At 32.2% G+C, this 105,285-nt stretch overlaps 2 protein-coding genes across 3 annotated transcripts; one reads left to right on the top strand and one right to left on the bottom strand.

Annotated features, from left to right (window-relative positions):
- Window positions 1-1,747: 1,747 nt before the first annotated feature.
- ABCD2 (ATP binding cassette subfamily D member 2) lies at window positions 1,748-52,339 on the bottom strand. 2 transcript variants are annotated; one of them, XM_016151691.2, is made up of 10 exons: window positions 51,164-52,339; window positions 49,474-49,654; window positions 41,901-42,016; window positions 38,756-38,924; window positions 37,932-38,026; window positions 34,128-34,273; window positions 17,796-17,941; window positions 14,215-14,299; window positions 9,572-9,697; window positions 1,748-4,629 (listed from the first exon to the last, which is right to left on the bottom strand). In XM_016151691.2, the coding sequence occupies exons 1-10, from the start codon at window positions 52,097-52,099 to the stop codon at window positions 4,419-4,421; spliced, it is 2,211 nt and encodes a 736-aa protein (XP_016007177.1). In that variant the 5' UTR covers window positions 52,100-52,339; the 3' UTR covers window positions 1,748-4,418. The 2 variants fall into 2 exon arrangements, with proteins under 2 accessions (XP_016007177.1, XP_016007178.1); XM_016151692.2 differs by having other exon boundaries at window positions 41,901-42,013.
- A 4,193-nt stretch (window positions 52,340-56,532) lies between these two features.
- Window positions 56,533-104,225, top strand: CUNH12orf40 (chromosome unknown C12orf40 homolog). Its single transcript, XM_016151722.2, is given in 14 exon segments — window positions 56,533-56,731; window positions 67,106-67,145; window positions 71,196-71,334; window positions 73,119-73,251; window positions 73,642-73,690; window positions 74,566-74,751; window positions 77,080-77,192; window positions 82,362-82,888; window positions 83,620-83,689; window positions 84,676-84,736; window positions 94,222-94,297; window positions 100,830-100,912; window positions 103,766-104,145; window positions 104,147-104,225. Coding segments are annotated over 14 exon segments (1,959 nt in total). The 5' UTR covers window positions 56,533-56,708.
- The last annotated feature ends 1,060 nt before the right edge of the window (window positions 104,226-105,285 follow it).

Here is a 105,285-nt window from a genome sequence, read left to right as displayed (position 1 = left end):
ATCTAATAGACTCATTTAAAATATAGAGATAGAGTATTTTCTACCACTGGAATAATTTGTAATTCCTTTGATTAATCAGGTTTTTTTCATGATGATTAAGAAATTTACAAGTAACATTAAGCTCATTTAACTGAACATTGGGTGGAGTTTATATTATAATGTATTCACATATAACCACATTCTAGTTTAGCTGCATGTTGATTTTTATCATTAAGGACACTTTTCTCATTTGCTTTCATTAACACAGCCCTTGCTTATAAGTGTAGATAATTGGTTTTGAAAATTTCACAATAAAAACTGTAAAGCAGTTCCGTACTTGTAATCAGGAAAAGCACGAACAATGAAGAAGGGATTTGCTTTTAATAAAAATATTTTATACATCCACCTGAAAATTCTCACGTGACCAACAGTACAACTCTAAAACATAGTTAACACACCTAAATGTATATCAGCAGAACTGTAAATGCCCTAGGTTATGCAAAGTAATTTACAATTCTAAATGAGAATAATTTTTGCTCTTCTAATCAATGTTTTAATAATCATGATCATTTTCTACATAGATCAGAAATGCATAATATTTTCTGGATTCCAGTGTGTTCCAATGTGTAACAAATTCTTCTGGGTTTATGGAATCAAAAAAACTATTCCAAACAGACTTTAATAGGTTAAGCCTGTTAAATTAAAATCTCAAATAAAAAACTAATATGTTCACTTATACCTTCATTAGCAGACCAAAATTTGACATAAAAATCAAATTACTATCAAAGCAAAATCATTCCCATTGCAAACAAATGTAAACTTGGGTTGAATTTCAAGATATATCGTCCTCCTTGAGATTACTGGAAAGAGATTTTTACACATTATCTTGTTTACAAGCACACACACTATTTTATACACATGCTTGGCATATCACTACATGCTGTAGAAATATAATGCAACATTTTCACAGATTGTAACTTATTTTTCAAGTTTAAAGGTTAACAAAAAATGCAGATTTAAAAATCAAGTTCCAAATTGGTACAGCCACTATGGAAAACAGTATGGAGTGTCCTCAAAAAACTAAGAATTGATCTATACAATATGATCCAGCAATCTCTCTACTGGGTATTTACCCCAAAGACCTGAAAACACATATCTGAAAAGATATTTGCACACCAGTGTTCATAGCAGCATTATTCATGGTGGCCAGGACATGGAAGCAACTGGTGTCATTTACGATAGATGATAGGCTAAAGAAGTTATGGTACATATATACAATAGAATATTACTCAGCCATAAGAAGAGATGAAATACTGCCATTTGTGACAACCTGGATGGACCTCAAGATAATCATGCTAAACAAAATAAGCCAGACAGAAAAAGTTGAAAATCACATGATACCACTTATATGTGGAATATAAACCTAAAAGCAACAAGTGAGCAAGACAAACAGAGACTCATGGACGTGGACTATAGACTAGTGGTTACCAGAAGACTATAGAGTAGTGGTTACTAGTGGGGTAGGGGAGGAAGGGGCAGGGATGGGGTAAAGGGGGTCAAATATAGGAGGGTAGGGGGAGGGTGAAGTGGGTAAAAGGGATCAAATATATGATAGCTGAAGAAAACTGGGCTTTGGGTGGTAAACACACAATACAGATGTAAAATTATAATGTACACCTGAAAATTATATAATTGCATTAAACAATGTTACCCAATAAACGTAATAAAAAATAAAAAAATAAAATAAATAAAAATGAAGCTCCATAAACTTGTAGCTTTCTTTGACAAACAAAAAACAAAACAAACACACAACAACAATAAAAAAACAGCAGTCAAAAGTTTGGGCAAATAGATAATGTGATGAAAGTTGTTTGAAAATTGAAATCTCCTTTCTTTTTCTTTTCCTCATCCATTCAAAGATGGCTATTAAGTTTCTCACTCTTGTTCACTTTTTTTCATAAAATATAACTATAAGAATACTAAAATATGGTATGTTCATTGGAACATGGAAATAGTTACCTAGTACATAAATACAAATTCAAATCACAGATTTTTTTCCCCCTCCAAGTTAGAGGATATTGGTCCTGAAAGAAAATTCAGAAAATAAATAGACACAAAAAAGTTCATGGAAAACATATTCTTCTTATAACTTTAACATTTAAATTACAGTATATATAGTTTTTAGTACAAAATTTTAAATATTTTTGAATCTTGTACATTATAAATGAGTCTTATTTACTTTATTCATCAGTAGGATATATTAAAAAAGGGCTAATTACAAATTAGTTTTGGCATTCTTTTCAAAGTTTCAAAACACAGTAGATTGGGCCCCATATGCTTTAATTTTTTAAACTATGAAAATTAAGGCATGAAATTATATATGAAAATTATGAAAATTATGTACATTTTAAATGAGGACTTTTCATTTTTTTCTTATACCTTTAAAAATGAACTTAAGACAGTTGCCTCAGACTTTCCCCTACGGCAGTATAAATTAGATAACTGCTAACATAGAAGTTAAGATAATTGGATAATTTTTATTAAATTTGAGTTTTGGTTCCATGCATTATTTTAAACCTTTGATACCTGCCTCACTAAAGGAAGTAGTAGTAACTGACAAATGAATAAATGAGTAGTTAATGATACCAAAAAAAAAAAAAAAACAACTTAGACAGATGTACTTATTATGCTTTTATATTGCATTCCTTCATATAAGATAGTTACATTTACTGATAATTAAAAATGTTACAGTTAGCACGTCAGAATGGAAAAAGTCATAATGTTATACTAAGTCATCATGAATGACTTCCAGGAACTCTACCACCTGAAAATGTCTGAGACTCACTGAATTAGCATCTGTAATGGCTACGCCTAAATATGCAAATAAAATTCTAAACCACTAACACCTGATCATTTTCATTTTTCCTGGGCTATCAACATGGTGGCATAAGTAGTAGGAGATTAAAATGCCAGTCCTGGGTTTTTATTTCAAACTCCAATCCCATGAATAGATAAGATTTATTGCATATGACTATTCTATACAGATTCTTTCTCATTATTTTCAATAAATATTAAATGTACCTATAATATAATTAATTCTCCTTCTGATTGCTGGCTGTAGAGGTACATTAGTATTACGAGTGCAGAGTTACTGAAAGATTTGCTAACTTTCTTTGTTCATTTTAAACCACAGACCAATGACTTTTGTACTGTGTACTTAATTTCCATATCTTGTAAACAATAACCAAATATCAATAACACTAACATTACCAAATTTATTTTCTTTTCAACATCTCACCTAACTTTTGTTAACATTATAAACCAGTTAGATTTCAAGGATAACATGTACTGGAAATATCACTGAACTAGGGAATCAAAAGAACTTCATTTGATCCCTGGATCTGTCCCTAAATAAACTGCATAATTAGGGCAAGTCCAAGTGTCAATTTTTTTCAAAAGCAAACTAGGAAAAATATCTGCTTCAAAATATTGCCACAAGGATGATGAAATTATGGAAATGAAAATTGTAAACTGTAAAGTACTATTCTAATGAATGTTATTACTACCATGATTTCGGAAATACCTATATTCGATTTTAATATTACTATTTTTAAAATGTGGTGGACTCTTCCTTTGTGCACAAAAACAATCTAAGTATTTCTGGACAGCAGTTACAATATATAATGTTGCCAAGTAAAGTAACAGACAGATAAACATTGTTTGGATACCCCTTTTCTGTATTGGCAATTATCCTTTTAAAATGAAAGAGTTTATTAACAAATATGTAAGCTTCTCATTAAAACTAATTTGGTATGTGCTCACATTAAGATGCTCAAAATCTAAAATTAAAAAATATGGCATTTTATACGTTATAGCCATGCTTCTTTCTTTCAATTGCTGCCATTAAAATAATTTTTTTCATATTTAAATTATTTATCAAACTGTCAGATACTTTGTATACAGGTTCAGTGCACCAGCAATGATAAACCTGAATTCTTGCTATTAAACCTAATGAATATAAAGACTGAAATGTTATGCAAACTTCTAATTTTATGCACCTGAATTTCAACCCAAATGCTGCTCTTATGTTGTTTCATTCTCATGATATCTCCCATGTTTGTTAAGAACTTTAGACACATCACATACACATAATAAATTGCATATTCATCATGAATTCACCTAGAAAATCCTGTTTTACAGGTGAATTAGGCTTTCACTAGGAATTAGTACAAACCATAATGACTAGTCTTACATAATACACTTGTTTATTTGCTTCTGAAGTCAGATCATCTATTTCCTTGATGCTAAAATCTTATAAAATATTTCTTGCTGCTTTTTTTCTCTGTGCTTAGGTTTACACAATGCGTGCACTATAACAGTGTTTCTGAGCCTTTATCTAAAAATTAACTTTTAGAACATGTCAAAACAAATTAGGATATTTAATCTTCATCTTTGATTGTTTTCAGTACTGAATCTTCACCCAAAATTTTACATAGTTCATTGAGTCTCTGCTGCATTTTGGGAATTCCAGCTAGCTGAGATTCTAGCTTTTGTTTTTCCTCACTCAGTGTTAAACGGATTGCGGTATCCAACTGTTCAAAGCGCCAGCCTCCTTCACCATCAAACTGTAATAAATGAGTGTGGTATTTCCTGCACGATCAAAGTGAAATAATATTGTTAGCAGTAATTGTAAAAAGCCATATTATTTATAGGTTTATCATTCTACTTGATTTCCAAAAGTAAATTTTAAATAAGGAATCTATTTTACATTTGATTTTCAAGAATTCCGCAAGAGCTTAAATTTCGTGATTTCTTTTTTTTCCTTCAAAAGTAATGACTCTAGAACATTCTATTTCTTATGTTAAATTTATTTTATATTCTGAATGTATTACAAAGACAGACATGTTTTTGCATCTATTTATCTTCATAATTCAGTATGGCTACTGAATAAATATCAGAATATACTCAGAATGGGAATAGGGAAGGAAGAAAGTAAAAATTTTAAAGGTTATGTGGGAAAAACTCTAAGAAAAATAAAGGAAATACAGTACCAATTCATTAATACCTCCTCCTGGGAGAATGAATTATTCTACATAAGTAAATATCTCTCAACAATTAGTTTTAAAACATTTAAAAAATAAACTCTTTGATAGAAATCTTTTAAAGATACTTCCATTCCTTTATATAATTTACTCTCTTTTCACATAGCTCAGGTGCATAATTATCTACTTCGAAGAGGTATAGAGATGATTTTATTGATGAGACAGGAGACAATCCATCTTCTCCTAAGGGGAGGCTAAGGTCATCAGCTAGTGGAGATTCGTGGGCATGTATGTATAGAGAGAATAATGCTGGCAGAGCAGGCCTCACATGGCTGAGCCACTGCATTTTGTCACTATGCTGAAGTGGCCTATGTTCACATGTGACCTCAGTTCTGTCTTTCCCTTATAATTGTTTCTTATTTCTTGTTCCCTTTAAAGTTATCATCTGTCATTATTTACTGTGATCAGTAGGCTTATTCCAAGTATCTTCTACTGTTTTTTAATTTAGATATGATTCACATACCATAAAGTAATTCTTTTAAAGTAAAAAGTTCAGTGATTTTTTTAGTATATAAACAAACTTATGCAACCAGCACCATTATCCAATTCCAGAATACTTTCTTCACCCCAAAAGAAACCCAGTACCCATTTGCAGTCCCTCACCATTTCTCCTTTTGCTCAGCCCTTGTCAACCACCAATCTCCTTTCTATCACTATGGAGTAGTCTATTCTGGATGTTTTATCTACGTGAATCATAAAATATGTGCTGTTTTGTGACCGAATTCTTTCACCTAAGAACATGATTCCAAAGTTCATCTAGTTAGTTGTAGCATGTGTTAGTACTTCATCAGTTTTTATGGCTGAATAATATTCCATTGTATGGTATTGCACATTTTATTTATTTATTCATCATTTGATGGGTGTTTAGGTTTCATTCTATTTTGGTTGGTTGGTTTTAACATGATGTACAATGGTAAAACTAAGCTAGGTTAAACTATATCTAAAAGAGTAAAATCACTCTCAGGGTGAAGGTTGAAGTTCATGTGCGTGATAACATATGACAGAGATTAATGATCTTTTCCATATACTTTTGAGTATCTACTATGTTTAGGTTCTTTAGTTTTCAAAAATTTGACCTCTCAACATGTAGAGCCTTACAAAAATTATATTGCAAACAATGTATTTCTATGTCAAGGGAAAAAATAAAAATATGAAAATGTCATTAAAATATGAGAGCTAAAACAAAAATAATGAAAAAAACAAAAGAAGTATGGTCATACAGGAAAGAGAAATAATGGTAAAAATGTCATTTTAAAAATTTCATTCTCAACTTTTCTTGGGCCTTTCTAACCTCGGATCTATTACCACAAGCAATTTTAGAATATGGTAATTCAGATCTTGAGCAACTTCCATTTTCAATATATAAGGAAGGTTTGGCTCATCGCTCCAGTCCTACAACATTATTTGATTTCTACGTGGAAGGAGGAAACCGTATAGGTGTTTTATGACCTGAGATTCAAAGGCGTGTTTTAGATTATAGGCTAAAATAACATGTCAGAGTTTATCTTAGAGGGATTTATAAGAAACTATTAACTGAGAGTAATTGGAAATAATCTATGGATTTCCTGCACAAGTAGGATAAAGCACAAGAAAGTAGTAATCATAAAGCTATGATTCTATCCAGGAACCAAATAGTTTAATGAGCTTCTACAATTTTTACCACTTCAGATACTGGTATTGATTTTAATCCTTACAATAAAAAATCACCCATTTGTTGTTATGGGGAAACATATAACACGTCTTTTTCTCTTCTGAAATCTTTTCAAGGGAAATAAAAATTTTATTTAGGGAGAAAGGATAATCAGGAGGAAAGAAATGATAAATTTCTATAACCTAAATGACTAAAATATTCATAAAGCAGAAACTAAAATGAATTTTAGTTGTATGTGAGAAGTACTGTGAGGAGTTATAATTTAAAATGTTTTTCTTGTTAAAATGTATAAAATTATGGATTTTTTTATTCATTTAGAACTTATTTGTCCATTACACACTATTTGAGTGCCTCAAATCTAGAATACTGACAACATCAATTGCTGACAAGGCTGTGGAGCAACAGAAAATCTCTTTTCATTGCTAGAGGGAATGCAACCTGTTACAACCACTTTGGCACACAGTTTTACAGTTTCTTACAAAACTAAACATACTCTTACCATATGATCTGAATTGCACTTCTTGATAGTGAACCAAAGTTGAGAAAACATATGGCTACACGAAACCTGCATATGAATGTTTATAGCAGCTTTATTCATAATTGCCAAAATTTGGAAGCAACCAAGATGTTCCTCAGTAGGTGAATGGATAAATAAACTGAATAAACTGTGCACATACAAACAATGAAGTATTATTCAGCACTAAAAAGAAATGAGCTATCAAGCCATGAAAAGACATGGAAGAAATGTAAATGAATACTAAGTGAAAAAGCCAATCTGAAGAGCTGCATGATTCCACCTGTACGACATTCTGAAAAAGGCACAACTATGGAGACACTAAAGATCAGTGATTTCTAGGAACGAGGAGAATGGAGGGCCAAACAGGCAGAACACAGAGGTTTTCCAGAGCAATGAAAATATTCTGTATGATACTATAATGATAGATACATGTAATTATAAATTTATTCAAACCCATTGAATGCGTATAGCATCAAGAATGAACTGTAAGAGTAAACTATAGACTTTGGTGATAGTGATGTGTTAATGTAGGTACATCAACTTTAACAAAGGTACCACTCTGTTGGGGGATGTTAATGATGGGCGAGGCTATGCATATGTAGGGCAGTGAGCATATGAGATATTTCTGTACCTTCCTCTCAATTTTGCTGTGGACATAAAGCTGCTCTAAAAAAAAAAAAAGTCTTAAAAACAACAAACCATTTATTCCTTCAACTGAGAAAAAATGGCTGATTGCTTCCAATGCCTTTTTAGGCTACTTGAATAAGGAACTGAATGACAGAAGAGCATAATAAATCCATTGATAGAGGTGAGAAAACAGGACCCAGATATAACTCCATGTTAACCCAACATGTGATCGATTAGAAAGCATGTCTATAAATGACAAGTCCATACCAGAGTGTACTCAAAATTTTTTCTGGCCCAGTTCTATGTTATCTCCGATTCAGAAAATTTACAAGTAAATCTCATCATTGTCTTAACCAGTTCCTGTCAGTTTTCTCTAGGGAAAGTCATAGGAATCATATCGTTGATATGGACTCTAACTCATCCAGGACTAGATCAAGAGACTGCCTCTGGAAAGATTAGCAAACCAGGGCCCTGTCACTCCAGATGCCGATTAAATCTTAACGACAGAGCAATAAACCACATATTTCCATAGAAATGGTCACTTGGTGGAATGCTCTATTTCAGGTCAATTCTCTGAGAAAAAAAAAATCATGAAAAATTTAAATATTTAATTGAAGTGTGAAAATAGATTATTATCTTCTCAAAAGTAGAATTCAAAGAACTTTGAATAATAAAACCTGATGTAACCTGAATAATCAGTATACTCACAATTTGTAAGTAAACATTCTCTATAAGGTGAAAGGTCTAGAAAGACTTCAAAGATTGACTCAAATAAAGCTTGTTACTTAGTCTAGGTTTCAAGTCATGTACATGATGACAGCTTCAGCATAGAATGTGATCAGCCACCTGCTACAAGGCTTCAGCCTGTCCCTTGGAAAATTGGCCAAGCATATAGAATCCACTATAGTTACCAATATGTCAAAAAAAAAAAAAAAGATTTTGATTGATAAAACAGAAATATAAAAGTTGACAGCAGAATGTCATATGAATGAAATAGTGTTTTTATGGTTTATGCATGAGATACATTCTGAATTCCTTATAACAGGTAGAGTAGTATTATAGAGAGTAGAATCATTGTAAGTAACTCTTCTCATTTTGCTAGTTTTCAGTTTCTTCATCTGTAAAATGGGAATAATTAGACTGCTATATTCTTTAGGATTGTTATGAGGCTTAAGTAAAATGAGCTTAAGTAAAATTATTATGATGATGAATCAATGGAAAATAGTGGAATAGTAAAAATGGTGCCATTGCTTGTTAAAAGGAGAAACATTTTTGTTGATTTTTCCTTAAAACAAAACCAAAAAAGCCTTTTTTTCCTGTTTTTTTTTTTTTTTAACTTAATCATCTTTTTCTTTTCTTGGGTTTGGAAGAAAGGACTAAAAATACGACTAAAAGGACTAAAATTACATAAATATATTATTTCCCAGTACGTGCAATGAAATTAAAATATTTTCAGTTAAAAAAATCACCAAGTTTTTCTACTTTTTTAAATGTGATGATAGTTTTCAAATAGCTCATTAATGTTATAAAGCTAGGTTTGGGGTATGTAAACTACTAGTCTCCAACTTAACAGAAATACAGATAGAAAATAAATGAAATGTCCTATGCTCTATAGTGAAAAGTTTAGAAAAGTTAATCTTTAGGAATCATAAGGAAAAAAACCATCTATCACAAATTTGCATTGCAAACACTTACCAAAGAGAAGGCCTGTGTGTTATAGACAGTAAGGAAATTCCAGCCCCTTTTGCAGCCTGAAATATTTTTCCTTCAACATCAATGCTGACAGCACTGGTACATTCATCTAGCAATGCATATTTTGGTCTTTAAAAATATAAATACAAAAAATTAATATTTTCCTATTTGAATGATAACCTTTATTTGAACACTATGAGTTGTGATGTTAACTTTAAAGGAGCAAAAGAGTCTATGACATTAGTAAGTGACAAATGATAAAGCAAAAGAGCAGTCATCCCCCTCTCTTTGGACTAGAATATCATAATCTCCTTAAATTTTAAATAAATTTTCTGATACTTGCTCACAATAAGCTCTATTGTTATGCAGATGGGTGAACCATAAATATGAAGCATAGGAAAGAGGAGGCAGGTCACTGAGTGCACTTTCCTGCAGAAGACAGGTTCATTCTTGGTGACAAGGTTCTGACTAATTACATGAAAAATACATTACAGGAGCTAATTATCAAATAAGCCACAGCCCTATTAGAAAAGATTCACTGAGAAGATAATTTCATCAACAATGTGAGTACCTAATCACTATTAATGGAATTTCATTGCTTTAAGACTGAAAAAGTTTATGTTTAACTAATCTGACAAATTTAGAGTAGGCATTTAACCTGATAACAGTGTGACCATGCTTCACAATAAAATTCTTAGGAAAAAAATAACAACAGTTTTCTGATCGTACTCAACAATTTGGTTTTTTCTAGCTCAAGTTTTACTCTGGAAATAACTTTCTACTACTATCAGAGGCACCTTTCACTTGCCACCATTTTCTTCTGTTTATTCTCTTCCTTCCGTCATATCCCCCTACTCTTATCTTTTTTTTTTCTCATTACTGTCTTCTTTCAAGTCTGTCTGGACTTTAGGTATGCATTTGGTACTCAGCAACATGACTTAGCTTCATTAATAGGACCAAAGGTCAACTCATGCACTGTTTTTATTATTTTACTTCAATTTTGAAAATTAGTATCAAGTATTTACTAGGACAGTTTCCTCTATAAAGATATTATTTTTAAAAAGTAAATAAATGAAATAGAAAGATAAAAATTGGAACTAGTAGTAATTTCTCATCCAGCATAAATAATTGTTTAGCACTGTAAATTTCTTTTCTACGACGGATTTGCTTTTTAATAAGTTCCTGTTACCTATTCAGGGGGGTGAGGAAGTGAGGAGTAGACAAAGTGGCAGGCAGTTACTAGAGTTACTGTGGTGATCATTTCATAAGGTATATAAATGTTAAATCACTGTGTTACACACCTGAAATTAATATAACACTGTATGTCAACTATAATTAAAATTAATTTAAAAATTTTTAAATTTTCACATTAAAAAAAAGAGATAGGTTTCTCTTTGCATTAATTAACTTACTTATATTGTGTCTTACTTTTCATAGTGCTTTGATGTAAGATGCCATTTTACAATTAGAAAATAAGTATATAGCTCACTTTCTGTTGTCATAGCAACCCCAAGTCTAGCAGCTGTAAGATATATTGCACACTTTTGTTTCCTTAGGCTGAGATGTGTGTGTGTGTGTGTGTGTGTGTGTGTGTATGTGTGCACTTAAAAATATTAAGCAATAGTTGGAATCTAGAACTAATACAACTAAATAAAACATTAGATAATATTGTTTCTCAGGTTTTTCTCCCTTTTTCTTCTGGTGTATCATCAGAAAAGTGAGCCTTGCAGAGAATTAAAATCCTCTCAAAAAGAATAAACAATTGTGATACTTAATACTCCCTGCCGAAGTCTCCATTTTAGCTAGCTCGAGTTTTTCACATAGCAATTAAAATCTTTTTATTAATCCTTTGAGGATAAGAGGAGGCAGTTTCTCATTATTACACTTTTCCTTCACTGAGTTTACTTCATTTTTTTTTTTTCAATAGATTCTGCTTTTCAACAACTTCCTTATCCTCACTAATCTTCCTCTGGATCACTAAATTTCCTTCCCACTGTTATAGTAGTAACTTGATCTTTAATCAGTCTCACATTGTACCCAAAATATTTTAGATACGTAAGTATCAACTATTTATTTCAATTTACAGGTACTTGAAATCTCTTTGGGTTGGCATCTTTTATTAATGCCTCTTGCTCTTTATTATACAGTTTATTTTATTAACACACTGACAGTGAGAAATTCACAGTCACGTTTCACATTCCATCATCATATTTCACCATCTATGCTAGTGATCATATTACTGAATATTTGTGGACAAGGCTCAAATTCAGGGTGATAGTAGGTAACAGCTGGTTATAAATGTCAAACTGTAAAGTTCATTGTTGACTCTTACCACATAGTCTGAGAAAGGGGCATGACAAAAGACACTTTACTAAAAATTCTAAGTTAGCAAATTTTGGCTCATATTTTTTTCAGCTTGCCTTATTCTTTAAACATGTACATTATTACAAATACCATGCTAATACAATAATTTCCTCATTAAAAAAACCCTAGCAAGACACAAAAATAATACACACTGTCTGATTTAATTTATATGAAGTTGTAGAACAGGAAGAACTAATTTATGATGATAGAAATCAAAACAGAAAGTATCTATTGTGGATCTGACTGGGAAGTGGCACGAAGGACTTTCTAGGTGATAAAAATGTTCTCTATCTTAACTGGGGTGTTGGTTACTTAACGCATATACATTTACCCAAAGTTACTGAATTGTATACTTAAACTCTGTGCATTAGGTACATAAAATTTTACACCAATAATAATTTTTTTAAAAGCCTGACTAGTTATTACATAATGATACACATTATAGCTTACAAAATAAAGAGAGCAATAAATTGTGATACACTTTATAAAACTAGTTACCTTAAAAAAATCAAGATAACCAACTGTTGTATGCCAAGACTAAGATTTTAAGTGTTATGGGTAATATGATAACGGATTTTTTTCTTCTTTTTTTTGTTTATCTAAATTTTCTACTTTTATAAAACAAACACAAATTTTATTTTAATAAATTTTTTTTAAAAGATTTGTTTTTAATATTATATATTATAGTCTTATCGAAAAGGCCGAATCTAAATATAATTAAGCTTTAAGCTCAGTTTACAGGAAAAATAGGAGATTGGGGAAATAAGTAAAGGACCCTATGAAGAAGCAATATTCTAGAGAATGGGCAACATTTTTATAGAACAGTTTCTTTAACTGACTCAGTTTCTTTAACAAGTCAATGGCATAAAAGATGGGGTAAGGGAAGGGACCAGAAAGGAGCAGAGATTCTTTATATTAACAATTAATTAATTAAGTGATACAACAAAAACCTGTATGTAAAACATTTAGATCTTGGTGTGAGAAACCAAGTCTAAAAAGATATGTTTGAGACAATTAGAGAAACTTTGATTCTGAAGTAGTTATTAGATAACTTTAAATAATTATCAATTTTATTAGGTATGGTTATGATATGTTATTATCTAAGAAAGTATTTAAGAGAAAAAATGCCACAATATTTGGAATTTACTTTAAAATGCTTCAAAAATTAAAAAAAAAAAATAGGTAAATCAAATGTGGCAAAATGTTAGACTTGTTGAATCAACATGTTGGGAATATGGGGTTCATCTTATAATTTTCTCTTCTTTGATGAAACTTCCATGTTTTTTCCATACTAAAAGGTTTTTTAAAAAAAACTGATAGCCAACTAGTTACTATGTGTGGATCAACTGAGTGCTGAATGTTTAATGAGGCTTACTTGATATACTTTTGCTCTTTTAATAAGTTATTTAAAGTTCTCTACAAAAGTATTAATGCTTACGCTGCAACTCCTTCAAGGGTATGATATCTGCCCCAGCTTATGGCCCATTCATGCATTCTTGTATGTAACTATTGGTCCTTTTTGATCAAGATGTAAGGACTAAAAGTGAGTAACTTATTTCCTGATAACCTCTTGGTTTCCTGAGCTCTGCACACACTGCCAGAAGAAGCTTAAGATAAAATAATAATAATAATAATAAAAGAGAGAGAGAGATCTATTTTTCAGAGAAGAACAGGACTGATGATAGGAATAAATCAGAATAGCTTTAATATTTCTTGTGCTTGTTACCTTTGAACTCCAATGAACATGAAGCTGATTACAAAGAAAAAAGTTTTATCAAGAGAAATCATTTCCTGCATCTCTATTTTTCCGAGTCTATTGAGACCTATGCTGGCTAAGTCATTTTGCCATTGCACATGTCTCTGATTTTTGAGGAGGAGAACATTATATAATAGGCTACTTAGTGGTTGAAAAATTAATTTAGTTTTACTTTAACAATTTAATTCAGAAGTATTATTAAATGCCTACCATGTTCATAACAGTATGATAGTGATTATTATTCTTCGCAACTTAAAATTAATAATACTCCTGCTTTCAAACTTACAATATGTGAAAATTTATTTTTATCATCTAACATTAGTCAACATAAAAAGAAGAGAAAAAAAGACTTGGAGATTTTTGTCTCATTAGAAAATAACGGAAGAAAGATTTTACACTATAAATTCTAAGCATTAGTTTTTCAATAAGATATTTTTAAACTGAAGATGAGGACACTGAATCCTGTCTAAAGGTTTTATGGTTACGAAAATGCAACCGTGGTTTCCTGAGCATATAGCACACTTACCTGTGATAAAACATGCGAGCCATGCCCATTCTTTGCTTTTCCCCTCCTGACAGGACATCTTTCCAGTCCATAACAGCATCCCATCCTTAAAAAGAAAAAGAAAAAGATATATATTTTATAAACGATTTGTTTAGCTGTTACCGTTTTTACCCTGGAGAAGCGATTCCTGGCAAGTTTAAGTTATTAACACAAAGAATCTAATATTTTATAAAATAAACTAAGGAACCTCATTTATAAACAATGTGCCTTAGATTCAATATGTTTTAATGGTAACATATCCTTCTACTGACAAAACATATAAGAATTTTAAGTACTGACATTTTAAAATGTGTTTGTTTTTGAATATCTCCAAAGACTTGGTATACATGTACTTATTTTGAGGGGTGGTAGGTGAAAAGACCAATAAATTTGCATAGGCTTACTGCAGAGTCTACAAAAGGTAAAGGAGAACTAATTTCAATGGCCTAGCACTTTATATGAGTTTTCTCATTATATACCCTATAATTTTATCAGGTAGATATTATAAGTTGTATTTTATAGATGGGTAAACTAAAATTCATGGAGTAATTGACATGTCTAAGTTTACGCTGCAAGATATCAGAGCTATATAATTTGTATGTAGGTCAAGGTGCTTTTACAGATTATCTGTGCCATCTCTTACAACATCTTAACTACTGACTTTCTGTTGAATATTCAAAAAACAAAGCTTCTATTTAAAAAAATAGGTTAGATCTATACATACTGATATAGAAATGTATCCAGAATTTTTAAATATGAAAAACCAAGTTGCAGAATTGTGTTTGTTGTTTTCTTAGGTAAACTTCCAGGAATTTTCTATTTAAAAACATATCCTTATAATTTTATATTAGAAAAGAAACCTCAAAATGCCATCTGATTTAAAGTTCAGGCTTCTAGTTAAAACTATTAAAATAAAATTTGCTTTATGGATAAATTTTATAGCATTTATGAAACATTAAGTGAGGATTTGAAAAAACAGGGTCAGATTGCTACCCAGCAGAGAAGTATTCTGGGCTTAAATATTTTCCTCCTGTCAACCGAAAAGGCATCAAGAGAAAAGTATTAGGGCTAAAGAAAATTTTAGCCTTATTTATTTAAATAAATCATATCCTTTGTTTCACTAAATCCAAACTCAGCTATAAGAAGAGATGAAATTCTGCCATTTGCCACAACATGGATGGACGTTGAGATAATCATGCTAAGCGAAATAAGCCAGACAGAAAAGTTGAAAACCACATAATATCACTTACATGTGGGATATAAACCTAAAAGTGACAAACAAAAAGGACAAACAAACAGAGGCTCAAGGCCATGGACAATAGACTAGTGCTTACTAGAGGGTAGGTGGGGATAGGGGAGGTAAGATAAGGTAAAAGTGGCCAAATATGTGATGACTAAAAGAAATCTAACTATGGGCAGTGAACACACAATGCAATATTTATATATATACATATTCCTTACTGTTAAAATGTGCACTTGAAACTTAACCGAATTTCGTTAACCAGTGTCATCATAATAAAAATAAATAAATAAAAAATTAAAACAAACAAAATAAAACCACTCATACCTTCTGAAAAAAAAAAGAAAAAGAAGTTTTGGGAGACAATATTGCTTCATCACAGAGCACATTAATCAGAACTCCGAGTCATAGTATCACCTCTGATGTTGAGTTAGTGAGACTAAGACAGCTGAGAATGGTTTTCCTGCTTCCTAGAGATGTTCAAACTGCTTCGGCTCATGTCTTTTTGTTAACACTTCTATTCCTCTCTATTTTGTAACCTCTTTGATAGAATGAAACATAGTTTTTAACTCTATGTCGAACTAAAGCAAAGCATTTCTCTAAGCAAGATATTAGCTGCACAGAACTTCAGTAGGTTTCTTCCAAAGTAAGTGATGTCCTTGCAAATTTAAGTGCTTTCCTGCTTCACTTAAAAACATGTTTCATGCTTTAAGGATTAAGCAAGTAAAGTGGGTTTCTTTGGCATTTTTTTTTTATGTATAAAGATATAACAATTATTAGTGTATAAGATGCTGGGAGATAGCATAGCACGGTGGCATAGCCGAGTATAGAACACTGATTTTCAAGTTTGATCTGCGTTTGAATCCCTGTCTTACCACTTGCTGTAAGCTCCTGGGGAATGTACTAAACTTCTAAATTTCATCTGAAAACAGAAATTAGTAAAACCCAGATCATTGGGCAGTTATAAATATTAAATAAGATGACAATGTGAATTGCTTAATGTTATATTCTGCATAGTAAGCACTCAATAAACCATAACAATTACTATTATATTATTAAAGGTAAAACATTCTATATCCCATGTTTATCATAAATTTCTATTTAGATTATTAGATTTCAAACTTACCTGAAACCACTTACCCAAGATTAACATGAAGCATGTATTTTGCCCCAGTGTTTTAAAACTAAGAGTTGACCATATGAAAGAAAAAGACAACCTCCTTTCTATATGTCTAAATTATGTTATTACAAACACCATAAAAATAAATATAGCACCTTTATTGTTTGTCTCATTTGCTTATTGTAAGGATCAAATGAAATAATATATGTGAGATTTCTAAGTAAAATATCAAGTACCATTACAAAAAGATAAAATAGTGTAGTTATCAATATTACAGCTAGTAATATTACCATTGACTACTAATTCTTATGCATTTACTATATCCAACTGTTCTAAATGCTTTACATAGAGGCTTATTTAATCTTCGCGGAATCCTTATAAATTAGATATTTATTCTCATTTACAGTTGAAGATACAGAGAACAGTGCTAATTAAGATTTGATACCAGAACTCTGACTTTAAAGCTCACATTCTCAATTATTCATTGTACTACCCTGCTGCTTCTGCTAATGTAAATGGGCTAGGAAACAGAAGATAAAACCAATAAAAAATTAAATCTAGAATTCAAGCTTGTTGTTTCAGTAGTTTTTCTAGACTATTAAATTATATGTTATGAAGTTATTTGAAAGTACTATTATTAGAAAGCAATTCTTTTTTAAGCTCTTATATATAAATGCTATTCCTACGCTTATGTCTTACAGTGAAAAACCACGATAAAGAAGTTTCCATATTTTATCTCATTCTCTATATGCCACTCAAAAGAGAAAAAAAAAAACATATTGGTAAGACCGTGAGTATGAAAACAAAAAAGAAATTCCATGACAGCTACTTCTCAAATTAAGTTAAATGTAAGCTGAGAAGTTGGCAGGAAAATATTTCTCTGATGGATTCTAAAATAATACATCTAAATTGACAATGGCCTCGGGGACACTTGTACATTCAAACATGACGGAGAAAAAAACTATCTTCAAATGCTAGCAGTAGACCTAATAAAAAGCCTATTGTGTTCTATGAAATAGAACACAAGCACAAAGGAGGATGTCAAAATGAAAAAGCAATAAAAGTTGTAAACTCCAACTTTATTTGTGTGTCTATGTTCCAATCATAGTATACACGCAAAATAAATCACAGATTATTTATTTACCCGTTTATTTTTTAAAAACAAAGTTAAATGCATTTTTTTAAAAGAACGCTAGAGCTTACCTCCTTCTCTTTGAACTATGTGATAAAGGTGGACATTGTGTAGGATGCATTCCAGATCATGGTCTGTATGGCCTTTATCATGCATGTCATCCACTGAATCAGGATAAATGACCTGATCTCGAAGGCTTCCAAGAGACATGTATGGCCTAAAAAACACCAACTTTAGTTTACTCAGTGTGACAGCCTGGTGGTCTGAAAACTCCACAACAGATTTTAAATACCACATTAGGATTATATTTATCATCTAGCGATCAGTGTTTCTCTCTCAGGCAAGGAAGGATAATATACTGTTATGTTCCTGTAAAATTTTATTGAGACAAAGCCACAAGAAAAGGACTCTATACCAAAATCTAACATAAGATAGTTGGATATTTTTAGCAAAGAAATACATACTTATTTTGCTATGTTTCCTAAATATCGCTTCTTTATTTCATCCAATATTACTTGGGTTAAATAGTATGAAATTTAAAGTTTTGACCCAGCAATATAAACAACAAGACTCTTTTTAAATGCCATTCACAATAAAAGAAACACAAATTAAAACTACACTGAGTTTCATATTTATCAGATTGGCAAAAGTTCAAAAGCTTGACAACTCACTCAAGTCTATGGAGAAACAGGTAATCTCACACAATGGTGAAACCCTTTGGAGAGAATTTGGCAAACCAACATATTTGGTCTTTGACCCACTTCTAGGAATTTACTCTGAAGATATACTTCCAAAACTACTACCACCACCACCACCACCACCAAAAAATGCATAAGGTTATTATTCATTGCAGCAGTATTTGTAATTGCAAAATACTGAAAACAACCTAAATGCCCATACAAAAGAGATGGATTGAATAAACTATAATACATGCAGCTCTCTATGAATTGACATAGAATGATTTCCATAAGTTATTGTTAAGTTGAAAAGCAAAGTGCAAAAGTAGTTGTATAAAAGTGTTTCTCAACTGTGGCATTGTGGATATACTGACCCAGATAATTCTTTGTTGTTGAGGGCTATCCTGTGTATTGTAGGATGTTTAGCAGAATATCTGGTTTCTATCCACTAGATGCTAGTATAGTAGTATCCACTATGGCGGTAACATTAACAAAAATCCCCTGATATTGTCTCTGGGGGGCAGAGCCATCTGCATTTGAGAACCATTGACATATACAGGCATCCCTTATTATCTGCGGGGGGATTGGTTCCAGGACACCCAAGGATAACAAAATCCCTTGATGCACAAGTCCCTTATGTAAAATGGTGTAGCATTTGCAAATAACTTATGCATATCCTCCCATATACTTTACATCATCTCTAGATTACTTATACCTAGTACAAAATACATGTTATGCTAATAGTTATTACGCTGTATTGTTGAGGGAATAATTATAAGAAAATAATGTTCAGTACAGATACAATCATCATAGGCCTAACGACATAGTACATATCAGCAACAACATTTCATTTTCTAAAAAATGTGTTTGATTGACAGTTAGTTAAATCCACAGATGTAGAATCCATGGATACAGAGGGCTGACTATAGTAGACTACCTTTATGTAAAATAAAAGCAAAATAAGAAAATATACATTTATCTGCTTATATTTACAAAAGGAAACACAATAAAGCAGAAACTAATGAAACTGATAAAATCGAAAACAAACAGAAACAAATGAACTGAACAGCATATCAAATGAATAACATAACCACACAGAAAGGAAAAGAGCGACTGATCCAAGTAACTTTTGACCTTGACTACATAACTTCAGTTAAAGACCAGAAGAAACAGTAAAGATATCTTGAACTTTATTTGCCAAGCTTCTTGTTGGTAAAAATCAGGGTGTATTAATTCTGGAACTATTTTATGTATGTTGCAGTATTGACTGCCGAAGTAAACATTTAGATAATATAATATTAGGAGCTAGGATTCTCAGCGTGGGAGAAGGAAGATATGAATTTGGAATGAGAGAATGCATGAAAAAAGAAAACCAAAACCTTATGAATCAGAGTATCGCTATGAATTCATGATTTTTTTAAACAAAAAAATTTATTTCCTAGCTTTGCCTACATTTGGTGCATCTTGTTATTATCCTTTTAGGAAAACACAACATCATTCAGGCAGTATAATGGATTGAATTGTGGACCCAAAAAGATATGTCCAAATCCCAACACCTGGTATCTGTGAATATGACTTTATTTGGAAAAAAAGAATCTTTGCAGATGTAACTAAGTTAAGGATCTTGAGAAAAGATTATCTTTAATTAACCAGATGGGCCCTAAATACAATAAGTGCCCTTATCAGAAGAGAAACGCAGGAAAGAAAGAAAGTCATATGAATACAGAGGCAGAGATTGAAGTTATGCTAACATAGGCCAAGGAAGGCTTGGCACTACCAGAAGCTGGAAGAGGCAAGAAAAAACTCTCCCCTAGAGCTTTCAGAAGAAGAGTGGCCCTGCCAACCTCTCGATTTTGACTCCTGGTCTCTAAAATTATGAAAAAATAAAATTCTATTGTTTTAAACCATCAAGTTTTTGCTTACAGAAGATCTTGGGAACTAATATAGGTAATATTCTTGCAAAAAAAAATGTAACATGAATCATATCATGAGGAAACTATTACACAAAACTAAATTGAGAGAATTTCTTAAGAAAATAAAAACAAGAGCAACAGTCTTGCACTCTACAGATATCATGTCATAAAAAAACAAAACGAAGAAATGCTGAGGAACTCTTTCAGATGATAAGTAACTTGAGTGCCATGGCAACTCAAAATGCAATGTATGATGCTGGATGGAGAAAAACAATTTACTATAAAGAATAATATTATGACAATTGTCAAAAATTGAATATATAAAGTTGTTGGAGGAGGTTATTGAGAGGATATGACTGCTAGATAGTCTATGAACTAGACCTGGGAAAATTGGAGGCTCCTCATGCCCTCCCATTTCCTGGGAATGACTAGACTGCCCATGGTTCCCACAGGTGGAGCCATTTTCAGAAACCCAGTCTTTAAAGAGCACTGTATTGTTGAGGCCATATGGATGGTATACATGACTACGCCCAGTTAAGACCTCTATATAAACTTTAACAATTCTGGAGGGCAGGGCGGAGGTTTACTCATCTTATGGATTCCCAAGACAATACTCGTAAATAAGTGTCCTTGCTTGTTAAAACCCACCAACCAATCTAGAGTGGTCTGCCTCTTCTGTGGTCTCTCTTTGCCCTCTGTGTAGGAAGCTAATTTGCAAACCAACAAAAGTATGTGTAGATAATATTATAACAATGTTAATTTTCATCTATTTGATCATTGTACTATGGTAATGTTAGAGAATATCATTGCTCTTCGAAAATATACCCTAAAGGAGTTAAGGGTAAAGATTTATAACTACTGCAACTTAAAAGAAAAAAAAAAACTGTGTATGTGTGTGCACATGTATGTGTGAGAGAGTTGAAGCTTTTAAATACAAAATGCATTTTGTAGACCAATTGTTTACCTATTTCTCAAAATATGCAAATGATATAGTTGAAGGACAGACAGCACAAATTTATTTTATAACAAAGTTAACTAGTATTTGAAAATTAAAATACTTATATTTTAATTATACATATGTATCCATATAATAAGATTTTAAATTGGCTTTTACAAATATAAAGAATCTCTGGTCATATTTTTAGAATTGATATATATTTCACATATCATACAATTTACCCTTTTGAAGTGTATGATTCAGTAATTTTTAGTACGTTCAGTAGGTCATGCAAACATCACCACTATTTTCTTCCGAAAAAGAAACTTTATACTTAGTAGCAGACACTACCTGTTCTTCATTTCTCCCAGACCTTGGCAACCACTAATCTGCTTTCTGTCTCCATGAATTGCCTATTTTGGATATTTCATATATATGGAATCACACAATTTGTGGTCTTTTGTGATGGCCTTCTTTCTGTTAGCACATTTTCAGGTTAATTCATGATGTAGCATGTAACAGTATTTCACTCCTTTTTATGGCTGAATAACATTCTATTGTATGGATATGCCACATTTTGTTAATCCATTCATCGGTTGATGGATATTTCAGTTGTTTCCACTGCTTGGCTATTAGTATTAATTATTACCCTAAGAATGGAATTTCTGGGACATATGATAACTATGTTTAACTTTTTGAGGTACTATCCAGCTGTTTTCCAAAGTGGCTACATTATTTCTGGTCAAATCTCCTACCAGATTCCTACATCTTCCATTTCTGCTTTCTTCTTTATCTTTCCTGCTTTAGTCTGACCATATTTAGAAAATACATTTAGGACATACAGTTATTTGTTTATTTACAACATCTTAAGCATGTGAAAATATCTTAAATTCATATCTGGTAATAACAATAGTAGCATAAAATAGAAATTGGCCAATGAGTACTTTTTAGTTGGTAGTCTGATACTACTTAGAAGAAGAAGAAATTCTGGAAACCTTAGGAGATGGTAATTTTGCTAATTTCCAAAGTGATGCCAGTTCTAATATAATGTAAATCAGGGGCACAGATACCTTACTGTAGACCCCAGATATAATTCAATCTACAGAACAGCCATGACGCAATACATAACTGACTACAATGATTTCAATACATCTGAACATGCATTTCACAAGTGTTTCTAGGATTCTTCCATGCCTTGATTAACTGGCAATATTTGATGAAAACATATTTTATATTTACATTTCAATGAAGACAGCATTAGCGTCGTGGTTGTGTTAAAGGGCTTTGGAAAGATGGTTCTGGGCTGGAATCATGAATTCACCATTTACTAGCAAAGTGACCCAAAATCTGAGGTAGAGGTACCTCATATGTGAAGTAACTTACTTTATTGCATTTATTATTAGGACTAAATGAAACAATGTAGTCAGAGCACATAGTAGGTATTCAATAAACTGTTATGAAACAAAATAGACAATTTCTACTTAGGCTTAAATTTTCTGCCTTTGTGAAAAGGCAGCATCTTAAAAAGATGCAAACTAATTTCTGTTTAGCCAACTAAGAGACTTGTAGTTTTATGTCCTATAGTAAATTTTTATTATTCTCAACATGATTAATAATAATAATACCTAATTCTATAGATTTTAGAGATTATATTCTGTTAAACACTCAAGAAGGTATCTCAAGTTTACCAAGAAGTACATCTTTTTTTTATTAATTGCAGCATCGCTTACTTCACTGGAGCAATTTATGGGACCTCAAATATATCGATATGTATAAGGCTGCTAAATGCTTTCTTTGTAAGAGGAATTTGGACGGGCAAAACTGCAATTTTTTTAAAAAAGGCTAATTTAATATTATTTATAATTCCTTTATACCTTTTGAAATCTGTCCATTCTCTTTGATGAATAAATGTGGTGATTTATCTCATAAGGGCCCTTAACTATAAGGCAAAACAAAGTAATTGAATTATGTTTGTAATGCTTAATTTCTTATTGAATTTTTAAGTCTATTAGTGTTCTGAATATGCACTCTTGAAATAAAAACAAAACAAAACAAAACAAAAAAGAAATGGTTTTAGTTACTAAAGTTTTTTAAAAATTCAATTATGATGAGATTTAAATAAAACGCTAAAACATAAACATTTTGTGATGCAAAATGAAAAACTACAATTATGTCCATATAATTTATTTGAGCTATTGTTGCTAAAATGATGTAATAGAGTATGAAAATTTATGTGAAGGAAATGCTGGCGAAATCATACAAAAATACTTTATAAAATTAAATGTTCATTAAGGACAAATATTTCTTTATGAACCTTTCATTTTCTCTCAATTATTGTTTTATAATAATGCGAAATGTTAAAAGAAAACACATTATGTGTTTAATGAGGTACATAGCAGCTAAGAATACTTAATAAGTTTTATTAATATAATTATTTAAACATTATTATAAGGTAAAGTTTCCACTGAATTCTCTGAAAAGGCTATCTTAAGAAAATTTGGCATGGTGTTGACTCTTTGAAAGCATAAGGAAATGAAGCATTCTACATCCAATGTTTATGCAATTAGTCAGCATGTGATCCTTTTTCCAAATCAAAGGCTTGGAATTTAACATTTTAAGCTAGGTCAAGTTTCTCTAGTCCTAACAAAGTTATACATAATTGATAAGCAGTAAAGTACCCTTTACTAGCTTTCCTTTCTAGATATATAGACCTATGCAGAATATCTTCTAAATATTTCAGGTCAATCAATTACCATGTCAGAATGTTATTAACTTACTTGCTCTGGCCATCAGAAAGGGAATCATACAACATACACAGTGCAAGCAACAATAACCACAACAAAATAAGTTACTTATAACTAGTAGCTATCAAAAAAGATACACTAACTAGTTTTAATTTACTTTAAGTAAAATTCAGAATCACCTCTGTTGTGGAAAAAATATTGGAATAAACCACAGATATCACATTATAATTGAAGTAACTGTCTTTATTTAAACAATTATCATAGTGTTTTTTTTTTGTAATCTAAAATTCCTTCAAATGCATCTATAATTAAAACAACTATAACAGTAAAATTAAAGTAAACTTATTTGAGATCAAATATATTCCCAGTGATTATGTCTTTTTATAGTTTTATTACAAAAGTCTTGGAGAACTTTTATAATTTATATTATAGTTTCCACTTTTACGTCCATTTAAATATCTGGTAATTTATGATTGTTTTGGTAAAATGTATTGAGATTTATTAGGGTTTATATTTGTATATTTCTATATCATTCTCTATCCTTTTCTTTAATAGAGACAAAAGAAGAAAGAAAGAGAAAGTGTGGAGAAATGTTAGCTATGTCTTTGCACATGGAGTCTCTGAAACGATGGCCCAAAATGCTAAATATTTCATAGTCATCTAGATTTTAATTGTGAACAATACTGATAAGTTTCACTGTAATTTAATTACCTTCAAGGCATGTGTTAAATTTAAGAATAAGGTACAGCTAAGTATTGCTGTGTTGCCATAGTAATAAGAAGTTAAATCTGAAAGCCATAAAACCTAGCCATTAATAATTCATATAAATGTACATGCTGGAACCAATCATGCCATTAGATTTTTTCATAAATAGCAAGAACAAGATTTGAGTCCCCTATGTAAAAATCGTTCCCAATATTTTTAAAATAATATGGCACCAAAAAAAAAGAAAAGAAATACTCAACTGAAAAAAAAGTTATTTGGTTATTACTGAAACTATGTTTTCAGGATAAGATATTTTTAGATGCTGAATCAGAGCTGTGCACATCTTCTTAATATAAGGGACTATGTTTGTTTCCAAGTAATAAAATAATGTTAGTAGAATAATCAAAGTATCAGCAAGCTAAAAAGTCAACTTTGTGGAATATCATTATATTAGAATACTGTATGACATTCCTGATATTAGACCTATTAACCTTTAACAATTGCAATTCCATATGGCTAACTTAATAATTGACTCATAAAATGAGGAAAAAATTAGATGCAAAGGAAGATTTCTTCCATTATTATTTTTATAAATTAGCCCATAGTAGAGTTCCATATGAAAAAAGTAACATTTTCCCAAGCAATAGAAAGCTATAGGAAATCATGTTTACATTTATAGATCCCTTTAAGAGATTTTTAAAAACTGAACTGTACTAATTACTACATAAGAGGTATCAAAATGTATAATTTGCAATTCTGTCAGCCAATTGCCCAAAGATATTTGTTCAAAGTTTATTTGCTTTGAGTCTAACAGAAAACAAAGGAATAGAAGTGAATTTGCTACAGCCATACTTCTGAGCCTTCTCTATGGCTAAAATAATTTTTTTTTAAAAGGCCTTGTTAGGTGACAAAATTTATCCTCATCATAAAAAGGATTATGTGACATTTCTAGTGCAAGCAACAAAATAGCTTGCTTCCTAATTAGTATAAGGAGCCAGACTGATGTGGCAGTAGAAACAAAATCTGTGGAGATATTCATTCATTAATTTATTCAGTTATTCATCATATGTTCTTTGCACAGTTATGCCATTAGGCATTCTATAGATTTAGTAGGATACCACCAATGCATAGACACATGCAGATGCCCTTTCTAGCTTATAGTCTATAAAAATTTGTTCAACAGTGACTCAATAACTCCCGCTCTCCAAACCCAAATTTGTCTACTTTGGGGGCAATAAGACCAGTGGATTTGTAACCTATTAGGTGTGGGGCTCCATGAGTAGGCCTGGATTAAGCCGTATCACATTCTTCCTTTATTCCAGTGGTCCTTTCAGACCAACATTCCACAATGGCCATGCTAGCTTGCATCTTACTTAAACGAACAACACTCTTGTCCTCCAGAGGATCTCCCCAGCTGTATGTTGACACCTTGAGATTCATTAAGAATTAAAAAGTACAAAAACTAGAGACCCAGAGAGACATGGTGATCAAAATATTTGAACTAGCATTCCTTCATATTCTATGAAGCTCCTTTTCCAGACTACATCTTCATTTTTAATCTGAGATCTGAAGCAAAAAGAAGAAAAGCAAGGATTTCACTGAAAATACTTTACTGACTATGAGGGCAGTCTCTCTCCCATGGAGAAAGGAGGCAAATTAGGTCTTCCAACCTCCCTCTAATCTCACGTGCTTCCTGGCTTTTTAATAGCCATTATCTGGTTTTATATGTGTGGATTAAACGATATTGTTATGTAACAGTTTTCCTATCCCTGCAAAGGAGAAATCCTGGATTTGGAAGGCATTCATGTAGAAACAATTCAAAAGGAAGTTTAGATTTTTAAATATTTACAAAATTCAATTGACACATGTACATCTTAGAATACAGTTCAGTTGTGCCAATATGGATATTGGTGTTATTTAAGTGTTTTGTCCATCCTGCTGAATTTCCTAAAAGAGTCTTTGCTCTGTTGCTAACATAATCTCTTCTTTTGGCAACATACAGAATAAACATACAGAGTAAAAATGTTTTTTTTTTTTTAAAGTCAATATGCATCATGAAAATTAAGAATTGTTTGTTTTATAGCTCTTCAAAAAGTCTGATTTAAAATTAAGGGAATATTTTTGAAATACTATTTAAAATCGTATAGAGAAATGAGTTTTAGAGAAATAGAAAAGAACAGAGAACATATTCTAATTTGAAAGGGTGATTTGAACATAGTTTAAGTTAAAGGATTTTCACTTTTATACAAGAATATAGTTTCTTTCACATTAACATGTTGTGATGACAGCCAAGTACCTCTGCTAAACTTTATGCTAAAATTGGCATGGATCGCCCTCCTCTCCCAGCATTATAAGGACACCTCTGCTTCCAAACAATAATTTGATGTTAGTACAGATTCAGCATACCAAACAAACAACCTTAGCTGGTGATACTCACTTGCAAGGTCAGGCAAGAGAATAGTAATTTTTCAGAGACATATCCCCTGCTACAGGCAATGTGACTTTAGTCAGACACATCTAAGTTCAAATGTTAATTCCAACATTTATCAACTGGATGACTTCAATCTCTCTAAATTTTCTCACCCAGAAAAATAAGGATACTAACACCAACTTTATGGGTTGTCATACAGAAAAATTATGTGTAAAATAATGACTAGCATACAGTAATTGCTTGACATATTGTAAATTAATAATAATAATAAAAAAGTAACAGGCCAAAGATGCTCAGCCCTTGCTGAAGATGTCCTAGGATCTATCAATTATCTCAAAAAGGTCATAAGATTCTTAAAACAAAAATCGATATTAATTCACTTTATTTAAAAAAATACATAGACTATATTATTAAAGGCACAATTTGAAATGCCATCAAAGAAGACATGGATTAAATGCTGGCACTTCTAAAAGCTTAGATTTCATGTCATAGTGGAAGAAAAATAGTTGAAGAATACAGAAATCTTTGAAAGTGAATGCAAACTATAAAAAAACGATAGTTTATTATTCCCTATATATTTGGGACAGTGCTAGATAGGCTTTAATTATTATGATTATCTGAAAAAAATATATTTAAGGTTAAAATGATTTTTTTAAATCACAGATAGATGTTTTCAATATGATTATTTTATTAATCTGAAAATAAGAGGGGGCGAATCTAGAGGTTTTGTATCCAAAGATGATGAATTCTAACCACGGCTCTGAACCGCTATGTAACTCTTAAATATTAATGTCTCTAATCTCTTTGAACTCCAATTTAATTATTTAAAATATGCTACTTAGCATGACTTATGCAGAACATAATTAATAGGTACCATTCATACATGAAAAGATAGAAGTAAAGTTATCTATCTTTAATTTGCTGTACGACCTAATTTATCATGCTATCATTCCTGCATGTAACCAAATTTAGAATTTTTATGATGCATTAAATTTAAAAATGTGATTCATAACTACTTTATTTATTAAGCAGGATTTACATTTAGTCTAGAAGATTAAGTAACATGGTACTTGAATATACTACCTTGTGAATAGTTAGTAAACAAATGCTGAGCTAATAAATAAAATGTTATTTATAATTTATAATTTATATTTACAATTTTAGAATGTTTTCTGATAAAAGAGAATAAAAATAAGTGCTGTAGAATCAAGTTACTGTCATTAACAAGGAGCATTAACAGATTAAAATTTAAAATGACTGTGTCATTTACTCATAAAAAGAAGATGAGCTTCCTTAGTTTTGGGAAATAGCAGACTCCCAAAGTACTAGAATCTTAAAAAAGTAGTTCAAAGAACTTTGTGCTAATGATTAAGCAATGCTTCAGGACCTAGAAGATGGGTGCTACTATTTCCGGTGTGTACTGATGACATGATATTAATGGAGATGAATCTAGTAAATATTTGTTTTTCTCAGCTTGGTGTAATAGAGGGAGGTGGCTAGGACAGTGCTACTTAGAAGTGTCAAAAAAACAAAAATGAAAAATTCTGCTTACTTGAATCTGTGGCATGCCTCATCTTTTTTAGACATTGGAGAAATATCTAATTCATGACAACTGTTAAAATCTTAACCAACTTTCAAAACTCAGGTCAAATGACATATTCTATCATATTTTTCATTTTGATCATCCATAGCATTTCTTGCCTTTCTTGAGGCATTTATTTTGGCTTTCATTGAAATAAGTAAGCATGTTTTTGTTTAAAACCAAATTTAGCACAAGCACTATAGTGCAAGTAACTGTGTCTTGTTGTCCATCATCTGTAGTATCTTATACTAAGACTTTAATAATATTGGTTAAAATAAAAATAAAAGAGTAGAGTATTGACAAAAATAAAAAGTACAATAATTTCCCCAAGATATGAAATATAATATCCCAGCTATACCATCCCCCCTTTTTCTTTTTTTCTTCCTTTTAAAACTATTTAGTCAAATTTGATTTGATCCTTATAATGCAATCCTTCTTTTACTTTCCTTTTACTTCATACAAAATTGTAGTGAGTTTGAATCTATCTTGGATATGTTGGTCTGAGTTTAAGTATTCGGGCATATGGGTTTGAGTAGTAAAAAAATCATGGTTAAAATTTTTGTCCCAAGATATTTCTGCCAAGAGGATAGTGAGAACAGAAGCTGTGGGAAGAGAATTACATGGTGGGTTGGTGCCAGACTGGAGATTGCTGCTGAAGAGAGATATGTGATATATACAAATGCTCCTCTAGAGGATTAAAAAAAAAAAAAAAAAGTGGTATAAAGGAATCCAAGATAGTGCTACTTTTTGTGAAGAAACATCTCTTACCCTGTCTTTCTTCTCGCCTCCCCTTCCATTCTCCCTCCATTCCTTCCTTCCCTCTTTTCTTCCTCACTTTCTCCTTCCCTACCTCTCCTTCACTCTCTGATCCCTCAACCCCTACCGAATGTTTCACTTTCTCATTTTGGTGAGTGTTAGCACATAATATTTTGTTAGCAGGTGAACTAAACAACTAAATAAAAGATTGGGCTTTTGAGGCTTTAATGGCTAAAGACAGAGTCTTACTAAGGAATAAATAAGTGACTAATGAGCCATAAATTAGTGAATTAGTGAAAGTGAGAGGAGATCATAAATCTACCCTAAGGTAGTTGGGAAAACAGATGAACTGTACCAAAAATTGACAAAAGAAATTTAAGATCTGTATCCAAGTGAAGGCTTTTCCTGTGGGGCAGGATGGCTAATACGGTATATGGACAATGAGTTTTAATCATCAGTTTAAAGAGCACAGTAACACTGCTTTAGGAAATTCAGTCTCAAACAGCCGTAATTGCCAAAATATTTTTTAAAGTACAATGTGAGCAAAACTAAGCATTTTACCATCTATCATACCATAGATTTAGAGTGGCTAAATCTACATTTTAGATGAAATGTTTCTTTTCCAAAACGTATTAAATGTTCCATTAGTTATCATATCCAATTATTAATGAAGATGGGATGAGAGAAGGCTGTTTTGAAACTAATTTATCTATTACAACTTTGTATTTGAGTTCTTGAACTAAGGCCCAAATTTCTTTTATCTGGTTCTCATTGTTAACATTGCTAAAGTATTAGAAGACATTAACTGGAAGACTATTGAGGTAATTTTGCAATTTCTTAGGAATTCAGGTTTCCTAACTTGCAAACTGAGCCATAGCAGCATTCTCTAGAGATTTGGTTTAAAAGACAAGTGGCCTAACATATTTTACTAGAACATTTTTCCTTCGGTAATTTACTTTTTTTCTTCTGAATACTAGTTGACATTATTAGATATTCAGTTTAACAAAACCCACTCTATTTTCCCCATGAAAATAACAATGTACACTTGATCACTGCACAAAGAGATCTATCCTTAACCAAGAAGTCTTTCAATCACAAAAAGTAAAAATATAGGGGGATTATTATAAAGGCCTGTTTGTGACTTATGAAGTTTATTTTGTAGGTGCATAGACTTAATTCTATATTCAACTTCAGGTTTTTTGTTTGTTTGTTTGTTTTTTGCCAAGCTGGTACTTAATCAATATTCTATTGTTATAAATTAACACAATAAAATATTAGGTAATATTCATTAATAATAATATCCTAAGAAGAATGTTTAAGATTACCTACTGACAATTTTGAAATAGGTTGTAGCAGCTTTCTTTAAAATCATAAAAACATATAAGATAATTTTCAAATTTACTTGAGAAAATCAGTAAGCAGCTTTTAGAATATAAAAAATATATACAACATTTAGACACTTAGTTTACATATACATTTAAATGAATTCTATGTTCTTTTGGTATGATGTTGGTCCTATAAGATTTTAAACATAAATAAACACGTTTATGATTCTAAAACTGTATAATCAAGATAAAATGACTTTTAACAGTAGTTATTAAGAAATATTTTTAGCCTTAAAATATACTTTTCATTCTTCTTTTTCCTCTTAACTAAGTTGTAGTTGACCTTTTGCTTAGGCAACAGTAAATTTCATAACTAAGAAAAAGTTCCCAGTGATTTATGTTTGTTGCAAAATATCATAGTTAGATTTTTCTGAGGGGAAAAATTAGAATTTATACCCCCCACTTTTAAAATTTTAGTAAAATACACATAACAAAATTTACAACTTAGCCATTTTTAAGTTACAGTTCAGTGGTAGTTTTTCTTTATTATTCCAACTTTACTGAGACAAAATTAACATGTAACATTGTGTAAGTTTAAGGCATAGAACATGTTGATTTGATACACTTATATATAGTAAAATGATTATCACCTAGTGTTACCTGACACCATTATCATGTCACATAATTATCCTTTCTTTTTCTGTGATGAGAACATTGAAGATCTACTCTGTTAATAACTTCAAATTATATAATACATTATTGTTAACTATAATCACAGTACTGTCAATTATATTCCCAGAACTTATTCATCTTCTAACTAGAAGTTGACTCTTGGCCAACATCTCCTCCTTTTCCTCACTCTTTCGTCATGGTAACCACCTTTCTACTCTCTGTTTCTACAAGTTCAGGTTTTATAAAATTCCCATATAAGTGACATCACACAGTATTTGTTCCTTCTCTGTCTGACTTATTTCACTTAGGATAATGCCCTCAAGATTCAATCATGTTGCTATAAATGATAGGATTTCCTTCTTTCTTAGGGCTGAAGAAAACACACACACACACACACACACACACACACACACACACACATCCTACATCTCCTCTTTCCATTCATTTGTTAATGGGCACTGAGGGGTTTTTTTTCCCCCCATATCTTGGCTACTGTGAAAAATACTAGAATAAACATGAGAGTAAAGATATCTCTTGATGATCTTGTTTTTGTTTCCTTTGGATAAATACCCAGAAGTTGGATTGCTGGGTCATATAGTAGTTCTATTTTCAATTTTTGGGGGGACCTCCATACTGTCCTCCACAATGGCTACACCAATTTACATTCCCACCAACAGTGCACAAGGATTCCCTTTTCTCCACATTCTTGCTTTATGAATTAGTGATTTTCTGCAGTGGTATGCTCTGATTCACTTCTCTTTATCTATTGGGAGTCTACTATAGGTTTTTGATTTGTGGTTCCAATGAGGCTTACATAAAACATCATTCAACAATTTATTTTATGGTAAATGCAACTTCACTTTGATTACATACAAATACTTCTACTCTTTTACTCTCCCCTTTTATGTTATTAGCATCAAATTTTATGGCTTTTTATATTACGTATTCATTAACAAATAGTAGCTATAGTTTTTTTTTTTTTTTACTACTCTTGTCCTTTAACACACCACCATATTACAGTATTAGAGAATTAGAGTATTCTGAATTTGACTATATATTTACCTTTATCAGTGTGTTGTATATATTCATATGTTTTCATGTTACTAATTAGCAACCTTTCATTTTAATCTGAAGAATTTCTTTTAGCATTTCTTATAAGGCAGGTCCAGCGGTGATGAATTCCCTCAGCTTTTGTCTGGGAAAGTCTTTATTTCTCCCTCATTTTTGAAGGATGACTTTCCTGGATTATGCACTTTCTTATGCCTTGGAAATGTCTTATATTGCTCAGGTCAAAGCTGTATTCAAGAACTGTACCTCTCATATTTTATATGAAAACTAAAATAGCTAAAAATATAAAATTCATATATAATTTTATTTGCATTAAAAGTGTAGAATTCTACTATATAACAGAATATTTTCCTCATGATTCTATGCCTTATAAACTAAATAAAAAATTAAAATAGGTCAACTTTATACATTAATGTCTGAAACTTAAACTTTGGGATTACAATTTAGCTTTCAGATCCAGAAGGTTTCCCAAAGGACTTTAAAGCATAAACAGAAAGAGATGATAGTCCTGGTGTCACAAAATGTCATCTATTTTGTGTTAAACATAAGTATACATGATACTGCTTACATCCAATAGTCTTACTGCACTTCTTCATCCCCCTGCTCTTCAGGTAGCTTTCTACTACTACCATGGGTCTTTAAAGAAAAAAAAAAAAATCATGAAACCTGTCTGCCTAACTACAACACAGGGTCTAAAACTTAAACCAGTGGGTAGGGTGGTATAATCACTTTCTGACAAAGGAAAAGGAGCAAAAGAGACATATGATAGCACTACACTTGATGTGTCATTTATATTTGTTCTGGTACTATACTTCCAGCCCACGTGCTCTGTTAGATTCCACAGAATAGTCCTCTAAAGCTACAGGAGTACTCTGTGATATCTACCTAACCCAGGATGAGGATAGATGGAAAAATTGCTGGGACAGATGAGCATGAGGTGTGTCTTTTCAAATTTCATTTTCTCTCATCCACGATGAATATTCTAAATTCTCAAATACAATATTTTGTTTAGACATTTCTAAATTGTTATGAAGAAAGAGAGCTAAAGACTTCAGAAGAAACAATGTTCCTTTTAAATATTTTTATGCTTACTTTACACTCATTCTTAGAGTAAAATATTTTTAATTAAGATATTTTCAAATAATTAATCATATAGCATAATTGTAATAAAGACTATTTTAGAGAAGCTCTTAAAACCTAAGTGAACAATTTTAGAACATATGAACGTATGCAGCTCGATGGAGAGATTAGTATACCATCCAGTACTATTTTTGTCTATGAAAAGAGATAATCTGACACCCAAAGTGATCATATTATTCTTTGTAGACTAACTATTATTTGAGACTAACACTTGTAGTCTTTGAGTGTTCATTATAACTACACAGATGTGAAAATGAATGGAAGTAGTATTGTCCTAGAAACTATTATAATCAAAGCAGGAATAAAACTTTTTAGAATAATTGAATTTTTATTTCCTTATTGCTTCTCTCAATGAAAACATGCTTAAAGATTACAAACTGAAGAACGTAAGGAATCAAGATAATTAATAAGCAAAAGGAAATTGTTCTTTGTGATATGAAAAATTTTACTTACCTTTGCGGAATATAGAACATATGTTGGGGAGGTGGTTTATAGAGGACTCCTTCATACACAGGCCAAAGCCCACTTAAAATTCTGAAGAGAGAACTTTTCCCACAGCCATTGGGACCAGTTATCAGAAGATGCATTCCTTCTTGTACCTAAAGTAAGAGATAAAATCACAAACTGCAATATTTTAAAATAATTTCATTTGACAGCATTTAAAAGTGATTTATTAAAACAGAAAACCTTTCAAACACATAATAACCTAGGATGGGCGAGGAATCAAAGAAAAGTATATCAGGATTAAGAGTGATGAATTTGGCTTTTGACTATGCTCTGAAGCTAAAGTATCATAAATTAATCCAATCACAAAGAAAATGAATCATCTTGAAATGAGTACTTGGCTTTCCAAAATTTTAATTGGTGACTTGTCTTCAGATACTACATACATATGTAGAAATAAAATCACATGGAAAAAAAAGAAACTTAAAATTTTAAATTAAATATATTAAGTTTTACTTTATATTAATATTTGATTAAATTCATATTATCCAAATACAACTTTGTTGTATTTGTCACTTGCAGTTATTAGCTATAAAGCACAGTTATTCTAAGAGCCAGCTGGATTGTTTAATTTTGTATTTCTGCAATCTGAAATGTTACAGAAATTGCAAAAGTCCATAATCAGAGAGAGAAAATTATTTTGATTCTGCTTTATTCACAGATGGAGGAAATATGTTTAGCAAACCGAGAGAGAGAAAACAAAAGGATTGCAATTTAGTCTTATATGTCTAGAGATGTATTGAATTAATCATATGTACATATTTTATATATGTATACATATGTATATATATAAAACAGTAAAAGTTATTTATCCATTATCTATTGGATACTTCTTTTAAGAATCTTTCATCTTATTTAACATCTAAATTTAAACAGTTAAATATCATTTTTTCCCACTCCACCAGATAAAATTGGGAAATTGTCTTAGTGCAGTACTTTAAAGAGCATTTTGAAGACTCAGGAAAAAGAACACCATTAAAAAATTTGATACACTTCTAAGAATTGATTTAAAAATGAATGTACTATGACAGTATGAAAGAAGTCTACAGTATGTCCATAGATTGGATATAAATATCAGCACTGTAGAATACATAATATTGAAAACTCAAAGATGAAAGAGCATTATATTACTCTTATTACGTCAGTGTGAGGGACCAACCAGTTCCAGGTCTATCCCTGACTCATTTGCTGTATATAACATAAACTGAAATCTTTTTGTTGAAAGAAAGTGGTAGGGAGGGAAGGAGGAAAGGAAGAAAAAATAAAAGGATGGAGGTTGAGATGGAGGTTAGATGAAGGATCTAAGAATGTATGTAATAAGTATACGTAAAGCAAAAATGGTTCAGATTCATATTCTGTCTAAATAATTAGAATTTCCTCTGTAAAACACTGAACATCTACCATGTGCCTGACAATCTTCTAAGTATAGGGAATACACTATTGCCCAAACAAGTCCCTGTTCTCATGGAGCTTAATTCCAATGGGAAAGATAGCAATAAACACATGAACAAAAAAATTAAGCAGTTATAAATGCTATTCTGATTACAAAGAGGAAGACTTGGTCGGCAAATGTGGTGGCATTGTGAGATTGGAGAGGGGCTTCTTTTGCCTGGGTGGTCAGGAACGTCCTCTCTAAGGAGAAAACATTTTGGCTGAGCCTCACTGACAAGAAGCGACTAGTCAGATCTGGAAAAAAAACATTCTAGGCAGTGCAGACAGCTATCACAAGAACATAAGACAGAGAAAGCTTGAGTCTATAAAATCTGGTCATATTTGTTTTTTTTTCTCTTTAATGTAGCCAAATTAAAATGCTATTTTGATAGAATAAAGTTCAAAGAAAATCCTAGGAAGGACCCAGAAAGAATTATTTTTGTATTTGCTGTGCTCTTTCACTAGAGAGAGGATTAAGGAAGTTAGACTTTGTAGAAGCATTAAGTACTTCCCAAATGACCGTTTTTAAAGGTATGTGCTATGGCGAAAGACACATCCACAAAATATTTTAATTGGGTCATTTGCTGTTAGGAACTCGCAGAAATTTAACATATTTTGAGTCATAATAGAAGTCTTTTCTACATTCATATTTTTTTTTAGCATAAGTTTTCTGATGTTCAGTAAGCAATGAGTATGAGGCAAAATAATTCCAATATTTATTGAATTTTCTTCTCCAAATGGTTTTTTAATTCCAAAAGACGAACAAAAGAATGAGAACCTTTTTCTCTAAAAACCAGTATGTCAATTCATGCAGCGGAAACAGAACTTTCTATTATATTTTGGAAACCTGAGACTTTAAATAAAACTTCTTGTCTGACTTAGAAATAATCAATTACCATAAAAGTATATTGTAATAAAATGTATCTTTGTAGATCTTCAAAATATGTGAGAGTTTCATTAGATTAAGTATTTTACAATTTATTTTATATAAAAATAAACTGAGCTCTGAATTTTTTTGACAGAAAGAGTATGATATGTCCACAATAATGTAGTTGGTAGGTGGCAGGATTCAAGACTCTTACTCTATTTAATAAGTGGAATAGTAATTGATGTTATGAATTTTGACAAATCTATACAAAAGTCAAATTATAAATTGCTAAACTATTACTAAAAAATTAAACATTCTATGTATGCCTTTTAAATGTTTATTTCAAATCTATTTAAGATTATGGTGCATCATTAGCACTTAATCAGTACTCACGTTCGGATCACTCTATAGGCCTACAAGTGGAAAAATGAAGCTTGATCAAATTGTAGTTGAAAAACATTTAATTAATTAAATCACTCTATAGGCCTACAAGTGGAAAAATGAAGCTTGATCAAATTGTAGTTGAAAAACATTTCTCTTATATTTATTAATACAGAATTTTCCCCTGTTCAGTTCTTCTCATTCTTTTCCAGCACCCTTACTCATTTGCAAATACATCTTTAATAATTAAAACTAGACTAAGGTCTATATTAAAATCATTAGCACATGTACTGTTCTGTTTGCAATTTATTATCAAGTTCAATCATGTCTTTGAACTAAGCTCAGATCTCTACATTAATGCAGTCGTTAACGCTTATCAGCAAATTATTTTGTACTTGAATTCCAAAATGTATGTTTGAATTTTACAATGCTTTAAATCAAGGCCTCGAGTTTATTAACTATTTTGACATCTTCATTTTTGTAATCAAGGCCTTCATATTAAGTAACAAACAACTCTTAGTCTCAATAGATTAAAAACTAAATTCCAAAAGAAGCCCCTCTCCAATCTCACAATGCCACCACATCTGCCGACCAAGTCTTCGGATTATTTTTTCCTAACAGAAGATGTGATTATTTAAAATATAAATTAAATTTCGAGAATGTGCATTAATAGAAGTAAACCTACTAATGACTGCTATCCTTATATTTTAGTAAATATAATATAGGTTTATAGTTTTTGAGTAATTCCTATAAGAAAAAAATTAAAATTTATTTCCAGATGTTAATTTATAAGGAAATTTCCTCTTGTTCTCAAAAATAACCTTGGATAGGCTTCTAGTGCACTATAATTATTATTTTTAACCTGGCAATAAAGCAGTAGAAATCAAATTTCTTATTTTCTCTGCTTTCTGAGGAATTAACTGCTTCTGTAATTGAGCCACTATGCATACCTTTCTTGATTTCCCCTCCTTTCCATATGTTCCTCCAAGTATTTAACATAAGGTACATGAATTCTTAGTTGTTTTGCATTAGTGTGATGGCAACAATCAGAAGATTCTTGAATATCATCTTACTTTGAAGTTTAGCCTGGAAGCCACCACTTCTCCTGTTGGTGTGATTATGGGAACATTTTCGCAGATAATTCCATGATCCACATCAATAACTTTTCCTGTAAGTTAAGAAACAGTTTAAGTTATAAAAGCTATCACATTATTGCTAATTAAATAAACTATAATGCAGCATAACAGATACATTTATTATAAAGATAATAGTAACAAATCATATAAACAAACGTAAATATAGATATTTAAAGCAAAGTTTAATGTAAATTTGGACTTTTTGACACATCTATTTGGAAAATCATTCTCAGAAACATTATTTTGCAATAATCTGATGTCAAAATCATAATGAGAGCAAAGCTGAACTCTATCTGATGTAACCCAGCTGTACTCTTTAAAACTACTTATTTCTCCAAATTAACCTTTTCTACCAAAAAAACCACAGTGGTACAAAAAAGGGAATTAAGACAGAGTAATACAATTTTTAAAAATATGTCCACTAAACTTAAGTTTTAAAACACAGAATGATGAAGAACAATATGACATTAGTTATAGTTCTGTTATTTGAATTTTAAAAGCAAACAATTCATTCTGCCATATGTGCAGTTTCCAAAAATAATTCTAGAAATTTGATTCTAAATATAAGTAGCATGATTTTTTTATGGTAATGTTAGTCATCACTCTTCAGATTGAAACACTAACTTTAAGAATAACTGTTTAAATTTAAACTAAATGTTGGTTTCTTGTAACTGTTAAAAACTATCTTCTGAAAAGTTTTGACTCTGTTGATAAAGCAAACACTTAAATAAAGAAAAATATAAAACATTTGTGTTTAAAACCTTTGATTTCCAATGTGTTACTGAGGGGTAATTCTATATTAGCTCCATTCTTGTTATGGTTTTCAGACTCTTGCATGACAGGAGTTCTTTTAAAAATGTCTCTTTTCACTTCATCGAAGACCCAAAACATATCATACACTCGAGCAGTATAGCCTGCTAATTCTGTGATCTAAAACCAAGACAGAGAAATAAAATAGAGTTAATATACCCAAGACAGACTTTTAAATAAATATGCTATCATCTAAGTTTCTTGATTCAACATTAAAAATCCTATTTTATTATAAATGAAAAATAGATGATACATTTCATAAATTAAACAAGTCACAGTAAAAAGCTTACCAAGAGAGCAACATAGCAAGGTGTCAATGTAAGTTTGATTGGAATTATAAAATATATAAAAAATTATTCATTCAAGTCAGGGTTCAAAATGAAATGTAAAAATTTTAGAATATTAGTGAGACTTAAAATTGAGTCAAATTTCTGATTTAATCCATATATGACAAATTTCACTTCCAGAAAATTAGAAATTTTGTGAACACTTAAGTTCATTCAATGATCTTTTATGCTGGTTTTTTTTTTTCAGATTAAAATGGAAGATTTTATTTTATTTTTTCCCCAACAATAAATTTATTTATTTATTTTTTAACATTTTATTTTTTTATTTTTTCCCCCCTCCCCGCTGGTAACCACTAGTCCATTGTCCATATCCATGTGTCTCTGTTTATTTGTCCTGTTCAGAAAAGGAAGATTTTAATAGAAGAGAAATACATTTTTTCTAATTATGAAATGAATGCTTATGAGTTGAATTTGTTGTCAAAATTCCTAAGATTGGGAAAATTATCCCTTCTAGAGTTTACCAATATTGAGAGTAAGCTCAGTGAAAACTCCAAATCATTTTCAGTCCAAATCCTACAATTCAGTTTCTTTTCAAGCCAAGCATGACTTATATGCCTAAAGAAAAACATTATATATGACTTTTTTCTAGGACGTATTATAAAATAAGATGAGATGAATCTCTGCTGTAGTTTATAAGGCTCAACAGAGTGGTACTTTGCTTCTATTCTGTCAGTTGTACAATTTAGATTGAATTTCCAGCTGTTTTTCTATTAAAAGAACACCCTGTTATCAAGGTACTGTGAAATGTGACTCATCTCCTGTCAAAACCATCTTTCTTAGTTAAAAGGAAAGCAAAAAACCATTCCCTTACAGAAATGCTTACTGGGAAATTGGTAACAATAAGCAAGGCATGTCACTAATAAATGTTTTTAAATAATAAATTGTAGGATAATACAACAATGCTGACATTTATGTAAGATTTTTGTGTGTGCAAAACTTAAACAGTAAATGAGTAGGTGTTATTGTTAAAAGCTTCTGCCACATGTCTCTACTGTGTGAGAGGTCTGTAATTAGTGTTTCATTTCTATATGTTAATGTTATAACTATTTAAAGAGTAATTTCTAAAATTTTATCTAAAAGAATCTAATGATTTCTCAAGGAGAGAAAAATAGAGCTAAGAAAACCTAGGTCAAAATATTTGCGTAGAAAAAAAACCCAAAAATCAAAAGTAGAGGTCGATTATAAAAAGGCAAGAAGCAATAAGTTAGGAGACCAGGCTGCAAGGTGGAGAGGACAAAGAGTACTTGAAAAAAAAAACAAAATCAAAAACAAAAACAAAAACAAAAAACTGAGAATGTGACAGTGGACAAATTACTTTGGGATATAAACCAAGGGGTTTGCCCTAGGATTCCAGCTCTAAAAAGAAACTTCACTCCCTTGAGCTAGCAAAGAATGCATGGTGCTTTTATATGCTGTTACAGCAGTAATAAGATTCTTTGGAAGTGAATATTCTATGATTCAAAGCACATTCAGGCAAAATAAAGCAAAATGTAATAATATATTTTGTTGGAGACAATCTGGAAAAACTAATTTATATTCCTTCTGTCATAGTACATAGCAATGTACTTTAATATGAGATGGACAGAATTTTGTTTTGCCATTAATTTTAATGATCAGTAATATATCAGAAAGAAAATCTATCCCCAAAACTGTTTCTCTTGATGATCAAAATTACTACTTGAAAATAAAATTTTTAATTGAGTTGTTTTGGTATGTTTGGTAAGTAAATAACATTTTTACTTTTTTTAAAGAAAAATAAAAACAATTCAATAAATCGGTTTTTGAATGAGACTGAAAGGTTTTGTCAGCAAATCACAAAATTTGTAACTTTTATGTTTTATTCAAGGCTAATTTACTCAGTAGCTAAATTTATAATAATGATCTTGAAATTTATATTGATATAAAAGCCACAAGAGTAATTAATAGTGAGAATGACTATCCATAGGAATATTATCAGTATGTCTCAATTGAATAAAGTGACTTTTAATCTTAATCTTAGGCTATCTGTAGGTTTTATGATCATTCTTTTAACAAATGTGTATTGACCACATACAATATTTCAAGTATTAAAATGAATATTAGAAATGTAAAGATGAGTAAGGCAATTTCTGCTTTCTGCTTAAGTCTGGTGCAAGAGATAGACAATTCAAATGTGGTAAAGCAACAGATGTACTGTGAACACAAAGAAGACATAGACTCTTCAGGGAAGGTGAAAAGGAGGTGGTTTGTGAGGCTTGACTTGTCATGAAGAATGAATAAAAGTTTGCAAGGTATATAAGTAATATTATTGACTAATATTTATTGAGCACTTAATATGTATTGCTTTAAATATTCTATATGTGTTAATTCACAACAGCCCTAAAAAGTCAATGCTATCATCCCTATTTTACAGATGAAGAAACAGAGACAGACTGGTTAAGGAACTCAATCAAATTCACATAATTTTAAGATCCTGGAGTAAGAATTTAAATTCAGGCACTCTTGATCCAGAATCTACACCTAAGACTTTTTTTAAAATTTAAAAACAAATATGTTATATATAGGCAAAAGAGGAATTACAAGTGATAGTGTAAAAATTAAAGTGTATTAGCAATACACTTGGGAGTTGTCCTTTATCTTGATTATACTCTTAACAATTTTTGATAGAGAAAAGATGTTTCCCAAATTCTAACTATATATAGTAATTGCCATTTTGCTTGATTTTCACATACCTCATTTAAATCAACTTGACAACAAGAAATGCAAGTACCTCTTTGTATGAAGACATAATCCTTTCAATAGCATCAGCTCCAGATGCCAATAAATTCCGAGCAGTGGTAAAGGCTTCTGTTCGTTCACTAACCATAGCTTGTTTTTGACCATCTTCTAAATTTAAAAGCAAATTACAAAACTATTTAGTTTTTTTGAGTAACTAAATTTCTTTATATAAATAAATCGTGGCTAAAATAACCATATATAAAAATGTCAATAGTATTAGCAATTTCCTAGACATTTAATGAATTATTGAAAATATAGTAGTCCCAAATTTTAATTTAGGCTCCCTCCCCTTTTTTTTCTAAAAGGAGAGTTAGAACAATTAAATGTATAGGAATTAAGACTATTTTCATTAACATTCTTTTAACCCTTTCGAAATTCAACTGCCTGCCCTTATTATAGCTAGGCAATGAAATACTATGGATTTGGTCTAAAATAGAACTAACTGGAATAGAAGCAAATATTTCTAGTGTGGTTCCTTTAGTAGAAATGTAAATTGGCTGACACTCATAATCTAGCCTCTGTCTACCTGTTCCAACAAACCTTCACCTTATGGTACAGCAGCTCCCCAACATACAATACTGTTTACCCTCTCATATTAGCATATGTGACTTCTTCTGACTTCAATATACTTCTTTTCTTTTCTTGCCTAGTTTTTTCTTCAAGAGTTAACTCTTTAGTATAGGTTTCAGTGGAAACCCTTATTTAGCTTTTCTAATGGACTATGAATTTCTTAAGAGTAAAGACTGTGTGTTTTATTCTTTATTCCTAGTATTTAGTAGAGGTTTGGCACATAGTACTCCTTAATGTGTATTATATGGTCACATGGATGGATGGATGAACATCCTAAATAACTGCCAATGCAAAACTATGGTTAAGAGTCAGAAGTCAGACTGGGTTTGAATCCAGGCTCTACTACTTATTGGCAAATACTAAGGTAAAGAGAATAAACCACTTATCCTCTCCATGCCTATTTTCTCATGTGAAAATGAGAGAAATAATAGTACTACCTCAAACAATCTTATCTTACTTACTTAAAGTGTTGTAGAGTTTAAAGCTGAAGTACAAATGAAGTGTCAGCCTAATTCATGGCCTATAATAACACATGTTCTAGATGTTAGCTGTTATTATTTTCTCTAGTTATTATTGCTGTTATTGCATATCTACACAATTTAGTCTTATTCTTCAAAATTATTCTCTCCTGGTCATTACTTTAATCTTTCCATCAATTTGATTCTTTATCTAATCCTTCTATAGATTATCTCTAAAGTTCTAAATTAAATGCTATAAATTAAAGAAGAAATTAAAATGATATAGAAAGCTATAGGCCCACTTTGGTATTTATTTCACTCTGATTTATCTCAACATAAAAGGTTTTTTTTCCCTTCCAAAACAATGCAATTATTTAACTTGTGCCCCATTGTGCCTACCAAACACTTTCATCTTTACTTGCTCATAGACAGATCGGCTGAATTTGAAAGGGATCCATGCATAATATAAGGTAAAATTCACTCAGCAGATAGTTACTGAATCTAGATGTGCATGAAATTAGGGAAGGTGTTACAGGACATGCAAGGATTAATGTGATTTTCAGACTCTTTCCTTAGGAAGCTTACGATTTGGTAAGAGAGAAAAGACAAGTTCCCTAATAACTATGCTGAGCAGCCAATGATGAGAGTTAATATGAGGTGCTTAGAGTAGGCAAAAATCATTTCTTATACAAGAGACAGGAAATGCTTCATGGAGAAGTAGATTGTGAGTGAGGCCTTGAAGATGATATACAATTTGAATACATCATAAGTAGGGCATGGGCAATGGCATAGAGAAGGGAAATTTTAAGCAGCGCCAACAGAATGATAAAAGCTTAGTTGAGATACAGTGTGGTTGGTGTCAGACACTGATTTTGTCTGAGTATCAGAATCACCACGAATGTACAGAAACTTTTTAAAATAGTCCAATATAGTCCCTCCTGACCCTACACTGCTCTAAAGAACTACCATTGTTTCCCTCAAAGTTAGTTTCCTTGAAAAATGAAAAAGAAAGACTTTGAGCGCTGGTATAATTGAGGAGTAAAAAATATGATTGGATAAATAGACTGGGAGCAGAATGTAGATACTGTTAAACGCATTTAAATGTGTAATAAAATATAGATAACCACATACATGCAGAAAATTACCAAAGGATTCTCAGCAAGCTACCAAAATAGTGAATTGCTGTATCGGTTGAAGTGCTAAGAATAGTATTGGCTCATAGATAATCCAGCTGATGATCTAAAATAATTATGGGATTTTATGAATTTGGGTTAAAAGGGGTTTGCATAATAGCTTTCACTGACAGCCTCTATTAAGAAGAAAAAGCACTAGTACAGATGGATTTGTGTTTGATGTGGCATGGTTCTTTCCATGTTGCTTTGGCAGATTAATGCTTACTGGGTTTTCTTCATGTTTTTAACAACAAAATTACAAATAGTTCTGGACAGATTTAATTTCACATTCTACTGGTTGTTCTTTGGCAGGTACTGTGAAATCAGTGCCAGTAGTATTTGGTCATGCACATGACAGCCAACTGCATAACCTCTATGACAAGGCCAGATGCCTTAATGTCAGAGATATAAATTCATGACCTGAAGGACTCACCTACTTTGTACCCTAGGTCAAAAGATTTTATTTTCCTTGCTAAATATTTTAAGTATAGTGTCAGAAGTTTCTCCTTTAAGGATTGAATATTTAATATTATATCTTCTTATTTTACTGCTACTTTCCAACTCCACTAATAAGTATATACTGAAACATGGTCACATCTGTTGTTATTTCACTGAAAATGCAAGAAAGGTTTTAAAAACTAAGATTATGTAATTATACATTTGTCAAAACCCCTAGTTCTGCACCATACAAAGAGTAAACTATGGACTTCAGTTAATAATATGTAAATATTGGTTCATCAGTTATAGCAAACGTACTACATTAATACAATATGTAAATAATAGGGGAAATTGTGGAGGTGTTTGTGAACTCTCTGTACTTTCTGTTCAATTTTTCTATAAACCTAAAAATGCTTTAAGAAAATTAAGTCTATTAATTTTTTAAAAATGAAAAAAGTAAGCTATTCCTCTGTACTTTTTTCCTTTGGATTTATAATCTGAGCTTATTTATTTACATTTACATTTTTTTTTACCTTTGTCAACTTGACAAATTTCAACAAACCTTATAGCCTTACCCTACTTCATACCATATATAAATAAAAATTCTAATTGAAGATCTCAATGTGAAATAAAAAAACAGTGAATTTCTAAAAGGTAAATAGAATAACTTTGTGACCTTGAGTTAGATAGATATTTCTTAAACAGGAGATAAAACAACTAGTCACACACACACACAAAAGTTGATAAATTGAACTATTAAAATTATGAACTTCTATTAGATACCATTAAGACACTGAAAAACAAAGAATAAAGTGGGAAAAGATATTTAAGATTGTGTGAGTGTTTCTGTCTAGGAAAGGTTCATTTCAGAATATATAAGAGCTTTTACAAATCAATAAGAAAAAAAACAGATAAACCACTTTAAAAATGAGCAAAATACTTATTGGCACTTCATACAAAGGCTATCCAAATAAACAATATACAAATGAAAAGTATTTAACCTCATTAGTCATCAAAGAAATGCAAATTATGGCCCTGATGAAGTACCACTACACACTCATATGAAAGCCTAAAATGAAAGACTGACATCGAACATTGACAAATATGCGGAACAACTAGAACTCGCATGTGTACAGTGCGGTACTATTTTATAGAAGTTTCGAAAACCAGCAAATACTAATGAATGGCTAGTACAATAATAACCTTTGCTGTGGCATGGTTGGGGCGGAGGCAGGGCAGGGCAGGAATAACTGAGGTTGGGGTAGGGGACTGAGGATAAGGATAAGATTGGGAGAGGATATGGGGGCTTCCAAGATTGAAGGTAAAGCTCTATTTTTCATAGTCATGTGTATGTATTGACTTTGTGACAATTCATTGAGTGGCACACAAATGATTGTACCCTTCTTGGCATGTATGTTTTACCTGAAAAATTATAACTATTTATATGTATATCTAATTATATCTAGAAAGTATGTCTTTGATATGTATTGATAATTACTGCTATAATATTTGGTCGACAGGAGAGTAATCATATCCAAACTGATCCACAATATAAAATAATATTTCAATAATTTGGCATTAGATTATGAGACATATTAATGCAGCAGGAGTTATGGATATAATCTGGTTGTAGATACATTTTAGTAATAAAATGATCATCCACTTACTAGAGTGATGGTAGAGTTTAGCTGCATTCCTAAGAGCAGTATCTCTCAGTTGCTACTTCTGATGTGTCACCTCACATTAATGGATCACTAATATGTGGACACTACCACCAATATGCAGACACTACTGCAGTACTAGTGGTTAGATGTTTTCTTCCTTGCCTGTTAAGACGTCTGGAATCTGGAATAAGGTTTGTCAGAAGGGATCTATAAGTAGTTTCCCCTTGTCTTGCTCAGAAGGCAAGAAGAAAGGTGGTCTACAATATTAAAAAATTGAGATTATAGCTCCCAAGTAAATATTTTCTTCATATAATTTCAGTCTTTCTCTTAATACAAAGAAAGGTACCAGTAATGTCCTCTAAAAACATCTATTAGAAACCATATATAATTAACCATTTCAATGCCTCTTTTTCAACCATTTGATCCCATGATTTGTTGCTCTCAAACTAAGTTAAATCCCTTATAGAGTAAGTTTCAACATAACTAATATGAGGTAGAATGCTAAAAAGGAAAAAAACATTGCTCTAGGATTTACTAAATGTCTTCTGCCCTTAGCGTTTCTACCAACTTTCTGAGTGACCTTAGGCAAGTCTGAGGCTCCAAACTAGATGACCTGTAAGTTCCTCTTCTGATGTAAAATGGCATGGTTCCACATGTAATTTTATAATGTCAACTTGAATATAAACATAATCCAGTCCTTACTATAAGATTTTACTTAAAGTTGTAGGTTGACAGTATAACAAATCTATTATAGAACTATTTCTTTTCCTCCTCCCTGCCAAAAGTATGCAGGCTCTTCCTCTTATCTGCATTTTTACCTCTGATAATTATGCTAGCAAACATCTACTGAGCATTTCCTCAGAGGCAGGCATTGTTCTAAGTTTTACATAGGTGATTTTCTTTAATCCTCCTAATAACCCTGTTATAAATTCCCTCATTTTGAAAAGGAGGAAATTGAAGTATATAAAGGTTAACTGATTTGTCCATAGTGATGGCCTAATTAACAAAAGAGCCAGTATCTGAACCCAGGCAGTCTGACTCCAAAGCTGCCATGGTAAAAGTATAATAAAAATTAACAATTGCTTTCACCTAAATTCTTACTACTTGCAAAGGACCGTTTCAAAGCATGTTAACACAATATATATAATTTCATAAAAATTCTATAAGATGTATTTTATTAACTTTATAGTTAGGAAAACTGAGGCATATAAAGTTTACATAACTTTCTTAAGGATAAATACTATTAAATAGCAGAGTCAACATTTAAAAAGTGACCTGCTTCTTTATTCTATTCTCTTTTTCTTCCAATCTCTCTTTTCTCCCTTTTCTTTTTGCCAGTCTCTGTCATTCACCCATTTTTCCCACCTGTTGCCTTAAATATATATAGTACCATGCACTTACTTCAACAACTCAGGGCATAAAAATAAACTAAGATTGAAGATTAGATTAGATTATATGGTATGTAATTCTAAGACCTAAAGCCTCAAAGACATATCATTATCTAATAAAATAAATAATTTTGTCTGAGTAAAATAATAATATTTTCATGTATGAAGTCATCGTAGGTCAAATGTATTTAGTAAACACATACATATAAACATTACAAGCACATATAGTATACAGAAGATATTGAAGCACACTCTCATAATAATATTGTCATATGAATTCCTTTTATTCTATGAAATTCTTATATTATTTTTCTTTGTATACAATTTTCTTTTGAAAAAAAACTTTAAGAATCACTAGTTTCATTTGCATCAATGTGATTACTTTCTTGTAAATTTTTAATGCTGTTTCTTTAATTTAATGTGGTATTTTCAGGATTTGTAGGATTTATTTCTAAATATCTTATTACATCACCTACAAAACTAAGATTGTTATATTCTTTGCATGCATTGTTTACTTCTTACTGGTCCCTGTGGGGTTAATTTGTCACCATTAATAGCTGTATTTTCTCTGTTCTATGTTTACTCCAGGGTTTTCTAATGAGACCTGTGCTTCCAGGGACTGCTAGGAGTACACGGTAACCTTGTAACGGGTCATTGCTAAAATACATAATACATAAAACGTCAAAAAATATTCATATACTTAGATTCATTATGAATATGATAATTTTGTCATTTCTTAGTAAAACTGATCTTACAAACATAGGTTTTTAAGTGTCTTTTTTTCTTTACTACTCTTGAAAAAGAAATTTATTTTATTTCATTATAAAAGGATTAAGTCTAAAAATACCATTATTAACAACGTCTTTTTCAATATAAACTTTTAAAATGATTTAAAAAAATAAATTTTGAAAACGTAAAATCAAATAAAATTCAATTTTCCAGTAATTTATTGTTGAGTAGTGGAGTATATTTGGTATATGTGTAGCACTTATTACAAGGAATTGACAAATCCTAATTAGTAATTACTAAAATGAATCGTTTTAGGTTAAGAATGACCTAAATTTGGCAAGTGTTTTACAAGAGGAGGGTCAATGTTTTATTTTGGAGGAAGAACAGAAAATGCTGCTGCTTTAATTCCGCTCTGTCCCTACCAATTAAGACCCAAATTCCCACCTCAAGTATTACACATTTTAATGTTGCGCTTTTTGCCCTTACCTTTTTTAGTTATTCCAAAGGATGAAAATGTTGGTAAAAACCATTAAGGACAGATTTAGATATCTGCAACTTGACAACCACAATACCACCCTATCCCTCACCCCCACAATACCACCAAATCATGTTGCATGGAAGGTTATATATATTACCTACAAATGGAGGAGACTTTGTTCCATGGCATAAAGCAGTATTTCTGGTTGCCTAAGGTAGTCAACCAACTTTACAAATCACAAATCAGGGCAGATCCAGTTATAGGCGATTTATAGACTAAATGAATTGGATATGCAGAACTGAAGTTTGTAATGGGTAAAACTTGTACTCTTTTTAAAAGCATTAATTTGTTTTGAGTTTAAATATTAAGCTAGAGGTTCATTCTCTATTAGGCAGTATGATTAAAATTGCTCAAGGTTAACTCCCAGAAACAATGCATCAGAGATCTCAGAAATATATCAGAACTGGAAAGGTCTTTTGAGTCACTTGTTTCCTTTTTTACATTGCTGGTCTTGTTACTGGATGTTGCAGTCTGCCATTATTTCTGACTATTAACGACTATAGAATAATAGCTACACACACACATATCACTCACACAAAACCAGCAGTGATAACTTCAAGAGAAATAATCTTAAACATATATTTGAGATTAAGCATAAATGCCATTACCACCATCTGCAAAGCCAGTTGCAGTGATAATAGGTACAGCCACCATAATTAGTCCACTGCTGCTCCAAACATACTTCATCAAGAACTGCTCTATCATGATGTACCACAAACGTTTGGATAAAATGAGGTTCATCTGATCTGCTAAAGCTTTGTAACTTTTCTGGAGTTGCTTCATTTCTACCTATAGAGGGAAAAAGAGTTAAGAATTAACTGAGCATAAACTATAAAAATAAATATTGTATGCTTGGGGACTTTCTTTAAAGATAAGTTCCCTATTAGTTTGTTTTACTTAGTATAGTATTATCTATGATTCTAACAATCAATAAATCCAGGTTAATATCCCATTTAGTTATTATTTAGTTTTATCACACCCCTAAAATTAATATTAAAAACATGATACTCAGCAAATATAATGTTAAGTATAAAAAATATGTGATTTATAATTATGATTTCAAAATTATATGTAAGATGTTAAAATTAAATAGTTCTGTAAGACATGTGTAAACAATGTTAGAACATTATCCTTCTTGATTGTATCAAAAATATATGAAAATAAACACAATACATATATGTGTAATTAATTAGACTCCAGTTTTCAACTAACTCAATTTATGGAGTTTTGTCTCAAATTCAAGAAGCCTAGCATGCTGTAATTTACATCACTGAGTTAAGAAGATTGACAAATCAATATGATTAATACAACACATGAAGCCAATTTTCATGTTAGAGTAGAAGTCCTAAATTTGCCTTAAAATTTCTTCCTCAGATTGGTTCTGCTATAAGAATTATTTTTCGATAATTGGTAATGCTTCAACAATTAAGTAATTCTACTCAGTAATTAAAGTACCATTTTCAACTTTAGACTACCTTAATATTTTATTTGCCGAGTCATTTTTATTAAAATTTCAGATGCATCACCTTGAAAATTTCTGTCACATTTAATATTATGAAGTTATTTTCATGCACCATAAGTTTATGTGATTATGCTATTTTAGGGAACTGCTTAATGTCAAACATCTTTAATATTTAAAATAACATTCTGGGACTTCTTTTCTCTTCCTTTCTAATCTTAGCTTTTCTTCCTAAGTTAGACAAGATTTCATTTTACTGCCTTTTATTGGTGTCAAAATGTAGTGCTGTACATTAATTCAGGGTAATGAATATTTGTGAGACAAGATCTCCTGCACTTCTTAGAACTTAGGATACTCCATCATTGACCAGACATACAAAATTGTCAAACTTGTCTTTCATATGAAAGCAAGGTTTTTGTTTCTCTTGAAAAACAAAAGAACAACAACCACAAAACACCATCCTAAATTTTCTACCTCAGTGGAAATGTGTTTAGTTTCCAAACGTATATTTTCTTCTAAGTTTCTGGAACCACCTATTAAGTTAGGATTTAAGTTTTAAGAAAATGGTTTAGAGATCATTCCTAGCATATTTGGGTAACCGAGCCTAAGTAGACTATTTTTTAGAGTGTCGAACATTTTATTCTGATGAAACTTTTGAAAAGTTTGCACTCTATAATTTTTAAACAGCTTGTGATTAAACAGGGTAATGAAGCATACATTTAAATAAAGGTTTAGATGTAATAGGAGTGGGACCATCGACAGTACAACAGATGGTATCTAGCATTGAAGTGGCAGCTTGAACAGTCTCACATTTCACTCATCACCTTAATTTCTCTTACCTTATGTCCTCTGTAAAAGGCAATTTCTTCAACATTGGCTATAATTCTGGAGTGCACATACCGCAAATAACCTTTTCTGTGAGCTTCTTCAGCCACCAATTTACCAAATTTGGGAGAGCAGGCTTTCAACACTTTAGCTGTGGCATATACCACAAGCCCTGCTAATAGGGTCGGCCCAACTGGGCTCGCACCTCTGGATGTAGCAGTTTGGATGAGCGTATAGGAGGTCAGGATTACATCTAAAATAGGTTTAGTCAGATTGGAATACAAGTGAGCCACAGATTGGGAGAACATCATAATATCCTCAGTGAGAGACTGGTCAGGGTTTGCCAGCCTCCCATCCATATTGATCACCTTATAATAAGTCTCATTTGTAAAATAGGTTTCGTAGGCATGGTCTACTAGGCGAGTTCTGAAGGCCAAAGCCAATTTGCACTCCAGGTACCTTATTGCACTGTTGACAAAGGTGGCAGGGATGGCAATCATAAGCCACTTGATTAATTTGATGATGAAAGTCCGAGGCTTCTTCTCCACAATGCTTTTTACTATTTTTCCATCCAGACCAGCCACATAGATAGACAGAAAAGTTCTTGAGACTAGAGCCACTGAGTGGAGGCAGAGCCACCCTGTTTCAGTGGTCACAAGTTTTGGAAAGAGAATTTTCCGAAGTTCTAGTAGCTGTTTGAAAAAATCTGCATTCACTCCAGGCGAAGGGTTTTTACAAGTAATCTCGGTGCAATGCAGTATTTCTCTGTTCTCTCCAGCCGGATAAGCTTCTTTTTTCTTCCTGTGGCCAGATTGCTTTAAACGATTGCTAATGATGGGATAGAGTGTTTTCAGAGCATATGCCGCAGCCACCAGGCAAGCAGCCCTTTTAGCAGCACTCGATCGGGTCCATTTCACTCGATCAGTTGCTACATTTAGCATATGTATCATTTTCCCAGTTACCCAAACCGGCTTCAAAAGGAGTTGTTTAGAAGATCATGCTCCGCGGAGATCCCCAGTAAATGTTTCAGAAAGTCCTACAGCGTTCCATACTCTGCAGTGTTTCTCCTCTTCTGTTTTTTTTTGTTTTTGTTTTTAATTTTGTTCTGCTGTGACAGATGCAGCAGAGCTCAGACTCCACTGCATCTAATGGGGATGAGTCCCTTAGAAGCTCAAACTAACTGCACCAAGCCGCCTCAAGCTCCTCCCATTCAGGCCCCTCATTGGCTGTGGAGGCGGTGGGACCTTGGAATCGTCTCTGCTTCCCTTTGAACCTTGAAAATGCGGAGAGAGCAAAACAAATTACATCCTTAAACAGGAGTTCAGAGAGTTAAATATCTATTTTTGGAGAGGTCGAATCAGGGAAGCTGCTGGTGACAAAACCTATCGTAGCTACTGAGCATGCTCAGCGTCACTTAGAAACACACATAAGTTTCAGAACATTCCTCACTTCTCTAAGGTAGATAGATCACACTAGGGGAAAAGCAAAAAGAAAGAGAGATTTCCAAAAGCTGTAAAACGAGATGAGGGGGAAGGAACCAGGGAGTTGAGAGAGGGACAAGAGGATCAACATAAAATGAATATGAAAAGGCTATGGAATGAATCTGAAAGGAAGAGAGAAGAAAGAGACAAGTGGGAAGGGCACTGGAAAAAAATATTTAGATCTATTTTTTGGTCTCGCCCCACTCTATTTAATTTTTATTTTTGTCTGCCATTTTATATGAAGTCCCAGAACTTACACAGTTATAATTAAGGGTTTGGCTTTTTTTTTTTTTAAACAAAAAGTAAGTCTTCTGTGTTATAGAAACTAATTCTTTGCTATACTACCATTCCTGTTAACTTGTCCTTATAATAAAAATCTTCCAACCCTTTAACTATTTTTAGCAACGGAGCTCTGATACACTGGTATTATTTACAACACAACTATTAAATAACTGAGAGCAATGTTTCGCTTCTACCATTCCCTGGTGTCCTTTAGATAGTTGTTACTTGGAGGTATGTGACTCTAAAATCAAAAGTTAACCATTTGGGAATCCAACTGCAGTTAGTGGAAATAGCTTCTCCAGGACCTTACTTCAGTTTTCAAGAGTTCCTGGTCTTTTGAAAACTTTTGTTTGTTTGTCTTTGTTTATGCTAAGAATCTGTTGGCTACCTTCCATTTCCATTTTGATTATTTGATAAAAACCAAGAGTGTTAAAAAAAAATTCTCTGTATCCCTAATGGAGGACTTAAACTATTAAATAGTCAAACAAAATTCTGCATATTAAAGAAAATGCAAAGGCAATTTTTTTAGGCTAGGATGAATGTATTCGTGAATATGCAAAAATATTTTAGCTTCCTCACCCCACCACACAAACATAATATAACATTTCTAGTCAGCTAGAAGCCTGGGAAGATATGCATTCAACTAGAACAAAGGTTGGCAAATTACAACCCAACCAGTGAGCCAATAGAACCAATGGCTCTTGAGCTTATAATGGTTTTTACATTTTAAAGCAGTTGAAAATACATCAAAAGAAGAACAATATTTTGTAATGTGAAAATTGTATGAAATTCTTATTTCAATGTCCATAAATAAAGTTTTCTTGGTATATGGCCACACCCATTTATTTACTAATTATCTATGGCTTTTAAGCTATAGTGGCAGAGTTGTGTAGATGAAACAGCATGACATATTTACTACCTGGCCCTCTTCAGAAGTTTTCTAACCCCTCTGCTAGAATATAAAGCCTGTCTCAGGGCCGAATGATCTTGATTATTTAGTTTACTATGAATAAATCACTATCCTCACTTTAATAAGTACAAATATTCCTACATAAGCTTTTAAATCTCCTCCTTTCCCATATACCTATATTAATTTTAATATAATAATAATCATCATCACAGATCTCTTTTCATTTGCTTGCATTCGATTCAGATTTACTAACACATGAGTAGCAAATTCATGCAAATCTTTTGGTAGCTGGTCATAGTATCATAATAGTTTATTTCAAATTCCTTTATTACTAATCTCCTGCTTTTCGTGTGTCAAAATAAGGCTGCTTTATACTTATAAATTTTAATTTTTTATGTCACATCTCCTGACTGTGATAAGACAAGTGGAGGGTCAGGTTAAACTTAACTGGGGCATGATAAGAGGATGTTCAGCCAGACAAAATATGGTACACGAGGGATGCATAAGTCAGAAAGCAGTTGACAATCAAGGCAAGTGGCTTGCATCACTGGTGTAAGACATCCATATCAGAGGAGGAGCCGGGCAGTGGGAAATTTAAAAGTAAACAACATTAGAGATCCAAACAGTTTTGCTCTTAATTTTAAGTAGGTCAGTTTATCAACTGATAATGAGGTTAGATTACAGACACAAACCTTTAATGTTTGGATGAAAGACTTGTTGGAATGAACAATTAGGTGTGAAGAAAATAATCAAGATAGAAATTTGGTTACTAGAATTGTAGTACAAGGGAGGTTGAAGGCCAGTTACCAGAACTGGGGGAAAAATCAATCTGAGATTTGACTTGATGTTGAACCACTGAAGTACAGACGTAACTATAACCATGTAAATTCCATTCCCACCCTTCACCCCTATCCTGCCCCCAAGAGTCGAGGTTGGTCCTAGCATTGGAGACTAGGCTCAATCCTTTGGGGAAGGCAGAGGAAGAATTAGAGATGATGGGAAACAAGATAGTAATTCCAGTTGGAAATACTTGCCATTTAAGTATGAAATTAAGAGTGTCAAGGTACTTCTTTCATGTTTTCTAATGGCAGTATGTAATTAAAGCACAGAGAATGTTAATTTAGTTTGAATTTCAAACCAGGTGAGAAAAAGAGCTAAAAAAAAAATCACTTACTATAGTAAACATAATTCAGCCTAATTTCCACTCAAGCTTCTCTACACGTGTTTATATGGGGAAGTACTAAAATTTCTTAAGAGGGGAGAAATAATCTTAGAAAAAGATCTTGAAAATGAATGAAATAAAAAACAAGCAATAGTTATCAAATTGCCCTACTGGCCCTGTTTGACTCTTATCAGTTATGTAGCCTTATTCATGTGAGGCATAAACAACATCGAAGATGAGATCGTAGGTCAACATTTCAGCTGTTACGAATAACTACCTAATGACTAGTTCATAAGGAAAAGTATTTTCTGTGAGGGAAAAACCAGTAAATATATTGTCTGAAGATACATCTTCCTTAGTCTCATTCACCATTTCCACTGAAATGAGTTTAGTCAGGGAGAAAGATGATTTAATTTAGCTCCCAGTTTTTGATTCTTCTCAACGGATTGGTCAATCTTTCCTTTATGTCCTTCACATAAAATAAAGCAAAAAAAAAAAAAAAGTCAGTTAATTCTTTAGTGAATGATATTCCCCTTCTAGTTAATTTAGACTAACTTTGTATGTTTTTAAAATCTTGAGAGTAGGAAAGGCAAATATGCTGGGCCATTGCTCTGCCTTGACTGTATTGTTAGTTACTGAGAAACAACCTCCTACTCTATGCCTAAGAGTAATTTGTTCTGAAATGTATTCAACTGGTGTAGTTCAAACCAAGAGATGCATTTTAGTGAATTTTTGTTATAAAAATCAGAATTTGTATCATTAAACGAGATGTCTATCCTGGGATATAATCCTATTTTAGATACTATTTTTCAGTTACTTAACAGAAAATGTATTACATTTTTAATTGCAAGATATTCCCCAGGTTTAAGTCTAGAAAATCATCATGACAAGTAGGGAAAAAAAGTACTTTGTGCATTTCTTTGAGACAAGAGATGTCTAGTTTCTAACCAAAATGTTATTTAACAGTTTGTAAGATAAATATTTTGTGAAGGTATACAAACATAACACAGAAATGAACAGTAAAATCCAATTTTTGTTTTGAAATTTTTTTCAGTAAGGAGTTGAATCTGAGCCTTTACTGCTAGGGTGTTTTGATCAAGCTCTCAGAAACACAAAATGTACAGAATAGTAAATTACTGCATTGCAATGTTCTAATAAAGTGTTTACTGAATATTGAAATTGCACATGAAAGATATTTAAAGGATTTGGATACAATATGATAATGGAAACATCATCTTAAGGATTAGAGATCTATAATTTTGTCCTTGCCTTCTTTTTCTTCCCTAAGCCTGGTCTTTAATATGAAAAGGCTGAGGTCAATAAGAGCTACATAAAATTACAGTGTGGCTGGTTTGAAACATTAAACCTGTGGCCACAGCCAGATATTTCATTTACTTAGGCCTCCTTTGACTGAGCAGCTAAAACTCTCGGTCAGGCTCCTGCTTTAGACGTGCTGACTAATTTCCCCCAGCATCCTTTGCGGCCCTATTAGGCCAGGGTCTCTGTAAAAACCGCAGAGGATGTCGGGAGATTGGGAGAGGAACCTATCAGAGTCGCAGACGCTATCGGGTGGCTGGCTGGTCGGTAGGCCGGAAAGTTTGGAGGCCCGGCAGGAGACGGGTGAGACTTAAGAAGTTGTGTTTCAGCACGGAATCGAGAAGTCTGCGGTTTAGCCGTTGGAACCTCCGTGTTTACTTCTCTTCTCGCTCAGAAGTTTTGGGGAGATGAACTGGGTCGGGGGCTCCCGGTGAGTTTGGCGCTGGATTTCGGGACTGTAGCCCTTGAGTCTCTGGACGTTCATCCCATAATGGCGCCACTTTCCTAGACCCTAGTGGAGGACATAGCCTCAGCTGGAGAGAACTTGCTAGGAGTGAGCCTTTTAATCATTATCTAAGCCGGAATACCCCAGCACTGTGTGTCTCTTCGTAAACCAAAAGCAACTCGGCTTCATCCAACTGTCTTTTCACAGTTCGGGTGAGGGCTCACTGCTCTGCTCTCCCTTGCCAGTGTCCCATGTCCTCCTCCATTGAGGCCTCTGGGTACCTGACCCCTCTTCTGGCTTCTTCCTGTGCCTGCCCCTCATTCGGGAGGGGTTTCTTCTGGGTCACTATTTAGTCTTTGCATGAATTCGGAAAGTATTTTGGAAGAGGCCATTCCTTGCTGCCCTTAAATTCATGGGGGGGGGGGCAGTATCAACCATAAATCCAATTTAGTTTGTTTTTTTTAAAGAGAAGTAAAGAGAATCGTTTTTACTTTAATAACGTGCAAGAGAATTAACAATTTTGTATTGAGGATTAATCCCATAATGTGTGATACGTTGACAATTTAGATTTGTATAACTTATTCTTTGCTATTGACCTTGAAGACCACTAGGATGGAAATCATGGGGGCTTGTAATTTCAGTTGCTCAAATTGCTTGTTAATGTTTTGATTGAAACACTAAGCCATTAAGTATATTTTTTAGTAGAACCAGAACAGTGATGATATAGTTAGATAATAACATTTATATTCTAAGGAATTTTATGAGAGGAAAGACAACGTTTGTGTCCACCACGTATTTTAATATGTTCAATAATTTTAGCAGGTGCATTTGTCTATTGAATATATTAGCATCGTATTTTAGAAATTTATCTGAATTATTCTTGGCTAGTGTTCTAGCAGCATGCTTTCACTTTGGAGAAAAGTGAAAATTCACTACAGGCTTCACAAGATTTAATTGATAAATGATTTGATGTTTTTGAATTTGACATTCTTTAAAATGAATATTAAATGAGATATGAAATCATTTTACAAATGCTTAAGCACTGTTAAAACGTGCTATTATTCTATTATATATATTTCAAACTCTGGCTATTTAGGGAGTAATATTTTAGTTGTTGGAAAGATGCAAAAGCAATATACTGCAGGAAATGTATAGTCTAGGGTTGTGTTTCTCAAAATGAGGTAATGCTGCACCTGGAGGTACTAGATATTACAGTGCTTAAGAAACCACATAAGAAATGTGACATCTCCCTGGAGCATCACTTTTACGCAGAGGTCAGAGGGATTTTTTTTTTAAATTTAAACAAATGTGGATACATTACAGAGTAAAATGCAAAACTTGTGAAATTTTGAGATAAAATGTGCAATTTTAAATACATTTTCGGTGGAGAATGGCTTCGTTAGAGTCAAACACCACACTGGTAATGAAAAACTTAGTATCTCCACTTTGTACTTTCATAGTAGACAGGGTGGGCAAGATTAGTTGATCATGGTGCACTGATCATGAGGCCTTAATGGGCTTCAGAATTCAAGAGTGTTTAATAATCACTAACAGCTGATGGAAGCTACTATAGGATAGAAATTTTAATCCTTTTCCCAGACATCCTGGAGCACTTCTTTATTCTTCTATGTTAGGATTGTTTTTTGGTTGAAAAATTTGAGAACTGTTAGGAACTTAATAGTTCCTAATGTAAACAAGTTAGAAATATAATAGTTCCTAATATAGACAAGTGACGTAACTTGAGAACATTTGTAAAGCTCCATCTAAACAACTGCTCCCTCAGAGTATTCAACATTAACTCAACAAATGTGTTTTTACTTGCCTACCTGTTTAGAACATTGTTAAGCTGTATGGGAAGAGTCAGAAAAGAAAGATATAATTTTGGTCCAGAAAAAAGAATATATGGTAGAATGGTGAGATTAGAATTGGGTAAATGACTATAATACTAGATAGTTAAAAAGCATTTAATGTATAACAAGCACTGTTCTAAGTCTTGTTGTATATTAGCTCATTTACTCTTAAAAGAACCCTGTGAGGCATGTAAAATGTCATCCACATTTTATTGATGGAGAAACTGAAATACCATTAATGTTAAATGACTTGCCCAGGTCACTCAGTTAATGGCAGAGTTAGGATTTGAGAACAATATGCTTAACTACTATGCTATGCTATATAGAAATATGAGTATTGTAAACTTGGTACAAATAAGGGCTGTGTGTATTAAGAGAACTGAGAAACAGGAAATTACATTAAGCCTTGAAGGATAGCAAGAACGAGTACCACAGAGAAGCAGTGAAACTCAGGTTCTTGGAAATTGAAAAGGAGGTCAGATAAACAATTGATCAAATTGGAGATCTAGATTTTATCCAGGCTTAGAAGAAAGGGGTTGAGAGGAGAGGTAGTAAAGAACTTGAAAGGGTTATTTGGCAGACACTAGGTGGGTCTGCATTAAGACAGGAAAACACGAAGGGGCTTTATACATTTTTGTCAAAGGAATGAATGAAGGGGGCTACAGGAAGTTTATGTTTTGGCCACAGCAGCATGATTGTATACACTAAATCGAAGCATAATATTCGTGTATATTATAGGAACCTGATATAAAGTTTAATTGCAGAATCATTTGATAGGAGGATCTTTATAATTACAGTCTTTACAACTTTTCTTGGCATAAAACAAACTTGGCGCTTGACTTTTTTCTCCCCTTCATTTTAGGGGCTCTACCAGTTATACATAAAATATCTTTTTGTGTGTGAGGGAAAGGGCTGGTGGCTAGGGAAGAAGTAAGGTTCCCTTATTTTACCTTTTAAATTACTTGATTTGGCTTTAGTGTTATGGTTGATGAACATCTTTGCAAGATATAACATTTCCTTTCAAAGTTTCATTTAGGGTAAAGAGATTTGGGCTAAGCTAAAATGAAATTCTTACATATCTATGATAGCAGTTTCCATTCTTCTGTCCCTGAAACTTGCTAATCAGTGATAAAGTCAGGTTTTTCAATTTAATGGTCTGTTCTTTTTTTTTTTTTTTTTAACGCCTTCAGCACCTGGTCTTCCTTGGTGGTCTCCCAGCCAAGTACTAACCAGGCCTGACCCTGCTTAACTTCTGAGATCAGACAAGATCTGGCACGTTGGGTGGCATGGCTGTAGCTCTTCTTTCTTTTTTCTAAAATTATATACTTTTTTCGATTTTAAAATGCCCCCTCTTTAAGTCCTTTTTGCCAAAATTAAAAGAGCAATCATTTGTCAGTCTTACTAGTTAAAAAATGTTTTTATTTTTTTGTTTTTTGCTTGTCTCGGAATCATTGTCCTAGAACGCTTAATATTTGGCACTTTTTCTGAATCACCTCTGAGACCATATTTTCCTAATCAACTTGAGGTGTAAATTTGAGAGAGGACAGATAAAAGCATTGATTTTTTTTTTTTGAATTTTGAAAAGATTCTCTTTTCTTTGTTTATTGATCATTGACTCTCTTAACATTATTCATAGCCACCTCAGACATGAAGGTGGTAGGAAGAGAGGAAAGGAAGGAGAATATAAAGATGCAACCAGTCTTTTTGGGTCACGATATGCTGTTTAGAAAGATATTGAGTATAAGTCTATAAAAACAGTGCTATGTGTGCAGTGTAAGAAGTTTTTTTTTTGTTGTTTTTTTTGTTTTTTTTTTTAGGGGAAGTTGATAACTTGGATTGAAGAATGCAACCAGTATCATAACAAAGAGATAAAATCCTGTTTAAATTTCAGTGGAGAGGTTTGCATTTATAAACGTAGGCGTGGAATGTTTGTGCAAAATATTTATTGAGTGCTATGTACCAATCATTGTGCCAGGTGGGGGTACAAAATAACTAAAATTTAATTTCTTTTTGAGAGATTTATAGTTTATTGGTGGGAGAGGAGGGAAGGATATGCCTTGTCTTTAGTTTGAAAACATTTAAGATCTACTATTGTGAATAATAGTAGAACATAGGATAGTTTTAGCTTAGGGTTTGGTGGATCAAAAACAAGGACAAAGGAAAGTTTAAATGGAGAAAAACAAACATTACATAAGTAGTTGGCGTTAAGATTATATTTAAATATTTTAAAATGTATGTGTGTTTCCTTTATGGTGAAATTGAAAGCCAGACTGAGATGTTGAAATTTTATCTTTTAATTATTGAGGAGTCATTCAAGTTTGGAAGTAACACAAATGAAAGTGGTATTTTTTGACTCTTTGTAGTGTTAGTGGTATGTAGATTGTAATATAGCAGGGAAAGATTCCTGACACTAGTTAGGATTCTGCTAGAGGGAAAATGTTATTTTTCCATTTTCTGGTGTGACTGGATAGTCTCCAAATCAAATCAACACCAATTCTAACTCACTTTGTAGGGATCATGGACGATGTGAATTTGGGTTAATTATTAAACATCACTATACAGGGGCAGTTTCAGGTTGTGAGGAGCCCTATTTATAGAAAAAAAAAATACAAAATGGTGACTACAAAATTAGGTGTAAGGCCTTGGAAGGGGCATATTTAAGGACCTGAAGCTTAAGCTTAATTAGCTTTACAGTAAATTCTCTGTACAGTAAATTAGCCTCTGTCTCTATGCATATCTTTGTTAAATGAGGATAATACTTAAATGTACAGTGAACATCATCCCAGTTAGTCTGGAATAGTTAAGGTTTCTGCCTGTGGTCCTAGTGGCATGCCCAGTTTAACATTTGTCTTGTATTTAACTATAACTACTATTACTAGCTCCATATAAATGAGACCACGTAGATTCAGTGAACATCCATTATTGTTTCACCTTTGCAGTGGTTTGAATTAATGCATGAGCCATGTGTGCAGTGAAGAATTCTTATTTTTAACATGTAGTTAATTCGGAAGATATCCAGTGATAACCCAGGCCTGACACTTTCCAGATGGAAAGTAACTAATAGCTCCTTTTAAAGACAGCATGAGGAGCACCTGCTGATAAAGTGTACTGGCACATGAGCAGTTAGGGACAGCTAACTGTCTGGGAGGGTGTAGGAGAAGTATTTAATGCTGTTGTTCTTGCTGGCTTCTTGTACCAGCTAGTTGTACCATTGTATGCTAAAATTTTGGAGATTTGTATAGCTGCCATGCCCGGGGTTGAGATCAATAAGGAACAGGAAATTTTTGATTAGGTACAAGTGAAATATTTGCAAGGGATAAAGGCTAAGTAGTCCTGTCAGAGAGCATACATAGAATAGAAGGAATGTTGTTACAGTAGTTTTGTCAACAACTTTTCTTTTTAAAATTGGTAATATGTTTGTAATCTTTTTTTGGCAGCAGGGAGCTCAAATAAAGGAAAATTAATGCTTAATGATAAATTAACTACTGACAGTTTGTTTTTCAATGAAGTTGATGATGAGCCTGTAACTTGTACATAATGTTTGCCAACATTTAGCATCTCTCATACTTATATCATTGTCCACATGTCTATCTGAAGACACAATCTACTGAAAAAGTATCAGGATTTACTTTCAGATTTGATACTTATTTTTAGGAGATTATAACTTCAGACAGCAGTTTGACACATAACAGCAGAATATCGATAAAATTATTTCTGCAATGATAACATGAATACAAAGTTGGTTAGTCATAGCATCCTGGATGAAGCAAGGTTCTTACTGAATTATGCAACTTATGTAGCCAAGATATATTTGGCTATACATATTTGGTTATGGTTTACATATATTTTATAGTCGCATCCAGAAAAGCTTAATATTTCACCAAACATAAGCTGCAGTTGCCAAAATTTCAAACTATTTTTTATATGCATAGTTAATGTAACTGAATTACAATGTTTTTGAGACAATACTAATAATGAATACAAAAAGAATACTTGGTCATGTCATTATAAACTTTCTCTCTCTGCTTTCGTTCATTGATTGGCTTTCACAAACGTTAGAGGTTTTGACGAATTACTTTTTAAATCAATTTATTGCCCTATATTGTTATTGAACATTTTTTTTAAGGTTCTCTAAATTTTGATAACATTTTGCTTAAAATCAGTTGAATATTTTTATCCAAAGTATCCCATAAATAAAGTGAAAAAACTTCAGCTTTTAAAGTTTTTAGTGAGTTGTAATTATTAAAATAAAGTGTTTAAGATTTAATTGTAAAAAGCCTGAAAATACATCTATATTGAGGTTTCATTCACATTCTAAAATCTTCCACTGTGGGATTCAGGAGATGGATGCTCGTGTTTATTATATCCTATAACTGTGAAACAATTTTTGTGTGGAAACTGAGAATTCAGTCTCTCAGAACTTATTTTAATTAGGCTCTGTATCGAGTATTAGCTAGATTTCTGCCTTATGGATTTGAGTGTTTTTTCTCAGTACATTACCTTTTGAAATTCATCTTTAAAAACGTTTTTCTTGTTTTAGAAGAACTTATTTAAAAGCCATAGCGTTCTAACATGTATCATTACTATTCTTAACACATCAGGTAGACTTGCTTTAGTTTTGTGGAAAGACAATTGTAAGTACTTTTTCTAGGCTAGTTACTGTCCTGAATCTTAATAAGTCTGCTAGCTAACAGTGATGTTTTTAGGTTAATTTCAAGCTACTAGGCTATGCAATACTGTTTTTCCTTTGTTATTGCTCTATTAATTTTATTTACATTTTTTACAACTTAAGATGTTATATGATCATAACAATCTGGAAACAGTTTCTTTTGCATGGCACCATACCTACCACTCAAAAAATTAAGCAGCAAACTAAAAAGCAAAATAAACAAAAAAAGAACAATTGAAGACTAACAACAATATGATAACCAGGAGATGACTGCTCATTGGCTTATCATTATATCCTGTAATGCAGCTTCAGTTTCTCCTGAATACTCCATTTAAAATGTACATTAGTGTTGTTCTGATATTTCTTTGACAACCTTATTACCTCTTGTCTATTTTTTTCATCAAGAAAGTATATTTTTAGCATTTTCCTCTTTAAATCTTTCCTTACAAGAAAGAATAGCAAGAATCAAAATGCCCTGATACTTTCTGTAGTCATTCATTCATCTATGGATGAACACTTAGGTTGCTTCCATATCTTGGCTGTTATAAATAATATTGCAATGAACACAGGGATGCGTATGTCCCATTGAACTAGTATTTTGGGTTTCTTCGGGTAAATACCCAGAAGTGGATTTACTGGGTCCTTTGTTTCTTGTTATAGCCCTTGTTTTGAAGTCTCTTTTGTCTGATAAGCTGAACTATATCTTTTGATTGGAAAATTGAGACCATTTACGTTCAATTATTGATAGGTTATGGACTTATTATTGCCATTTTATTAATTGTTTTTTGGATATTTCATAATTCCTCTGTTCCTTCTTCTCTGGTTTTCTAACTGATGATTTTCTGTAGTGTTATGCTTTGATTCCTTTTTCTTTAACTTTTGTGTATCTACTGTAGGCTTTTACTTTGTGATTACCATGAGGCTTCTATAAACATTTATAAGTCTTTGAAGCTGATAATAACTAATTTCAAACATATATCAAAGCTCTCTCATGCCCACATTTCATATTTTGATGTCACAGTTTGCATCATTTTCATTGTGTATCCATTATCAAATTATTGTAGTTATAGTTATTTTTAATTATCTAGTCTTTTAACCTTTATAATAGAATTGTAATTGGTTTACCCACTACCATTATATTATTCCGAATTTAACTATTTACCTTTACCAGTGAGTTTTATACTTTCAAATGTTTTTCTGTTACGAATTAGCATCCTTTTATGTGATTTTTGAAGAACTCCCTCTAACATTTCTGGTATGGCTGCTGTAGTGGTGATAAACTCCTTCAGCTTTTGTTTGACTGAAAACTCTTTATCCCTTTTTCAGTTCTGAAGAACAGTTTGCCAGGCAGAGTATTCTTAGTTGGCAGGTTTTTTTTTAATTTCAGCACTTTGAATGCTGTGCTACTACTCCCTTATGTTCTGCAGAGTGTATAGTCTTATGGGGTTTCTTCTGTATGTAATAAGTTGCTTTTCTCTTGCAACTTTTAAGATTCTCTCTTAGTCTTTTAACTTTGGCAGTTGAATTATCATGTGTCTTGGGTGTTTGTCCCTTTGGATTCTGTTTATTTGGTCCTTTATGGGTTACTTGGACATGAATGTCTGTTACTTTTCTCAGGTTAGAGAAGTTTTCAGCCATTATTACTTTGAGTAAGCTTTCTTTCCCTTTTTCTCTTCTCCTTTTGGGACCCTTGTAATGTGTATATAATATGTTTCTTTTTTTTTCTTTTCATTCTTCTGTTTGGATGGATTCTACCACTGTCGTTGAGCTCACTGATCTTTCTTCTACTTATCCAGTCTCTTACTGAACTTCTTTATTGAATTTTTCAGTTAAATTATTGTTCAGTTCTGTGATTTCTGCTTGGTACTTTTTAATATTTTCTGTATCTTCATTTAAATTGTTTATGCATTTCTTTACTGACTTCATCTTTATGGCCATTATTTTGAACATCTATCATTCCAATAACTTTTTTCCATTTCATTAAGATCTGTTACTGGAGATTTAGTTTGTTTTCTCATTTGGAACACATTCCTTTGTTTCCTCATTGTCCTTGACCCTCCCTTTTTTTTTTTTTTTTTTTGCCTGATCCCTCTTTTCTGGACCCCAGTGTATAGCCTCTGAATGGCGTTCTGGTGCCCGATAAGGATTATTTCTTTGTTACATTCCTGTGGGACTAGTCTAGGGACTAGTAGGCTGGTCTGGCAGTTGGCCTTGAATTCCTAATTCATTTCTTTCAGACAGGAATGGGGATTATTTAATATATAGAATTTGGTGAGAGCCATAAAAGTGTCCAGGATAATGGAAAATCAGCTTGGAATAAAGTCACTTGAGTTGTACATACCTGAAGATTCTATTTATACTTTGACATATTTCTATTTCTACTAAGCTTTATTATGAGGAAACTGCTTATGGAATTGATATTACCTCTTTTTAATCTGAATTGTTTAATAATGCTGTCTCATACTTATGTATCTGAACTTTGAAAAGTCACTTTACTTTCTGTGCTTAAATATTATAAGTTTTAAAATGGAGAATAAACTAAATTCTGAGGTCTACTCCAGATTTAGCATTTGATAAGTAAATGAAATGCAATTTATTTCCTTTTTCTTTTCTAAAGTCTGAATGCCAGTAGTATACTTATGATGCTTTATGGGGCAGAATATACCAGATTCTGTGCTCAATGAGCTCAAAATGGTCATTTAAGACATAGCTACTGGAAATGTGTTAAAGAACAAGTTTAGTAAGTGACAGAGCCTGGAGACATTCAATACATGTCATTTATATAGTTTATGAAAATCATGGAAAAATGAACAGCTTTGTAAATTCAACAGTTCATATACTTAGAAGCCAGTACGCTGCATTGGTTAAAAACTTCAAAACATTAATTCTTGGATTTGAATCCTGGATCTACCACTTATTAGCAGTGTGACTATGGACATGTTACTTAACCTCTCTTCGTTGTCTTAGTTTCTTCATCAGTAAAATGAGGATAAAAATAAAACCTAAAAGAGTTACTGTGAAGATTACATGAGCTTACATATATAAAATATGTGACATAGCTAGAATGATACAAGATACACAGTATTCATTAGCAAATATTTTTTATGTTATTAATCTCACAGCTAAGGTACATTTTGTCATTTTATTTATAATTCTTAGACAAATCTTGAATTTGAGACCACAGTTTGATGTATGTCCAAAAGGTATTTTCGCAGATCTACTTATATTGTCACAAATGTTTTATAGCATTCCACTGTTATTAGTAGAGCAAATATTTTATAATTAAATATTGCACTATCATTTTGATTCAGTGCAGTGTTAGGTACAAAGATCATAAGACTGAAGCACATCCATAATGACTAGCTATTTTTTAAGGAAGGCATGAGAGTTCAAGTACAAACAGCTGATATATTAATGTAACTGAAGTTACTCTAATAATAAACGACATTTCCTTAGATCCCTTATATAGATTTCTCTGTTCTCCATTGATTTTAGTATTGAAATAGAAAGAAAGGCAAAGAAAATAGCAGTGTTGACCAAGAATATTGCAGTCAAATGTGATTATTCCAGTCATATATCCTTTCCAATCATTGATTTCTCTTTGCTTATCTTGATTTTATAATTTAGATTTATTTTATATTTATCCATTATAGGTCTAGAGTCTTTTATTCTTGGAGTTTCTAAGAAAAATTTTACAGAGTCATATACTATAAATACTTAAAGAACATTTTCATAGTTTCAGAAAATAATTATCACTCCAATTTCAAATTTTCAATTCAGCTAAAATGGCAATCATTTTAGAGACTTTTTAAATAATATTTTTTATTCTTTCTTTTTCAGGACCAGGGTTCTGATCAAACAGGAAAAGAGAAAGCAAAAGGTAAAGAAAACAATTTTTTACTTGTGTTAGCTTTGTGAGAAAAGTGATCTTCTGTAGCATTTTCCCCAGGTTTATAAATTCACCTAAGTGAAACTGGAAGGCTGTTTTCCCCATCTTTGTTGATAGCTGGATTAGCCACCTCTTTTGCTCAGGCAAGGACTTAAGGATCATTGTTGATTCTTGTCATTCTAATTCCAAAATATATCCCAAGTCTGATCACTTCTCATTACCTGTCCTATTAGCACCCTGATTCATATTGTTATCATTTATTTCTTAGAGTAATATAATTGCCTTATAACCTATGTCCTACTTTAAATTTTTTTACTACATTGATTGTATTTACTACATCAATAGGAAAGTTGAACATGTACATATCTTATAACTGAGCAGTATATATCTGAGAGAAAGTCTTCCACATATGCACTTTGTACCATGTATAAACTTGTTTGGATTGTTGTTTTAAGTAGCGAACAAAAAAGAATCTGGAGAAAACAGAGGAAGAAAAAGAGCCATCCAAATGTATATTAACAGTAGAATGATTAAACAAGTTGTGGAATACCCAATTAATGGTACAGCAGTGAAAATGTATTAACTAAATGTAATTAAAGTAGATGAATTGTAAAAACATAATATTGAACAAATAAACTCATAGAATACAAGAAGTAAAACTCCATTTACAAAAAGTTTCAAAAGAGAAAATAATATGTTCAAAGATAGTAAAATTTGGAGGAAACCAAGGAAGAGATTATTATGAAAGCAGGATAGTTGGTAACATTGTGAAAAGATGCCTCGTAAATTTAACTTGTATTTCCTTGATTAGAAATGAGGCAGTTTTTTTTATTCAGGATTCTTATTTTGTGGGGTACTTTTTGAAGATTTCAATTTTTATTTGGATTGTTTATCTTTTTCTTACTGGGACTTCGTATATTTAAGACTTAGTCATATGTATACTCTTTGGTTTTTATTTTTACTTAATGCTTTGAAGGAAAGTTCTTAATGTAATTGAAGTTATCAATTTTTTTTTTTTTTTTGCTTTGTCTCTTACTCCTTTGTAGTCTGTTCTTTGCTTAATGGTTAGTATGATATTTTAAAAGTACAAATCACAATTTATCATTCCCCATCTTAAAAATCTCAATTGCTTTTCATTGCTTTTAAAGTAAAATGTGATTTAACCAGAGCCTGCACGAGCCTGAGGAATCTGTATGTACCCTGCTTGCTTCTCTGACATTGTTTCTTACCACTTGCACTATTGTTCATTGTATTTCGGCCACACTGACCTCTTTCTGCCACTCTTCTTTTGTCTGGAAAATTCTCCTTCTAGATATTTGCATGTCTGCCTTGTCAGCCATTGGGTTTCAGCTAAAGTATCTCCTCTTAGATTGGCTTTCTTTGATTACTACATTTAAATAGCTTCCCACCCTCCTGTTTCCCTCTCTCCTGTACCTTCCTTTATTCATCACTCTTTTCATAATCTGGTATTTTCGAATAACTTTTTTTATTCTGTTCTCCTCCCACCTACCTTAAAATATATCCATGAGAAGGGGAATCTTACTACTTTTACTTTTGTTCATTCTGTGTCGCTGGTATCGAGAATTGTGTCCAGCAAAACTCAGCAATGATAAATATACTTTGAATGTTGCCTGTCCCTGACTATTTTTAAAAAAGTATTTTCACTCTATTTGGATCATTCTTTTGAATATTAATAAGGGTAAAGACAAATAAATGGTCCTTCCTCTAAAGTATTCTCTAGTCATGTCATTTTCCTATTCTTTAAAAATGTCATATCTTCCTTTGCCTCCTCAAATCTCTCTTCCCCAACCCTAGTCTTTATTCCTTCATACTCATTAGATGACCTTGTCTCATATTTCAGAGAAAACAAAAGCTATTAGATGAGAATTATCTCAAATTTCTCTTACACCTTCATCCATCTTCTCTTTCCTCCTTTTATTATGGAAGTAGTTTACTTTTGTCAAAGGAAGTTCCCTCTGTCTGCAATGGATTCCATTTACTTGTGCTTTCTCAGAGATCTCACTATTTCAGTTATCACTCCCTGTCAACTGGAGGCTTTCCATTGATATTTCAGCTCTCTCCTATTACATAAGTAAAGCTCTCTCTTAGATCCTTTCCCTTTCCTGTTATGCCCCTCCACTTTTATTTCCTATTGGCTCTCAGTCCACTCCACTATGAGTCTCTTGCTAATGTCAAAATTAAACTTCATGTTTAATTTCAAGGATATTTTTCATTCCAATTTATTTAATACATTGTCATCTCCTGCACAGTTTGCCATTCCATCATCTTTTTGTGTGTGTGATACAAATGAACTTCATTTAACATTTTATTAAGTGGATAATCTGTTTGGAGAACCGCCCAATCCCTGCATCTTGAAACAAGCTTTCTTGTTTCCTTTGACACATTCTCCAGATTTTATTTGTCTCCATAGCTTCTGCTGTTAAATGGACATTTTCACATTAAAATTTGATTATTTTCTGTAAGATTTCTAATTATATTTTAATTATTTTCTACTTGTTTCTACCAAATGAGACTTGATAGAAAAATTAAACTTAACCCTGTCAGGTAAACAAGTTAGTCACGTACTGTTGTTCTTTCTAGGAATATAAGAATAGAAGCTATCGGGATGTTTAGTGAGTATAAGGGTTGAGCCTCTTCAGTAGTGTCCCCCGGAGTAGACTGTTCTTTGTACTGTTCTTTCTTATTCCTAGAATCTTATATTCCCACCCTCTGGTTAACTCTGACCTGTTCATCTATTTTGGAAATAATTTCCTGAGAAACCTTCCCTCTCATCTAGCCCCACCTACCCATGGTTTTCATATCCTTCCTGAGGATCCTATACCATCTCCTATCACACTTAGAATTAACATGCTAATTCTAAGACGCCATCAGTGATAAGATCCATGGTCATTTTTTTCAAGGGGGAATATAGTTATATTTTGAAGGTCCTGTCATTTAATTGCTGAACTACAGTGTAATCTTTTAAAAGACATTTAAGTCCACTTTGGGGTTGCAAATGACTCAAGTGAAATTTAAAAATTAGACATATCTTTTATCTGTGCTAATTTTGTATAACAGCATGACGTTTACTTTTTTGCTTGATAGCTGTCACATTTCTAACAGTTTTTACAAGCTTTTTACAATCTCAGAAGTCTGTTATCGACAATATTCTGAAATGTTCATGTGAAAGAGCCTTAACTTCTTGGGAAAGTGATACTTCCTCTTGTGTTAATATTTTGCTCTCTGACTTTCTCACTTTTGATATGTCACATTCATAATCATGTTTATGGCATTGTCTTATGAGTTATTTAATGGAAGAGATGTTTTCACAATTTGTTTTTCAGTGTCTAATACATAATAGTTGCTCTGTAAATGAATTTAAACAAAAAAATTGCCTTTAAACTTGGTAAATTAAGGATGTAATCTGAAAGAAAAAGAATGAAGGTAAGAATAATTATAATTCAAACAACCAGGAAAAAATAAGCACTGGGTGAAAAATGATAATTATGTACAAATCTGGTTTAAGAAAATGTGGAAGTCATGGAGGACTAACAAAGAGAATTAAATTGGCTTTGGCTGGAGATTAATTCTCACATAACTTCTTTTTCTTTTCCTATTCTCATTTCAGTTGACTTTTAATGGCACTCAGTTATACATATCTTTAAGACTTTTTATAACTATGGGATAGCATACTTGGTAAAATAAACAAATTGCTAGCCTCTCATATTTGTTTTATCAGCTTTTTAAAAACTTTCTACATTCAGATAATTTTAATATTTTGATATCTGGGAATGGCTTTATAAGTTCTCTTTTAAAAGCATTACATTCAGTAAAAGGAAGATAACCAGTTGTAAAATTTAGAGTCTTTAGGCAAACTACAAGCTATCATGATTGATTTTAATTTATGTGTAAACATATATTAGTGGTATCAAAAAAAAAATTAAGTAAATTATTAAATAGTATTATCACCTTTTATTATTTATGAGTCTATTCGAACCCTTATGGTTACTTTAGTAACCTTTTAATTTTTAATTATTTTAGGAATATTTTGAAAAGAAAAGGTTAAAATCAAAAATGAAAACACTGGAAGTTTTATCCCCTGTCAAAAATTCCACTGTCAGTTTAGACCTCCTTAATCTATATGTGGTAAATCAGATCTCTTGCCAGAAGAAAATATCTGGTAAGTCTTTCCAATAGTATTTTGTTTTGACTGATGTGATCATAGCATTTAGTTTACTAACAAGTTTGTAATTTTAGAACTCACAGGATATAAAAAGTAAACTAATTTTAGAACTTGATCGTCCTTGTAAATTAGAAGCTTTGTTAATTTTTGCTTAAAATCTTTTGCTAAATCCATTTTTATTTTTATGTTGTGTATAATGTAAAATTAATTTTATAAGGTATGGTTATTATTTCAATTACTATTCCCTCAAAGCATATATTTACTAAAGTTTAGCTAAAGGACAAGAAGTACATTTCTTGTTAGGTTATTTAGAGAATTTGTTCGAATTTGACTTCTTTGGGTCTTTACTTCCTTATGAAGTTTTTCACCTAAAACTTTATATTGAATAAATTTCTCTTGTTAATATGTCTTTTGTTATAGGGACGCCAGCTGAGAATTTAGAAGGGTAGAGGAAAAAGTTATTTTCTTCCTCTACAAAAACAGAACTCTTAGTCAGGATTCATGGCTGCAGATGACAGAATTTTAAAAATATATATTTACTTAATGTTATGGACTGAATGTGTCTTTTCAAAATTAATATGTTGGAATTCTAACCCCCAAAGTTTTGGTGTTAGAAAGTGGATTCTTTAGATGATTAAGTTATGAGCATTGATCCATTATGAATTGAATTAGTGGCCTTTTAAAAGAGATCCTGGAGAGCTCTCTCATACCTTCCACCATGTGAGGACACAGCAAGAAGATGGCTGACTGAACAAGAAAGTGTGCCCTCATTAAACACCGAATCTGCCAGCGCCTATGTCTCGGACTGCCCAGTCTCCAGACTGATAAATGTCCATTGTTTATAACCCACCCAGTCTATGGTATTCTGTTATAGCCAGCCCGAATGGACTAACACTTAACTTAATAGAAGAACAACAGTGCAGCTGGGCCTCAGAGACTGTTCGAATTAGGGACTTGAATGCTATGAACATTCTTTCTCATTTCAGATATTAACTTTATTCTCAAACTGTCTTCATCACTGAGGCTTAACTTAAAATTTGACCTTAAAGAACTAATATTGCTCATCTTTTCTAGTTTTGATATCAGGGGAATAATGAGAATTGTTTCTATGGTTCTCAATTTTTGAATTTTACTGGAAGGATATTGCCTTGCCTAATTGGTGCCAGGTCCCCGCACTGGAGCAATTACTATTACCAGAGGGATGCAATTCTAGTAGTGATTCATCTTGGGTCACATGGCTACCCCTAAACTAATTATTTTTCTGGAGAGGTAGGGTTTATAAAAAGATAGAAAGTCTCCTCTAGAACTAACTGTGTGTATGTGTGTGAAGCATTTCCCAGAAAAAGAGAGTAGTTAAAAGTACTGAACAGACAAAATATTGATATCTTCTATAAAGGGAGACAGGTTTATGCTTCTATAAAATTAAAAAATTAGGAAGATAAAATTAAGTTCAGTAAACTATTGTAAGTGCTATAATAGAGAACGTGTAGTTCTGTGGCCATGTTTAACCATCTGTTGTAGTCTGGGGGTCAGAGAATTCTTGGAGGAAGAAAAAACTGAATTAGTGGAGCCTCTTTTATGAGTATGTAAGATGATAAAGCAATGATTTGAATCATCTGTGATAGCTATTAGTAATCTAATCTAATGACCTTTTTTTTTTTTAGCATATATCAAATATGGGTGGTTTTAGTAAAATTGAAAAATATATTCAGTGAACATAGTATATCAAACAATGCTTTTAAAAGATTTTATTCTTATTTTTATAATTTTTTTTATTATAGAAACTGCGAGAAAACCAATTCATGTAAATATGAAGAGAGACATAAAAATGCCTCTAAGAAAGCATAATTTAGAACTTCCAATGTCGCCTCCCTGTGTACCATCTAACCTCTGCATTGATGATATAGAAAACAAGTACGTCTTAGCTATGTTGTAGAGTGCTAGATATTTATATAGATCATCATCGAGATGGTTTTATTTATTGGAAAATGTAAACAGAGCTTATCCTACCTCCAGTTTTTGTTCTGTTAATACTATTATTAAACTATTAAGACCTTTATCAAATGACCAACTGTCCATACTAAGTGTGTAGTATACATAGTTAGATTTTCCTTGTCATAAGAATATCTCTCTAGTAATATTAATAATTTTTATAAAAGTCAGTAATAGTATGACCCTGGAACGATTTACTTAAGAGTTCCATGTGTTTTTGTGTATTTGTATAGAACAATGTGAATTTTAAATATATGTGTGTCAATATTATTGCCATCTCTATTTTTTATCTTAAAATTTTCTTTTCATTAGTATACACTATGAAAGACTAGGCAACAAGGAAGAACTTGGCCCAGTTCGGGTGAGCTTTAAAAAATTTTTTTATGAGTTGTTTTAGCAAATGTGGCATGCTACTAAATAATGTAATTCTTTTCAATGTCAGGAAAAATCAGTAACTCTTTAAAATTTTTTAACAGTCTTTAAAATTATTATTTTAAAAGCTTTTAATATAAGGAAACTGTACCTTAAAAATATTTTAGCTGATTGCTTATGAGAAACCATTTGGAGTTCTGGTAATGTAGACTAGGTCTATATGTGCATAGCATTTGATTCTCCTTGTTACCGAAAGAGCTGCAAAGGATAATTCATTTGAGGATTCTCACTTTGGGTTCATGTCATTGAGCGATTTGTCTCTTTAGTCATAGTGATCAGATTATTTTATATCAAATTGTGATTTTCAGTATTCACAATGATCACAAGTTGATTTTTCTTTCAAAGTATTTCAAATGGTTATTTTTTAAGTAAATAATATTTTAATCAATTAGAAAATGCATAAATTGTGATTAAAGCTTGAAATTTTAAGGTTTAATACCATATTCTTTCTGTCCTTTGAATTGCCAACTACATCAGAAAGATATCAGCAGTGATACTAAAAGCTTTTGGAAATCTTTTCACCTGAATTGTGGGTAAATGAACTCAGATTTCATCATTAGGAAATGACATGCAAGAATGGAGCTTTAGGATGGCGGGGACCAGGAGTGAGAAGGACAGATAGAAAGGAGCTCTTAAGTACACCCTTGGTTGATAACTTTTCTTAAGTCTTGTCAATTATTGATGACTTGCCTTTCCTTGGGACTGTTTCTGCAACCCATGACATTTTCACCTCTATTTTGACTTTTGTCTTCTCTAGTTTATATATTTTTGGCAATTCACATGATTATGTCTTCTTTCCTATAGTCATCGCAAGTCATGGACTCATATAGAATGTTTAAACCTCAGTTCAACAGAATAGAAAACTGCAGTTTCACTTCACCATCTTTTTCAGCAGAATTATCTTCCAAGAGACATATTACAAAACAAAATTTCATTCCCAGAATAGCACTCAGCCCTCAGAAAGTTGCATATGAAAAACCGAAGGAGCAGGTATCTTTGAATCATTAATTCCTAGTATTTTATATCATATTTTAATTTTTTATAAGTTAAAATATTTTAGTTGTGAATTGCTATAGCTGTAACTAAATTGGGAGATAAATATAATAATTTGTCTTAAGTCAAAATCTTAATTCTCTGCACAGTAGGAAATTATGAATCTCCAAACTGGAATGTTCTTTAAGAATCATTGAAATCATCACCCTTTTAAAAAATTATCAATAGTGAAATTTAGAATAGTTCAATCTATTATATATTAGTTGATGATGGAAATCACCATAAATGATTAGTTGGTGATGTCATGGTGGCCCAATAAGCATGACATGGAAAGGGTCCTGTGAATAGCAAGATATAATTTCAGTGATGTCATAGTAGTCTGTTAAAGTATGAATTAGAGTGGCTTGGTTCTTTTTATGACTTGACAAATGAGGACTGGTTATATGAACTTCAATTAAAACTATACAAATAATTTAATAGAGGTTCGTAGTGCTAAAATGTTTTTTGATCATTGTGTTCTCTAAAACATCTAAATTTTTAAATTCTGGAATATATCTAAAATAGAAAATATCAATAAATGATATTTTACTAAATTGACTAGAGTTAAAAAAATAAAATCATTAAAGGTTACTATACCAAAGTATAATGGTAGTGAAGAAAATGGTTACATAAACATTATGTCTTGTTAACAGAAATATGCAGTTTTGAATTTCTTCCATTTTTATCATGTATGTTTTTGCCATATTTATGTATAATTCATAAATTTATTTACAAATTCACAAATTTATAATTAAATGAATTATAGTTATAATATGGTAAATTATAGTTATATAATTAGATTTATTAAAGTATTCAAGTATATTTTCTATTTTTCAGAGAAAATGAAGTATTATATTTCAGTGATAAGTACTAGCCTTATTAAAGACCTACTGATTTTTGAATGATGAAATGAAAAACATTTAATTACTCATTTAGTTTATACTTTATGATATTAAAACTTGCATCCTAGATCAGCTTATAATTCATTCTGGCTCTGTTAAATAGTTTATAGGATAAATGATGAAATTCTTTGTAATCTGTACTTAAATAATCTTCTACTTGTAGACTGCAGGTTAGTGATTATTTCCAGAAGAGTGTAATGATGTGTTGTTAATATGGCAGAAGAGAGAAAAGAGAGGCTAATGTCCCTATCTAAGGCATAATGTCACACTGTGAAGTATTAGGGAAGTAATAGTTTATTTTGGAGAGATTTTAAGAAAAGTGAGAATTAAGACGATATTATAAAATACAAAAGAAAATGAGTTGAAAGAACAGGTTAGAAGTAAAAACAGTCTGAGTCTCACTTGTCCCTAGAGAAGCAGTATTGAGCCAATATAAAGTATTCTCTTTTGTGTGTTTCTCATTTTATGGGATAACTTTGTGTCCGCACTTCTGTCATGGTCTCTGTGAGGCCGAGATGTATTATGAAACTTTATTTTCAGTTCTTCCTAACTTTAGATATTTTTTTAAAAAGATTTTCAGTATCTTTTTCTGTCCTTTTTTTTTTTTTTCTATTTTTGTCATTGATTGTCTTTGGACATCTCATTTCTTTGTTTCATGGCTTATTAATAAAATATACTACATATATAAATTATTATTAGTTTTGGGCCAATATATCTTACATTTAGAGGGTACCTTCCACATAAATAGACGGGTTATCTCATTTTCTTTTCACAACAGTCTTCACATAATTTCACCTGTTGTGCTCAATGATATTGATAATCAGAAAGATTAAAATAGCAGTCTGTAAAATTACTCAGTAAATGGAAGAACCAAGATAAGTACAGCTATTTCCTTGGGAGGAACTATTTTCTGTTGACAAGATATAGTGTTTATGTAACCATTTTCCTCACTACCATTATACTTTGGTATAGTAAGCTTTAATAATTTTATTTTTTTAACTATTAAATTTAGTAAAAGATCATTTCTTGGTATTTTCTATAGCAGATGTATTTCAGAATATAAAAATTTAATTTTTTTTTAACTCAAGGTCCCGGCGTTCTGGGTATTTTTAATTTAATCTTTTTTTAAACCTCTGAGAAATTGATTATCTCACCATAGTACCAACTCTAGTTTAACAATTGTTCAAATACTGATATTGCTTTCATTCTTAGAATAGTATTTTGTTTTTGGTTAAGTACCGAATTACTTTATTTAAGACTAAAATATACATTTTTAAACATATGTCCACCTAAATGGCATTTTATGGTAAATAATTTTAATTGTATATATGCACATTTACCATTTTGGCAGGTTCTTTCTTTTTCTCCCCCTTCCCCCCCCCAGCTCAGTAACGTTAATTGTTCTAATTCTTTGGTTTCTGAATTAAATGAAAATCAAGATGCTCTCAGTCCATCATATAAAACACAATTTGGAACATTATTCGAAAGATTAAACAGGTGAGCAAAGATGTGGAAGGAAATAAAGAACCTGTGGCATTCTTTCTTCGAATTATTTGATTTTAGCGGACACATATATTTTTAGTTAGAAATGGAAACAGACCTAAGTAATGCTCTAGGGGGAAAAAAAAACCCCGCTAGAAGTAAAATATAGCATTTAATTAAAATACTTTTAAGTAATTGTTTTTCTAATGTGCACATCGACCTTTTATTTATTTAAAAAATATTATGGGTTAGGGTGTTTTACCTCTCTTATAATCTCCATGAATTACTACTTTTCTTTTTTTGTATCATAAACACATTAACTTCTTTTCCACTTATGGCAGTTGATCCATGTCCCACTTTTATATTTTTGATGTCTGTATATAAATTCTGGTTCATTGTTTTAAATCCATTAAGCTTGTAAAACCAGTTTGAGTCACTCTTTGTAATTGTGGTGAAAAACCTTGATTCCATAATCCTAGTCCAGTCTTATTTTAGTAAATGGCACTACTATCTAGTCACTTTGTCATTTAAACCAAAATAAAAGTTGTCTTTGATTCCTTCCTTTCCTTCAACTCCCAATACCCGTTTCACCAACAAGTATTGTCAATTCTGTATTCTAATAAACTTTAAAATTATTTACTCATGTTTCTACCTCTATGGTTCTATCTCAATCTAAGCTACCACTTCCTCTTGTGTGGAGAATTGTAATGCCACATTAAAGTTCTTCTTGTTTCCTCTTAGTCCGGATTACAATCAACATAAACTGAACTTATCTAAAATGTGCACTTTGATAAGTTTTGACATATGTCAAATATAATGAACACAGTATTAATCATCTCCAGTAGTTTCTTTGGGCACCTTTGTAATCCTTTCCTCTGGCCACTTCACATCCCTCACCTCCATCCCAAGGCAACTGCTGATCTACTTTCTGTCACTATTGATTAGTCTGTATTTTCTGGAATTTTATGTAAATCGCATCATTCAGCATGTTCTTTTTTTGGTCTAGCTTCTTTGACTTAGAATAATTATTTTGAAATTCATCTGTTATTTGTATCAGTAGTTTATTTTTTTTTATTGCTGAGTAGTATTCCATCGTATGGACATAGCACAGTTCATCCATCTATTGATGGACATTGTATATTTCCCCCAGTTTTGGGGGAAATATAAAAGTTTATGTAGAAGTCTTTGGACTTATGCTTTCATTTCTTTTGGGTAAATATCTACAAGTGCAATGGCTGGGTGATACAGTGAGTGTATGTTTAATTTTTCAAGAAACTGGCAAACTGTCTTCCAAAGTGATTTGTATGATTTTACATTCCTATTAGGAATGTATGAGAGTTTCAGTTGTACCATGTCCTTCACAACACTGCTATAATCAGTCTTTTAAAATTTATGCCATTCTGGTCATTGTGGTTTTAATTGTGCATTTCCCTAATGACCAACGATATTGACATCGTTTCATGTACTTATTAGCCATTAATGTGTCTTTGGTGAAATACCTTGTTCATTTTCTTAGTGTCTTTTGGAAGTTAAAAAGGTTTTAATTTTTATGAAATTCTATTTATGATTACTCTTTGTTTATGAATCATGCATATGGTGTCAAACCTAACATTTTTACCTAAGCCAAGGTCATAAAGATTTTCTCATGTTTTCTTCTGTCTTGTCATTTTAGATCTTACATTTAGGTCTGATCCATTAGGAGGTAATTTTTATGTATAGTGTGAATTCGTCATGTGAATCAGGGTCTGAATTTATTATATGCTCCAAATATTTCAGCCTCAAGCAACTGCAATGCTTGCCACTAAGATAATAATTGTTTTTGACTAATTCCCTGAAATAGGACTCCCCCACCCTCTTCCCCAGACTTCTTGGCTGGTAGAGCTACCAGCCATGGAGCTGGGGGTGGAAGGAAGACAATAAAGCAAAGCTTAAACTCTACACGGACTCCCACTAGTAGTTCCAACTAAGGTTTAATAGTTTTTCTTGAGGTACTGCTTCTCAGTTTATTGGATATTTTTGGTCACTTCCCCAGATTCTGAAAGCGTTGTTTCTGCAAGAATTGTCTGGTTCTATCATTGTTTTGGGGGATAGGATTTGCCAAACTTCTCACTCTTATCATTCCAGAAATCCTTCTCCACATTGGTTACCTTTGGAATGTTAAACCAACTCTTGTATTCCTGAGATAAACTCTACTTGGTCACAGTGTGCTATCTTGTAATAAATTCTTGGATTTGATTTGCTAAAATTTGTTTGAAGTTTTTGCGTTAATCTTTATGAGGAGTTGTTTTCTAAGTTTCATTTTTTTTTTGAAGTAACGTCTTGGTCTGGTTTTCGATATCAGCCTGATGCCGATGTCATAGAATAAGTCGAAAAGTAGTCCATCCTGTGTAATTTTCAGAAAGAGTTTGTCTAGAATTGGTATAGTTGCTTCCTTAAATGTCTGGTACAGTTCATCAGTGAACCCACTTGGTATGGAGTTCTTTATATGGGAAGATTTCTTTTTTTTTTTTTTTTTTACTATTCTAATTTCCATTTTTTACTAGATATAGGCTAATATTCATTTTTTCTTGAATGTGCTTTGGTAGTTTGTGTTATACAAAGAATAGATCTTATTTTCTATATTGTAGAATTTATAGACTTTAAAATTATCGTAAAATACTTAAAGGTTATCATAAAATCCCTTGAATATGCATTTAAAATCTTTAACATCTATAGTGATGTCTTTTCTCTCATTACTAATATGGTAAGTTATATTTCATCTTTTTTTTAGTCATTCTTGAGACACATTTTATTTATCTTCTCACTGAATCATCTTTCAGTTTCACATATTATTTTTCTCATTCATCGAATTTGCTCTTACCTTTATTTCCTTTTGTCTTTTTTCTTTGTATTTAATTTACTCATTTTTTCTTGTGACCTAACATGTGGTCTGTTCTGGAAAATGTTCCATGTATACTTGAGAAAAATGTTTCTTCTGCTTTTAGTTGAAATGTCCATCTAGTCATAATGTTTCATTTAAGGTCACTGTTTCCTTGTTAATTTTCTGTCTGGATGATCTATCCATTAATGCCAGTCTTAAAGATCCATACTGTTATTGTCTTACTATTGATCTCTCTCTTTACAACTATCAGTATTTGCTTTATATATTTTAGAGCTTCTATGTTGTATGTAGATATTTACTAGTTATATCTTTTTGTCGTATTGATTCCTTTTTCGTTATGAAATGCCCTTCTTTGTCTTTTTACAGTTTTTGTTTTAAAGTCTAATATCTGATGTAAGTATTGCTAGTTTAGTTTTTTTTACCCCCATTCTTTTTGCTTGAAATATCTCTTTTTATCCCTCTACTTTCAGCCTTGTATGTCTTTAAATCTGAAGTAGGTCTCTTGTAGGCAGAATAGGTATGGGTCTTGTTTTTTTATCCATTCAGCCACCCTATATTTTTCGATTGGAGCATTTAGTCCATTTATAATTAAATTATTGATAGGTATGTAGTTATTGGCATTGTATTGTTTTTTGATCGTTTTTGTAGTTCTCTGTTGCTTTCTTATACTCTTGATCCTTTCTCTTGTATGTTGATGACTTTCTGTAGTGTCGTGATTGTATTCCTTTCTCTTTATATCTTATATATCTCATAGATTTTTGGTTTGTGTTTCCCATGTGCTTCATATATACCAAACTGTGTTTATAGCAGTCTGTTTTAAAGTTCAATCACATTCTAAATTCACTACAATTTTTACTCTCTCTTCATATTTGTTTTTGTTGTTAGTTTTTCCTTCTTCTGTATGTATATGTGTTTGTGTGTATCCCTATATTTATTGTTGTAATTATGCAGTGTTTGTCTTCCAACTTTTGTCTTTTAACCTTTGTACTGGCTTTGTAGTTGATTTATTTACTGCTTTTACCAAGTATTTGCCTATGACAGTGAGATATTTTTTTCCTTTCTATATTTTCTTACTCATATTTTTCATCTTTTCTTTTTATAATACTGGGTTAGTGGAAGTGAACTCCTTTATCTTTTTCTTGTCTGCAAACCCTTTATCTCTCCTTTGATTCTAAAAGTCATGCTGATTAGAGTAATCTTGTGTGTGGATTTTTTGCCTTTCATCATTCTGAATATTTTGTACCATTTTCTTCTGGCCTGTTAAAAAAATCAGCTTGGAACTTCCTTAATTGTTCTTCTCTTGCTACTTTTAGAATTCTCTTTATCTGTAACTTTTGACATTTTAATTATGATGTGTCTTCGTGGACTTCTTTGGGTTCATCAAGTTTGAGACTGCTCTTCTCGGACTTGTCTATTTTTCCTTTTTTGTATTAGGGAAGTTTTCAGTCACTATTTCTTCACATAGATTTTTAGTCACTTTCTCTTTTCTTTTCCTAGTATCCTTATGATGTGAATGCTATTATACTCGATATTGTCTCAGAGGTCCCTTAAACCATCCTAATTTTTAAAAAATTTTTTTCTTTTTGCTGTTCCAATTGAGTGTTTTCCACTACTTGTCTTCTAAATCACTCATTTAGTCCTCTGCTCTATCTAATCTGCTATTGATTCCATCTAATGTATTCTTCGTTTCAGTTATTGTAGTCTTCATTTCTGACTGGTTCTTTTATTATGGTTTTTATCTCTTTGCGTAAGTTCTCAGTGAGTTCATCTACTCTTCCCCTAAGTTCATTGAGCATCCTTATAACCAGTGTCTGAGCTCTATCTGGTAGATTGCTTGTCTTCATTTTGTTTAGGTCTTTTTATGGAGTTTTGTCCTGTTGTTTCATTTGGGACATGGTTTTTTGTCTCTCGTTATGGCTGACTCCCTGTGTTTGTATGTATTATGTAGGTCTACTACATCTCCCGGTCTTGACAGAGTGGCCTTATGTAGAAGGTGTCCTGTGGGCCCAGTGGCATGGTATCCTTGGTCACTTAAACATGATGCTCTAGGGGTGTACCCAGTGTGAATTGTGTGTGCCTTCCTGTTGATGTGCTTTTCCTGCTATTAGCACGTCAGTGGGTGGGCTTGACCTTTAAGTTGATTGGCTGTGAGGACTTGCTGTGACTACAGCAGATTAGGTAAATGTTAATAGCTGCTCAATATGTTCTCTAAGAATTTGAGTTTCTAAATGAAAATGCTCTATGCTTTTTTTGCTAAATGTTTTTTTTTGTTTGTTTTTGTTTTTGTTTTTTAAATCCCAAAGTCCAGGAAATAGGAATTTCCTCACTGGAAGATGTGCAGTAGTTATGGGCGAAGATCTTGGAAGCACAGATGAGAGAAGACAGTCAGACTCCATTACTGAAAAACAATCAGTACAAGATATTTGGGGAGAAAATAGAAAAGAGGTTTCAAATTTTCTTGAAGATATGAACCACCCAAACTCCAGCCTTCTACCAGAGAAAATGGACCCTCTTATTAATGAAAATTTGATCAATTTATTAAGCATGGATCAACAGAGGATAAAGAAAACATTTGACAAGTGCAGTTATGAAAGTATGGGAGATATCTGTGCAGTCACTAGTTCCAGTAAAAACTATTCTACTGGTAGATGCATTAGAAGTATTTTTACAGATCCAGAGTTGACGTTTAGTAATTTTAACTTTAATACAGGTTATCCAGAAAAGCGCCAGCCAAACAGGAACTGTCAGAAAGAGTACAGCAATAATGAAAGAAATAATCTTAGTACATATTTTGAGAAGGATTGTTATCTACCCAGCTCTGAAAAAAAAGGTTGGTATTGTACATGGAAAATGTAATAATATATTGAGTTTTTTTATTTTCAGTTTTAGTGCATATATATTCACTAAATAAACATACTTAGTAAATATATATATATCGTTATAACATTTAGTAAATATATATATAACTATATATATAGGGAATATATATATTTAGTGAATATATATGCATGCACATGTGTATTTGTGTGTGTATATATTTGGAGGAATACAAAATTAAAAATAGAATCAAATTCTATTATATGACATTGTGGATCAGGGATTTTCCTCCACATAAGTTGTGGGTCCCAGGTCTGGCTGTGATCCAGGCTCATAGCTAGAAATAAGACCCCAGATTTAGAATGGTACATTAGTGTAGTAGGACACCTGCACCTAAAATATATAAACATACTTCAGCTTATTGTGTCATGCATGTGTGGCCGAATGCCACTATTTACTCTGCTTTGTGTGGAGCCATGCGATCTCCTGGAGAACAGGAGAGCAGAAGGGCACGCAATACTGTGATGCCCCCCAATAGAAGTGCACTCCCCACAATGAAGTTCGTGCCTGCCATTTCATTTTCATGTCAGCCTTTTGTGCGTTCTTCCATTTGGGTGTCTTGCCATAGAACCTTCCCTTCTTGATCAGCTTGGTGCTGACATCGATACTAACAAGTTTCAAATTAAAAAAAAAAAAAAGTCTATGCTAAAGTTTTATTTCAATGCATACTTTTATTTTTAAAAGGGAAATTTGAAATGGATTACCAAGAGAAGACATCACAGATAGAAATCCAGAAATATCCAGTGAACCATATGTAAGTCTTTAGGTGAATCTGGGGAATGCAAATCAGAATCTAAAATAATACATGTTGAAGAGTTGAACTGATGCAAAGCGAGGTAGGCATATCGCTGTCTGAGGGTGGGTAGACTGGCCTCAAAGAAGGTTAACCAGTTGTCAGAATCTTAATTATAAGATTCTGTTCATATTTGCCAGCACAAAAGTATCTTCTAATCTGAATCTTGGTGTTAATTAGATTTAAGGAAACTGACTTTTGTGTTCAAGTAACTATATATCCTCCAGAATATTCATTAATTTACAGTAGAAGTGGAAAGATTATCTGTATAAGAATGATTAATAGCATGATAAATATATTTTTTAACTTTCGGCAGCTTTCCATGGGATGGTTGCTTGGTTATGATAGAATCAGAAAAAGAGGGTGATAGAATTAAAATGTTAATAGCATAAGGAAGCATATTGACAGTTTATGGCACTGCAGTTACACCTAATTACAAAAAACTTGTAGTTTCAGAATACTAACTTTCTAGGTAGTAATTGTGATTTACTCAAATATAATTCGATAATTGAAAAATCATGAACTAGTGTAGATTTTTTTTTTCTGGAAGTACTTACAGAAATACTAAAAGTATCTTTATAAAATGAATGCAGAGATGCCATTTATGGGACTGGCACAGTAATTAAAACATAGATTCACAATTTATTTAATAAATAGATTCTCTACCAAATCTCTAAATACCCAGAAATTTATGAATGGAAAACAACTTAAAACATGCTTTCTAAACATGGCTTCAGACCCACATCACTTTGAGGGAGTGATTTTAAAATATACCAAGTTTGACTCACACATAATAGGCCCCTTAGAATGGACCTTATGAATCTTTATTTTTTAAAAAGCTTTTCTCCTAATTCTGAGCTGCAGCCAACTTTGGAAACCATAATGTAGAACAATAATTTTCAGAGAGAATTAAGCAAACTTTAATACTGTCTTATTTGTGACCCTAGGGGTAATATCCCTTTGGAAGGATTGCATTCTAAGCAATCTTGGAACTTTGGACTTGATGAGGTAAAGCATATCTTACATTAACTTTCCAATTAAGTCAGTTGTATTATCAGGTCATATTTTAATATTTGTAACTTACTCTGATTTAAGGTTAGCTTTTATTGAAAAAAATTTTTAGGCTAACTCTTTTTCTTACATTTTCTTACTCTGGGGAAATTTTAGCTTAAATCTAGAAATAAAATTAATACCTTTCAGAAACTGTAACATGCCTTATTTGAGACAAACCATTCTAGGTAAACATTAAATTATTTTGAGAAATCTTACAAAATTTCTTCCAAGATGAAAATGTTTTTTAGATTTCATTGTGCTACAGGTGAACATTATATATTTAGAAATACTGAAACATCTATAAATATTGGTTATGTAAAGTTGTAACCTCTGCTGATAATTAGGGAATATGATTATTATAACAATATGGGCATTGTGCTAGGAGCTTTAAGTACTTTATCTCTAAAGTGCAAGAGCCTGATCTTGTAAAGTCTTCACAGCAAAAGAAACTTAAGTTCCGGAAGATTAAGGAACTTGTTCAAGGTCACACACTCAAGCCAGAGTTCACATTCTTGCCTTATCTGACTATATTTTCTGTTCTACTAATTGTTTTCTCTTTTTATCTTTAGTAAATATGCACTGAGTATACATCATGAACTCAATAGCTATTTATTGACTATCTCCTATATGCTAGGCACTGGGGATACAGTGGTGACACAGTTTTTGTTGTCGTGAAGATTATGCATTAGACTCAGCAAGGTACAGAAGTGAAAGGACATGGAACCAATCTTTAAGAAGCTATTCAATAGCTAGACAGTGGAAAAAGCTAATGCATTTAGATAAATTACTTCCATTGAAGTTTGTACAAAAAGGCTGTGGGAACCTAGTTAAAGGCAGTTGCGAGTTTCATGTGTAGTCAGGAGAAAGATATGATTGAAGAGAAAAGTTTTGATCTGGGTATCAATGAATAAACTTACCAAAAGGATTAACTGCCTTCATTTTATGAAGGAGCAACATGGAAACTAAGATATGAGAGAGTAAGCTTGTTTTAGAAACTGCAAGTAACTTTAGTTATTGTTATTGCTACTACTATAGTACAAATTATAAGGTGGGAGGAGAGCAAGAGATAATTCTACACAATATAAATGACCAGATCATAAAAGATCTTGTGTGCCACATTATAGTGTAATTTCCTGTCACCAAACAGCCATTGAAAAAATTTTAGCAGAAGAGTATGATAAAATTGGAGTATTAAAAAGTTGTGTCTGGCAACAATGAGGAGAGATTTGAGAAGCGGCAAGACTCATATTGGGGTCTTAAAGTTGAGCAGTGGCTGTAAGGATTGAAATGAGGGAAGAGCTATCACAGTGATTTAGAAACTCTAAATTTGATAGGCTTGGTTATTAGGTAAAGGATAAGTAAAAAAGCAAAGACTATCTGGATTTATCATTTGGGTAAATGGGTCATTGATTTTCTGCTTGGATGACCTGTCCATATCTGACAGTGGGGTATTTAGGTCCCCTACTACAATAGTGTTTTGGTCTATTTCTCCCTTTAGTTCTGTTAGTAATTGCTTTACATATTTTGGGGCTCCCTGATTGGGAGCATAGATGTTAATAAATGTTATACCTTCTCGGTGAATGATTCCCTTTATCATTATGAAGTGTCCCTCAGTATCTTTCTTTACCTTTTTTATTTTAGTTTATTTCGTCTGATATTAGTACTGCTATTCCCATTTTTCTCTGAATGCCATTTACTTGAAATATCATTTTCCACCCTTTCACTTTGTCTTTGGAGGTGAGATGTGTTTCCTGGAGGCAGCATGTGGTTGGGTTTTGTTTTTTGATCCATTCTGCAACTCTGTGCCTTCTTATTAGTGAGTTCATTCTGTTTAGATTTAGGACGATTATTAAAATATGAGGTCTTATAGCAATTTTATCTTTTGATTTCTGTTAGCTTGGTGTTCCCATTTCTTCTTCATCCTTGTGTTTCTGTTTTCTTTATTTTGGTTGGCTTTTGTGGATTTTCCCTTTGGTTCTCCTTGTTTTATGTTACATACTTCAGTTCTGAATCTTTGGTGTGTGGTTACCATTACGAATATGTAAAGGATAATTATATATATACAGCCGTCCCTTTTCTTCATGTGCCTTATCTCAATTCCCCTTTGCGAATTTGACTCTTTGAATCCCCTTTTCAGTCATTGCTGTCTCAGTTTGTCCCTATGTATGCTGAATGTTTATTACTATCTTGCTATAGCAAGTCTCTTCTTATTTTAAGCTTATAATATTCTGTTCCTGATAAGGGTTGCACTCCTCTGCTTTTATCAGCCTGCTAGTCCCCTTACTCCTAATTGTTTTCTTTTCTGTCATTTTGTTTTAGGTGAGCTGACCCCCTTCAGTATTCCCTGTAGTGCAGGCCTCGTAGTGGAGAATTTCCTCAATTTTTGTATGTCTAGGAAGGTCTTTATTTCACCTTCATATCTAAAGGAGAGATGAGCTGGATATGTTATTCTAGGCTGATAGTTCCTTTCATTTAATAGTTTAAATATTTGATTCCATTTCTTTCTGGCTTAAAAGGTTTGAGCTGAGATGTCCGAGGATAATCTAATGAGTTTTCCTTTATAAGTTACAGTTTTGTTCTCCCTGGCTGCCCTGAGAATTCTCTCTTTGTCATTGATTTTAATATAATGTGTTTTGGTGAAGGCTTTTTTGGGTTGAGGAAATTGGGTGTTCTGTTGACTTCTTGAATTGCAAGCTCCAGTTCATTCCTTTGATTTGGGAAATTCTTGTCCACTATTTGTCTGAAAAGGCTTTCTAGTTCCTGTTCCCTTTCCTCACCTTCGATAATGCCTATTATTCCTATGTTTTCTCTCCTGATAGTATCAGCCAGTTTTTGTATTTCTCTTTCATTATTTTTCATTCTTCAGTTTCTGTTTTCTTTCTTGTGATGTATTTCTAGATTTTTGTCTTCGATATCACTGATCCTTTCCTCCATTTGGTTGACTCTGTTTCTCAAACTTGCTGTTTATCTCCAGAATATCTGTTCTTCCTGAGGGTTTCAATCTCCTTGCTTTGCTCATCTAATTTTTTTAAATTCCTGAAATTGTTGATATGACTCGTTTCAGAACTCAGTGAGTTTTTTAGAAGTACCATCCTGAAGTCTCTTTCACTTTAGTTGTATATTTTATGTCTGTAAGCTTATTTTCTGGAAATTTTTTCTTAGATGCCTTGTCATTGTAGTTGTTCATGGTATTTAATAGACTATTTCTTTGCTTGGGCATTAATAGAAATGTATTCTGCTGTTTTTCCTTAAGAAGATTTATTATATAAAGGTCTCTCTTTAGCCTGCTGCAAAGATGGCACTTTTCTTTTGGTTTCCAGTAGGTGGCATCTAGGCCTCTTGAATCCCTGCTTTATATAAAGCCTAAATAATGCCTTTTTATTTTCTTATGGATATCTAATCACACTTGCTACCTTCAGTTTCAGTCCCTGCCAGTGATGATCTGGCAGCGTTTGCTCCAATTCCCATTGGGCTCCAGGGTGATCAGTCTTGGAGGGAATGGGGGGAGGGGCCCTCTGAGTTGGGATTTGGGGGCTGCGGTTCAGCTTGGTTCTGTAACTGTAGTCAGCAAAACTCAGCTGTTGTTTTTCTGCAGTTGCTTCTCTGCTTTCTGCCCTGATCACTGGGCCCTGCCTCTGGGTGTTTGGAACTCACAACTCTCTCAGGCAGGGTTGTTCAGGGAACTCACCACACCTTCTCTCCACCCTTTTCCCCTCCCCCTGCAGGGAGCTCTGGCAGCTGAGAGAGGAAGCTTCTTTATTTCTCCCAGTCCACCACCTGCCATCTGGGGTTCTGACCTGTGGTAGCCCTATGATGCAGATCCCACACTCAGATGTACTGTTGTGCAGTTTAGGTGTTTTTTGTTGAGTTTTAGATGTTCACCTTCTTAATTCACCGATTTAGCTTGCTATAGGGCCAGGTGGAGAGCTCTCCATGGCTGGGGAGGGTGCAAAGTGAGTCCTTTTCTTATTTCTTAATGTAGGTGCTTTTCACCGTGAACTTCCTGCTATTACTGTTTTTGATGTATCCCATATGTTTTGGTATGTTGTATTTCCATTTTCATTTTTCTTAAGATATTTTTAAATTTCTCTTCTGATTTCTTTGGCTCATTGGTTGTTAAGGAGCATGTTGAGAATTTTTTAGTTTTGTTTTCGTAATTGATTTCTACTTTCATATCCTTGTGGTTTGAAAAGATACTTGATATCATTTCAATCATAAATTTATTAAGACTCCTTTTGTGGCCTGACATTTGATCTATCCTGGACAATGTTCTGTGTGTACTTGAGAAGAATGTATGTTCTGTTGATTTTGGATGGAATGTTCTATGTCCGTTTAGGTCACCTGATTATAGTGTCAGTTAAGGCCCATGTTCCCTTATTGATTTTCTGTTTGGATGATACATCCATTGATGAAAGTGAGTTATTAAAGTCCCTTATTCTGTTACTGTCTATTTCTCCCGTTTGATCTTCCAATATTTGCTTTATATATTTAGGTGCTCTTATGTTGGGTGACAAATATTTACAAATGTATCTTCTCTTGTATTTACCTCTTTTTCATTATTTAATAGCCTTTTTGGTCTCATCACAATATTTGTCTTAAAAACTATTTTGTCTTATATACATACAAATATTTCAGCTTTCTTTTCATTTATATTTGCATGGATTATCTTTTTCTGTCCCTTCACTTTCAGTTTGTGTTCTTATGTCTGAAGTGAGTGAGTCTCTTGTAGGCAGCATTTAGATGAGTGTTTGTTTGTTTGTTTTTAAATCCGTTTAGCTTCTCTATATCCTTCGATGGGAGAATTGAGAGAATTTACATTTAATTTTTAAAAGATGTGGACTTATTGCCATTTTGTTCACTGGTTTCTGGTTACTTTGTAATTCCTCTTTTACTCTTTTTTTGTTCTCTTTGTGATTTGATGATTTTCTGTGGTGGTATGCTTAGATTCCTTTCTCTTTTGTGTATCTACTATAAGTTTTTGCTCTGGTTACAGTGAGGCTTATCTAAAACAACTTATTTATAGCAGTCTAAGTTGGTAAAAACTTAAATCAATTACATTCTAAGCTCTACATTTTTACTTCTCTCTCCCTGTGTTTCATGTTTTTGATGTCAAAAATAGCATGTCTATCTTGTGTATCTGTTAACAAATTATTATAGTTATTTTTACTAAATTTGTCTTTTAACCTTCATACAAGCTTTATAAGTGATTAACCCACTATCTTTTACATTATTATTTATTTTGAATTTTGTTATATATTTACCTTTACCAATGAGATTTATGCTTTTATATATTTTCCTATTACTAATTTGTACCCTTTTCTTTTGGCTTAAAGAAGTCCCTTTAACATTTCTTGTAAGGCCAGTTGTGCTGCTTTAGCTTTTGCTTCTCTGGAATACTCTTTTTCTCATCTTGTGAAGGACAGCTTTGCTGGGTGAATTTTGTTGGTTGGCGTTTTTATTTCCATTTGCATTTTGAATATATGTTATTGTCTTCTGGCCTGAAAAGTTCCTGTTGAAAAATCTGCTTATAGTCTTATGAAGAGTCCCTTGTATGTAACAAATTGCTTTTCTTTTGCTACTTTTAAGACTCTATCTTTGTCTTTAACTTTTGTTAATTAAATTATAATGTGTCTTGATGGTGATTTCTTTGGGTTTATCTTTTTTTGTAGCTCTTTGGGCTTCCTATATCTGAATGTCTGTTTTCTTCCCTAGGTTGGGAAAGTTTCAGCCATAATTTTTTCATGTAAGTTTTCTGGCCCCTTTTCTCATTCTACACCTTTTGGGACCCATATGATGTCAATATTGGTCCACTTGATATTGGTTCATAAGTCCCATACACTATATGTACTCTTTTCTTTTTTTTCATTTTTGCACTTCTGATTGGATAAATTCCACTGCCCTGTCTTTAAGTTCACTGATCCTTTTTTCAACTTCCATTAAACTGTTTTGTTGTATTTTTCAGTTTAGTTATTGTATTTTTTAGCTTCGCGATTTGCTTGGTACTTCCTTTTTTTTTTTCTATCTCTTTGTTGAAATTCTCACTTTGTTCATGTATTGTTCTCCTGACCTTGGTGAGCATCTTTATTTTGAGCTCTTGTCAGCTAAAACACTTTATTAAGATCTTTTTCTGAGACTTTATTAGTTCTTTCATTTGGAACATATTCTTATGTTTCTTCCTTTTGCTTGACTTTTTTGTTGATCTCTGTGCGTTAGATAAAATAGCCACCTCTCCTAATCTTGAAGGAGTGGCTTTGTGTAGTAGATGAACTTTATGTTTCAACCCTGTCTCACCTCTTGGTTGTCTTTCGATTTTGTGATTGTCCAGGCAGCCTACTTTATTTTCTATGGCTTATGATAGTTGAGGGTGTGCCAAAACTGCCAGTGGCCCAATCAACGGTGAAGATCTTAGGCAGCACCTAGATTCAGCCTGATTAGAAACTGGACTCTCAGGTATATAGATGAGTCTTGTTTTTAAGTATGCAAACATATTTTTATCATGAGAAGACTTAGAAATAGGTAATTATGTCTGCTCCCTTTGTACTGAGCCCTGGTACGATAGCCATTTAAGAACTTTTTTTTGTTTTTGTTTGCTACCATCCTATTGAACCTGTGAACTACCAAAGCTCCATTGACCACCAGAGCCAGGCTGTCAAGGAATGTGCCTTCTGGGAAGCATTAACAAAAGCTGGGTGCCAGATGTGTGCACAAGTTTCTTTCTTGGAGACATTGGTGACCTGAGGTGGGGCAGAAGGAGGGCATGAAGATGGTATGTGCTAGCCTTTTGGTCTCTGGAGAGGATTATAGTCAGTCCCTAGATGTGTGTTTAATTAGAAGCCTGCCCCTGATGTCACAGGTATGAAGATAACTAATAGGCCTATGTCACAGAAAGATTGGGAGTATATTTCAGTCTTTGTCTCTGTGTTATGCCCTGGGTGGGGGAGGGAGTGGGTAGCTGGTTAAGAACTCTGTTTGTTATATAGTTTTGTGGTACTCATGAATGTAAGCCTTGTTGGCTGCCAGAGCCACGTTATCAAGGGGCGTTCCCTGGTCAAAAGGTACAAAAACTGAGGCACTAGACATAAGCACTAACTTCTTTTTTTGGGAGATACTGGCAATCTGGAGTGAGGCAAAAGGAGAGTGCAAAAATAGCATCCAGACTCCAAGGTCTTAGGAAGGGATACAGTTGGCCCTTAGATGTGAGTTTAATTAGAAGCCTGCCCATCAGACTATAGCTATCAAGATAAGCTGATAGACTTTTCAGAAAGACTGGGTAGTTCACTGGGCTTCTATTCTAGGCTTTGGAGTATAGCTCTGGTGAGCCTAGGTGAGCCTTTTAAGATCTGTTTCCAGCTTGCTATAGCTTGTGAGTCTTGTGGATAAAAGCTCTGTTGGCTTTCAAAGCTTGATATTTTGGGGTCTTATCTCTCAGATGCAGGTCATAAAAGTTTGGGTACCAGATATGAGGTTCAAACTATTTGCTTCTCAGAGAGTAGCCCGAAATTGTGGGCTGCCTCCTGATTGCTGTGCCTGGGGTGGGATTCATGGTGGAGTTCATGGGGAAATTGTGTTTTAGGCTCTCCTACCCATTTCACTGTGGGTTTTTTGTTTGCCTGATGTGTAGGAAAACCTCAGCTAGATTTTTGGTTTCTCTCAGAGGAAATTGTTCCATATGTAGCTATAGATTCCATGTGTTGTAGGAGGAGGCGAGTTTAAGATCTTATATGTCACTATCTTGAGCTGGAGCATATTTAATTCTAAAATAGTAGAGGAATAAGGTTTAAGTATGATTGTTTAAAATGGGAAGGTAATCACTAGAGAAATGAAGACAGAGGACTTCAAAATTCAAAGGAGTAAGGATGTCACAGTAGGAAATCTGATCATGGTAGGAAAAATTGCAATACCACTTTTATGTAAATGCTAAACATAAAATGGAAGAAATGAAACCTACCTAGCAATTAATATATAAAATATGAAGGAATGATTTTTCGCAATGTTCTAAGAATATCAAATGGAGAAGAAAAAGCGATCTATATTTTTCAAGAAACATGTAGAACATAATAATAAAAGTCGAAAATAAAAAGATAGTAACAGATAGACATAAAGAAAAGATATAGTATTGGGGTAAGGATAGTGTAAATACAATTAAAAGCCCATTCAGAAAAGGGAAGAGAAATTATCCATACCAATTATGAAACCTGCTGGGCAGGCATTGCGAAGGCTTGTCCTGGAGGATGGGCACATTCCTGAAACAATTCTGTTTCTTCTTTTTGGGATGATCTTTGTCTATTACCCTCTATCAACAGATCTGAAGTGGGTTTAGGAATGTGTGCAAGCCTTGTAGTCTATAGCTTTTTAAGCGTGTGTGTTTCTGCTGCAATTCTGGGGCTCAAATTTTTAAAAGTTGAATATCCAAGACTTTAGAAATGATTGAATAGTGGTATTAGAGAAAAGGCTCTGCTGCATAAAGTTATTTAGGGCCCTAAGTTGGTGGGGACTCTGTCTTCAACTGGTAGTTTCCATGTTTGTAGTATAAGTTGATATCAGAGAGCAGAAGGGAAAAGGAAGTGGAGGATTGTGGAAGAAATTTTTATGGGTCAGGATTGGCAGTGGTGTACACCACTTTTGCCCATGACCTGAACTTAAATCACATATCCAAACCAATTCCAAGGGAGTCTAGCTGATGCATAAGAGGGAAGGGAAACAGTTTTGGTTGCAGCTACATGGTTTCTTCTTTATCCTATCTATCTAAAACTCTATGTCCCACCATAGAGAATAGGTATTTTCTGTAAGTCCATGATATATTTGTAAACATAATCCATATAGTAAGCCATAAAGTCTAAGATTTATCTAAGGATTGATTCGTAGCCACATTCTCTAATAAAAATTCATTAAATTAGAAATCAGCAACAACAAAAAAGATGCCTAACATCCCTTTCTTGGAAATAAACACTCTGGGTTTAAAAAAATTAAAAAATGAAAGTAAATTACAAATTATGCAGAAATTGATAGAAATCAAAACCAATGGTGTGTTCTACAGAATCTTTATGCCTCTAAAAGCTTTTATTTTAGAAAACCTGAGAATAAATGAGCTTCTGTCTAACTTAAGAAATTAGAAAGGGAATAACAATAAAACTCTAAATTATTTTAGTATCTGTCTTTTTTCAGCTGCTTTTACTGTGATTACCTGAAGCCTTTCTTCTTTGTCAGTAATTATTTTCTTAGCAAGTGTTTATTCTTTTGCTTGTGTTTCAAAAATAATTTTAATTTCATTTCATTTACTGTTCATGGGCAATTTTTCCTTGGTTTTAAAATTATCTTTGTTGAATTAAAATAATATGAAAGAAGAGTACTGTAAGATGAATTGGTGAAGTTAAAAGGGAGTTATAAGTGGATATTACTGTGTATACTTGGGAGTTGTTAAAGTTTTGTGTTCCTTCTAGAATCTGGTGGAAGGAGGAGGAATGTGTTCTTTAAAAGGCACACCAACATCTACAAAGAAAATCTGTCAGTATAACAGTAAGTGAAACTTATTATTTAAAAAATATTTACATTTAAGTGGAAATCAATTACTTTATAAGTGTTCGTTTTTAGATTTTTCCCAGCAAGTATGTTTCACATTTCACTTCTAATATACTAATGATGCATTTGACTCTTGAAAATTACTTTTTTTTTGTAAATATAATATACATGATCAGTACATATAATGTATGCACATAGTTTAACAAATAATAAAACATGCCTTTGTATTCACTTCGTAGTTTTAAGAAATAATGCATAATCAGTACTTTTGAAAATCTTCTCAATTGCATTACCTATACTGCCCCCTAGAGATAACAATTATTCAGAAGTTATTTTTTTTGGGCATCCTGCATAGACTTTTCCATTGCTTTGTTTTGAACTTGCTACAAATTGAGGCAAATTCCGTTTTTCTGCAACTTGCTTTTTTTGTTCACCCAGCAATATTTGTTGAGGTTCATCTGATTGAAACTTGTGACTCTAGTAATTTCATTATCTCTTTACTGCTCTACAGCCTTCTAGTAAATGAATGTATTCCGGATTATGCATCTTCTGGCAATGATTATTTAGGTTTTGATTATTTTGCTATGATAAACAATGCTACCTTGGCGATTATTGACATTTTTCTTGGCACACATGTATAAAAATTTCCTCTAGGATATAATTCTTGGTATAGAATTGGCTAGCTCATATAATATACACATCTTCACCTCTTCTAGTTATGAAAAATTGTTTTCCAGAGTAGTTATGCAAGTTTAAGCTTCCACTAGCAACAGATAAGAGTCTTAGTTCTTATACATTCTCACACTGGGTCAGTTTTTTGTCATCTTTGGCATTCTTATATCTCATTGTAAATTTATATTTCCCTGATTATTAATTAGGTTGATTGGCCATCTGTATTTCATCTGTGAGATGCCTTTCATTCCTATTGCCTATGTTTCTTTTAGGAATTTGGACTCTCCTTGAGGGAAGTGCTTTATATGCTATATCTATATGTATGTATTCTCTATATGTTTTATATATCTTAGATACTAGTTGCTTATAGGCTTGTGTGTAGCAAATACTTTATATTTGAATGATCTTTTAAATTTTATACTGACTTTTTTATGGACAAAAGTGTCTGGCACTTTTTTGATATTCTAATATCCTAATTTTCATTTACTAATACTAGCATTTTTATTTTGATTATATGTTTAATTTCTAAAAGAATTACACATCCCTTTGTACTTTTTAAAACGAAGTTTTCTGCTCTTATAATATAAACTTTAAAATCAGCTTTTCCTAACTCCTAAGAAATGTCTTAATTTTTATTAGGAAAATGATAAATGTATATATTAACTTAGGGTGAAATGTAACCCTAATTATGTTAATAGCCCTATCTAAGAACAAGGGATATCTTTCTATTAATTTAGTCTAATTCTGTATCTTTAATAGTTGTTTAAAACACCTTTAAGCACCTTAAAATTTTCCTCAAGTATGTTGTACACATCTCTTGTTAGACTTAGCTGTAGGTACTTTTTGTTGTTTCTGTTTTTACTTTAGTGTGTATACCAACTCCATATTTCTGTATTAAGATTCTGGATTTTGAACTTAAGCACATGTGTGTTGATTATTTCGAGAGGATTTTTTAGGAGGTGATTTTGAGAGAATTAGTAATTTGGAAAAAACTAATTCTTGGCATAAATGGAAATGATTTTTTTTTTAATGGCATAAATGGAAATGACTTAGTTTTTCTTCATAGAGGTTTTTTTTTTTTTAATGGCAGAAAAAAAATTCACCCTCCCAATAATTTCCAAGAGTATAGTATGTATATACACCTCCTTTTCCCCTCAGTCCCTGGCAACCACCATTTTACTCTTTTTCTCTGAGTTTGAATATTTTAGCTGTATCACATATGTGGAATCATGTAATATTTTTCTTTCTGCGACTGGCTTATATCATTTAGCATACTATGTTTTCTGATTTCATTGATGTTGTGGCATCTGACAAGATTTCCTTTTTTCTTCAGTTTTATTGAAAAATAATTGACATACATCACTATATAATTTAAGATATACACCATAATGGTTTAATTTACATATATCGTGACATGATTACCACAATAAGTGATAATCTAATATCTATTTTCTTAGGAAAAAAGAGGAAAAAATTTTCTTCTTGTGATGAGAACTCTTAGGATTTATTCAATAAACCTTCCTGTGTATTATGTAGCAGTGTTAGCTATAGTTACTATGTTGAACATAACATGCCTAGTGCTTATTTATCTTATAACTGAAATGTGTACCTTTTGACCATCTTCCTCCAGTTTCCCCTCTCCCCATCCTCTGCTACTGGTAACACAAGTCTGATCTTTTTTCTATGATTTTTTTTTTTTTTTGTAATTCCACATCTAAGTGGGATTGTCTTATTACACGTAACATAATACTTTCTAGGTCCACCCATGTCGTCACAAATGGTAGAATTTCCTTTCTTTTTTATGGTGGAATAATACTCCATTCTCTGTGTATACATATTTATGTGTGTGTATATACACAACTTTATACAACTTTATCGATGGACACACTTAGGTTATTTTCATGTTTTAGCTATTATAAATAATGCTACTATGAACATGGAGATGCAGATTTTTTTTTTGAGTTAGTGTTTTTGTTTCCTTTGGATATATTACCAGAATTGGAATTGCTGGATTATTATATAGTAGTTCTATTTCTAACTTTTGAGGAACCTCCATACAGTTTTCTATGGTGGCTGTACCAATTTACAATCCCACCAACCGTACACAAGGGTATACCCTTTTCTCCACATCCACTCTAGTATTGACCTCTTGTCTTTTTGTTGATGGTCATACTAACAAGCATGAGGTGGTATCTCATTGTGATTAATTTACATTCCCTAACATCACTGTGTGTTGAGCATCTTTTCATGTACCTGTTGGACTTTCTTATATCTTCTTGGGAGAAATCTCTATTAGAGTCCTTTACTGATATTTTATTTATTTATTTATTTTGCCATTGAGTTTTATGAGTTCTTTATATATTCCAAACATAAACTTCTTATCAGATATATGGTTTGCAAATATTTTCTCCCATTCCACAGGTTGTTTTCTCAATTTGTTAATGGTTTCTTTTGGTGTGCATAAGCTTTTTAATTTGATATAATCCCACTTAAGTTTATTGATGTCATATCCAAAAATTATTATCAAGACCTATGTCAAAGAGATTTTTTTTTGTTTTCCTTTAAACTTCCTTTGTTTTGGGTCTTACAATTAAGTCTTTAATCTATTTTGTGTTAATTTAAATGAGTGGTGTAAGATACGGTCCAGTTTCATTCCATTACCTCAGCACCATTCATTAAAAAGACTGTCTTTTCTTCATTGAGTGTTCTTGGCTCCCTTAACAAGTATTAGTTGACTACATATGTTTGGGTTTATTTCTGAGCTCTTGATTCTGTTTCATTAGTCGACTTGTCTGTTTTTATGCCAATATTACACTCTTTTGATGACTGTAGCTTTCTTATAGCTTGAAATATAGAAATGTGATGCCTCCTACTTTGTTCTTCTCTCTCAGGATTTCTTTGGCTATTTAGGGTCATTTGTGGTTCTGTATAAATTTAGGAGTTTTTCTTTTTACTTCTGTAAAAACGATGCTATCGCAGTCTTGATAGGGATTGTGTTGAATTGATGGATGGCTTTGGTAGTATGGACATTTTAAAAATATTAGTTCTTCCAATCCATAAACATGGGATATCTTCAATTTGCGTCATCTTCAGTTTCTTTCATTAATGTCTTATAGTTTTCAGAATAGAAGTCTTTTACCTCTTCAGTTAAATTTATTTCTAAAGGTTTTTCTGTTTGTTTTTGAGGCAATTGTAAATGGGATCAGTTTCTTTTCAGAAAATTTGTTAGCGTATAGAAAGCTATTGGTTTTTACATGTTAATTTTCTATCTTGCAACTTTACTGAATTCATTAATTAGATTTACCAGATTTTTGGTTGAGTCTTTAAAGTTTTCTACATGTTAAATCTTGTCATCTGCAAACAAAGGCAATTTTACTTCTTCCTTCCCAATTCTGATATGTTTTATTTCTTTTCCTTGCCTGATAGCGCTAGCTAGAACTTCTAATACTATGCTGAATAAGAGAGATGAGAGTGGGCGCTCTTGTCTTGTTCCTAATCTCAGAGAAAAAGTTTTCAGCCATTCACCATTGAGTACGATGTTAGCTGTGAACTTGCCGTATATGGCCTTTTTTATGTTGAAATATGTTTCTTCTTTGCATAATTTGCTAAGGGTTTTTGTCATGAATGGAGAAGTTTTGTCAGATGTCTTTTCTGTGTCTTTCGAGATGATTATATGATTCTTTCATTCTGTTAATGTGATGTATCTTGTTGATTTGCATATATTGAACTGTCTTTGCATCCGAGGGATAAATTTCACTTGATGATGGTGTATGAACCTTTCAATGGCTGCTGAATTTGCTTCGGTAGTATTTCATGGAGAATTTTGGAATCTGTATTCAGGGATATTGGCTTGTAGTTTTCTAGTAGTATCCTTTTCTGGTTTTGGTATTAGAATAATACTGGCTTTGATACTAGAATAATAGTAAATGAGTTTGGACGTGTTCCTTCCTCTTCAGTTTTGTGGAAGAGTTTGTGAAAGATTGATATTAATTCCTTTATAAATGGTAAAATTCACCAGTGAAGCTCTTTGGCTCTGGATTTTTCTTTCTTGGGAAATTTTTTATTACCAGTTCATTCTCCTTACTAGTAATTGGTGTATATTCATATTTTTTATTTATTTTTTCCAGATTCAGTCATGGTACATTTTATGTTTATAATAATTTTTTCTTCTGGGTTGTCCAGTTTTTTGGTGTATACTTGTTTATAGTAGCCTCTTATGATCTTTTGAATTTCTGTGGTATCAGTTGTAATGTGTTCTTTGTGTGCAGTCTTTCTCAGATTTTGGTATTAATGTTAAACCTGAGTCACAAGAAGTTTTAAATATACATGTAAAAATTAAGACTCTTTGAAAGCTTTCTTGAAATTTTAATCTCTTGCCTATTCTCTATTCCAGTTTCACTTTATTGCTTTATTGAAGATCCTCATCGCTTTATAACTAGATCATTGAGTAATTCTCCCAACTGACCTGCTTTCATCCAGTCTTACCCTTCTTTAATCCATCCTGTGTTAGATGCCTTGCTAGATAATCTAAAATGGAAATTTCTTTAACATTAAAGTGTGCCCTTATACTCCTCCAACACCCATTTCATATACTGTTTTTCATCTTGCCTTTCTGGAAAATGCTTATTTATCTATCAAAACATATTCTTTATACTCGTGCCTTCTCTGTAACTCTTCTCTGTAACTAGGTCTCTTTCCTTAGAGCTTATCAGACTTAGCTATCTTACTTTTGTACTTTTTATGACTTTGTTTCACCTAATTTGGGGACTAATTTTTTTTAAAAAACATATGTCTTTATTGATACATGATTCTGAACAATTTAAACATTATAGACATGTATCCCTACGAACTTGTACAATGCCTTACATAAAGTAAGTACTCAATAAGTGTTTAATTGCATTTACGTTTTGATCTGCACTGTTTCTTGCACCATTAAGCCTAATCACCGTACACTTGTCTTTCCTACTAATGACACTGGGTTTTCTGTATTTCCCTTATTATAGGGGAATGTCCTTAGAGTACATTGTTATTAAAAATTCCACTCTCAGGGAGAACCTGCTCCAAGGGGGTATAAATTTCTCTCTAGAGTGATAAACTAATGGTATTTGAGTTCAGCTAAAATCTCTCTCTTAGCTATCTGATGGTTAGTTTCTGTTACAGAGAACATCAGTCCTGACCAAGGCATGAATAGATAGTACTCATTGTTTATTGTGTGTAGGAGGGCATGTGATTTGATTTGAGCTATTGCTCCATATTCTGTTACCTTTTGCTTTTGTTGATAGCAGACCCATTTTCACAAAGAGAGAAGTGGTTGAACTTAATGTTGATGTATAGTATGTTTGCATTATAGGGAGTCATACTGCTTTTCAGGCCCATTTTTAAACTTTACTTCCAATCATAATAGAACATATGAAGCAAATAATAAAAGAATATCATTCTGGATGCTTTGAATCAATTTTTTCCCTATGGTTTAGATTGTACACTGAAGCTTCATTTACTACATTAGCAAATATCTGGTGCCTTGGTATTTAATAAACTCGATTTATACCTGCTTCCTGCAAGTTGACACTTTATTTATTCATAAATGGGTCATATGATGGAAAAATTAATTCAGTTTTCTCTGTTCTCTTATGTTTCTTTATGTACCTTATTTTCGATACAACTCTTTTAAGTGTAGAATAAACCCATAATATCCTGTCAGAAATATAAGCTGCCAAGTATCCAAAATGTTAAATAGTTTTGGCACTCTTTAAAATGCTCTGTAGTTAATTTTACCAGCAAATATCTTCTGTTTATGTATATATTTTGTAGAGTATTAATAAATACCATTCTTCATAAATTAAACTTTTATTTTCAGATCTTGATTCTTCACAGAGTAGTCAGTCTGCCAGTTACTCTCCAAGGCCAACAGATAGTTGTTTCAGTTCTAGTTCAGAAATGGTAAGTTATGGTTCTCCCTCCCCCATCTTTTTGGCTTGTTAATATATGCACTACTAATTTAGAATTATTTGTATTTCTCATAGTTTATATTCTGAAAAAATTCTTGAGCCAATAGTGTAGATAAATATAAACAAAATGTGAAAAATATTAACCATGTAAGAAGAATGTAAAAGAAATGCAAATAAGCATCATTCATTCACATTTATAAAGATGATGAATGTGTTCATAGTTATTTACAAAAGCCACTTGTGTGTGTGTGTATGTGTGTACTGGATGATAAAGTTGTGTTTCTTTTAAAAGGGTTTTACAAAGAATCCAGTCACAATAATTGAAAACCTAAAACAACCAAGAATACATTTACAAAATCTGAAGGCTTATATGAAGAAAACTATGAAATGTTATTGTAGATTGTAATCTGAAAAATTGGAGTGGTATGTTATTTTCTGAGTGGGAATGCTGCATTTATCTTAAATCACATGTTTAAATGGAATTCTCCATTTTTCCATGTTCATTTCATCTGCCCTTTGTCTCTAGATCACTGTTCAAACTGCTCTTATTAGTAAATGAAGATCACCAGTGACACTTTTCAGTTTTTATGAGAATTCCTAATGTTGGTAGAAATGATTCTTTTTTTTTTTTTTTTTTGGAAACATTTTCTGCTCTGTTTTTGTGACAACACATTATCTTGGTTTCCTTCATACGTCCCTGAATGCTACTTCATGCATTTGCTCACTTCTCTTCCACCTATCCCTCTATTTAAATGTAATGTTCAGGGTTTGCTACAGGACTCTCAACTTACACTTCAAGCTCTAGATGAAGTTGTATACTCATATGGTCAATACTAGTGCTCAACTTTGACTTTAGCTCATATTTCTTCTTGGATATTTCTCAGAAATCTTATTTTCATACCTCAAACTGAATGCCCCCAGATCTTTTCCCAAAATCAATTTTTCTGATGGTTCTCATATTGGTAGGTACTTTTTTGTTCGCCCAGTTGCTCACACCAGAAAACTACTAGTTAACATTGTCTTTTCTTTCTGTCTCATCTGCTTTCCTTAACTACACTTATTCATCATTTTATCCAGTCAATTCTTCCTCTACAATAAATTGCATATTTATCTACTTTCAACTTCTGGTGTCGGTACCCTAGTCTAAGTTACCATAATCTTGTTCTTGAACTATTGTGGTGATTTCTTAAGAGATCTCTCTAATTCTGCTCTTACCACAATCCCCTCCCCTCCACCCCCCAGTTAGCAGTCATTGTGTCTTTTCAAAATTTGAATCATGTCATTTTCTTTATTCAGTGGATCTCATTTATTTTGGAATTTAAACTACTTACAATGGCTGTTAGACAATATATGTTCTAGCCTTGGCAACACTTCCAAATCCTAGCATTCTCCGTCTCACCACAGTCCACAGATACTGTCATTTCACTTTATTTAGCTCATTAGTCTCTTTTCTGTTTCAAGGCATTTATGTATCTTGTCTCCTTTACTTTGCTCTTTATTTGTCCTATAGGTCTTAGCTTGAATATGTCACTTCTTCTGAAAGCGCCCCCTTGACTCCTCGATCTAAATTATGCCCCTCAGTTATGCTCTCAAAGTGCTTCATACTTGTTATTTATAATGTATTTCTCAGTTTGTAATTATATGTACATGTGTGTGATTATTTGGTTGTCATTTCCACCCATGAGAATGTGTGCTGTAAGAGGGTAGAAATCATGTATGTTTCATTTACATTGCAGATATAGATAAATATTTATTTCTTGAGTAAATAAATATATCGAGCTTGTTTTCTCTAATTTGTGCCTAGACAGTCTCAATGCTATTTCTTAGGCTTACATTTTCTATTTCAGTGCCAATCACCTGAGGCCTATAGCTCATTTTAGGATTTTTATGTTAACATTACTTTTTTCTTAGCTTGACTAATCAATACTTTTATATAAGATTTTCATAAAAAGAATATTTTAGTTAGTTTAATATTTAAAAGATAAATTTTCCATGAGGTTGAGAGATTTCTAATTAGTAAATTGAAATCTAGTCTTGTTAAAAGTTCTTAAAATTTGACTTTTTATGCAACATTTGTGGTATTTATTGCTACTAACTTTTCTTTTGGCTATTTGATTTCCCTGTTAGCTGGTAACTCTCCTTAAGTTATATCTTTTATGAGACTGGGCCCATTAAAAGTATAATAGATATATTTTTAAATCAGTGAGTGAATAGAAGAACCAGTTTCATGTGTTAGCTGGTTTCTTCAGAGTTATTACTTCACTCTTTTTAAAAACGGTTGAAGAATGTTGTATATCATTACCTCCTTGTGAATGGGTAGGGAGATGATGTAGCTTATGATTATGGATGCTAATAAGCAATACAATTTCTCCTTTTTAAACTTGTATTTTTTTGTTTTAGTACTACCATGACTTTTTAATTATTATTATTTATTTTTTAATTAAAATTACTGGGGTGACATTGGTTAATAAAATCAAATAGGTTCAAGTGTACAATTTAGTAGTATGTCATATGTATATTGCATTGCGTGTTCACCACTCAAAGTTAAATTTCCTTCTGTTACCAAATATTTGATTCCCCTTACCCTTATCTCCCTGTGTTCTTCCACTTCCCTCTGTAATTCTTGTATTTTTAATACAAAGATTATTATTATTGCTATTTTAAAAGTTCATAAACTCCTTGATTTTTAACAGCCAAAAATTCAGGTTGATTTACAATTACCAATCTCTTCTGTATTTTGAAGTTTTTTTGTAATGTGAATTTTAAGAATTTACACTTCGAAGTGATTGAATGATTTTTTTTTAATTTAAAGATTATTCATAGTAAAATTACAAATTTCTTTTAGCCATCTGAAGATGAAGATCAAATGTTGCAGCAAATTGAAGATTCAAATAGGAGACCCACCAAAACTGAAGAAACAACTAATAATTTTTATTTAGAAAGAATGACAAAGCTTCCACATAATAGGATTATTGAAAACAGTGTAGAAATCCATAAACAAAAGAGTTTTCCCAAGTTCTCAATGAAAAATAATACTGATGAGCTTGCACAGTCTCCGTGTAATTCAACACACATATTACAGAATAAAACCAGTAATAACTGCATACTACAGGTTATAAAATGTGAAGCATGCGTACAAACAGAGAGTGAACCTGTAATGGAAGAAAAAATAGATGCTGCCATACAGTGTGATATAATTTCAAAATGTAAATGTGGAAGTGATGTATCTTTGTATAGTTGAAAAGTGCAGTGAAAATATTAAGGCAGATACCACTAGAGGGCAGGAAATCCTTAAGAACAACTGATATTCTAAAAACTCTGCCTGAGATTTAGCATATCACTTAATGTTCGGAATTTCATTAACATAATAAGGAATGAGAACGTGTACCTTAACACAAGGTGAAATATTGGAAGGATATATTTATTGTTTGTTTTAAAACATTTTAATATTTATGCATTTAAGTTTACGTAGGTTTTTTTAGTAACTTTCATATACATTTTTTTTTAGAAAATATACATTTATTGTATCGTTCTAATGGTTATTATTCATTATATTGTGATATGCTATTTATGGATAAAAATTTATTTCATATGTACTTTTAGCAAAATGTTCTTTTTCAAGATTTTTGGACAGAAAGCAATATCAAATAATATCAAATACATTTTATAATCTCATAAGAATTTTCTTAGCTACTGTCTTAAATATTGTACCCTCATTAAGAAGTTCTGGCATTAATTTTTAGATAAAATGTATTTTCTATTTTGTTTGGATAACATTTTTGTGGGTTCTTCTATTCAGAGGAAAATGTTTTTTCAAGAATAAAAAATGTTTTAGTGCTTTTATGAAAGAACTTCAGTTGGAAAAAATGATTTATGTTTACTTATTTTAATATTGCTAAGATTACTTTCTTAAATATTACATCAGGATTTCTCATTTATAAAATAATAGGCTTTGTTTCTAACATTTATTTTTTGTATCAAATTTTAAATGTACTCCAAGATTTATTTTTTGGGGGGCTATATTACAAAGTGTCCAGCAGGGGGCATTCTGATACCTAATTGAACTGAAAATAAAATTGTTAGGAGTTTTTGTGACTTTAATGAGAAGAATGATTAGATATTGCATTTCTACATGTCACTCAATAGTTTGTGTGGCAGAGGTTATTTATCTGAAGCATAATGATTTAGAGACACCAGCAGCTAATGTTTAAACAGTAGCAGACTTGTTTTTAGGTAGTTTGAGGAAGTTACTTTTGCTGCCTTGGAGCACAATAAGCTCCTAAGTAATTTTCTTAAAGTATTGTAGTCATCTCATGAAAAGAAATGTAATTATCTGACGCACATTTATAGCTTTTCAAAAGGCCA

The sequence above is a fragment of the Rousettus aegyptiacus genome, unplaced genomic scaffold (genome assembly GCF_014176215.1).
Source record: "Rousettus aegyptiacus isolate mRouAeg1 unplaced genomic scaffold, mRouAeg1.p scaffold_m13_p_2, whole genome shotgun sequence".
Classification (NCBI taxonomy): Eukaryota; Metazoa; Chordata; class Mammalia; order Chiroptera; family Pteropodidae; genus Rousettus; species Rousettus aegyptiacus.
Note: the sequence above shows the minus strand (reverse complement) of the source record. Positions and strands in the feature narration are given on the sequence as shown.

Coding starts and splice junctions, on each gene's coding strand:
- ABCD2 (XM_016151691.2), bottom strand. CDS start 52,099: ATGATACATATGCTAAATGTAGCAACTGATCGAGTGAAATGGACCCGA. Junction 38,027..38,755: donor TAACACATTGGAAATCAAAG/GTTTTAAACACA, acceptor CTTAACTTACAG/GAAAAGTTATTGATGTGGAT. Junction 34,274..37,931: donor CTTCCAGGCTAAACTTCAAA/GTAAGATGATAT, acceptor CTCTTACTTTAG/GTACAAGAAGGAATGCATCT.